At 39.8% G+C, this 144179-nt stretch overlaps 1 non-coding gene and 2 pseudogenes across 1 annotated transcript; 2 read left to right on the forward strand and 1 right to left on the reverse strand.

Annotated features, from left to right (window-relative positions):
- Positions 1-16904: 16904 nt before the first annotated feature.
- Positions 16905-19043, forward strand: LOC133053548 (testis-specific Y-encoded protein 3-like; annotated as a pseudogene).
- A 4311-nt stretch (positions 19044-23354) lies between these two features.
- Positions 23355-101781, reverse strand: LOC133053549 (MYND-type zinc finger-containing chromatin reader ZMYND8-like; annotated as a pseudogene).
- Positions 101782-133886: 32105 nt separating this feature from the next.
- LOC133053669 (U6 spliceosomal RNA) lies at positions 133887-133993 on the forward strand. Its single transcript, XR_009692305.1, has one exon. It is a non-coding gene; the product is annotated as a U6 spliceosomal RNA (small nuclear RNA).
- Positions 133994-144179: the final 10186 nt, after the last annotated feature.

The raw sequence follows: 144179 nt of genomic DNA on the forward strand, positions 1-144179 counted from the left end.
GGTAAACTGCCAAACTCATTCTATGAGGCCACCATCACTGTAACACCAAAGCCAGACAAAGATGCCACCAAAAAAGAGAACTACAGGTCAATATCACTGGTGAACATAGATGCAAGAATCCTTAACAAAATTCTAGCAAACAAAATCCAACAACATATTAAAAAGATCATACATCATCACCAAGTGGGCTTTATTTCATGGAGGCAAGGTTTCTTCAGCGTCCACAAATCAATCAATGTAATATACCACAGTAACTGAAAGATAGAAACCATATGATTATGTCAAGATGTGCAGAGAAAGCCTTTGACAAAATTGAGCATCCATTAATGACAAAAAGCCCTCCAGAATGCAGAAATAGAAGGTAAATACCACAACATAATAAAAGCTATATATGACAAACCCACAGCAAACATTATCCTCAATGGTGAAAACTTGAAAGCATTTCCCTTAAAGTGAGGAACAAGACAAGGGTGCCCACTCTCACCATTACTATACAACATAGCTTTGGAAGTTTGGCCACAGTAGAGAGCAGAAAAAGAAATAAAAGGAATCTAGATTGGAAAAGAAGAAGTAAAACTCTCACTGTTTGCAGATGACATAATCTCTAGAAAACCCTAGAGACGCCACTAGAAAATTACTAGAGCTAATCAATGAATATAGTAAAATTGTAGGATATAAAATTAACATGCAGACATCCCTTGCATTTCTATACACTGACAATGAGAAAACAGAAAGAAATTACAGAAACAATTCCATTCAGCACTGCAACAAACAAAATAAAACACTTAGGAATATATTTATCTAAAGGAACAAAATACCTTTATATAGAACACCATAAAACATTGATGAAAGAAATCAAAGAGGGCACAAATAGATGGTGAAATATAACATGTTCATGGATTGGAAGAATCAATATAATGAAAATGAGTATACTACCCAAAGCAATCTATACATTCAATGCAATCCCTATCAAGCTACCAATGGAATTTTTCAGAAAACTAGAACAAATAATGTCACACTTTGTATGGAAATACAAAAAACCTCAAATAGCCAAAGCAATCTTGACAAAGAAGACTGGACCTGGAGGAATCAACTTGCCTGATTTCAGGCTATACATCAAAGCTACAGTCATCAAGACAGTATGGTACTGGCACAAAGACAGAAATATAGATCAATGGGACAAAATAGAAATCCAGAGATATATCCAGGCACCTATGGACACCTTATCTTTGACAAAGGAGGCAACAATGGAGAAAAGACAATCTCTTGAACAAGTGGTGCTGGGAAAACTGGTCAAGCACTGGTAAAAGAATGAAACTAGAACACTTTCTAACACATTAGATAAAAATAAACCCAAAATGGAGTAAAGCCTCAATGTAAGACCACAAACTATAACAATCCAGGAGGAAAGCATAGGCAAAACACTCTCTGACATAAATCACTGCAGGATCCTCTCTGATGCACGTGTCAGAGTAATGGAAATAAAAACTAAACTAAACACATGGGACCTAATTCAACTTAAAACCTTGTACAGAATGAAGGAAACTATAAGCAAGGTGAAAAGATAGCCTTCAGAATGGGGAAAAAAAAATAATAGCAAATGAAGCAACTGACAAAAAATTAATCTCAAAACTACACAAGCAACTCCTGCAGCTCAATTCCAGAAAAATAAACGACCCATTCAAAAAATGGGCCAAAGAACTAAACAGACACTTCTCCGAAGAAGACATACAGATGTCTAGCAAACACATGAAAAGTTGCTCAACATCACTCATTGTCAGAGAAATACAAATCAAACCCACAATGAGATACCATCTCACTCTGGTCAGAGTGGCTGCTATCCAAAAGTCTAGGAACAATAAATGCTGGAGAGGGTGTGGAGAAAAGGGAACCATCTTACACTGCTGGTCGGAATGCAAACTAGTACAGCCACTATGGAGAGTAGTGTGGAGATTCCTTAAAAAACTGGAACTAGGACTCCCATATGACCCAGCAATCCCACCAAGGACACCAGAAATGAGAGAGACACGTGTACCCCAATGTTCACTGCACCACTGTTTATAAGAGCCAAGACATGGAAGAAACCTAGATGTCCATCAACAGACGAACGACAAGAAAGCTGTGGTACATCTACAGAATGGAATATTACTCCACAATTTAAAAGAATACATTTGAATCAGTTCTGATGAGGTGGATGAAACTGAAGCCTGTTATACAGAGTGAAGTAAGCCAGAAAGAAAAACACCAATACAGTATATTAACGCATATATATGGAATTTAGAAAGATGGTAACAATGACCCTATATGCGAGACAGCAAAAGAGAGATAGAGATGTATAGAACAGTTTTTGGACTCTGTGGGAGAAGGCAAGGGTGGGATGATTTGAGAGAATACCATTGAAACATGTATATTATCAGATATGAAACAGATCGCCAGTTCAGGTTCAATGCATGAGACAGGGTGCTCAGGGCTGGTGCACTGGGATGACCCAGAGGGATGGCAACCGGAGGCAGGTGGCGGGGCGGGGGGGGGGGGGGGGAGGTGGTCAGGATGGAGAATGCATGTACACCGGGGCTGATTCATGTCAATGTATGGCAAAACCACTACAATTATGTAAAGTTATTAGCCTCTGATTAAGATAAATTAACTTTAAATAAAACTAAAACATAAAACAAAATGTAAAGGTTTTCTAAACTTTGCATTCACAGACCATCTTGAATGGCCTGGCCAAGTCGCTCAGTCGTGTCTGACTCTTTGAAACCCCATGGACTGTAGACTACCAGGCTTCTCCGTCCATGGGATTTTCCAGGCTACTGTAATGGAGTGGGTGGCCATTTCCTTCTCCAGGGGATCTTCCCATCCCAGGGATTGAACCCAGGTCTCCTGCATTGTAGGACACTGTATCCTCTGAGGCAGCAGGGAAGCCCTAAATAAAGCTAAAACATAAAATAAAATGTAAATGTTTTCTACACTTCGCATTCACAGACCATCTTCATCTTGGATACATCTGGACACCACCTCTGTTATTACTTATTTTCTTTAATTCAGCTAAGCAAAGGTCTCTAACACCCCTTCTAGCATCACTGATGTGGGTGTGTCCCACGTACTGAGCTGTGTGCTTAAGAGATTGCTCCGTACTTAAACCTTTTGGTATCCATGATAACCCCAGGAGGTAAGCACTAATCACAGTTCATTCCCCAGATGAGGAAAGTGATATGCCCAAGGTCACACAACAGGTCAGTCAGCGCCAGAGCCAGGATTCAAATTGGTCTACCTGACTCACAACCCAAGTCAGTGACCCCCTTAGGTGACACTGGACCAGAGTCTGTGGCACTGCAGTAATTTTACAAAATGCCTGTCCCTGACTCCACTGCACGTGGGGGTGGACATTTTTACTCACTTTGTCTAGGTTTGGGAACAAGTTTGATGGTTAAGTGAAGTTAGAGGGGTGTCAGGTTTTTACCTTAAAAGAATAGAATGCATTACGAGTAACTTTGAACAGGAAAGAAACTTATTAAAGGATATTAAGTGGCTCAGGTCTCTGGGAGGGAGGGCTGGAGAGAGCCATGAACAATATAGAAATTAATTGCAGGATCTTCTGTCACTACCACTGGCTCCAGACACAGCGGCTGTCACTAGTGACATGGCTTATATCTCTTCCATCTCCTCTAGGTTGAATTCTATGCATCAGAATCCACTTGCATTGCTTTCACCTGTCGGTGTATCCATTGGCTAAGCCTACATTCCATGTGGCTGGAGCTAATTGAGTCTTAAGTACCATCTGGATATATTTGAGTGGCTGAGCCTGGGTACCATCTAGGGGCATCTAATCGATTGAGCCTAGGTCACATGGTTACATTCTGACTGCAAGGGAGGTTGGGAAAAATGAGATTCAGGCTGTTTCCAGTGCAGGTTTGTAAGATGGAAAGTTAAAGCATTGACTAAAAAGTCTACCCACTTCAGACCTGTCCCAAGTCTCTTTATCAGTCAAGTCAGTTTTCCAAAGCTCAATTCACCCTACTAATTAAAGCAGAGGGGTTTAATCATGTGGGCTGTGCTCCGCTGTGTTAATTTGGCTAGGCTGGGACTACATTTCCTAGAATCTCTTTCTTTGATTTTGAGTTCCGTCAGTCTGTTCAGTGGCTTAGTTGTGTCTGAATCTTTGCGACCCCATGGACTGCTGCAAGTCAGGCTCCCTGTCCCTCACCAACACCCCTGGGGTTTACTCAAACTCATGTCCATTGACTCGATGATGCCATCCAACCATCTCATACTCTGTTATCCTCTTCTCTGCCCAGCTTCAATCTATTCCAGTGTCAGGGTCTATTCTAATCTGTCAGTCCTTCGCATCAGGTGGCAAAAGTATTGAAGTTTCAGCTTCAGCATCAGTCCTTCCAATGAATATTCAGGACTCATGTATCTTAGGATGGACTTGTTAGATCGCAGTCCAAAGGACTCTTGAGAGTCTTCCCCAACAGCGCAGTTCAAAAGCATCAATTCTTCAGTGCTCAGCTTTCTTTACAGTCCAGCTCTGACACCCACACATGACTACTGGAGAAACCATAGATAGCTTTGATTAGGCGGACCTTTGTTGGCAAAGTAATGTCTCTGCTTTTTAATAAGCTGTCTAGGCTGGTCATAACTTTTATTCCAATGAGCAAGCATCTTTTAGTTTCATGGCTGCTGTCACCATCTGCATTGATTGAGGAGCCCAAAATATCATTTGTCACTGTTTCTGTTGTTTCCCCATCTATTTGCCATGAAGTGATGGCACCAGATACCATAATCTTAGTTGTCTGAATGTTGTTTTTTAAGTCAACTTTTTCAGCCTCCTCTTTCACTTTCATCAAGAAGTTCTTTTGTTCTTGCTTTCAGCCATAAGGGTGGTGTCATCTGCACAGCGGAGGTTATTGATATTTCTCCCGCAATCTTAATTCCAGCTTGTGCTTCATCCAGTCCAGTGTTTCTCATGATGTAATCTGCATAAAAGTTAAAGAAGCAGGGTGACAATATACAGCCTTGATGTACTCCTTTTTCCTGTTTGGAACCAGTCTGTTTTTCCATGTCCAGTTCTAACTGCTGCTTCTTGACCTGCATACAGATTTCTCAGTAGGGAGTTCAGATGGTCTGGTATTCCCATCTCTTGAATTATTTTCCACAGTTTGTTATGATCCATGTAAAGACTTTGGCATAGTCAATAAAGCAGATGTAGATGTCTTTCTGGATCTCTCTTGCTTTTTCGATGGTCCAGTGGATGTTGGAAATTTGATCTCTCATTTCTCTGCCTTTTCTAAATCCAGCTTAACATCCGGAAGTTCATGGTTCACATACTGTCAAAGCCTGGCTTGGAGAATTTTGAACATTACTTTGCTAGCGTGTGAGATGACTGCCATTGTGCAGTAGTTTGAGCATTCTTTGGCATTGCCCTTCTTTGGAATTGGAATGAAAACTGACCTTTTCCGGTCTTGTGGAAAAATTTGCTGGCCTGCTGAGTGCAGCACTTTCACAGCATCATCTTTTAGGATTTGAAATAATTCAACTAGAATTCCATCACCTCCACTAGCTTTGTTTGTAGTGATGCTTCCTAAGGCCCACTTGACTTCACATTCCAGGATGTCCGGGTCGAGGTGAGTGATCACACCATCGTGCTTATCTGGGTCATGAAGATCTTTTCAGTATTATTCTGTGTATTCTTGCCACCTCAGAGTCTTAATAGCCTCTGATTCTGTTAGGTCCATGCTCTTCTATCCTTTATTGTGCCCATCTTTGCATGAACAGTTCCTGCATGCAAAGTTGGTATCTCTAATTTTCTTGAAGAGATCTCTAATCTCCCATTCTATTGTTTCCCACTATTTCTTTGCATTGCTCCCTGCAGAAGGCTTTCTTGTCTCTCCTTGCTATTTTTTTGGAACACTGCATTCAAATGCATATATCTTTCTTTTTCTACTTTGCTTTTCATTTATCTTCTTTTCATAGCTATTTGTAAGACCTCCTCAGACAACCAGTTTGCCCTTTTGCCTTTCTTTTTCTTGGGGATGGTCGTGATCACTGTACATGTACAATGTACAATGTCATGAACCTCTGTCCATAGATTTTCAGGCTCTCTGTCTATCAGATGTAATCATTTGAATCTACTTGTCACTTCCACTGTATAATCATAAGGGATTTGATTTAGGTCATACCTCAATGGTCTAGCAGTTTTCCCTACTTTCTTCAATTTCAATCTGGTTTTGGTAATAAGGAGTTCATGACCTGAGTCACAGTCAGCTCCGAGTCTTGCTTTTGTTGACTATATAAAGCTTCCTCTCCTTGGCTGCAAAGAATATAATCAATCTGATTTTGCTATTGACCATCTGGTGATAACCATGTGTAGACTCTTCCCTTGTGTTGCTGTAAGAGAGTGTCTGCTATGACCAGTGCAATCTTATGGCAAAACTCTATTAGCCTTTGACCTGTTACATTCTTTACCCTAAGGCCAACTTTGCCTGTTATTCCAGATACCCCTTCACTTCCTACGTTTGCATTCCAGTCCTCTATAATGAAAAAAGACATCTTTGGGGGGGGGGGTGTTAATTCTAGACGGTCTTGTAAGTGTACATGGAGCTGCTCAACTTCAGCTTCTTCAGCATTATTGGTTGGACCATAGACTTGGATTATCATGATATTGAATAGTTTGCCTTGAAAATGAACACCTCCTATTAATGCATTTCAGACTCTTTTGTTGACTATGATGGTTACTCCATTTCTTTTAAGGGATTCCTGCCCACAGTAGTAGATATAATGGTCAAGTGAATTAAATTCACCCATTCCAGTTCATCTTAGTTCACTGATTACTAGAATGTCAATGTTCCCTCAGTCATCTCCTGTTTGACCACTTCCAATTTGCCTTGATTCATGGCAATTGTTAATTCCAGGTTCCTATGCAATATTGCTCTTTACAACACCAAACTTTGCTTCTTATCACCAGTCCCATCCACACCTGTGTGTTGTTTTTGCTCTGGCTCTGTCCCTTCATCCTTTCTGGAGTTCTTTCTCCACTGATCTCCAGTAGGATATTGTGCACCTACTGATCTGGAGAGTTCATCTTTCAGTTTCCTATCTATTTGCCTTTTCATAGTGTTCATGGATTTCTCAAGGCAAGAATACTGAAGTGGTTCGCCATTCCCTTCTACAGTCAGGAGGGATACAGGACAAATCCCTGACAAACAAGGTTGCCGTTTCATAGCTTACTTATGTGATCATAATTCACCTCTTATCTACTTCTCTGGCACAGTGCTGTCAAATTAAGGGTTCTGGAAGTAGGAAGAAGGAGGATGGCTGTTGGAAAGGCAATAGCTTTAGTCAGTGGTTACATTTTCTGGTGACGAATATGCCATCAAGTATTTTCTCTGGAGTCAGACAGGATTTCAATGTGCCTCAGTCTCCTCATTTGTAAAACAAGATACACATAGTATACAGCAAGTATTATCCCCATTTTACAGGCAAGCAGTGGAGAAAATCACCTAAGGTCACCCAGCTAATGAAGGTACAACAGAGCTTTGACAAGGGCACTATATTTAACCTGCACACTATGTCAGTGTTTCACAGATTTCTCCTTTCACATGAGTGATTTCTTTCCATAATCAACACAGCACTCTTTTATACCAATTACAACTTCTGCTGTGTCTGTATCTGCATGCTGCCTGTATATCATCTACTTCATGTGTCCCTTTAAGTCAACACATTTGTGTTTAAAATGAAAAGCTTCATTGCATGACAGCAACACACAGCAAACATCACCTGCTGTAAAGAAAAGATTAAAAAAAAAAAAAAAAACGGTCTCTGGGACCAGCCCTATTTGTTCACATGGAAATTAGTGTTAGGGAGGGGTTGAAGACACAGTAGCATCTAGCCAATATTTTCTATCTGAAATATCATGATTGAGAACACATTTTTTAAGACGGGATAGCTTTTCTGCTGTGTGGTTTGATGCCACATCAGTGCACTGCTTCCCTGGTGGCTCAAATGGTAAAGAATCCACCTGCAATGCAGGAGACTCAATCAGGTTCTATCCCTGGGTTAGGAAGATCCCCTTGGAGAAGGAAATGGCTACCCACTCCATTATTCTCACCTGGAGAATTCCATGGACAGAGGAGCCTGATAGGATATAGTCCATGAAGTTGCAAAGAGTCAGACACAACTGACTGACTTTCACTTTCAGCACACCAGGACTTTCAGCACATGGTGGCCACAATGGAGGGGAAAAGGGGTCAGTCAGTCCACATGTTGGACAGTGCAGGATAAGCCATCAGAATAGGCTCAGAAGGAGACTTCCCTAGTGGTCCAAGGATTAAGACTCCACACTCTTAATAAACATCCTTTTTTGTGGGCCAAAAAAAAAAAAAAAAAGACTCCACACTCCCAATACAGGGGACACAGGTTCCATCCCTGTTGGGGAAGAAAGATTCCCTCAAACCACTGGGCAAAGCCAAAAAGAAAAAAAGAAAGAAAGAAAAAGAAAAAAACAGGCTCCAAAGAAACAGAAAGGATGACCAGACCAGTGGGTACTGACCCCATGGGGTTTCCATCATGATGTTTTGACTTGGTGACTTCTCCTAAGGATCTCACCACAGTCATGGGATCCAGGGGGCCTGCAGGAGGTGCCAGCACGTTGCAGCCATAACCATGTGTCCAACATTCTGTGTTCCAGCACAACATTTCTTTCTGGAGGCTCTCCTGACATGCGGACCTGAAGGTGCTGAGGCACACCCTGGAGCTGGATTCTTTATAGTAGCACCCATGGCCTCACCACCTGCCATCAGAGATGCAGCCCACCAGCCCAGGTCCCTGGTTCTCCACACCTCCCCCAGCAGATGCTGGATACCAACCAGGGTTCCTCCAGCTAAGAGGTGTCTTTTGACCTTGCCTTCACTGTTTATCCAACAGGATCTTGCAGTCCTCTGAAACCCTCTTAGAAGTAGAGTAGCTGGACTATGCAATACTCCCAAAAAAAGACCCTTGGCCTTCTAGGAATCTGAGCATAACACCAGAACTTCCTGGCCAGCTCAGGAGAAGGACAGAAAATCAAAGAAGTCTTCAAGTCAACCTCCAAGCCTGTTGGTATTTGTTTCACAAGGGACTCAGAAGTCAGAGATCTAACCTTGGAATTTTCAGTTGCAAATAGCATAAATACCATCAAAGTGACTTTAAAAAAGAAAAAGATATTTGGCCACTTGACTGAAAGGTTCAGGAATGTGTGATCTCAGACCCCATGGCCACCAACACCCCAAAGGCAGAATTTAACAAGTATCTTTAAATTCTTTTGAAGTCAGTCTCTATGTCTCTATCCCTGGACACTGTTTCCTCTAACTTGGCTTCATTTGTAGACAATAATCTACATGGGGTAAAAGATGTGGCAGGAGTGATTCAACAGAGATTTCTATTGATTGAACACTGGTTAATTCTTAGAAGGATAATTGCTTAGGAAAGATGGCTTAAATTTTTTATGTGAGATTAAAATGTTCTTATGGTTGAAATATTTTGAGTTCCTCTTCCTTTGTTATTTGCAGCCAAAAGCATGTCAACATATATAGCACATAATAAACAGTAGTAATAGTACTATATCACATGGACTCAGATGTCTACTCAGGAAATCAATCATTCAAGTGGAGTGGATATTTTCTCCATCAGATATTAATTGAGCACCTACAATGCACTGGCAGTGTCCCAGGCACAACAGACACATATCTGAATAAGACAAGGTGCTTGCTCAAAAACAAAAAAAAAAAGAAAGAAAGAAACTGAGAAATTTGACCACCTTAAAAAACATACTAAAAATTATAAGTAAGCCTTCCCAGGTGGCTCAGTGGTAAAGAATCTGCCTCCCAATGCAGGGAATGCCAGTTCAATACCTGGTTTGGGAAGTTACTACGTTTCAATGGGCAACTAGATGCATGCAGTACAACTTACCGATCGTGTGCTCAGAGCCCAGGAGCCCCAACTACTGAAGCCCACATACCCTACAGCCTGTGCTCCACAACAAGAGAAGCCACTGCAATGAGACTGTGCACCACAACTAGAGAGGAGGTCCATTCTCCTCAGCTAGAGAGAAGCCCTTGCAACAGTGAAGACTCAGCACAGCCATAAATAGATACTTATTATAAAAATAAAGACATGATACCAAAGTCAAATTGAAATTGAAGTCACAGACAATGATAAGTGTTAACCCCCCTTGATATACAAAAAACTCTTAGAAATAAATAATAAGTCAACAAACCAAATAAAAAACGATCAAAGGGCATGAACAGATATCTTACTGTATTTTTAAAAGTGCAACTGGTCCTGAAACTTATACAAAGATGTTCAAGTTCACTCATAATAAGAGAAATGCATATATATTGAGATACCAGTTTTTGCATCGGCTTGACAAAAGTTTGAAAGTTTTATGATACAGTGCTGGTGGAGCTGTGGGGCTTCATGCAGTGCTTGTGGAAGCTGAAATTGGTACAACTTGTAAGAAGAGAAAGTGGGCAACGTTTATCTTATTTGTAAGTTTGACTTGTCAATTCCACTTCTGAGAATCTATCTACAGATACATTTACATAAGCATGCATATTCTATATAGAGCTATTTTTGACAATACTGTCTGTCATAGCAAAGAATGAAAACAAACCGAATCTCCATCAGCAGTGGACTAATATTTACTGGCTGTGGGACTTTTTATTCCGTTGGAGTTTGGATCTTATTCCAAATCCAGTGAGAAGATGCCAGACACCTGCTTTTTAAGGCAGGAGAGGGGCATAATCTGAATTCTACTTTTAAGAATCATCCTAATCTGGGGGATGGGTACCCAAGTATAATCCTCTGTAAGAAAATATCATGATGCACACTTGAGCTTGGTTCCGTAAACTGTGTATGTTATAAAATGAGAAAATACCTTCACGTTCATGAGAAAGCCACCTGTTTTTGGCCAGACACACTGCCTCTAGCCTTCCCACTGGAAACCATTCTCCCCAACGCAGATGAGAAGGGAGGATGTCCCCAGGTCACCTAAAGGGCCCCTCGTGGTCATTTCCTAGCCTCTCCCCGGTCTTCCACTTTTCTCCTGATTTCTGTCACCACAGATCTCCAAACTCCTATAAATGGACCCATATAAGGATGCAGCCTACCTTCTTTACTCACAAGGATTTGGGGAAACTCCCAGGATGTAGGGTAGACAGACTGTTCGTTCTGGGTAAAGCGAAATCTGAGTTCAGCAGGATCAGCGATTCTTTCGCAGTGCCCACAGCACCGACGATGCTGCCGGCTCAGCACCCGTGAAGCTATGCTCGCCAGTGACCGCCAAAGGGCACTGCGACACCACCATTGGCCCGAACTGACCGCAGTTCAGTTCAGCTCACCTCAGTAGCGTCTGACTCTTTAAGACCCCATGGACCGCAGCATCCAAGGCCTCACTTCCCCGTCCATTGCCAACTCCTAGGGTCCACCCAAACCCATGTCCATTGAGTCGGTGATGCTAACCATCTCATCCTCTGCTGTCCCCTTCTCCTCCTGCCCTCAATCTTTCCCAGCATCCGGGTCTTTTCCAATGAGTCAGCTCTCCACATCAGGTGGCCAAAATATTGGAGTTGCAGCTTCAGATGAATACCCAGGACTGACCTCCTTTAAGATGGCCTGGTTGGATCTCCTCACAGTCCAAGGGTCTCTCAAGAGTCTTCTCCAACACCACAGTTCAAAAGCATCAATCCTTCTGCACTCAACTTGCTTTATAGCCCAACTCTCAGATCCATGCAAGACCACTGGAAAAACCATAGCCTTGACTAGACAGACCTTTGCTGACAAGCTAATGTCTCTGCTTTTCAATATGCTTTCTAGGTTGGTCGTAACTTTCCATCCAAGGAGTAAGCGTCTTTTATTTCATGGCTGCAATCACCATCTGCAGTGATTTTGGAGACCAGAAAAGTAAAGTCAGCCAGTGTTTCCCCATCTGTTTGCCATGAACAACACAGAAAGCCCAGAGATAAATCCACACACCTATGGAAACCTTATCTTTGACAAAGGAGGCAATCATATACAATGGAGAAAAGACAATCTATTGACCAAGCAGTGATGGGAAAACTGATCAACCACTTGTAAAAGAATGAAGCTAGAACACTTTCTAACACCACACACACAAAAATAAACTCAAAAGGGATTAAAGATCTCAACATAAGGTGACAAACTACAACACCCTTAGAGGAAAACATAGGCAAAACACTCTCTGACATAAATCACAGCAGGATCCTCTATGACCCACCTCCCAGGGTAATGGGAATAAAAGAAAAAATAAACAAATGGGCCCTAATTAAGCTTAAAAGCTTTTGTGCAGGAGGAAAACTATAAGCAAGTTTTTGCACAGAAGGAAATTATAAACAAGGTGAAAAGACAGCATTCAGAATGGGAGAAAATAATAGCAAATGAAGTAACAAAAAAATTAATCTCAAAAATATACAAGCAACTCCTGCAGCTCAATTCTGGAAAATTAAGTGACCCAATCAAAAAATGGGCCAAAGAACTAAACAGACATTTCTCCAAAGGAGATATATAGATGGCTAAAAAACACACGAAAAGATGCTCAACAACACCCATTCTCAGAGAAATGCAAATCGAAACAACAATGACGTACCATCTCAAGCCAGTCAGAATGGTTGCTATCCAAAAGTCTACAAACAGTAAATGCTGGAGAGGGTGTGGAGAAAAAGGAACCCTCTCACACTGATGGTGTGAATGCAAACTAGTTCAGTCACCATGGAGTACAATGTGAAGATTCCTTTAAAAAACTGGAAAGATAACTGTCATATGACCCAGCAATCCCTCTGCTGGGCATACACACTGAGGAAACCAGAGTTCAAAGACACGTGCACCTAAGTGTTCATCGCAGCACTGTTTTCAATAGCAGCAACCTAGATGTCCATTGACAGAGGAAAGGAGAAGAAAGTTCTGCTACATATACACAATGGAATATTACTTGGCAATTAAAATGAATGCATTTGAATCCATTCTAATGAGGTGGATGAAACTGGAGCCTATTATACGGAGTGAAGTCAGTCAGAAAGAAAAACATCAATACAGTACATTAACCCATATATATGGAACTTAGAAAGACAGTAACAATGACCCTATATGCGAGATAGCAAAAGAGACACAGATGTAAACAACAGACTTTTGGACTCTGCGGGAGAAGGCAAGGGTGCAATGCTTTGAGAGAATAGCATTGAAACATTTATATTATCATATGTGAAACCTAGCACCAGTCCAGGTTCGAAGCATGAGGCAGAGTGCTCAGGGCTGGTGCACTGGGAAGGCCCTGATGGATGGGATGAGGAGGGAGGCGGGAGGGAGGATCAGGATGGGGAACACATATACACCCATGGCTGATTCATGTGAATGTATGGCAAAAACCACCACAATACTGTAAAGTAATTAGCTTCCAATTAAAACAAAATTTTAAACAAAGAGGTAAAATATAAAGATTAAAAGATACTTTAGCTGAGTGACCCAAAAAAAAAAAAAAAAATCAGCATATGAGAACTCATGAGATGCATGTCTACAGGTGCTTATAATGTTAAATGCTTGCATTAAAAAAGAATAAAAGCCTAAGCCAATGGAAAAAAAATGCAAACTTCCTCAAAGCTTTCAGCAAAGGCCATGTATAGGAAACGTGAGAGAGGGGTGTGATGAGCTGGTGCAAACTTCTTGCTGTCAGATCCTGTGTGCCTGAGGTAAGGTGGTGGCCAGCTGTGTTCCTGTAATCCTCAAGGCAAATGAACATTATTCCCTATTCCCTAAAAGGAAAGGCCTCAAGTTTGACTTTCATCCTCTAAGGTCCTGGTTGGAAGGAGGGGGTCCCTATGCAGGCCAGTTATCCTGTTGGGAGCATTCATCTAGCACCCAGTCTTGTTACTTCCAGCAGTGCCTGGTCTCAGCTAGAAGAGGCAGTTCTCAGCTCTCTGTGCCCTCCCCTTACCAAGGCCCCCATACCCTGCCCAGCCGCCGTCAATGAGGGAGCCAGGTACCCAGCATGCAGCTGGCCCTCAGCCTCCTCAGTCTACCCTAATGGGGAGCTGGGTCCTGTAGACTGTGACCCATGCAGATGTCACAACTGTTCAGACATGGAGGTAGGGGTGGGACACGTTGGCCATTGCTTGGAAACCTGGGCCAGGCCAGTGAGTGGTTCCAGCAAGGGCTCTGGGACTCTGCAAGACACAGCCTGTCCCCAAGCTCCACAGTCCATTACCCAGCCCGAGGCCCGAGGGCCTGGAGGGCCCTGTGGGAAGGCTATAATGTAGCTTTCACTGCATTGTGCTGAGAGGCTTTCTGTTGGCAGTGTTGGGTTTTCTAGCTTCACTAATGGTCTTGGGCTGAGGCCTACAGCTCTCTTACATCCTGCCTCTATTACAGTATCTTCCTTGATGAGCTTATTCAACCCAAGACTAAAACTTGGTAACCTGGACCATTATGGGCCATTTCCACTAGCCCAATGACCACACTCTACTCTGTTTTCATAATGCAAGGATTTCAACTTAACAATGTCATGTGATGTAAAAGCTTTCGCCTTCCTCTAACTGAACTATTTAACTTAGCATAACACTCCCTAGGTCATATATTGCCAACGGGGCCATCGATTATTTATTCATTGCTGGAATTAGTTGACATGTAATCTATTTCAAACAATTATTATTGGACTATAGTTGCATCACAAGGTTGCTTTAGTTTCTGCTGTACGTAGGTCAAAGCAAATCAATTTTAGGTGTACATATTTCCCATCATTTTCTGATTTCCTTCCCATTTACGCCACCACGGAGCAGAGCAGAGTCCCCTTCTTCTTTTCCTTTTCTCAAAACTTAATGAAGAAAGAAATTAACATGGGGTTAATTACTACACAGTATCGTGATGGTTTCTGCCATGCATCAACATTAATAAGCCATAAGTATGTAGGGGTCCCACCCATCCTGGAACCACTCCCATATTCCTTCCTACGCTATGCTTCTGGGTTGTTCCAGAGCCCTGGCTATGCATGCCCTGCTTCGTGCAGATGAAAACCTGAGAGATGATTTTTCTGCATGAAATATGGAATTTTCTCTATTTCACTTGTGAGAACATGGATGCAGACGTTTCAACATGAAAAAGGAAATCCGTATTTCATGTTTGAAACCGTACTTGTATAAGTTTCTTCCTTGTATATTGAATCTTGTCTGTTTCACATATAAATATTTGTGCACACTGTTTCCTACATGAATGGGGAAATCTATATATTTCAGATACGAAAAATTGAGCATATGCTTTCCTGCTTGAATTGTGAAACTGTATGCCTTGCCTATATGGAAACCTCAACGAAATTTTACTGACATGAAGTTAAGTAATTAAGATATGGGGAACAAATATGGAATTGGAATCACCTCTATTTTATAAATGATATTCTCGGCACCACTGTTTCTTTGTGAAATACTTAATTCTTTGTATTTCCCAAATATAAAGCAATGACTGTCCACCATGAAATATAGAGTTCTCTGCATTGCATGTATGAAAATCTATATTGCCTGTATGAAAAACTTTCCTTCATGAAAGTTGGATTTCTCTATATTTCATATCTGAAGATCAGAATGGACATTTTCCTCAGAGAAATAAGGAGGTCTGTGTGTTTCATATGAACCACCGGTTCTTCAGTCTCTGAAACACCTGTTTGCATCTGTGTCCCTGTGCATTGCATGTGTGTGTGTGTATGTGTGTGATTCAGTCACCTGTTTGTACCTCTGTGTGTGTGTGTGTGTGTGAGAGCGAGAGAGTGTGTGTGTGAGTGTGTGTCTGGCCTAAGGCAAGTGCTCAGTGTGAAACACCAGACATCCTAGGAGACAGAGTGTGAGTGTGGCATCTGTCCAGGCACTTAACCTGAGGGTGCCCACATTAGCTGTGTGGCCGGGAGGCAGGAGTAACTAATGGTCAGGAGGAGCACGTTGCTCCACTTCAAACACTTCCTGGAGAAGCTCTGTTCCTCTGGGAAGTGCATCCGCAGATGCACATCCTTAGCCACCCGGCTGCCTGCTCTAAGCCAGGCCAGGGGACAGGCCAAGAGCTGAAAGCCCGCAGGTCAGGGGCTCCAGGGTGTCTGGCTTGGGGCTGCGTTGTGGGGCCTGGACAGCGAGCTGAGGAAAGTGCTCTGCTTCTTCATCAGAGGATGGCTGCACTCCTGACACGGCTCAAGCCTAAGGCACAAGTTGAGGGATGCACTCTGCAGCGGGTGCCCGTCGGTGAGGTCGGCATAAGCCCCGCCCGCTTCCCTGAGCCACCATGATCCCCTGCACCGTCCCCCGGGCCCCAAGCCCCACGCCCTGCCCAGGGCTTGTAGCTTGGATCCGAGGTGAGCCCCTCTGTCCCTGAGGTACCCAGGAACCCTGTCTCACCTGTGTGGATCCCTGAGCACACGGAGTCGCCCGCTGCCCCAGAGGCAATGTCACTCTTGAGGATGGCTGCAGCGTCAGGTTCTGGTTCTTTGCCTTCGCCTCCAACTGGCCTGGCTCTCCCGGTCGCTGGTGACGCACTTCTGCACTGTTGGTCAGGCAAACGGCTTGCGTGGACCAGCGCACTCTGCGGAGGGCCGAGTTTGGCCGCTGGGTCACGGGCGGCCAGAGGGCCCAGAATTCCAAGGGGCGTGTCCCGGTGTCTGGAGGTCAGGGTGTGGAGTTCAGCCCCTTCCGGCCACCATCCTACGCGTGCGTGGGGACGCACAGTTCTGCGCAGGCGTGTCTCCCCTTCTCTGCTCATTGGCTGTCGGCAAGGAAGCTGTTGGTAGTGCCACATAGGCTGCAGTTGGTGGGCAGGCTGTGCCAGCCGCCTGCTGTGCTCTCTCGGCCAGCTTCCTTGCCCCTCGGGGCTAGGGCCAGAGCATCATGGAGAGTGAGACGGGGCCAGGGGAAGGCAGCATCACCCCGGGATCCTGGATCTTAGTTGTGAGCGCGGGTCCTCAGGAGGGAGGGGCTCTGGGGCCTAGCAGCCCGGTGGGGGCGGCAGAGTCCATGCAGGCCCCAGGTGGTGTGCCAGGCGTGGAGGCCACCCTCTACTGGGTGGAGGCAGTGGAGGAAGGTGCTGCCCTGGAGGAGGGAGAGGTATCGGGAATGGGGCAGGATGTGCAGCTGTTGGTGTTAGACGTCATGGAGGAGGTGGAGCTGGTGGTGTACGAGGAGCAGGAGCAGGTGTCCTCGGAGGAGCAGGGCCAAGAACTTGCAAGGCCCGGAGCTCCGAGTGACCGGCCTGCACTGGAGGCGCTGGCGGCCCTGCAGCTGGAGATGGAGCCGGTGAATAAGCAAGCCGAAAGGGCGCATGCTCGCCTGAAACATAAGAACTGTCACAGGCGGACGCTCCATCTAGAACACAGAAGCGCCATCATCCGGGGAATCCGTGGTTTCTGGGTCGAGGTTGTATCCCTTGGTGTGGTGCTTGTGATTTTTTTTTGTTGTTGTTGTTGGGGGGTGGGTAACCTGTGCTATTGCAGGAGCAGTTTACAGATGTGAGAGTTCTGGTACAAAAATTTATTTTTTGAATGATGGGTATAGGTTACCATCCTGCATATCTGTTCCTGATATTAAGTGTGATGTCCTTCCTGTTCTGGCTAGCACAAATCGGTACTTAGAGTTTTCTTGTTGAGGTCCCAGTCAGGATTGTCGTTAGCACCAGGGACTCTTCAGAGAAAAGTCTTCTCTGGAATCCAGGTCTTCTTTGAAAAGCTGTGTGCATTTCGGGGGGAGGTTGGTATGTGTACGTGCTCACACTGGTTGTAGCTAGGAGTGTGTGTTCTCCAGAAGTAAGCTAACTTTCAGGAGGTTGAGATGGAGCTTGGGGTCTTCCTGTTAGGAAGAGAACATCCTTGTGGTAGGGCATTCCGAAGCACAGCCTTGTCTGGCGTTCAGACAGTCTTCAACAACAGAAATGTGATGAGTTAATTAGGAGCAAGTAGAAGTCAGACAGTGCCATTCTACTCTTTGGGCTAGCTTTGTTCTTCCAGCACTTTTACCTCAAGCATCTAGAGGCTCCTTCACCTAAAGAAGTTTACGAACCACCCCCAAATGTCACATATGATGACCAACCAAGACTGACACATGCTTCACTTCATGACCAACTTGAAGGTCAGGCAGGGGAAATTGATCATTGTGGAGGGGAGGTGACTGGGGAGTGGAGAGGATGTGGTTTACACCTGAAGACAGGAAAGAGCAGCTCTTCTGTAAAGAGGTTTCACACCCACCCCATGACCCCACCCCCCACACTTTGTCCTGGCAGGTGGAGGAACTCCAGCATCCCATTCATCACTGCACGATCACATTGTCCTTTCGGAGGAATAGGTATCTCCAAAATGAAGTGGTTGTTAAGGAGTATCTCATTAATGTCACTGGTAAGAAGCAGCTCCCTGGATTTGGGGGGTGGGGGCAGAAAAGTGGAGGTTGAATTGGAAAGTGATTTAGGCCTTTCTCCCATACTCCTTTTCCTGCAGGATACCGAGCATCCCATTCCACTCCAATTCAGTGGCACCAGGGGTTTGAACGTAAGGCATACAGACGCAGGCACCACAACAGCAGCGTAAACTTCTTTAACTGGCTCTCTGACCACAACTTCACAGGATCTGACCGGGTTGCTGAGGTACGGTCCCACGTGGGCACTGGAACAGAATTGGTGATTTATGTCGAAGTTCTTGGCGGTGCACGGGAGGGCTCAGGACCTGGCCGGCCCTGTGCTGAGCTTGCTCATTTCCCTGGCAGATCATCATAAAGGAGCTGTGGCCCAATCATTTGCAGTACTATGTGAGGAGGAAGGCTCCACCACGAGAGGAACTGGGAGGACGAGAGGTGAGGAGCCCAGGGGAGATTTTGAGAAACTTAAGGATGGAGTGTCCCCTTTTACCTAAACTAGAGTACCTAAGAAGCTGCTTCACTTGCAGATCAATGGCCACCATAAGGCTCTTGGACGGGAGAGTACTGAAGAGTGGTCTGGATCGAGTGGAACGGATCGAGAGGGAGACACAAGTAAACCTGAAATAATTCCGATGGATAAATAAAGAGCGTCAACTAACTGGATGTGTCTGCGTATTGTTTGGGCAGGTCCTTAAGACAAACCCTTCAGGTGCATGTGGGATTCTCAGTTTACTGCGTGGGAATTACCAGTCCATGGAGAGCCCCAGAGGGGGTTAAGTCCTATGTTGGGGTTGTGTCAGGGGACACAGTTCTTCCTGTGGGGTGGGAGTTTGGGAGGGTGGAGACAGAAGATGAGGGGCCATTAACTGTGGGTCTGGCAGTTTGACAAGGGATATGTAGATGTTCATGGAAAGGGTCTGGTTTGAAAAAGGGCCAGAGATCGAAACCGTGGAACGGAGTTTTGTTGGAAGGTGGTGCCCCAGGTATCTTCTCTGTTGCATATCATCAGACGTTTTAAGAGTACAGAACAAGGAAAGAGACTTAGCATTCAACTCACTATGAACCAGGTAGCCTCCTTGTGTATATGAGTGCACGGTCAGCTTTGCTGAGAGTCAGCTTCCCAGAGCTAGGGTTCCAGGTAACATCTTAGTGGGTGGGGGTCCTAGGTATGTGCCTGACTAATTATTAGGAGAATGCAAATCACAACTGCCATGAGGTGTCAACGTCACACCAATCAGAATGGCCACGATCAAAAAATCTCAAACCATAAATGCTGGAAACAGTGTGCAGAAAAGGGAACTCTCCTGCACTGTTGCTGGGAATGTAAATTGGTACAGCCACTAAGGAGAACTATATGGATGTTCCTTAAAAACTAAAAATACAGCTACCGTGCGACTCAGCAATCCTGCTGCTAGGCATGTATCTGGCGAAAACCATAACTCAAAGCAATACCTGCACCCCAGTGTTCACCGTTGCACTATTTACAACTGACAGGACAGAGACAAAACTTAAAATGTCCATTGACAGAGGAATGGATACAGACGATGTACATATATACAACAGAGTACTGTCACCCATTAAAAGGCATGAAACAGAGTGATTTGCAGAGATGTGGGTGAACCTGCTGCTGCTGCAGCTGCTGCTTCTGCTGCTACGTGACTTCAGTCGTGTCAGACTCTGTGTGACCGCATAGACAGCAGCCCACCAGGCATCCACGGCCCTGGGATTCTCCAGGCAAGAACATGAGTGGGTTGCCGTTTCTTTCTCCAATGCGTGAAAGTGAAAAGTGAAAGTAAAGTCGCTCAGTCGTGTCCGACGCTTGGAGACCCCATGGGCTGCAGTCTACCAGGCTCCTCCATCTTTGGGTTTTCCACTGAAGAAAACTGCAGTGGGTTGCCATTGCCTTCTCCGTGGGTGAACCTAGATACTGTCAAACAGAGTGAAGTGAGACAGCAAGGTAAAACCTATTGTTCAACATCTGTTATATATGGAATCCAAAATGATGGTGGAGATGAACTGACTGGGAAATCAGAAATACAGTCAGATGTAGCATACAAACGTACAGCTGCCAATGTTGGGGATGGGGCTGTGCGGAGATTCAGACTGGGAGACCGGCACTGACATTTGTACATAGTGCACATATACACTACTATGTATACAATAGATAACCCATGAGAACCTACAGCTCAGCACAGGGAAGTCTAATCAACGCTCTGTGGTGACTTAAATGGCACATACCTACCAAGCCCTCGACATCTCAGGAGGGACAGGAGACCAAGCCAGTTCTCAGATTTGGCCCAGTCACTGCCAAGACACTGCTGTGCTGTGCAGTTTTCTCCAATTGAACAAGAAAATAGGACAAAGAGAACCCTTGTATCTGATGCCTGAGATTTGTTCCTGCAATTGTATCTTATCATCCACAACTCTCTCTGAGCCCCATGTATAAAACAAGGATAATAACAGTGCCCCCTTGTAGGGTGTATACAAGGATTAAAAGGAAAAAATAAATGAGGAGTCTGTGGTTCAGTACCTGCTGAAGAGTTCATAAATAGTTGTTTTCTTATTTTCACATAGGAATTAATTCTCATGAACATGTAATCGCAGTTTCTGCCAATCCCCGAAAGAGTAATCTCCAATTCACCCCCAAAATAGGTGGAAAATGAATAAAGTATCTGATGAAATATTGGTTCTCCTTCCTGTTGCAGAGACCATAGGGGGAATCTGCCAGCAAGAAAACACTTTGGGATTTATGGTCAGTCTACTGCAGGGACCTCCCAACTCAGGTCCATTTAAAATAGTCAAAGAAAATTGCTCTGTGAGAACACTTTAGAAAGTGGATGAAAGTCAATACTTTACTAATGCCATAGTTACATTTCATTTTAAAGAAACCATGAATTTGTGGTCTGACCTTCATTCTCACTTCCACATAAGGCAAAGAAATCAACATTAATAAGAAGAGCCCTTCTGCCAAAACACACAAATCTGCGTCTACCACTCTGGATCAACTCAAAGACAAGCAAGTTCACCAGCTCCAAAACTATGTCGCTGTATTCATTTCCCTAACTGCAATGAAAATGCCTATCAAAAAGTTCATTCCTCAATCTTGCTCCACAAGGAAAGGGAAGAACTATAGTAGATGGAATAAAAATGGCTACTGGAGTGGAGAACACTGGCTTGGTGTGAACACTAGCCAGAGCTGCGTGGCAGCCTCAGTTTTCTCATCTGTAAATAGATGATTGGACCAAATCAATGGAAGGTGATACAAGAAGTCCAACCAATGGCAACCCAACAAGAGACCATCTGGGGGAGGGCTTTCCCTGGTGAGCTAGTGGCTACGATTCTGCACCTCCAGTGCAGGGGGCCTGGATTTGATTCCTAGTCAGAGAAATAGATCCCACATGTGAACTAAGAATTTGCACACCATAATTAAAGACCTGGAACAGCCTAACAGATAAGGAAAGAAAGAAAGAAAAGGAGGAAGGAAGGAAGGAAGGAAGCCATTTGGGCAACACCAGACATCTTAAATCAATTAGTTTTAAAAATTCCCCTCTTTCAATTCCCTTGTAATTCTACAACAGCTCTTGTTAGAAAGAAAGGCTCCAAGTGGTACCTTTAATTCTTTAATATAATTTTATTTATGCACTTATTTTTGGCTGTGCTGGGTCCCTGTTGCTTCACAAGGTTTCCTCTAGTTGCAGTGAATGGGGGTTACTCTGTAGTGGCAGTTCAGAGGCTTCTCAATGTGGTGGTTTCCCTTGTTGTAGAGCATGGGCTGTGCAGGTTTCAGTATTTGCAGTTCCCAGGCTCCAGCACATAGGCCCAGTGGTTGCAGTGCACAGGTGTACTTGTTCCAGGGCATGTGGGATATCCCCGATCAGGGATGGAACCCATGTCTCCTTTGTTGGCTGGAGGATTCTTTACCGACAAGCCACTGGGGAAGCTTGCATTCATTCTTTAACACTTGCATGCAAATCACTGGTTTTAACAGAATGTAGACGGACTTAGGCTTCAAGCCTTTAAGAAAAGGATCTGGTGAGTTAATTTTAGACTTAATTTTATTTCTGTTAAGTCACTATAAATAAACATATGAAGTCAATCCTAGTTCAAGGTGATGAACAGATAAGTCAACAACCTTGAAGATGCAACCACATCTAATAGTTGAATCCTTCCTGTTATGAAACTCGGGCACTCGATAAAAATTCTTGTTTTATTCAAAATGGGGGAACAGAAATAATGCTAAATAAGAGACATAAGCCCAAGACTTGGATTTTATCTCTTTAGCCACACTGACCCTTCAGTGGGGTGGCTTTAAAAAGCCACATGTAAGAACAATTAGTCTGTGAAGCCTGGACAGCTGCAGTCAGCAGGCCTGATGTGAATTCACAAGTTAGCTCAAAGCCAGGTCCAGAGGATATTCTAGATCCTGGCTGTATTCATTTCCCTAACTGCAATGAATGCCAATTAGAGATTCACGGATTATGTGACCCTGGACAAGCTGTGTGACCTAGCCAGATCTCAGTGTGCTCATATGTGCTCATCTATAAAATGGGTGTGGGGACATCCCTGGAAGTCAAGTGGTTAAGACTTTGCCTTCCAATGTGGGGGGTACGGGTTTGATTCCCTAGTCAGGGAGATAAGATTCCACATGCCTTGTCATCAAAAAACCAAAACGTTTTAAAAGAAGGAAAATAAAACAATATTACAACAAATTCAATAAAACCTTTAAAAATTGCAGACATTAAAAAAAAAAATGTTACTGATGAGAAGCCCAATGAGAAGTTAGGCAGCAACCTGTTTTCATTCTACAACTATGTATCAATTACTGTTCTAGGCCCCAGCAGGGAGCAGAAGGGACTCCCCAGAGAGCTGCAATTCTGGTGGTGATTTTCACTCCCTGGGTTCTACAGACATGAACCTGAACATCACTCCAGAGCACTCTCATCCAACAGCCAGGAGATCTGCAAGCTTTACTTGCCCAAATTCAACCGTGAGCATAAAAGCACTTGGCAAATTAAGAGAGAAGTAGAGAGGAGGGCTGGGGTGGCAGATGGGACGCACTGGGAATCTGGGATTAGCAGATACAAACTATTATACATAGAATAAACAACAAGGTCCTCCTGTATAGCACAGGGAACTACAATCAATATCCTGTGATAAACCATAATGGAATGGAATATGAAAAAGTATATGTGTCTGTAACTGATCATTTTCTTATACAGTAGAAATTAATAAAACACTTTACATCATGTATACTTCAATAAAATCAATTTTAAAAGGCAGAAGACAGAACCTAAATGGAGAGTGTGCCCACAAGTGAACACAGAGCAGGCAAGCCTGCCCACCACATCCCTAACAAGGAACATGCCAAGAAGACAGGCAAGCTGGGGAGGGACTCCACTACTTCCTGGTCCCCTTTAATTCCTGGAAAGATCCAAGGCTGGTCCTACCCTATCCCGCCACTGGCACTCACTTTGCCAATGTACTTGGCAGTGTCTGCAGCAACATCAGCTGAAGTGGTGGACATAGGCGTGGCTGACCGAAGATGCAAGGGTGCTTGAGGACCCTGAGCTGGTGACCAGGGGCGATGACCAGGTGCTGGTCACCAGGGTGATGGTGGAGGTGGATGGGTTCTGTGTGATCTCTTTCTGCTGGACACCTGGGAAAGCAAAGGTTCTTGGTCATGCCTGGGGAAGGCTGACCCAGCTCCAAGCTGTGGTGGGAGCAGGGCCCAATCCACACAGTTTGAGTTTCTCTGCCTTCAAGGGACAAAGATTCCCCCATTGGGCAAGCTTCAGCAAGGCTCCATCTGGGTCTTTAAGGACTAATACAGTTTCCAACAGCTCAAGGCTGCATCCCTAAGGATGATCCCCACCCCCTTTAAAGTCCCCACCTAGGAAAACTCAAGGCTGCCAATAGAATTGCCTATTTGCTCCAGTCAACACCTAACGATAGGGCCCATTGCCCAGTCTCTATGGGAGGGAAGAAGCCTACATTTAAGAGGGAACAGAGTTAGCAAACCCAGACATTTCACATGGACCAACATCCCCTTCCCACTTTGTGTAAAATTGTAATTTTCTGACTCTATAGAGTTCCCATGATTCCCCCTCCCTACTCCCAAATACTCCCTTTAAAACCCCAGCCCCCTGTGTACACATTGGAGTTGACTTCAGTTCATGCTGGACATTTTGCCCTACTGCAATGGTAAATAGCAGATTAAAATCTATCCTAACTACTTCAACTAGTGGCCAATTTTGTTTATCTTTAACAGGACAATCTGGGAATTAGGAACCATGCCATCAATGAGCTCCTTCTTGCCTGCTCCCAAGTTCCCCTGGAAGCCTCATTATACTTAAGGGCTAAGAAGTCAGAAGGCTGGAACTGGCCATCCCAGCCTGGAAGATCCCAGACTCGGTTCTGGCCTAGCAACTCTTCAGACAGCAGGATCAATCCGGCTGTGCTCCCATACTCTGTGTCCAATCATTTGGTCTTCCTCCACCCCAGTCTTTGAAGAGTTTCACTGGGGGCCAGATCAAGATCTGGCTACTCTTTCATTTCACAACCTGCTGCAACTCTTATGAGTTCTCATCCTGATAGTGCACTCAGTATGTGAGAGTTTCGATCAAGGAGCCCAATAATGAAGGATCTCAATGCAGGTTTCCCCATGAAACAAGACTAGTATCAGTCCTCATGAGAACTGGACAAACTAGTATCCATCAGATCAGTACTTTGTTCTGATTTATGTCAGCCCAGAGGAAGCCTCCTGCTGGGAGCTGTCATTCTGCACTTTGGCAGTGGTTCCTGATGCTGGTTCTTCTTGCATTGGGCAGGAGGTGGGAGCTAATCCCTAGTTATTAATGCATCCTTTACTATCCACTTCTCATACTGTATTCTTTCAAAAATAATGCCCAGGGGTTCATAGACATGCACAAGGAAACTTATAAAAGGTATTCATTGTAGCACTGCTAACAACAGGTAGAAACTGGAAGCAAATTAAATGTCTATCTGTAGGCGAATACTTTATTAAATAAATTGGGGAATATTACACACTAGTCTAGTAGAAAAAGGGAGAGCTATATGCACTGATATGGATTGACCTCCAAAACATGCTGATGGGTGGGGAGAGAAAAAGGCAAGGATGGTACCATTTTTATGTTTTCAAAAAAAACAAAAAACGTAATATTTTTATGACATCATACACACACGCACACACACACACACACATACATACATATATATGCATACATGAATTTGAAAAAGATCTTATGGTTAACAATACCTCTGAGAAAGGGTGCACGATGAAATAGAAAGTCAACAAAGACAATAGATTTCTGGGTGTCTAGGCATCCATTTCACCCTGTACTAAGAAGACGTGTATGTACTGTTTCGTCTTTGAAAAAGACAAAAGAAAAGTACAAAAGCAAGGTGCAAAAATAATTTTTAAATTAATGCCAAATGGAATGTGTCAGGCCTCCAGGATACAGTGGCCAGGCAACCAAGGGGAACTAAACAAATAAAACAAGGATTATTTTTCTCCTGTTTGTGGGACAGAAAAAGGAGCGGGTGCCATGGGGAGCAGAGCCGGGGGTGGGGGGGCGGGGGGAGACTCGGTACGTTTCATAGCCTGCCTGTTCTGGTATCTTGTCCCCTGGAAAGACTGGGGCAGCTGCTGGCTTTGCTGCTGCTGCTGCTGCTGTTGCTGTTGCTGTTGCTGGCCCTGCATCTTCTGCGTGTTCCAGAAGATGGGACTTTGGGGAGGACGTTGGAAACTTACTTGATGAGTTCCACACAACCTGCTGCAGGGCCGGGGCAGTCTCCTTCAGTAAAAGCGGCCTCTGATTTTTCACCGGGCTTCCCGAAGAGCCGGTGGTGGTGGTGGTGGTGGTGGTGGCGGTGGCGGCGGCCAGGTCGTGACCATGCCAGTGGTGCTGGTGGTGGCCATGATCCCAGCTGTGGGAGTTTGCCAGGATGAGCAGGTGAGGACCGGCATTTCGGGGGAGACTGGCTGCCGGCTGTTGTGGATGGTGGAGCTTTACCTATGACTGAAACCAACACATGGAAAAAAAAAACAAAAAAACAAAAAGTTGACAGGGCTCAGGCTGACCTGCAAGGTCTCCAGGCCAGTGAGTTCTAGGTGACCATCCCAGGCTACCATGCCAAGGACCTCCTCGTGAATGAGCACAATCTCACTTTATATGCTTAGGCCACTTCTGCAGCATGTTCTAGCTTAAAACATCAGCCTCCTTGGGTTACAGCTGCTTGCTCACATTTGAGATACTTGCCAAGGCCTCTGGGGGACTGAGGCCAACATGACCCAGCCCCTGGCCTGGAGTTGCCCACCTGCTAGCGGATGACCCAGTGGATGAACAGAATCATTGCAAGTACCTTGTTTTACAAAGTTAGAGTTCAGTAAGGACTTTGAGAAAGACTTAGCCAAAGTCCCTCTGGATATTAACAGGAACCCTTTCCTTGGCCAGGAAACCTACAGAGCATGTACCCCAAGGAAGCAGACAGCAAAGCACTGAATAACAATGAATCACCCAGAAAGAAGGGTATTGTCTTTCATGTCTTCTAATTCCTTCCAGAAAGTCTCAGTGTGGTCCTGGTACCTTGACACCTAATTCTCAAGGGAACTCCACACCAAGGACAGAACCATCCCCAGCACAATGGTACTTATGGAGAATTTAGAAGCCTTGCTTTTGTTTTGACTGCAGTTATCCATATTGCATCTGTTATGCAGAACACAAAATACTGTTTTACCTATTGTCTGGTAGTCAAGTTTAAGTCCAAAATCGAGTTCATTAAAAAAAAAAAAATTAAAGAGCTGCTGCCTCAGATTATAAAATATGTTAAGGCAGTAATTGTACGAGCAGGTCTTGGGAATGACAAAAATCATGAATACGAGTGACTAAAGTCTGAAAAACAGTGACTTTTGGAGTGTATCTACTGGAAGGAACTGGGCTATGAGGGTGGAGGGCAGGATTTCAACAGGCAGCAGGGAAAATTTGAAGGAGAACAGTTTTAGCCAAGACATTCCCAGGAATAGGCAGAATTTTGGTGAGTGAGGACAGGCAGTGAGAAGGGCTGTCCAGAAGGCAGGTTAGAGCCAGAAGTACTGAGCAGCAGAGAGGGAGTGACCACATGAGTATTCATCTGGGAGGGGAAGGGGGTCAGTTATGACTGCAGGGGCCCCAGGCACTGGAAAGATGGACATGCACCCCCAGAGAGGATCCCCTTGGGTTCACACAAAAAACACAGGTGCAAGTCAGATCTTTGATCTCAGGTGATGTGCCTGGACATCAAACAGTTTTTAATAAGTACTGAAAGTGAAGTCACTCAGTCATGTACAACTCTTTTGCAATCTCATGGACTGTAGCCCTCCAGGCTCCTCTGTCCATGGGATTTCCCATGCAAGAATACTGGAGTGGGTTGCCACTTCCTTCCCCAGGGGATCTTCCTGACCCAGGGAAAGAAATCTGGGCCTCCAGGATTGCACACAGATTCTTTACTATCTGATCCATCAAGGAAGCCCTTAATGACAACACCTTTCTTAGGGGCTCAGCATGCTTCTGCTGCATGACACCATGCCTGTCACGTTTAGATTTCTGTCACCCAGAAAATACAGGAGTTCTTGATTATTCTAGGGGAAATTTTCAGTTAACTGTGGGTCTGGAGAAACCAAGGAACGTAAAAGGAAAAGAGTGCTGACAGGCTGACTTTTCTGCCGGGGGGTGGGGGTATCTTGGTGGTTACACAATTGACTGGCCCTCTCACTCCTCTGGGGAAGAATTCAGCCAAAGTCCTGGGCACGAACACAGGGTGGGGCTGGGAGAAGATCTCTACCTAGAGGGAGGAGCCCCCATCCTTGCCTAGGAAAACCTTTCAAATATCGGTCACAGCCACTGCCCCTTCCCCTTGCAGGGGCAGAAGTGGCTTTGAGCTTGCACCTTCTAAAAGGCAGAGATCCCACAGGCAATGTCTCTAACCTGCAAAAGCAACTTTAGTGCCTCTCTTTTCGGCCATGTGATTAAAAAATATACTGTCCTTGTTGATTAGCTAGCCTGATACCTCCTTGGGCAAAGGGCAACCACAAAAAGGTCCTTTCTCTCTCTCATCTTGCAAAAGCAAATAGCTAGCTTTGTAGCTTGGTTACTGCTCTGACAGAGTCCCATTGGAACTCTTTTCCAAATTAAAACAACAACAGCAACAACAACAGAAGTATGCAATCTGAAATCATTCCAGGCTTGGCACACTCTTGGGGGGTTTTCATTTAGACACCAAAACATTTTAATTTCTAAAGGATACCGATGGTTTACTTGGGGGTCAGGGGGGAGGAAAGTCCATGGAAAATTCCACTAGTCCTAAAAACTTGAGAGTATATAATCACCTGAAGTCTCAAAGAGAAGTGAATTTCTTTTTTTTTTTTTTTCCTTATTTATTTATTTATTTTTTTTTTTTGAGAAGTGAATTTCTTAAAGGTCAACACTCTAAAAGCGAGCCCACCCAACTAGCCTACTTAGGTCAGACTTAGGTCACTGTCTTGTATATTAAAATAGGACTTTTTAAGAGAAGGCTGGAAATTACTGATGTGACACAGTTTAATGTAGTCAAGGTCCTGAAGTGAGCTCCCTTAGCCTCTGCTCTGGGATCTCTAGCTAGAAAAGCCATCTTTTTATTTGAGGATTCAAATTCTATGTATAAGCTGCACTCCTAACTGAAGATCAGTTGGAGGTCACCAAGCACTCTCCAAAACACCCTTCACTTAATAAACTTATGAGTGAAAACACACATCTGAAAAGATGCCCAACTGCAGAGTTTCTGACGTGAAGCCGATTCTTCAAGACTGAAATCATCCTCAGGTGGCTCTGGACTGCAACCTCTACAAAGTTCCTCTAACTGAATTATTGTTTCAGAATCATCCTTTGCTTAAAAGCCCCACACATTCAGAGGATCCTAGAGAAACTTCCTTCAGACACCAGTGAGAGAAAAGCTCAGCTTCATTTTATCAACTGGAGTGCTTTCTGTTTAGGGGGGAATCGCGAGCTCTTTTGGAGCTGCTACTGCTGCTGCTGAGTCACTTCAGTCGTGTCCGACTCTGTGCGACCCCATAGACTGCAGCCCACCAGGCTTCAATGTCCCTGGCCAGAGTACTGGGGTGGGTTGCCATTGCCTTCTCTGTATTTTAAAGCACTCAAATGTGTCTCCCTTTTCACTTCAGCTGCCAGGAAGTTCGGAGCCAAAATGGAAGCTTGACTTTGCTAATTCTGAAGGCTGAAATAGTTTTTTTTTTATACAAACTGTCCCCCAGACCTGTCACTGTTCTATTTTAATCTTTCTCACTGCCTTGATTTCCATTTTATCTGTATATCACAAATCTTTTCTGGGAGGGGTGAAAAAGCCCACAACCAAACAAAAGAAATATTTAAGAAAGAGAGGAATAGTATAAATGTATCATCCTTCGGAATACCGCCATCTGGGGCCCAACAGTTTCACACATTTCATGGAATAAGATGCTACTCCTGTTGCTTTCTACAGCATCAGAAGTGGTCCTTCAAACCCCAATCCACACAGAATTGGATGTTTCAGATGCAATTCATAATTTTAAGGGATGCGGGTGGTGATCTATCCTTCCTGACTGACTCAACTGCTTCTCTCTCTCTTCCTGCCCTGTATCACTGAGAGATATTCCATCCTCTTTCAATGAACTGCAGGAACTGAGGTTCCGGAACAGTTCACAATGATACAAACACAGAAGGAAAATTCTCAAAACACATCCCTGCTCCTGATTTAAGCAGCCAGACTAAGAAAACCCCAGGGGACACAGAACTGAGAAGATAACTCCTGTCAGAAGCTCTGTGTTGTCTGTTTAGTCACTAAGTTGTATCCAACTCTTTTGTGACCTCATGGACTATATAGCCCACCAGAGTCCTCTGTCCATGGTATTCTCCAGGCAGGACTACTGGAGTAGGTTGTCGTTTCCTTATCCAGGAGATCTTCCTGATCCAAGGATCAAATTCATGTCTCCTGCACTGTCAGGGGGATTCTTTACCACTGAGCCACACAATTAAACCTGGCTATCCCTGTATGTAACTCACAAAATACAAGAGGTTTTATGGCTACAATCACCAATTTTTCCTTAGGCCATGTCTCCCCTGGGCCCTTAATTAATTCTTATCTTTCTTGGGCATATCATCACCCACTTGCCAAGCCAGCTGAGAAGTTCACTGACTGCTTTGCCAATGGGCTGAATATCCTTCAGATCATTCCTATGTTCTGCTGGGGAGGTCTGCCAACATGCCTGGGGTGTGGCAGGTTTGAGAGCAGCCACTGCTGGTTCAGTCCCTAACAGCAGCAAAGGGGTAACTGCTAAGACTCAGGCAACAGTTCACAACTAGAGGAGATTTAGCTTTGTCAAGACACTTTTGAAGGCCACCACTTTTGAAGGTCAGTAGATGCTATTGACATCCAGTTGGTAAAGGTCAGGAATACTGCTAAACATCCTTCAATACACAGAACAAAGAATTATCCAGCATAAAAAGTCAATAGTGCTAAGGTTGAGAAACCTCGGGCCCATGTCAGTTAAATGCAAATATGACAGAACACAGGCTCAGGTGCACATCAAACAATGCCCCTTGGATTTCTAGAGGCCTAAAGAAGAACTCAGCAGTCAGCTGCCACCGACCTGAAAGGTCTATATTCTAGTAAGAAAATGTATTTTGAGATGCCTGGGCAGTGTGAGGGGAGGTAAGGGAGAATAAACTCATCAAGGTCTTTGAACTGAATACTTTTATCAGTTTCAGCCCTGTCCAAAGACTTAACATTGACAAACACTTTAGGCATGTAAGTGAACATATTGGAAAAGAAACTGCTTAGGTTCAAAATGACTTGACTGCTAGAAGCAACTATTAATTTCTAACCGACTTCCTTTTCTGTGCTCAAAATCAACAACATTGGATATCAAGGTGGGCAGGCCCTGCTTAAGTCCTTGTCCTGCTCACTAACTAGCTAGGTGACCAGAAACTAATCCAAGCTTTGTTGTGTCACACGTCATGATGTCAGATGGTGACATGACATGTGATACTACAAATGGCAAGGTGACATTCTAAAACCAAATCAAGAAACCAGAAACTGTGCAGTCACTCACCCTCCACCATGGGAGATGGTTATTTGGGTTCCTTCCTAGTTTGTCGACCCTCCTGCGCAGAATGGTCTTTTCCTAAATCTATGACAAGTCCACTCTCTGAATCAGATTCCAGGCCCAAATGCACTGTTGGGGATTCTGTCTTATCTTTTCCCTTCAACTTACCCTTAAGGCAAGGGTTTTGCTTTGTCTGAAAACTCCTTCTCAAGCTGGGGTATCATCTTCTCCTTAACTGATCCTGTGAAACTTACTCACTGGCTGGTGATGTGCTTTCAGCTCCTTGTCCTACTCCACTGGGTTTAGAAATTTGGGCTTTTTTTTTTTTTGACAGCAGCTTTGTCCATCTGAGCCCCCTCTTTGTCTCTAGCATCTTCTGGCTCATTCTTGGACCTTTGCTCCTCATCACTGATAGAGTAATTTCAGCTACAATCTGACCTCTTAGAATCCCATGAATCGTTGGGCTCAACAGGCACAAAAACATTTTTAGAGATGTCATTTATGGCTAAATTGAACAAATAAACAAAAATAAAATCAGCATGTGGTGTAGTCACAGAGTGAAGAGCAGGAACAGGACCAAAACATCAAAAATATTTTCAAAGATCACTGCTGGAATAAAAAAAAGAACAAAAAACAAAATAAAACACATCATATTACACTGGCCTGGTGGGGTTAGCAGAAGACTTAAGTTGCAGCTGACTACAGGTGACAAATGGAACTTGCCTGGAGAGGATTTCAGTTACTGACATTCAAAGATGACAAGGGACCAAACCACATGAATCTCTAATTCATCCAGAGCTCAATCTTGGCACCATACGTAACACACTGGGACACAGACAGTGGGAGGCATGGAAGCGAATGCTACACAGGAGTTGTTAAAACTGATCCATTTCCAGTTCAGTTCAGTTCAGTCACTCAGTCATGTCCGACTCTTTGCGACCCCACGAACCGCAGCACACTGGGCCTCCCTGTCCATCACCAACTCCTGGAGTCCACCGAAACCCATGTCCATGGAGTCGGTGGTGCCATCCAAACATCTCATCCTCTGTTGTCCCCTTCTCCTCCTGCCTTCAATCTTTCCCAGTGTCAGGGTCTTTTCCAAAGAGTCAGCTCTCCACATCAGTTGGCCAGAGTATTGGAGTTTCAGCTTCAACATCAGTCCTTCCAATGAACACCCAGGACTGATAGTCTCTAGGATGGACTGGCTGAATCTCCTCGCAGTCCGAGGGTTTCTCAAGAGTCTTCTCCGACACCACGGTTCCAAAGTGTCAACTCTTCGGCACTCGGCTTTCTTCATAGTCCATCTCTCACATGCATACATGACCACTGGAAAAACCATAGCCTTGACTAGGTGGACCTCTGTTGACAAAGTAATCTCTCTGGTTTTTAATACGCTGTCTAGGTTGGTCATAACTTCCCTTCCAAAGAGTAAGTGTCTTTTAATTGCATGGCTGCAATCAACATCTGCAGTGATTTTGGAGACCAGGATAGTAAACTCACCACTGTTTCCACTCTTTCCCCATCTATTTGCCATGAAGTGATGGAACCGGAATGCATGAGCTTAGTTTTCTGAATTTTGAACTTTAGGCCAACTTTTTCATTCTCCTCTTTCACTTTCATCAAGAGGCGCTTTACTTCTTCTTCACTTTCTGCCATAAGAGCGGTGTCATCTGCATACCTGAGGTTATTGATATTTCTCAGCAATCTTGATTCCAGCTTGTGCTTCCATTTTACAGGTTAGAAAAACAAACAAACACACACACACACACACACGCACATAAAACAAAAAAAGAGGCCCTGGGAAATCACCTGTCCTGGGACACAAAGAAAACCGAGACAGAGAGGCGAGGCCAGAGACATGGTCTCTTGAGTCACCACTAGGGCTCTTCCCACATATTCCCAAAGCATTAAGTGTTTTACTTTTGTGTCTGGGACTCAAAGAAATAAGCCAAGCCTTAAAGCAGGCGATGCAAACTCACAGCACACGGGCCACATGGGGCAAGCAGGTGTGTTATTTAGGAAGCAATGGTTTGACCCAATGCTTTCCAGTATTTTGTAATTTGTTGTTTCTAACTTAGAATGTGCTGGCCAATTCACAACGCGGGAAGGTTCATGCAGAAATTAAGATACCAGGCTTGTCTGAATCACTGCTGGGTCACAGGCCTGGCTGGGGCTGAGCGCTACTGGCCCCTTTTGGTTGGGGGAGCATGGTCTCCAGGTGACCCAGCTGCCCAGCCGCCATCTGGCTCCCTGCTCTGAAGTAGAGTCAACGACCATTGTGCGTCTACTGTTTTTCTACTTGTAATTGAGTTCAGAGGAAAGTCACCCATTTCCATGTCTCAAGCAAAAGGGAAAACGATAAAACAGCAGGAGTGTCCTACATATACGAGCAAAACTGGGCAAAAGTCTATTTCTAACAATAATTTCATTTACCCCATTTATGTTTTCTGCTCCCGGTAGTGAGTGTCATCCATCTGTAGGTAAATAATCTGATACGCTACAATTTTGAAAAGAGGAAATCCCCATCAAATCTGTTCTGTCTTCATTCTAGAGCAATGGTTACCATGAGTGGGATCACAGAAGAGAAAATCATAAAAGGGTAAGAGCCACAAACAGCCCAGCAGGATCAGGAGTTGCCTCCATTCCTCGTCGCCATGCGACCTGCCTGGGGCAGGCAACAGGATCCTGATCAGGAGCAGGAGCAGGAGCAGATCCACCTCCTCTAGGGCTCAAATGGAAAGAATCTAAAAACCAAATCTGGTTTACTTTCTGGATCTCAGGGCTTGTGCAATTGTTAACTAAATGCTGGACAACAGAATGACAAGGATGGCCATGCATGCTTGGATACTGGAGCCCAAAGGAGGTGAATTCAGATCCTGCTCCTCTGCTTCTAATAGTTATGTGACCGTGAACGAGTGAACTACCTCTCTGAGCCTCCATTTCTTCCTCTGGACAATAGGTTTGATAACAGTATCAACCTTCCAGGAAAATCTACACACAGTGCAAGGGGCATAGCAAGTCCTCTGTAAATCCTTATTAACAATAACAAACTGAGGACGCAGACCAGCTGCCTGGAAGAACCCAGGAAGGACATGGACTGCAAAATTTCATCCACGTCACTCAGTGTTCTAAGCAAATGGGCGACCCAGCAAGGAGTGCTTTTGTTAGACAGCCTGGCTGACTCCCAACTACAGCTCCTTTCCTTTCTCAAATGTCTAGAGTACCCAGTGACAAAGAAACCTCACCTTGGACTGCCTTTCTCTACTGAGACTCAGGCAGCTCCTATTTCTTTATAAATGCCCTCCTGACTTTATGTATCCTCTTCAACAAACATTCTACAGCAGTGCAGTGTGTATAAGGCCAAGAATCTTGGAGAAGGCAAGTCTTTATCAGATCTCGATAAGACAAACCCCTCTGCCCTCCAGGCGCTTCCAGTCTAGATTGGGAGGGATACCCCCACACAAAAGGGACCAGAGATGCTTTGGAAACATAAAGTACCAAAGGAGGTGGGCAGACAGGGAGGGCAGTCAAGGAAGACTTCCTGGAGGACGTGATCCCCAAGCTCAGCCTCAGGGATTGGATTCGGGTGGGCAGTGTCAAGAGGTAGGCAGAATGGGGACAAGGAAAGGAGGCAACAGATACAGAAGCAGGATGCATGTGCCGGGGGCAGGGGTGGGGCAAGGACATGGCCCAGCCTGGAGGGGAAAGGTTTGTGTTGGACACATTGGACAATTGTGGGATACATGTGATCCTGAAGTGAAGACACTGACGTGGGCAGAGAAGCACACTGGCAAACTCAGGAGGCTCTTTCTGCTTCCACATTTTCTTACAACTGGCACCTCAAATCAGCAAGCTGCCGCTATCAAAGAATGCACTCTGACAAACTCAGAATACCCTCTGAACAATTAACTAGCAAATCTGAAATATTCTTACAGGAGAAATTATTATTAATTTTGTTGTTGTTGTTGAACCAACACACCAAAGTTAAACCTGCTGCTAAAAAAGCAGCCGGGATTGGGCTTTCATTTCATCCAGGTGGTACCCTTAAAGACAGTAATGATAGTGATATTGATATAAGCAAACCAAGACACACACCTCATTTTGCTTTGCAATTCTCTACCGTCTTGTCAAGATTTAGCTGTCAAGAGTTATCTGCTGTGAATCTGCCGCTTGGGGGAGAGGTGAGGGACAGAAGCAGACTGCTGCTGGACAGACTCACTTAGCTCCATCAGGTCCAACTCGGCCTTGCTTCGATCTTGAAGACACCACCACACCCTCGTGAGATCAGGCACTGGAGGGAAACAGTGAATAACGCTCCTCACTTGGCTTCTTTTTTGAGCCCAGGAGGAAAAATCCTTAAATATCGCTATCGTTTATCCCAGCAATATTATCTGCTCGACAGCCTGGGCTAACTTGGACATAAGAGGCTGAGAGAACATTTGGCAGGTTACTACTGAGCTATTGAGAGTCATTTCCTAGGCAGGTTGATAAGAAATCTAGGGGTCCCCAAGGAGAGAGGGGTCTGGAATCCTCAAGGAGGAAGAAAGGACACGTTTGTTTGGTGCCTCTACATTCCTAGGATTATGTAACAATAATGTATCCTGCTTGAGGACAGTCTCTGGAAAAAACCTTCAGGCTAATCCTGTTATCTTAAGGTGTAAATTATGGGAGTAGGTCTAGTGAGGTCTTTACAACCTCCAGACATTCGTTTGAATCACTGTAATAACTAATTAGAGAGTACATAACTCCATAGCTAAACACTGGCAAGGGGGTGCTCTTTCTGCCCCGTTCTGATGCTTATGTCGGAAGCTTTCTCTATCTCCTTTATAGTTTACCAAACTTTATTACACAAAAGCGCTGAGCCGTCAAGCCTCGTCTCTGGCCCCAGATTGAATTCTTCTTCTACAGGGCCAAGCATCCCGGAATCCTTTCGTGGTTGAACAGCAACCTTTCATCTTGGGGACTTGTCTGGGATTGTTCAGGACAAGGTAAGGATGCTTGGAGCTCTACTTACTTGTTCTCCTAGAGAACAAATTTTGTGCTGTACTTTACTAACTTGTCGGCATGCTTGCCTGAGTGAATGAAATGCTCTGAACGAAGCAGGTGAGGAGCCCTGCTCTGCGGTTTCACGTCGACCTCATAAGGCTATGGCAGAAAACTATTGGGGGCTTATACCGACCTGCCAATGCCAAGAGGCACCCAGTGTCTCCTTCAGGGACCGACCAGAAATGGGCAAAGCATGTGGACCAAACTCTCCTTTCTCGGTCAAACTGTTTGGTCTCCCTGACCATTTCATAACTCCTTGGAAATCAGAAGTACTAACCCAATCTGTGGAATCTTTCAAGATTTTCAAGGGACTGGTGATCTATGCTGTTACAGTGTACTATTACGTAGGTCCCAAACTTGGACTTGGTAGACAGGAAGTGCCTAGCCTCGCTAGGCATGGAAAGTGTGGAAGCTAGGTGGAGCTCTAGGTCCAAGAGCATCTCTGAGGTTAAAGGTTACTCAGATTGGGACTACAGTGGATGTTATTTCCTTTGGTAATGCTGGCTCTTACTGGACCAGAGGAGACTCTCATACTGGTGTGGTGACGCTTGGAAGGAACATCTCAGTTTTATGTTCGTATCAGTCTTATTGTGGTCGGGAATATATGTAACTATGGCATTAGTAAAATGTTGACCTTCATCCACGTTCTAAAGTGTTCTCACAGAGCAATTTTCTTTGACTATTTTAAATGGACCTGAGTAGGGAGGTCCCTGCAGTATGACTGACCATAAAGCCCAAAGTGTTTTGTTTTTTCCTTTCTTTTTTTTTTTTTTTTTTCGCTGGCAGCCTCCACCAGTGGTTTCTGCAAGAAGGGGGGGAAGCAATATTTCATCAGATACTTCCTTCATTTTCCACCTATTTTGGGGGTGAATTGGAAGTTACTCTTTTGGGGGTTGTCAGCAACTTTGTGACTACATGTTCATTAGAATTAATTCTTTTGTGAAATTAGGAAAACAAGTATTTGTGAACTCCTCAGCAGGTATTGAACCACAGTCTACTCCTTTGTTTGTTTGTTTGTTTGTTTCCATTTAATCTTTGTACACACCTTACAAAGGGGCACTGTTATCCTTGTTTGATACGTGGGGCTCAGAGAGAGTTGTGGATGCTAAGATATAATTGCAGGAACAAACCTCGGATATTGGATACAAGGGTGCTCTTTGTCCTATTTTCTTGTTCAGTTGGAGCAAAGTGCACAGCACAGCAGTGTCTTGGCAGTGACTGGGCCAGATCTGAGACCTGGCTTGGTCCCCCGTCCCGTCCTGTCCCTCCTGCGATGTGGAAGGGCTCAGCAGGTATGTGCCCATTTAGGTCACCACAGAGCATTGATTAGGGTTCCCTGTGCTGAACTGTAGGTTCTCCTGAGTTATCTGTTGTATACATAGTAGTGTATATGTGCACTATGTACATATGTCAATCCCAGTCTCCCAGTTTGAGTCTCCCCAACCCCCCCACCCCCTCCATCGGTAGCCGTAAGTTTGTTTGCTACAGCTGTGACTCCGTTTCTGCTTTCCCAGTCAGTTCGTCTCTGCCATCATTTTGCATTCCATATATAAGCCATGTTGGACAGTCTGTTTTCTCTTTCTGTCTCACTTCACTCTGTTTGACAGTATCTAGGTTCACCCACGGAGAAGGCAATGGCAACCCACTCCAGTACTCTCACCTGGAAAATCCCATGGATGGAGGAGCCTGGTAGACTGCAGCCCATGGGGTCTCCAAGCGTCGGACACGACTGAGCGACTTCACTTTCACTTTTCACTTTCACGCATTGGAGAAAGAAACGGCAACCCACTCGTGTTCTTGCCTGGAGAATCCCAGGGCCGTGGATGCCTGGTGGGCTGCTGTCTATGCGGTCACACAGAGTCTGACACGACTGAAGTCATGTAGCAGCAGAAGCAGCAGCTGCAGCAGCAGCAGGTTCACCCACATCTCTGCAAATCACTCTGTTTCATGCCTTTTAATGAGTGACAGTACTCCGCTGTCTATATGTACATATTCTGTACCCATTCCTCTGTCTATGGACATTTTAGGTTTCCTCTCTGTCCTGTCGATTGTAAATAGTGCAACGGTGAACACTGGGGTGCAGGTATTGCTTTGAATTATGGTTTTCGCCAGATACATGCCTAGCAGCAGGATTGCTGAGTCGCACGGTAGCTGTATTTTTAGTTTTTAAGGAACATCCATATAGTTCTCCTTAGTGGCTGTACCAATTTACATTCCCAGCAACAGTGCAGGAGAGTTCCCTTTTCTGCACACTGTTTCCAGCATTTATGGTTTGAGATTTTTTGATCGTGGCCATTCTGATTGGTGTGACGTTGACACCTCATGGCAGTTGTGATTTGCATTCTCCTAATAATTAGTCAGGCACATACCTAGGACCCCCACCCACTAAGATGTTACCTGGAACCCTAGCTCTGGGAAGCTGACTCTCAGCAAAGCGGACCGTGCACTCGTATACACAAGGAGGCTACCTGGTTCATAGTGAGTTGAATGCTAAGTCTCTTTCCTTGTTCTGCACTCTTAAAACGTCTGATGATATGCAACAGAGAAGATACCTGGGGCACCACCTTCCAACAAAACTCCGTTCCACGGTTTCGATCTCTGGCCCTTTTTCAAACCAGACCCTTTCCATGAACATCTACATATCCCTTGTCAAACTGCCAGACCCACAGTTAATGGCCCCTCATCTTCTGTCGCCACCCTCCCAAACTCCCACCCCACAGGAAGAACTCTGTCCCCCGTCACAAACTCAACATAGAACATAAATGGTAACTCAAGTAGCTCTGTCAAATATGGTTGAGAAAACGAATAATCTTGTATCAGGGCACAGGTAGGACAAATTTAGAGTATTAAAACAAATTAGAGTATTTAGATAGTCCAGTGTGACAAGAGGTGTGCAGAGTTCCTAACAGTACTTTTTCTGAGTGTCCAGTTTACTTGACTTCTGGAGGAAAATAATTTCACACTACAATGAAGCCTGACCTTATACAGGATATGCAACATTCATATTAATCATTTAAATGATCATGACAATGATAATGCCTATAATAATGTTTTTTTGAATCCTTACTATGGCTCAGTAAGGAAATGGCAACCCACTCCAGTATACTTGCATGGAAAATTCCATTTACAAAGGAGCCTGGCAGGCTACAGTCTATGGGGTCACACATAGTTGGACACACCTAAGTGACTAAGACATCAATGTCTTATACTGCTGATGATAAAACTTGGTACAACTACTTTGGAAAACTGGTATAAATCTTAATAAATCTGAATATATGCATGACCAAATATTTAACAGATGTTAAGTGCTGATGTTTACCTAAAGATATAATTTTATAGTACCTCTTCCATAACAGCCAAAAATTAGAAACAACTCACATGTCCATCACACCTAGAAGAGTTATGTAAGTTTCAGGGACACAGTAATACGTGGCCAAGCCTACATTCAATCCCACATTTGTCTAATAACTAAGTTCACACTCTGACCCACTACACCATACTTGAAAAAAGTTAAATTCTTATGGCAGTAGCTTCAGGCTACAATCACAGATTCAGGTAGTAGACACCCTCTCTTCTTTGCTTGGAGGAGAGCACCTGTTAAAAAGTACAGAAAGTTCTGATAGGAGGCTACTGCAACAGTCCAGACAAGATGATATGGCAGAAGGAAGGCACCAGAAAAGAGATTTCTTTTATAGAAAGAAGAGAACCCAGTAACAAATCAAACATGCGAGTGAGGTGGCTTGGGCAAGATGACAAATGGTGACAGCAGAAGTCAGCACTGATCGAGGGCAAAATCAGGCATATTAAACTGAAGACGGGTGTCTAGGATGTACTTGGATAAAGAAATATGAAGCCCAGGAGAGAAATCAGACTGATAAAAAATGACACAAAAATTTCCAAGTCACCAGCATATGTGTATATCAGACTTTCTGAATAAAGAATAACATCTCTAAAACAATGTAACTCATGCACTCTTCTGAAAATTAATATTAACTCACAGGAAGGTCTCTGTGGTCATCTGAAATTAATTTTGCAACTGCTTACACAGATAGAAGGCTAGTTAGAATGAAGGTGCCTGCTCTCTCCTATTGAATATCTGAAAACACTTGTACAAAAGAAAAACATACTGCTCTTTAAGGTAAGTGGACAGTGGTTTCAGGCTGCTTCTTGTTACTTGGTAAAATCTTAAAATCTATTATGTAAGAGGCAGAAAGATGCAGATTGGTTTTCTCACCAGTCATAGTATTTAAGTGGTTATCTCTGCTTTAAAAGGCAGCTTTTTCCTATGTTTTATTTCAATATTAAAATAATGCAAAAGGAAAACCAGGATACAATTTGAGGTCACAGACACAATGTAAGGAGGATAATCACTAAAAAGTACATCCTCCGAAGTTTTTATACTCAAAGGGTATGACTGCTTTGGGAGGAAGAGTTCTCAAAGTTCTAACCAGTGCAATAACTAAAAGAAAAAAATAGGGGTACAACGTAAGGATACAAATGCACAAAACTATCATTATTTGCAAAAAGCCTGCATTACAAGAAAATCTAAGGAAATCAACAAAAAACCCATGAGCTATGATGAGAGAATTTTTGCATGGTCAATTATAAAATCTGCAAAGTAAACACCTTTTCTATATGCCATTAGTAACTAATTTTTAGAAATGACACAATGAAACAATATCCCGTTTCCAACAGTATATATTAAATATCTACACTCCCCAAAAGTGTAGATCCATGAGGGGTACAAAAGAGTAAATGAAAGAATAGACCACGCTCTTAAATAGAAGATCAACTATTGAAACTACATCAATTTATCCATAACTAACATGTAAATTTAATACAGTTTTAGTAAATACCACAATAGGAGAGTCTCCAAAATTTGACAAAATGATTTTAAAGTTCATTTGGTAGGAGAGGGAGAGATGAGAATATCCTAGACATTAAGAATAATAATGATGATATTGGATTTGTAGTAGTTGAAAAACATAGAGCAACAGTAAATAAAACTATACATTAGAACACAAATCACCCAATAACTCAGTAGAATGATACAGCAATGTCCAAAATCACATCAGTATAAAATAACCAATATTGCAATAGAAAATAGTTTGAAAATTAAAGATCTTTATAAAAGAAATTTTTTTAAATAGTCAACCCAATAGAGAGCAGAGAAATGTAAATCAAAATAATAACATACCACTTTTAAACGCCAAGCTGACCTTGTAGTTTTAACAATAATGCCTACTGTTAGTTTTTATCCACTGTTTGTAGAACTGAAACAGATACAGCCCTTCTGAGAGCAATTTAGCAATACATATCAGAAGTCTTAACATTCTAAGTAAGCCCATTTAACCAAAGGAAATAATGAAAGATACGTTCAAAAACTGATCTACAAACATGTTTTTCTGGATTTTACAATACCAAAAAATTTGAAACAAACTAAGTGTATAACAGTGTGTGTGTGCTAAGTCACTTCAGTCATGTCTGACTCTTTGCAATCCAATGGACTATACTGTAGCCCATCAGCCTCCTCTGTCCATGGGAGAATACGGGAGTGGGTTGCCATGCCCTCCAGGGAATCTTCCCAACCCAGGGCTTGAACCCGTGTCTTTTATGTCTCCTGCATTGGCAGGTGGGTTCTTTACCACTAATACCACCTAGGAAGCCTGTATAACAGTAGGGAAATAGATTAAATACATGATGATAAAAGACCTTCATTTAATAAAATGAAAGACCATTTAATAAAATGAAGAAATGTTTAAAATTAAGTGGAAAATATTTTCATGTATAACATTTATGTAATTAGATACAACTAATATATATGGGTGTTCATTGTTCCATTGAACTGATGGACTGATGCTAAAGCTGAAACTCCAGTACTTTGACCATCTCATGAGAAGAGTTGACTCATTGGAAAAGACCCTGATGCTGGGAGGGATTGGGGGCAGGAGGAGAAGGGGATGACAGAGGATGAGATGGTTGGATGGCATCACTGGCTCGATGGACATGGGTTTGAGTAAGCTCCGGGAGCTGGTGATGGACAGGGAGGCCTGGCATGCTGTGATTCATGGGATCACAAAGAGTCAGACATGACTGAGTGACTGAACTGAACTGAACTTAATATATATCACATATTTTAAAAACCAAGAATCTGTGACTATATACACAATATATATAATAGAATGGTTGAAAATGTCTGGTTTAGACCTCTTATGCCAATTTCTACATCTCTCTCAGAGGCCAGCTTGAGTTCTGCCTGTTTCACAGAGCTTCCTCAAGTCTATAACACTTTCTGCCTCCTCTGGAAGGACAGAATCTTGGCAGTGAATTAGGATGCTTTCCTTATTTAATACCTATCACAACCCTCTGCCCCTAATTAAAAGTCCTTCTAATCTATCCAATAATTGGGCTAATATATACATCTCAAAGGTTAGGAAAACAGGCTATAAACCCAGCTCTTGACATACTTGCAGCTATCTGTCCCTACACTAAATGGCCCTATCTAGATACCTATGCTATTTTAGTTTTTAAACCTGCCTTAACTTCTTATGCTATCAGTATATTTGTCTCTAGAAACCTGAGCCCTGTTTTTCATCCTTTTAACATCAAGAAATCAGATCATCTGGCTTATAAGGATTGCTTGTAAACTAAGAGTAAATAGGCAAAGAGAAAAGTGTGTAGTCAACTCTCTTGAGAATAAAACTGCCAAAACATCACGGTCCTTGGTAGCTTTCCAAGGCTTTTATCTGACACTCATGGATGAGAGAGACTTCATAGAAGTCCAGCATTCTCAAGGGGCTATTCCAGCATGCCACTGAAGTAAAGGTTTTTTCCTTTACCATTCCTTTCTAATACCTGACTGTGTTCTAGAGAAATGAAGATCCTGGGTCATTTAAATAATATAATTAATCCCCATAATGTCCTACAGTAAAATTCTAAGATACAAATGTAACTAAACTTATTTCCCACCATATGGATTAATTCATAAATTTATTGTTGCCTCAGCTATTAACCTTCTCTTTCTCCTTTATAATATTACATTACCATGACCATTTATGGAATTCCAGTTACCATGTGAGGTATTTCACATATATTATTTATAATCCTATCACAACTTGTACAGAATGAATGGAATCATCATTTTCTGAATAAGAAATAATAGGCAAAGAGAAATTAAACAATAACTTCCCCAAAATTCCCAAGCCAGGATGAATTGGAGCAGGCATTCAAGTCTGGGTCTGTCTCCCGCCAAACCTGACCCTCTTTCCACTCTGCAGGGACCATCATGAGCATCTACTAGACATCAAGTCTCTAAGAATTTTACATTTCATTTATCTAGAAAAGACTAAGGGGATATTTCTCCATCATTACAATTCAGCTCTCTTGAGGAGATTAAATATGTCTCTATCACCAGAATTAAAATTCCACCAAAGAAACAGTGTGAAGGGTTCACAGCAATAATACTCCATCTCTGACAAAGCATAATGTGTGCTTCCTTAATTTAATGGATATATCATACTGATACAGCTTTTGGCTAGTTTTACACATATCCACAGCACATGTGAAGAGCGTAAGAACACTGCATTTGACAAGCTATTAAATCCTGAGGTCAGAGGCCAAGTCTCACTTATCTCTATATTCTCAAGCCCAGTATGTGGCAGATGTCCAACACCTCTTTGTTGATGAAAGCTAGAAGCAATGATTATCACCTTCTGAAAGTAATATATTAAGATAATTAAAACATTTTGAGCATCAAAAAAGAAAAATATCCCATGTTTCAAACAAACTGGTTTTGGTCTGCAGGTAAAACTTCCTATCTCTCGATCCTTGAGTTTCATGGCAAGCACCAACTGATGCCTGTGGTTAGTGAGAGCCTCCCAGTAATTTCCTTTGGAGAAGAATGCAGAGCCCAGGTTCCCATGAGCTCGGCATTCTCCTGTCTGGTCACTTGAGTTGGGTTTAGAAAAAGAGAGAATATTTCTCTAAATTACAGCATTATTTATAATATATAAAGGCCATCTTAATTTGATAGCCACAGGTTTACTACTTAAAATTCCACTTGCCTTTTTTTCTTCCCCTAAAAAACTCCATGTGGGAAGTTATGGTCCTAGAAGTTAAACCTCTGGACAACCATTATTGATGTTATAACATATAACAGGGACATAAGTTTCCTGGAAATGAGAGGTCATTGCTTTGGTTCTGAACAACCATCATCTTGTTGGTTGGTTCAGTCACTTGACTCCAACCTATGTTGCTTCTTTACAAGTATGCCAATGGTAGACTCACCATATCTCTTCTCTTACTGCAATCTTCCAAGTCCTTAAATAATCAATGTGATGATTATCATAAACCATCTTTTTTGTTTTTTGTTTTTCTAAATGAGGAAACAACAGCACAGAGTTGTTGGGCAACTTGCCAAAAGTCAGTCAGTAAGTAGCAGAGTCAAGATTCTAAACTCAGCAGTCTGGCTCCTCAGTCCACACTCTAAACCACTGCTCTGCACTGTCTACTCCAACAAAATGATGGTGCATTCTCGTAGGCAAAAATGTAAATTTAATTGAAAGATCCCACAAATACCACCATTTGAGATATTAAATCAGTGAGCCCATATCTCTGAAAAGGCAATGAGTATGTTCATCCATATCTTTTGGCCTTTTGGAACCTTGATGCCTTGTTAAATGAAAAGTCCTAAAGACATGAGTACTCTAAAATACAGAATGTTCCAGAGGCAGAATCATGTTTCACTGCACATTTCAATCCCATTCACGTCAGGTTAATCCATTTTCTTCATTTCCTTTCTGCACTAAAATAAAGGAGAAAAACATAACTCTACCTAAGGTCTTGGCTACATCCAAGTCCTGCTGCATGTATTCTCTGCTCTTCTCTGTGTTTCCGAGAGACCAGTAAGCACTGCTCAGTGCAGAGAAAATGGAACCTCTCAGTTTGAGGCTGCAGGTGCCAATCTGAGCAGCTTCTAAGACAACCACAGAGGCCTCGTGATGGCCAACTGTCAGGAGTTCCTGTCCAACCACAGAGACAACCACAAAGGGGCTCTTGTCCAGTTTCAGTTTCTGAAGCTGCTGATAAGTGGGCTCGAGGGAGTCTGAAGAAAAACAAAAGAAAACAGAATGTAGGAGAATACACAAAAAAACCCTTTCTAACATGCTCTAGAAACAATGGTCTCTCAAACTTTCTATGGTCCATTTCAGGTACAAACTCTTCCAGCTTTTCATCCAGCACCATCCTCACTGTCCACTCACTCACATGACTGGACAACACCAAGGTCAGTCCAGCAATTTCCTTACTTCAATCTCATAGGCGTACGCCACACTCTTCCTCTCTTCTGGTCCTTCTTTGATTAGGACCCATCACTTTCCCTGAATAGTTCTCTCTTCTCTGACCTGCTGCCCTCTCAAAAGTATCACAGGTACATCACTCAAGTCCCACTGCTACCATATCCAAGCAGACCTCAGAGATGCTGTGGGTCTGTCTGCAGACCACTGCAATAGAGCGAATGTCACAATAAAACAAATCGCATGCAATGTTTGGCTTCCACACATATCAAAGTTATGTCTACACTATACTGTAGTCTATTAGGTGTGCAATGGCATTGTGTCTAAAAGAATCCCATTAATTAAAAATACTTTATTGCTAAAAAATGCTAACCATCATCTTGAGCCTTCATTGATACAATAGCAACATCAAAAGTAACAGATCACAGACCACCAGAACAAATACAATAATAATGAAAAAGTCTGAAATATTGCTAGAATTGTCAAAGTGTGACACAGAGACATGAAGTGAGCAAATGCTGTTGGAAAAATGGCACCAATAGACTCACTTGATGCAGGGTTGATGCAGACCTTCCATTTATTTAAAAAGGAAAGAAAGAAAGAAACAATATCTGTGAAGCACAATAAAGTGAAATGCAGTAATATGAGGTATGCCTGTACTATCCCCAGGTCCTCCAGCCCACATTAATCTTTGTATCTAAACTTATGATATGTTTTTATAGTTAGTATTGCAGTTTGGTCCTTAACTTTTTTAGAGATGTTTCACGTGTGTTAATTTTTTAAATATTTTCCCAGCTAAATCTGAAGACCACTGTAGGACTGTCTAATACTTTATTATAAACCATTTCTATATCGGTGAAAGCTCCTAACACATCTGGCATTCAATGAATGAAATGTTTGTTAAACCTGAATCTGAATGACTGATTAATAAACTCTGTCCACCTTTTCCCCTAGAAGATATAAAAGCAGCTCTCTCAACAAATAGCCATCATCCTCACTGGCAACCTAGTGTACCCTGCTGTTCCTGAGACTAGCATGACCACATTAAAAAGTACTATCAATTTCTGTTGTGGTGACAAATGAAACCATAAAGAAATCATCTGAGTTTACTAAGGTAAGATGAAAGACAAAATTAATGTTTAGCTTGTTTTATTTTCATGTGGTGAAAAGGACATAGATTAGGGGTTAGGAAGCCACAAGGAGATTCTTTCCATCTGAAGCTAGGTTTCAAAGTGGATGACCTTTAAGCTCCTTCTTCCTCTTCTCCTTTTCCCAAAGACAATCACAGAGCTAATGACTATAACCCTACAGTGAGGCAGCACTTACAACACTTTTGTTGTTAGCTTCCCTGAAAAACTGTTTCACAATAGTTGTTCCACTGTGCCTATGTTAAAAAAAAAAAAAAAAAAACTATTAAAAGGTTGGTCTCTTTAAATTGTGAATCTCTCAGCCAACAGTACTACATTAAAATGTAATTTTTACAATTTATGACTTCAAATCTCCACTCACTAAGGTGCTCTCGTCTGAATCAACATTACCACGGAAACCTCAAAACCTACTGGTGCCTAGAGCATTTTTTTCCCTTCAATCAGATCATTAAACCGAGAACAAAAAAGATTTTTACACCTTCAAGATGCAAGCAGTGCACAACACCAGTAAACACTTGCTAACCAATAGGGTTAAATACAGGCAAAGAACCCAGGAATTGCTGGAACAGGAAAAGAACAATGCCATACTCAAACAACTGGGAGCAGAATTTTGGTGGTACCTGCTGGACTTGGCAGCCAGTGATGAGTATATTAGCACACCACTGGCCAATCAGCAGGAGCAAAAAATAACAATTTTAGAGCTGAAGAGAACTTGAAACCACCCTTTATTTTAGAAAAGAAGAATCTGAGTATTCAAGTGATTCATGCAAGGGCAGACAGCTTGGGACAGAGCCACGACAGAAACCCACTGCAGAATTCTAAGTTCAGGCTCTCTGATACCATACCACACAACATTCTTAGTTGTTCACACAAGATATCAATTAGAGCTAATTTTAAGTGGAGAAGAAAGGTACTGAGATGCTACTGGAAAGGGGATGTGGGTTCAATCCCTGGCCAGGGAGCTAAGATTCCAAATGCCTTTCAGCCAAAAAACCAAAACATAAAACAAAAGCAATGATATAAAAAATTCAATAAAGATTAAAAAGAAAAACTGTATAAGCTGGATTAGGTGATCTATAAGGTTTCATCCCAACTCTACTATTCTACAATTCTAATTCCTATCCTACAATAAATTTAGGCTGTTAGCAAAAGGACTAACTGTGTGATTTTCTCAGGCTAGATGGAACAGGGATTTGGCAGCCCTGTAAAGATATTTTTCTTTATAGAAATTATGCATAATACATAAATATCCAATGTCAAAACAACTTCATAAGAATGTAAAAGTACTTGGCAACAATCACTGAACACTGGTTATGTGCTTTCAAAACGTAAAGGCTTTAAGAATTTAAGATAAACAAAGTCATATTTCCTCACACTTGAACAACTTGAAGGAATGTAGTATTAAATAGAAGCTAGTAACAGACAAATAATCATACTCAGTTAAAAGACATACTATATTTATTTCATCAGTACTGCATATTTATTCACCTATCAACATCTGTGAATTTGAGATTTATTATTCATGACCTCACACTTCCTTAGTGGCTCAGTGGTATAGAATCTGCCTGCCAATGCAGGAGATGTGGGTTCGATCCCTGGGGAGGGAAGATCGCCTGGAGAAGGAAATAGTAATCTACTCCAATATTCTTGCCTGGGAAATCCCATGGACAGAGGAGCCTGGCAGGCTATAGTCCACAGGGTCACAAAGAGTCAGACACGATTGAAATGACTAAACAACAGCAACAATCCATGAACTCAATGGTGCCTTGCAATGGTTGGTTATTTCTGTATCTGTGCTATGCTGAGTTGATCATTCTGTCCGACTCTTTGTGACCCCATGAACTGTGGCCCACCAGGCTTCTCTGTCCATGGGGACTCTCCAAGCAAGAATAACAGACTGGGTTGCCATGCCTGCCTGCAGAGGATCTTCCCAACCCTGGGATCGAACCCAGGTCTCCTGCACTGCAGGCAGATTCTTTACCATTTGAGCCACCAGGGAAGCCCATTTGTATGTCTAAAAGTAAAAGTGAAGTGTTAGTCGCTCAGCCGTGTCTGACTCTGTGATCACACGGACTATAGTCCACCAGGCTCCTCTGTTCATGGGATTCTTCAGGCAAGAACACTGGAGTGGGTTGCCATGCCCTTCTCCAGGGGATATCCCTGACGAAGGGATTGAATCCAGGTCTCTCACATTTCAAGAGGATACTTTACTGTCTGAGCCATCTGGAGTCGATTTTCTTCATAATATGTAAAATAATGATACAACTTTCAATCCAGATTTCTCAGAACTGGTAGGATATGCTATGGGACCCCTGAGGAGAAAGGTAGGCAGGTCCCAGGTAGTGATATCTGAACAGAAACTGGAGCTATGAGAAACCAGTGTTTTCTAGGAACTGCAGGTAGTTTTAGCTGGGAGTATCTTAGTGATGAAAATAAAAGAGGTAAGATCTTTTATACTAAAGCAGTTGGCCTTTATCCTGCAGGCAAAAGGGAAAACGCAGAATTATGAATAAGAGAATGACAGATCACATTTACATTGTAGAAAATTCATTCTGGAAGGAAAGCAAAAGCAGGGACTGGAAAGAAGCCTAGAAAGTCAGTTAGAGGAAAAGTTCTATATTTTGCAATGACAAAACAGATGGAAAACAAGAGATAAATTTAAGACACATTTAGAATTTAAAAATCCACAGAATTGAGGAATAAATGTATTAACAGGTACAATGCCTTATTCCAAAGTGATGATATTCTACTGACTGTCTCCTATGAATCATTCTTAAGGTAACTGAAATTGTGCAGACTTCAATCTGTCCCAGGTACTAAGAAGACATTTTGGAGCCTTCCATTTTATCCTTATAACATTTCATTACCATACATAACTAAGAAGGCTTCAACTTTCCTAAAAACCTGGTGATATCACTACCAGGAGGATGAAAATCTGGAAACAGATAAAGGGCTGGCTGCACAACCTTGTGAGTATACTTAACACCACAGAACCGCACAACTAAAAATGGTCATTTTGATGTTATGTACATTTTAACCACAACTGGAAAAAAAAAGCTTTGGTTCATACTAAAAGGAAAAATTAACTCTGCTAAAAAAAATTTTAAAAAGTGAAACTGACACATTTAGCTCTCTAAGTCACTTCATATTTTTCTGGGTTTATTTATGAATTTATTTATATCCTACCTCATTCCAAAAGGATTCAAAGACCTTCCATATAAATATGGCAGAAGACATGGTAGTCAGAGTGAGTGGAAAGTAAAGTAGGGAAAATTCAGCTTAAAGATTATTAAGTCGTGGCACACTTCTTTAAGGTAGCCAGGACACTGGGTTCTACTGCTTCACAGAGGACAAAGCAAAAGAATCAAGAATCACTTTAGGTTAATTCCAAGACCTTTTATATAAAAATACACTAACACTCAGGCAACAGGCAGTTTTTCCAGGAACCAAGTGCTTAGCAAGAGGATCATGTGTGCTGTGCAGTGTTTGTTCCATAGCCACAGCACAAAGACAAGAGCAAGCTTATCACCACTACGACTTCTCTCTCCAAGAGAAGAGGCGCATCACACTGCAGGGGGTAGGTGTCCTACAGGGGCATGCCTTTACTGCCAGGGCTTGATTCTCAAAACAACAGTACAAGTTACTCACTATCATGCCCCTTTTACAGATACGAACTGAGAAGCAGAGAAAGGAAGAACCTTGCCCAGTCAATGGGATAACAGATGGTAGTGCTGGGATCAGAGTCCCAGTCTTTTCAGGAAAAGTCAGTTCTGTTTAGTCTTCAACATTTCAGAAACAGGCCATCTGTGAAAAGTGACTGCTTTCTAAAAGAAAATCAGACAAAAAGAGTTATCAAGGGTGGACAGTCAGGTAAGTAAAAGGTGAACACAAATTTGACTATGAGAGAAAAGCTTATATACATTCAAGCTATTTTTCCACCAGTACATCACAAAAATCAGCTTCCTGGATCCTCTGGAGTTGAAAGAAACACCACGACAGGTGATAGCCCATACATGTAATAGTCTTTAGATTACTGAATTAACAAGAGGGGAGAAAATATACACAAGAGAACCCTCAGCAAGAAGCAGCCCTGCTGTCTTTAGAGGAATAAATAAAGGTAAACTCAATCTCACTTTGTAATTGTATTATTAAATCTGTGGTTGGCAGCAGGACCATGCAACACCATCCAAATCTGCATAAACATTGATAAGATATAATGAACTGAAATTGCTGCAAGACTATCTAAAAAAGAAAAGTGGAAAATAGTAAAAGGACAACTTGAGAGTCATGAAAGAGTCCCACTTTATATTAATACTCATATTTGTATATTTTCATAAATGATTTAAGGGAAATACATTACATACAGTGATGTAAATATATTTACAAGAAAAGTAGATAATCTGATATCTGGTTGATGAGCATGAATGAACCACAAAAATAAAGTAAAACAGACAATGCAATTATCAAAATAGGGAACATTTTTAAAAATCAAGGAAGTTTCCATGTGGATTAATAGAATGTAGTTATTTGGGAACAAGGGTATATTATCCCTATCTTTAAAAAAAATAATTTTGAAACTTCCCTCAAAGGCCAAATGACAAGAATGCTATGCTTTGGGGGAGTTTTGTTTGCTTACAGAAGCACCTGGATCAGGGAGTCTCCACATTGCATTTCAGATTCATTTTGCATTTCAAAACAAAAACAATGGACACACAGATCAGACCTACACAGAAAACATCCTGGACTGCACAGCTACTCAACAATGGCAGAAATGGAGAACACTGCAGGAGATTACAACAAACAGTGGGCAAAAAATGATGACAGATTTTGTGAATTGTAACCGTATGACAAAAAGAGAGGTCATTAAGATGTGAAATGATAAACAGAACAACACTGTGTAAAGCAACAGTCTTTCTATAAAATGTTGATAAGAAAAGCCCACCTGGAATAGATACAGTGGTAAAGGCAACGCCAAAAATACATGAGATAAGTCATTTTAAGGATAAAGAAGAAAATACTGAAGTGCTCCAGGCACCTGTAAGAGGTAGCTTTCTGCAGGGTTACCCTGAGGTCACTCTGTAAGATGGGAAAGAACAGGCCACAGAAAACCCTAAGGGTGACAGCAGCCTGAGCTATTTCTTGCAACACAGAGAAGATTTTTTTACATTTATCTAAATAAATTGCTTCAAAGGCAAACTGGCAAGTATGATTCTGCTGATCTCAACACGTTCACTCCAATGTTCTAAAGGCAGCAGCAGAAATACCTCAGAATAAAGGGATATCTTCATGAACTAAATAAAAAATGATCTATGTAAATTACTTGCAGAGGGATACAGGGAGAGAATGAGAAAATACTAGAAAAGTAGAAATGAGAGAGATTGATTTTCGTTGTTGCTTTCCGTCTCCCCTCCCTCCCTTCCCACTCCTGGTGCTCCAAAGTGCATCTGCTCTTAGTCAGAGTTTATTAAAGCAGGTCCCCCAGTGGGAGAAGCCATTAGATTCCTGCAGCAAAGACTCAGCTTTGTATGGGGTTATAAAATCACATGAAGAGAGGTTTCCTTCCCACTGTTTTTCTAACACATGAAATCTTCGCTTTCAGGAAAGTATTTTTTATAGCTATGAATTGCTCAGAAACCATATGAGTACCATTTAGTTCATCAAATTTTTACTTAGCACATAAATATTTTGAGCCAAGTATCAAACTAGCCAGTATATTATCTAATGCTGCAAATATTGTCAAAACTAAATAAATTACCTAATGATACTGCCATCCATGTTTTTAGGTTCACCCAAAAACATACCATGTCAGAGACAAAAACAGAGTTCTGCTTGACATCATCTAGTTAGTATGGGACATCATTAGCATCAACCTGCCTTAGTGTCTCCATTATTCCGCAAAGGTGACAACTGGTATACACTTTCAGCCAATCCTATTCTTTCCACAAAAATCAATGTTCCTCAAACAGAAGCCTCAGAGATCTGAGCCTTAGAACACCTCCAACCTTCACAGTACTATTTTCAATCTATTGTTCCAGAATACCAACTGGTATAACACAGAAGTAATACAGGTAAAAACCACATATCTACTATTTTTCTCTTTCCTTTTAATTCAACATAATCTTTTAATGTTCCTCTGAAAAATGTTAGACATAGCCTACAGTTAGATCCATATTTCCTCTTAAGAAATGTCTAATGTCTTCTCTCATTTGTTTATTTCTAGATGGCATATTGGTCCAGCTGAGCAGATCAATTTACTACTAGAGGTGTTTTATTTTAGATGTACAGAATCTGACAACTACAAAAAACATAAGGATTCTTTACATAACCCTAAAACCCAGAGAAGTTGTATAGTTAGTTAACGAAAAATTCAAAAATACAATCTAAGTCCACAAAGTTCCAGACAAGTGGCCTTATCACCGTCTCATTGTGCCTCATTAATGTCAGCTATTGACAGTGATTTCCAATTTTCCTCTGTCTAAAATATCCAATCTTAGCTAATATGATAACTTATCAATTCTCAATGCCTGAGTCAAAATCTTCAAAGAATAGAAATGTTCTGACTTAAATTAGTGTTGGGACAAATACTTTTATCATATTTACCTCTCATGGGAGATTTCATGGCTGCTTCTACCATCTTCACCAGAAGCTGGAGACTCTTGGGGTCCTGAGCCAACCCAGATGCAAAGGCTGCCAGGGCATTGGCATGACATCCAAGGTACTGGAGGGCAACACCCTGTCGGAAGTATGCCTGGAAATAAATAAAAGATAATGCATGTATTATTTATACACTAGGCTCCACCAGGCTGAGGAAGATTCTTAACTAGAACAATAGGTCAGCAGAACTATCACTGAGGTGATTTCAGTTCAAAAACCTAGTAAAGAGTTTGTAATCAAATTTGACTTCTCTGAACATCATAAAATGTAAGCACACTTCTTGCAGGCAAATTATATTTAAAACTTTCATTCTTTTGACTTCTAGAACAAAATAATTTTATCACATTCTTTGGTACTTATTCACATAGTATATAATATTTTACCATTTTTTGATGATTTTAAAACCTTTTACCCCAATTTAGTAGCATAAGTTCCTCAAGGACAGGGGTTTGGAGATTTCTTTACGTCTCACCAAAGTATCTAGTACAGCACAAGACAAATGAGAGACACTCCAATTTCACTTATTTTGTTTTCTCCTCATTAATTAAAGGAATATATCAGCATGTGATTAGTATTAAGATAATTGTAATAATGAGTAACACAACATGGCTACATTTTTTTTTAACATGGCTACATTTAATGTGGTATTTCAGACATAGTATTTTAAAACCATTATTTAAAATACATGTGCTTTGCTTGAAACAAAATAAGATTGCTGTTGTTTGCATCTTTTAATTGGATTAGTTTAAAAACTGGTATTATCAACTGTGAATATAAAAAAAAATCCCTCCTTCCAGCTAATTACAGAAAGGGCCAGAAAATTAATAAAATATTTAAACTTCATAATGATCATAAGAACTTATAGTTTATTTTCAAACACAGAGTAAAATCAAGTAAATGATCAAAGTGTTTCAAGCATATAACCAGCAAAGGGTTTTGAACCTGATTAAATAACACATAAAACTGACATATTATTAATGCATTCATTGCTTATATGACATCTGCTTCTAAAATACTTGGCCTATTTAAATATTTTTACAATACTCTATGCTTGTGACACAAATGTAACTTTTTCATCCAATATTCTTTTCAACTGTAACAAATTATATTTATGGGCTCTAAATGAAGTTTCAAACAACTTCTAAAACTACTATTCAAATTTAATACATAATTTTATATTATGTATACACACTATGAGAGAGCACCTTTCATGTTTACAAAACATAATTACTTACCTTATTTCATTTTTACAACTATGCTTTGAGGTCATTTAAGATAAGCAATACTATTCAGTGTTTCTATTAAAAAACAATCCATAAACAGAATGAATACTCAAATTATTATGGTCTATTCAGACTTCTATTAGTTTAAACTATCAGCAGCTGTTAAAACTCAGACTTTAGTAAGACAATAACCTGTAAATACACTTTCATCACTAATTCATAAGATCACTTCTTTTCAGTGGACTCAGTCACTTTTTAATCTTTAATGTGTTTATACACATTTTTCACTATCCTTTTCATCTAACATTTTAGGTGATTTCTATAATCCAAGAGGCAACATGTACCACATTCCAACTAAAAATAACTATAGTTTATATAATTCTAGAAATGCTACATTAAAGCTATATTTAAAAATTTGTGTGTGTGTGGGGGGGAGGGTTTCCCAGGCGGCACTAATGGTAAAGAACCTGCCTGCCAGTGCAGGAGATGAAAGAGATAGGGATTCGATCCCTGGGTCATGAAGATCCCCTGGAGGAGGGCATGACAACCCACACCAGTATTCTAGCCTGGAGAATCCCATGGACAGAGGAGCGTGGCGGGCTACAGTCCATGAGGTCACACAGAACTGAAGCAAGTGAGCACAGCACAGCACACATGTATATGTAAATATATACATGAAATATTTACAAACTATTACTTATGAAGAGAGACAAAATAAGTCTGTTGCTAATGATTTCAGGTATATACTTTAAGAAATGCAAAAATCTATAATGGTAATCATTTCACAATATATTTAGGTCAAATCATTATGCTATATACTTTAAACTATTAACATAGTGCTGTAAGTCAATTAAATCTCAATAAAACTGGAGAAAAAGCGTAAAAAATTTAATTAGTCTCAATGAATTTTGATAATTTTTATCTGTTTAAATCAAAGCATATCATTCATTACTGAGAAAATCACTGATTTTCCTGTCTCCCAAATGAAGTCTCAGAAAAGTATGATGAATATACTCCTTAGTGGGTTCAATGTTAATGGAAAGTTATGACATCAAATAAACAAAGGAGTTGCTTCCCTGGAAGCTCAGCTGGTAAAGAATCCACCTGCAATGCAACAGACCCTGATTCAATTCCTGGATCTGGAAGATGCCCTGGAGCCTTAAGGGACAGGCTGCCCACTTCAGTATTCTTGGGCTTCCCTGGCGGCTCAGACAGTAAAGAACTGCCTGCAATGCGGGAGACCTGGGTTGGATCCCTGGGTTGGGAAGGTCCCCTGGAGGAATACATTGCAGCCCACTCCAGTATTCTTGCCTGGAGAATTCCCATGGACAGAGGAGCCTGGCGGGCCACAGTCCATGGGGTCTCAAAGAGTCAGACACGACTGGTCAGCTAAGCAGAGCACAACACAACACATACACATTTTGCTTTCTTAGGACACTCAGAAATTAGATGAGGAAAGATATGACTGGATCACGCTGTCCAGAGTCTCAGTTTCCTTCCTGAGAAGATTCTGAAAAGAGGTAAGGGTGAGAAGATCCGAGACCTCCCCTGACACTCCCTCTGTCCTTCCAGAATGACCCTCCCTCTGTCCTTCCAGAATCCCCAACCCAACGTCACAAGACTTTCTATTAAAAGCTTAGAGTTGTCAGTACAGTGCCTGATATAGAGTAAATACTTAATAAAGTAAGCTATTTTGATGATTAATGAGGAAAACAAGAACACATAATTACAGACTAACAGAACATAAGGAGAGTCCAATAAATATTTAAAACATTTCATTATTCACTGTAACAGCATTCAATTCCTATCACTGCTTTATTCACTCCTCCCTCTTGCTCCATGTAAGGCTATTAGCTACTGGGAAACTCACTGCTGTAAGGCTCCCAGACAAAATCTGAACCACCCAACTAAAAGAAGTTGGTACTAACAGATCTTGGGAGATTTAGCAACCCCCCACCCCCACAGGATTCTCTGTCAGTCTCTCCTAAAGGAAAGATCAAGGAGCACTGAGTTTCACTGCTGTTTACTAAACTAAAAACTGATGTGACCTAATTCTCTTACTATTACAGGTTTCATAGGAAGCAGCAGCATCTGGGAAAGGGACAAATCTGGGTCACTTAGGATTGAGCCCAGCCAACCTCAGATACTATACTCCCTGTTTCAGCACTCCTCATGTATACACCCACATTCTGGTCACTGTTATGCAACAGACAGAGAAGGGAAGGCAATATGGACTGACTTTTGAGAGCCCCTATGCCCTGAGAACAATGGTTTTAACCTGAAGCTTTAGCCAAGAAGAAAGACTTGTAAGGAGCTAGGTAATACACTGGACTACAGGGGAATGCCTAGATTTTAAAATGTTGTAGAGTTGTTTATATATTCGTTGTTTACCATAAAGAATCTTAAGTAATTATTCCACCCATGCTACTAAGTAATCTCACAAATAATAGAAATACAAGTAGGTTACAAGTATGTTTTCATTCCTTCCATACTACTTCAATTAACATTCTCTAAAAATCCACAGAAGCAGGTACTGTGATGTGTACCACAAATAACAAGAAATAAAGATAGGACTTGGACTCAAGGTGCTCATGGTCTAGAGGGAAAGAGTAAAATTTCTTGACTTCTACCTGCAATAACTATTTACAATAGGAAGGGTTTATAACATTTCAGCAGTAATAAAAATGTAATTAATGACCAAAGTGCTTACATCCTTTGGTTAAAATTGTTAATATTTTGTCCTTAGTGAATGTACATTATTCTCATCTCAGAGAGTTTGCTAGACTGAATGTGTGTGTCACTCCAAAATTAATAAGTTGAAACCTAATTGCTAGTGTGATGGTATTTGGAGGTGGGGCTTTGGGGAGGTGATTAGACAATGAGTCTCAAGAGTCTCTAATCCCCTCAAGAGTGGGATTAGTGCCCTTATAAAAGTGACTCCAGAGTGCTCTCTCTTCCCTTCTACCACATGAGACCAGGCACAGCAAGAAGACGTCAGGAAATCAGCCCTTACCAGATACCAAATCTGCCATCACCTTGATCCTGGACTTCCCAACCTCCAGACGTGTGAAAAATAAATGTTATTTAAGCCACCCAGTCTACAGTATTTTGTTATTTCAGTCCAAACAGACTAAGATACGGTTAAAGTAAAAACACTCAAAGACTAAACATATGAAACAGTAAGCTATTCACCCCTTAAGTACCCCTGGAAGCAATGAAGGACCTTTAAGTCTTTTCTTTCAACAATCTATTCACAATTCTAAAACATCACTGAACTCAATAATAACTTAAACTTCCTCCTCTTCCATGGTTCAAATGAGTAATAAGATAAATTATGCTCATAAGTACATATATACATTCATAACAAAAAATAAATGTATATAATATGTAATGATACATAAAATTAAGTGTTTACTTGCATGTACAGTATAATCTATTACTTAGTACAAGTGCTCCCAAACACTCTGCCTTTGATTTAGTCTGTACTTTTAAATGCTATACTTTAATGTTCCTAACCTGTTTTTCACTGTTTGAATTTGAACTTTTTTTTTTAATATCTTCTGAAGAATAAATATCTCTATAATATGGTAGTATACTTGCCAGCCCATCATACCACCTGCTACCATAACATCACCATCTTGTCAACAATACTGGTAAGTCACAGAACTATTTCACTGACTTTTCCCTTGCTATTTCATTTTAAAATGAGGAGAAATTGCAAAAACAGAAATTCTGATTTTAGTTTTTAAAAGCAGCAGCATTAAACTACAATTTAACCATGACTGGGTCAAAAGTGAAAATGATTACAAGATGGCAAAAGTAGAAAAGTTTTAACATCACACAGAACTAACTATGCTCAGTTTTGATGGAAAAGGATAAAATTAGAGAATATATATTTTTAAATGAATCTTAAAAGGAAAGGCATGATTTAAGATTTTATTTTTCAGTTCTCTAGGAATTAATGCTCCTTACTCACTGTATTTGTCAATCTCTTGTTTAATATTTGTATATTTGCCATCTCACATATTTGACTTTCATATACTTTTTTAGGAAGGCATTATATGAGAAAATAAAAGACTGTACTCCTTAAAACATATCCATCATACAAGCAAAATGTAAATGTACACATAATGCCCACTATAAAATTTATTACACATTAAAAATTATATGTCACATTAAAATATGACACATAAAAATGAAGGGATAGGACCCATGTCCTCAACAAGTTTCCACAGTCTTGCATCAAATAGGAACCCGGATGGATACATAAGCACAAATTATTTTTATAACATATTTTGTTATGTATGCTCATTTAGGACAAGGGAGAAATTAACAGAACTTTCTACAATGATGAAACTGTTCTCTATACTGTCTAATAACAGTACCCTCTGGCCAGCCACCTGTGGCCACTGACCATGTGAAATGTGAACCATGTGACTAAGAAACTAAATGTTAATAAGTTTAAACAGCCACAACTGGCTAGTAGCTACTGTATTAGACAGTAGAGCTCTAGAGTTTGGTCTTCCTTTAACAACAAACATCCAAACACAAAGTGAAAGGGTATACACTCAACAAATAAAAATAACTACTACAAAAGCTGGGAACTGAAGCTATGTGACTTAACTTCCAGGGCAGCTGCTGCAGAAGAGACTCATTGGCTGACACTAGAATCCTATTCCAGTTGCTTTTCAGCTGTGTGCCTTTAGCTAAGGCACTTCTCCCAACTTCATGTTCATTTCCACTTACAGAGAGGATGATAGTAACAATGTCAACAAAGAATGCTAATTGATATCACATATGGTATATGAAAAAAAGAGTGGCTACATTTTTAAAAACTGAGGAGAAATGAATTTCTCACTATTGAGTCTCAACTTGGCATCTGCTATTTAATCAGGTGGCTCATCTGCTTTACCACCTCACACAATAGAAATTACTTGTGGTAAAGTGGGTGAGAAACTGACAAAAAGTAAGCACAAAACAAAAACTGATGATCTCAATGATCACGTTTGGTCATTAACGGAATAGTTAACTTATGTTTGGCATCTTCCATTTCAGAAGCCTATAAATAGGTAATCTGTTTAATGGAAATTTTTAAATCAAAATTGCTTTTAAAAATCTTTACACTTTTGGCACTTGATTGGGTAGGCTTCAATTATCTAGTAAATTTGTTACCTGGGAAAAACATCATGTGCACTTTAAATCAAGTCCCTTAGCCTAGGTGGAAAAGAAAAAAGAGATGGCAAAAAAAATAGAAGACACACAAAAATCTATCTGTGGAAACATGAAAAAGTCCTTTCTATAAAGACTCTATCCTGATATACTGATGATTAGAATTACAAGATGTTCTGAGGTCCAAGCCTGAACACCTATCTAAGAATTAACAAGCACCCAGTCTTACCATATCAGTCTTGCCATTATAAAACCATAACTTTTAGTGCACAGACACTTTATTTTCCAAAATCCTTCTAGTTATCACTGAACTGCTACTCTGTGTCCCACACAGTGCTAGTTGTTTTCCATAGTTCGTCACTAACCCTCACGATATTCTGCAAGAAGTTCTTATGACAACTATTGCACAAAAGAGGTGGTTATGAAACATCCCTGCTGCCACAAACTTTCTACTATTCCACACTACCTCTTTGATAAAAGAACTAATAGTGTGCAGTTAACCTCTAAATCAAGCTTTTTGTTTGGGCATTCTTACACTGGCAAAATCCAACCTATGGAGGCAGAAATTAAGGAAAATCAGAAATGACACAGAAAATTTATGAACATGAATATTTAATCTCTATTCCATTAGCAACCATTGATTGTGGAACAATTTTTAATGAATTGGATGGAGGGGAAATTCATTTCATAAACCTTTCATATAAATGTATTATTATTGAACCAAACAGGCCACTGTACTTGCAACTCAGTTTGATGTTAATTAGATTACAGGCATGATGCTTTAAATCAAAGAGAAACAAAGGGAGCCATCAGCAAGCTTCTCAGCCAATGCTTATTTGTTTGCTGGCTAAAAATGGATTTTTACCTGCAATACAATTTGCTATGCTTTAATTTTCTGAGATTTTTCAAGTGGAGTTTCTTTTGCTTCTATATGCTGACAGTTTGTATTAAAAATAAAAATAAATAAAACCTTGAGAATCAGCAAAGAACACATTCTTCATGTAGCAATGTTTTACCTGCTCAGCTGGGAGTAATCATTCCTATCTCTCCAGAAAGCTATGCTTATATTTTTTCACTAGTCTGTCTTATTGTTTGCTGAAAGCACATGCAAGAGATTGAAGGCTATTGTAGAAAACACCATTATTCAGTTTGTAACCCAAAGTCAAAGGCCCAAATGGCCTAAACATAATGTTCTAACCAAATCTGCAGCTGTGAAGTGTTTTTCTCTTCAATGTTGCTTTTGGTACATACAGTAGCAATTTCTAAAAGAAATCTGCTCTCAATCATGATTGTTTCATACCATATCAGCTATTTCTTAACCCTAAATTAACTTTAAACTAATTCTATCAAATTTGTTAAAGTAACAGTTTATGGGAAAATCATATTTTGAAAAGAAACTAGAAATCTGATAGAAATCTGCAGTTAAAGATGAAATGATAACCAGGAATTAAATAACTAAGTAGGTGTCATTTTCTAGCACTGGAGGAATTCCTAACGCTAATGGTCATGTCAGATTATAAAACCTGTGTACTATCATCTTGAGTTTCCCTTGTAAACTTTGAAACTAAACAAGGGAAGAAGTTTGAAGTCCCCTAGAGTGATGGTTCTGAATTGCCCATACCTTGTGCCGTCACTCTATGGGTGTGGCACAGGAGGAGTGTAAAGTCATGCCAAAAAAAACACCAGGGAATTATCTGAACATTCTCCAAATAATCATCTGGCTTCAGCGTAAGTTCTGTGCCCCTGCCCCACCAACCCTCCCTCTACTCCAGAATACTGAGCACGGGTGCCTTCACACATACAAATGATCCTGGGGAGAGTGTGAAACCAGGGGCAGACTGGGAAAAAATAATGGTGAGCAAGGGAATAAGGAAAAACACTGAAGCCAAAATATGGGAATTATAGGATTCACTAACTTTTGAAAAAAGCACTTGGTATCTCACCTACCATAATGTAGCTACACCCAAACCATACCAGACTAACAGGAATCCACTCCCTCCAGAAAGCAGTCTATAAGAAATTATTGCCAGGAGTGCTATACATCAGGATACAGGCATTCTATACAAGGCGTCCTTGAGCATACAAAATCCCACCATTAGTTGCTCATTCTCTTATCTTTCTGATCTAACAGCTGATAGTTTCATAATTCTTACTTTTCTCATCAAAGTATAATTCAAATGCAAGTCCATAGCATTATACCATGGAGGTCAAAACTATATGATAACATAACATGTCCCCTGAAACATCCAATCTATTTGAACTTTCTGGGAGAGAATCTTTTTAATTAGTAAACTACAGCAATTCTAGATTCATAGCAAAACTGAGTGAAAAATACAGAGAACTCCCATAATAACCATTGTTCTGACACATGCAGAACTTCCTGCACCACTGTGTTACTTTTTAAAAAAAAATAATCAATGGAGAATTATTTTTATATGAAAATTATAGAAGAAAATAAAAGAGTTCAAACGATTTTTAAGAAACATAAATAAATACCCATCTACATTCCATCTATAGCCCCAATCCCTTGGATAGTCCTCTCTTCTGACTCCTCAGGTACTGGGGAAGCAAAGTTGGAAAAGTGCTGCCAGAAACCACTGACAGCTTCTTCACTGTCAGCTGCCAGCTCAGACAAAGAGCACCCAGAAAGAAAGCATACTAAGAAGAGGGACAAGACAGGGTGACATGAGCAAGTGGTAAGGACAGAGCGGAAAGGCAAGAATGGTCCTAAAAAAAAACCTTAACGCAAATATTTCATGTGTGCTTTTCTAAACAATGAACTTCATAGACTATGTCTTTCCCCTTCCTATATCAGGTAATCTTTCTATGTTGTCACATGTGTGTTAAGGTGCCACACATCATAATGAAAACCAAGAAAAAGAAAAATGTCTTCCCCTCAGTATCTACCACTACAGAAACATAACGATGTACTTTTGATCTTTTCAAAAGAGAAAAGGTTCCATTTCTAGGCAAGATAGAGTAAGCATCCCATCTTTCCACTGAATACCATCACATCTGGAAAGACTTCATGGAACAGATCTCTGAACAGCCAATGCAGTAGATGAACTGAGGAAAGAGACCAGAATTCAAAGTAGTACCAAAGCTGCAATGGGCTTCCTCTTGTGTTCTGTATTCTTCCCATCTGCTATCACGCACCTTGGATTCAAAGGCAGCTCAAAATAAGGAAACACTCAATTGTGCAAATAAAAGCTCTCCAAGAAAAGTCCTGTTCCAGTCACAGAAGCAAGAAAGAGAACTCCCAAGGGTCAGAAAGAGTAGGAAAAAAACCCATTTTTAAAATCCTCTTTCCATTCTTTCTCAGCCAACACCTCAGGCAAACCAACAGTGCCAGGGAGAGTAACTGCAGTGGCTGCTGGGCAGGCATATAAACTTGTGAGGAAGAGGGCCCTGATCACAGGACCTGTGGTGCCCAGAGTTCAGGATGAGTCCCACAGCTTTTTTTTCTCTCTCGCTCTGTCTCTCTGCCCTTTCACTACTTGATGCCTCATTAAAGACATAATTATAGGATATGCATGGCATCGCAGAGAAAACTAAAGCCCTAGTGTTGGCCAGTGGATGAGAAGGGAAGAGGGCAGCCAGACAGAGAGCTGGAAAGTGTTGGGGAATTTTAAAAAGATGTAGGAGGGAGCTCATGAGAGATCCCATAAAGAGGTGTTTGGATCTGACCTTAAATAGCATACCAAAGTTTTGAGAACTAAACTACAGGACAGACTACCATCTGGTTCTCAAACTGGCCATTGGGTGGTGCATACAAAGGCAAGGTCCCAGTACAACTACAAAAACTCCAAAAACTTAACCGACTTTGGAACCAAAGTCCACAAAATATGGGCTGAGACTTACAGCCTAAACCTAATCAGGCGAATAGTTTATTAAAATAAACAAATTTATTCTTCTTAAATTGTAAACAAGATGCCATGAATAATATCAAAGTATTTGGGATATAAGCAAAATCACTTCACCTGTGAAGAACTGAAAAAAATTTCTACTCACAAGGAAACCAACACATGCCAACTCTAAAATGACACAGAAGTTAACATGATCAGACAACTATTATATTCATGTTGCAAGATGGGCAAGTAGTCTTGCAAAAAAGATGACATCCCCAGCAAAGAAATAAAAGATACAAAGAAAAACCAAATTAAAAAAATTAAATATAAAATAACTAAACTGAAATATCTAGGAAGGGGTTCAATAGCAGAACTTTGATTACAGAGAAAAGAATCAGTAAATTTAAAAACAGACCAAAGAAATTATCTATCTGAACAATGGAGAGAAAGATAATAGAAAACCAAAGATATTCAGAGCCTCAGGGAAACATTGGACAATAACAAAAGCTACAATATTCATGTCATTGGTAGGTATCCCAGTATAAGACAGTAAGAAATGTGAAGCACAGGGGAAACTTGAAGTAACTGATAACTTCCCACATTTGGTGAAGGACATAACCTACAGATTCAAGTTCAGCAAATCCCAAATAGAGTTAGCCCAAATAAATCTGTGTCAAAAAGCATCATAATCAGCATTTGTTGCTGTGTGTATAACTTTTATGTGACCCCATGGACTACAGCCCCCCAGACTCCTCTGTTCATAGGATTTCCTAGGCAAGAATACTGGAGTGGGCTGCCATTTCCTTCTGCAGAAGATCTGCTCAATCCAGGGATCAAACCCATGTCTCCTGCATTGACATACTGAAAACTAAAAACAAAGAAAAACATCTTAAAAGCAATCCAAGAAAACTGCCATGTTATTTGCAGGAAAACTACATTTCCAATGACTGCAGATTTTTCATCAGAAACTATGAAGGCCAGAAAGCTTAGTAAAGACATTTTTAAAGGGCTGAAAGAAAAGAAATATAAACCTGAAATTCTATAAACCTTCAGGAAAACATCCTTCAAGAATAATGCTGAAATAAAAGAACTATGAAAACTTGAGTTAAAAAAACAAAGAACCCAATAAAAATTAGGCAGTAGATTTGAACAGACACTTCAACAGAGAGGTTACTGAGATGGCAAATAAGCACATGAAAAGATGTTCAACATCTTTTAGTTAACAGCCAACATTAGTCAAGAAAATGAAAAGTAAACCACTATATACCTATTTGAATAGCAAACAAACAAAATGAAAAAACAATGTCAATAACGAAGTGTTGGTGAAGATAGAAAGCAACTAGAACACTCATACAGTGCTGGTGCAATGCAAATATCTGGAAAATAGTTTTTAGTTTCTTATAAAATAAAATACAGATTAACTATTTTGTTGTTCAGTCTCTAAGTTGTATACCACTCTTTGCAACCCCATGGACTGCAGCACACCAGACTTCCATGTCCTTCACCATATGCCAGAGCTTGCTCAAACTCATGTCCATTGAGTCAGTGATGCCATCCAACCATCTCATCCTATGTCACTCCCGTCTCCTCCTGCCCTCAATCTTTCCCAGCATCAGCGTCTTTTCCAATGAGTCAGCTCTTTGCATCGGGTGGCCAAAGTACTGGAGCTTCATCTTCAGCATCAGTCCTTCCAATGAATATTCAGGGTTGATTTCCTTTAGGATTGACTGGTTTGATCTCCTTGAGTCCAAGAGACACTCAAAAGTCTTCTCCAGCACCACAATTTTAAAGCATCAGTTCTTCAGACCTCAGCCTTCTCTATGGTCCAACTCTCACATCCATACATGACTACTGGAAAAACCATAGCTTTGACTATATGAACCTTTGTCAACAAACTGATGTCTCTGCTTTTAAATATGCCATCTGGGTTTGTCATAGTTTTTCTTCCAAGGAAGATTTAACAATATAATCTAGCAATCCTACTTTTTAGGTGTTTTTTCCTAGAAAAATAACAGATGGTCACACAAAACCTGTACATGAAGGTTTACCACTATTGTACACAGAATTTCCCCAACTGAGAATAATCCAAATGTCCTTCACAGGTGAATAGATAACTCTTCTTTTCAGGTTTTATTTTTTATTACTAGTATTTCACCCATTTGCCAACTCTTTCAAACAAGGTCAAACAGAACCCAAATAAAGTCAAGGGATAAATCTATGAAGATCAAATTCAGGGTTGTAACTCATGGGGATGATTTAAAAATTATAAAGATATTTTTAAAAGTAAAATCCTGCTTTGGACATCTCAGTGAAAAGCACACACAAACAATATACACTGCAAACCCTCTGTGAAACAAAAAGAACAGTTAAAAATGAAATGTGCTTTGTATAAAATGAACAACAAAACTAGTGTATAACAGTTACCTATACAATTATATTTATATAAACTATTATTTAAAGTAAAGCCAAAAATATGAAGTTGTGAGATTAAAAAATGTATAGCAATATGTATAATTAATCTCATTATTCACAGATTCTATATTTGAGAATTCAACTACTTACTAAAATTTATCTGTAACACTAAAAATCAATACTACATGTGCTTTCATGTTCACTACAAGACATGTGCAGAGCAGAGAAAATTTGAGCTACCTAATCCCTATATTCCTAAAACAAGTTGACACGTTGTCTTCTTATTTCAGATGCCAAAAGTAAACAATTTTCCTTTTCATTGGTGATTTCACTGTTTTAATTGGCCCCCAAGTGTAGGTCTAGAGTGTTTCTAGGTACAAGTCTATTATGTTCCTTACAGAGAAAATACATGTCTTAGATAAGCCTTGTTCAGGAATGATTTACAGTGCTTCTGGCCATGAGCTCAATGTTAATGAATCCACAATATACATTAACTTGGGTATATTTAAACAGAAGCACACATAAAACAAGGTTATGTGTAGATCATCTGACAAAAATGTTGTGACCAGAGACCTGCAGGAACCTAACTCTGTATTTCCCCTAGGAGCAATGGTTCAGTTTTTACTGACTTATAGAATATAACCAACCACCTTGTAACCAGAACTGATTGCTACATTTTAATTAGAGGAGAAGGAAACCATTTCCCTCTTGGCTTTGACATCCAGTGAAGGGGCAAATATGCAAGTGCTCTACTGTCGACTGCCCTATCCTGGAGCCCTAAGGCAGGAAGCAAAAAAGAATGGTTACCTACATCATAAGTAGAGGTATAATTACTAACAATGTGATAATACCTACTGTTCACTAAGTGCCTCTTAATTTACCAACACTCTTCCACATGTTTACATTCATTCATTCATTCTTTAAACAAATATTTGTATGATTAGCTCTGTGCTAGGCACTCCACGGGAGAGAACACAGATACCGTCTCTGCACTTCTAAAGCTTTCATCTACTGCAGGAGTAAACAAGTACATGGTGAAAAAAATTATAAAATATAAGTTGTGAAAGTACAATAAACAAAGCATGTATAGTAATAAAGAATAACTGGTGGGGGAGACATACATTATTTTAAAACATACCCAGGAAAGGTACCATTTAAGCTGAGAGTTAAGGATGGTAAGAAGCCAGCCAAGGAAAGAGCAATGCAGGGAGAAGTGCAAAGGCCTGAGAGTATAAAAAGGGTACTATGCTCTAAAAAAGCACACCTCAGTGGAAAGAATGGCCTGAGATGAGTTATTCAGTTCCTTTAACAACTTCGGCATTATCATCCCTATTTTTAAAATGAAGGACTTGAAGAGTTCAGAGAAGTAAAGAGACTTGCTCAAGGTGCACATCTAGTGGGCAAAAATTCAAACAGGATGAACTGATGCCAAAGTCCATACTCTTTCACTTATGTCATGCTGCCTCCCACTTTCTTCCTATTACCGTATGACTCACCCCCAAAGATTTCCCTGTCTCACTAAGGTGGATGTATTTATATACCTTAAAGAAAAATAACTAAGTAAGAGAAACATAATAAACAGGACTTGATGCCAACTAGTTGATATATGTTGTTTGTGTACATCCTGGGACCTTATGCGCTTCTAAATAGTCACATCCTACTGCTGACACATGTTCAATAATTACATTATTATCCTCATTACATCTCTGTAACCCCTTAATGCCAGTGCTTTCTCTCAATCATGAGCTAATCTAGCTTTCCCCTATGAGATATGAAAAGAAAATGACTTCTATTCTTATACAGGGAAAAACTAAGGAAAAGAGAGGTTGAAGTTCACAATGTCATCCTCTTAGCACATCACAGTTAGACCCTACTTGGGGAGTTCTGTTTTGCACATAGTATTTACAGAGACTTTAATCCTGAAAGGGTCTACATCAGGGACTCAGGTTTCCCATTTTCTTTCTTTGTTTTTGTTTTCTTAGGTAGTTATTTATGTGACTGTCCTCCTAACTAAATGGACCAATCTGGGCATAAACCACTTTCTCATTTTCTCTGCTTATAGAAAGGAAGAGCTTATTTCAGCACTGCAGATAACATCTTCAGGTCTCAGGAGGATGACAAATTGGAACAGTCTCTTTCTTGCCTAACATTTCTTACCCAAGAGTCAAGGGATGATGTTAAGTAACAACTTTCTCTTCTGACAATTTGCACTTATTTTCTTAATAGCCCTGCTAAGATTCAATGAATTTTAGTTTGCTTAGAGCCTACTTAGTGCCTGCCGACAAGCACAGGATGCTTCCATTCATCAGCGTAATAGTCGGAGGAGTGAGGCACTGCTATGAAATTATGGCAGCAATTCCAAAAAAGAAACAGCAGAAATAGGGGAAATGAATTATCTTTCAAAAGAACCATCAGAATAGCTTAGCAGTGCCTACATAACTAGAAACTTAATAAATTATTTTGATTGAGAAATAATCAGAAATTTTATTGAGGTATAATATCAACATGCTAAAAATTACCTGTTCAGTGGCTTTTTCTATATTTTACAAAATCATTTGAAAACAAGTGCAGCCACTGAGTACAACTGCATAACTCTATTAATAAATCTAAGTCTTGGCAATCATACACAAAGAGTAACATTTACAGACCCCTGATGCCTCCAATGGCTAAAGAGTTTCAGATTAATGGCTGGTGTTGACCTGTTAGATTCTCCTGCACATAATTCAGGTGTACTATTTGACTGGTACCTTTGGTGCAGCAATGGTGTGTTTATGCATCTCTTCCCAAGATCACAAATTGCTAACACTGTTCCCCCTATCATTTAAGCTCTTTTTTCTATAAAACTTGTAAATTGAAACACTCTTTTCTAGTATTACCTGTTAACAAGTTTTAAACTGCAGAGTCAAAACAATTCTGCATTTTTAAATGAATTCATCTTTGGCCTTTTTCTGTAACTTTCACCTTTCATCAATCATGTGTTCTGTCTACCAGGTATAATGTATTCAGTATTACAGAAGTATGTAAGAAGAGATAATTAATGTCAGCTTTCAGAACGCATATAATCAACTTAGGAAGGAATATAAAAGCTGCACATTAAATAATTAAAGAACTGTTTCAAAACAACATATAAACAAGTGCTTATGAAACTGAATATGAATCCTTCCCAACTTACAAAGCAATTGTTTTTCAAAAGTTCATCTTCAAGCCAGCTGCTCAGAATGTTTTAAGCATTTTTCCATTAAAAAATTATACTGTAAATGGTAGTTATTTTATCCAGCCAATTCATAATGACCTACTTCATATAAGATGTCACTGGATTACAGGGCTGACAATATTATGGAATGGAAAAGAAATGCAACTGATATTAGTCTGTGATCAGCACTATCACACAAGGAATGTTATTTAGTCTTACTAATCCTGCAAGGTAGATTATTATGTCTTCCTTTAAAGATTAGGACCTTGAGTTGATAAAGGTTGAGTAACTTGCCCATAGTAATAGCTTAAAAATGACAGAACAGATTCAAACCCAGAACTGTCTGGTTCTAAAGTCAGGACTCCACAACTGCAACATGTAGCTTTCCCTTAAAACAGCATTTATAAGGGAAGCTTTTTTTTCAGTGTTTCAAATGGGAATGTCAGAAACAGATTTCACAACCCAGAAGCTCCTGAAGTGCAAAAACAATGCCTTTTCATCTTTGTATCTCCAAGGTAGTATCTGACACAGAGTAGGTAACCCATGATTACTGAATGAATGAATGAACAAACAAGGAGAAAATAAGTTCTTTGAAAGTAAGGATCACTTTTTATTCATATGTAGATACCTACAGCCTACCATAGACATATAGTCTATCCATCAAAAATATTTCTAGTAAAGAATTCCATCTTGCTAGTACACCTCCTCTCATTCTGCTTTTCCTGAATTTGCAATCCTGACCACTTCCAAATTCACTCCTTGAACTCAATGTCTTTCAAAACCTCAGTTCTCTCCTCCTTCCTTTCCTTAGACAATAAAACCCAGAAGACTAAATCCATATTTACATCTTTTATGGGCTCAGCAAGCTCCCTAACCAAGACAGATATGAATTTAGCCTAGGAAGCTTTTCTCATAATGCTCTTGGATCTCCGAGTTTGAAAAAGATGCACTGCCCCTTGGGGAGAAATTATCCAAACCAGTATCAATGAAGTGGATTTATCTTGTCCAGAGGAAATGCAAATGAACTTTAGTTGCATCAAGTTTCTCAAACTATACTGCTTAAGCAAATTAAGAAACCCATTTCAAGTTGTTTGAAAGGAGTGTTGGCTGACATTTGCAAATGAGTCTTCTACAGAGAAGGAGCTCTGATTCTACAGCTTATCATTTCATATGATCTTAAAGATGAATATTCAGATCCCACATCAATTCTTAATGAAACGGATAGAATCCCAAAAGCTTAAAAACTAGGTTCACGTCATAATCTGTAATTCTCTCTATCTTCTTTCAGGATATATTAATTTTTTAATAAGTTCTTTTAACTATCTTCTAAGATACATTTTTTAACCACTACAAGTTCAAAAATGATGCACCAAGCCCTTAATTTAATTGATATCTTATGTATAGAATTCTTATTAATTATAAAATTGTGACTATAATTAAATAAAAATACAGAAGTGACAGAAATATAGGTTCTGAATTTCTTACATTAAAAGTCCTTGAAAAAAGGACAAATCATCTTCTTAAACTGCCAGATGAGTACAGTTAATATCCTATACCAACCATGTTATTTTCAAAATTATCCTGAATATTATTAATGGCAAATGTTAAACTACCAAATATCTTGTACTATTGATAAATTCTCTCTGAGGACATGGCTCAGCAATTTCAGTATATACACTTTGTGAAACAAGAGAACCAGAAGTACTTTCAAGAAAGAACAACAACAAAAGCATCATTCCCTTCAGCACAATTGGCTCAGAGTAATGAAACAGAAATACTTGTTTTTAAAACATACTTTATACCCACATTTAAATGCCTAATTAATCCTAATAATTAAATGCATCCACTAATCACTTTCTTTGCAAGATCTCTTTTCTATTTCCATAAACCCAGGAATTTAATGGAAATCACTGTGTCATTATGGCCAGGGTAATAAATGCCTATTGGTCAATAAGCTCTGAACCTTAACAGGCAGTTAACTAATTCAGTTGGAAATAAGACCAATAGTTCTAATGGCCTCTAATTTCACTGCAAGAGTCCAGCCTTATGAACTATAGATGGTTTTCATGAGCTCTTCCTACAGCAGAGAACAGCAATTTAAATGTAAAAACATCCATTTCAAATTCAAGTGCTTACACTGATTTCATTCGCCAGTGAGACCACAGATCAGAAGTCCTTCCAGAAGAAATATTTAAGTGCAATCAGTAGAGCCAATGCAAGCAAAAATAAATGATTTTAAACTACAAGAGATCAAGGCAGTCTATTTGAAAATTATTCAAATTTTCTTTTGCTTATTTCAAACAATGTGAATAATTTTTTTAAAACTAGACAAGACAAAAGTAACAACTGTACAAACACCTTGTAACAAAAACAAAAAGGGAGGCTTAGAAAGTTGATCTCTTCCTGCTACCTCACTCATCCTCCTCCACTAAGAGTGAAGGCTTCTAGATTTCAACATAAATAGATATAACTTAGTATACAGATATCCGATATCAGTATACTTGAAACAAAATAGTTTGGAGACATCAGTATCCACACAAAACCTAATCTTTTTAGCTGCCTGCCTCACACTGCAACAGCAGAGAAAGCATTTCAAGGGATGAGATAAGAATGTCCCTTCATCCTATACCAGGAGGTGACTTCCATACAAAAAAGAACTAGGTTATGTCATTGTTCTCCAGCATTCAATTCTGACCTGATTATTCTGTGCCTCTCTCCATACTTTTATGGCAGTTACACCTAACAGGAAAACCTCTTAAATTATACATTTGAGTTCCTGATTCTTATGACATTTAATTTAAAAAGCATTTACACGCCAAATTTAAAAAGTCCTTATACTTATTCATCATTTACTTTGTCAATTATGGTGAAAGAAATTAAAGTTCTTTGGTCTGATTTTACAATAAACTTCTGACAAACCTAAAGAAAACAAATCACTATACTTTCTAGCCTCTACTTCAATCATAATCACACTTCTCACAAAATATTTAGACTATGTTAATCTTTGCGATAGCACAGTAATTCAGAGAGTAGTAATATACGGTAGTGAACCAGAACACTAGGCAGATAGTAAAGAAACCTTGGGCTGGTATTAGCCTTGTAACTAACCAGTTACATTCATTTCAATTTACTTTCCCTTTCCCAGCCTCAATTCTATAATTTCTAAAGTGAGGGGTTGGGTTAAATGACCTCTTAGGTTCTTTAGAACTGTGTAACATCCTAAAATCCTATTCAATGAAATGTGATCTTCTTTAAATATTTATAGACTGGCTAACTGCTGAGGTATCCTATTAATAAATTTCTCCTTAATACTTCCACATTCACTATCATTTGGAAACTTGTGACTACCATACTTGGTTTCATTTCAATGTCTCCTTCTTCAAACATATTTTACCTAAAAGAAAACCTAACACAAGAGTCCTAGATAAAATATCTGCCCCCACCATTCATCCCCCAAAGCAAGACAAGCTTTTTTACTCTTTTAACAAAAAACACTCGCAATTGTCAAGAAGGGTGTCAGCCAGTCCATTTCTTTCCATGTGTTAATGAACCACCTATTGCCAAATGGAAGTCTTTCCTTAATTCTAGACCAGTAAACACAGGTTTCTGATGATATAAAATGAAAAAGTACTCATTAGAAGGAATCTAATATGAAGTCGCAATTCTCATTAATTGGAACTTATTAGAGTAATTCTTAAATCACATTATCATTAGACCAAAGAAAATGTCAAAATTGATTTATGTATTCAGGAGTTTCCAATAATCAGGGTCTACAATCAAGGTCCTCTATAAAATGACCGGAGTAGAGAAAATAATGTTTTACCAGTTTAACGAATGTTCTGAAAATATCACATTTTTTATTGTTCGGATGTCTCTTTCTGGCATTTAAATATACCGAACACTGAATTAAACACTGAATTAAATGAGATGACTAGGAAGAGAGTACTTTAAAGTCTCCAAAGAGTACAACCTGTAGCATCTTCAAGAGGCTAAAACAACCCTAATGATGACTAATGCCATGAGGGTCCCAAGAAGCATCTAACTCTAAAGTCAAAGGAGTACTGCCTTTGTTCAACTCCCTAATTAAGATGAATTGAAGATAAATGCAGACAAATATTGAAGGCCTTTGGAGACCAATACATCAAAACAATAGAGGAAAAAAAAGCTGCTCAATTAATCGCAAAGCCATAACAACATGAATAAATTTTATGTTTCTCTTGGAATTCATCGGACTTAACTAATTCTTTTCTTAACAGATTTTTGCAATTTTTGAACTAGCTCAGATGCTATAAATACATTGTAATGTTAGCAAATTTTGGTATGTATTTGTACTCTGAACATATTTTAAAACTCTGTAATGAAAAGCTACTGATCAAGGGAATTCCTTGGCAGTATAGTGGTTAGGAATGTGCATGTCCATTACAGGATGCACAAGTGTGATCCCTGGTTGGAGAACTAAGATTCTACAAGCCAAGCATGCAGCTAGGGAAAAAAAAAAAAAAAACTACTGATCTTTAATTTATAAAAGTAAAAATTGTTTTGTGTGTGTGTTAATTCCCTAAGTGCTACATACGGTCTAGGTTACAGAACGATGTTCTCAGAGCATATTGTCAGCCACTCAGTCATGTCCAACTCGGCAAACCCATGGACTGTTGTCCACCGTCTCCAGGGGATTTCCCAGAACCAAGAATCAAACCTGGGTCCCGTGCACTGCAGGCAGATTCTTTACCATCTGAGCCGAAAATGCTAATGTGATGGTGAAATCAAAAGTTAATATAACTAAAAAATTATTTTACAGTTAATTTCACAAGTTAAACTCAAATTTTGAAGTTAATATATTTTATTATTGTTATTTAGTCACTGAGTCATGTCCAACTCTTTCCAGCACTGCAGTCTCCCCTGTCCTTCACTACTTCCAAAGTTTGCTACAATTCATGTCCACTGACTCAGTGATGCTATCTAACCATCTCACCCTCTGCTGCCCCCTTCTCCTTTTGCTTTCAGTCTTTCCCAGCAGCAGGGTCTTTTCCAGTCAGTTGGCTCTTCACATCAGCTGACCCAAGTATTAGAGCTTCAGCATTAGTCCTTGCAATGAATATTCAGAGATGATTTCCTTTAGGATTGACTGGTTTGATCTCCTTGCTGTCCAAGGGACTCTGAAGAGTCTTCTCCAGCACCGTATTTCAAAAGCATCAATTCTTTGCTTCTTCACCTTTATAGAGGTTTCTCAGGAGACAGGTAAGGTCATCTGGTACTACCATTTTTTTAAGAGTTTTCCACAATTTGTTGTGATCCACACAGTCAGAGGCTATAGCATAGTCAATGAAACAGAAGTAGATGTTTTTCCAGAATTCCTTTGCTTTCCTCATGATCCAACAAATGTTGACAATTTGATCTCTGGTTCCTCTACCTCTTCAAAGCCCAGCTTGTACATCTGGAAGTTCTTGGTTCCCATACCGCTGGAGACTAGCTTGGAGGATTTTAAGCAAAACCTTGTTAGCATGTGAAATGAGCACAATTGTACTACAGTTTGGACATTCTTTGGCATTGCCCTTCTTTGGGATTGGAATGAAAACTGACCTTTTCCAGTCCTATGGCCACAGCTGAGTTTTCCAAATTTGCCGGCATGTTGAGTGGAGCACTTTAACAGCATCATGATTTAGGATTTCAAATAGCTCAGCTGGAATTCCATCACCTCCACTAGCTTTGTTTCTAACAATGCTTCCTAAGGCCCACTTGACCTCACACTCTAGGATGTCTGGCTCTAGAGGAGTGACCACACCATCATGCTTATTCGGGTCATTAAGACCTTTCTTGTATAGTTCTTCTGTGTATTCTTGCCACCTCTTCTTAATCTCTTTTGCTCCATTAGGTCCATACCATTTCTGTCCTTTTTTGTGCCCATCTTTGCATGAACTATTCCCTTGATACCTCCAATTTTCTTGAAAAGATCTCTAGTTATTCCCATTTTATTGTTTCCCTCTATTTCTTTGCATTATTTATTTAAGAAGACCTTCTTATCTCTCCTTGCTATTCTCTGTAACTCTATATTTAGTCGGCTGTATCTTTCCCTTTCTCCCTTGCCTTTCATTTCACTTCTTTCCTCAGGTATTTGTAAGGCCTCTTCCGACCACCACTTCACCTTCTTGCATTTCTTTTGCTTTGGGATGGTTTTGGTCACTGCCTGTTGTACAGTGTTAAGAACCTCCATCCATAGTTCTTCAGGAACTCTGTCTATCAGATCTAATCCCTTTAATCCATTTGTCATTTCATACTGTATCATCATAAGTGATTTGATTGAGGTCATACTTGAATGGCCTAGAGGTTTTTCCTACTTTCTTCAATTTAAGCCTGAATTTTGCAATAAGGAGCTCATGATCAGCCACAGTCAGCTCCAGGTATTGTTTTTGCTGACTGTATAAAGCATCTCCATTCTTGGCTTCAAAAAAACATAATGAACCTGATTTTGGTATTGAACATCTTGGTGAAAGGGTGAACATCTTGTATAGAGTTGTCTCTTGAGTTGTTGGAAAAGGATGTTTGATATGATCAGTGTGTTCTTTGACAAAACAGTTAGGCTTTGCTCTGCTTCATTTTGTACTCCAGGGCCAAACATGCCTGTTATTCTGGGTATCTTCTGACTTCCTACTTTTGCATTCCAATCCCCTGTGATGAAAAGGACATCTATTTTTTTGGTATAAGTTCTAGAAGATCTTCATAGAACCAGTCAACTTCAGCCTTTTCAGCATCAGTGGTTGCCACAGACTCGGATTACTACAATGTTGAATGGTTTGCCTTGGAAATGAATTGAGATCATTCTGTTGCTTTTGAGACTACACCCAAGCACTGCCTTTCAGACCCTTCTATTGACTATGAGGGTTGCTCCATTTCCTCTAAGGGATTCATTCTCTCAGTAGTAGATTTAATGGTCATCTGAATTAAACACCCATTACTGTCCACTTCAGTTCACTGATTCCTAAAATGTCGATGTTCACTCTTGTCATCTCCTGCTTGACCATGTCTAATTTACCTTGATTCATGGCCCCAACATTTCAGGTTCCTCTGCAATATTCTTCTTTACAGCCTCAGATTTTACTTTCTCAACCAGACACATCTACAACTGAGTGTCGTTTTCGCTTTGGCCCAGATGCTTCGTTTTTTTCTGGAGCTATTAGTAATTGTCCTCCACTCTTCCCCAGTAGCATATTGTAACATCTTCAGACCTGGGGGGCTCATATTCTGGTGTCAGATTTTCTTGCCCTTTCATACTGTTCCTGGGGTTCTCGTGGCAAGAATATCAGAGTGGTTTGCCATTCTCTCCTTCACTGGACCATGTTTTGTCAGAACTCTCCTCTGTGACCCGTCTGTCTTGGGTGGCCCTGCATGGCATGGCTCATAGCTTCATTGAGTTACACAAGCCCTTTCACCATGACAAGGCTGTGATCCATGAAGGGGCTAATAAATTTATCAATTACTAATCAAACAAAAAAAATTCTCAACTAACAGTTTACATAAATAAATTTACAATATTTCTGCAAGGCAGGAGACCTAGGTTTCATCCCTGGGTCAGGAAAATCCCCTGGAAAAGGGAATGGCTAGCCACTCCAGTATTCTTGCCATGAGAATTACATGGACAGAGGAGCCTGCTAGGTTATAATCCATGGGGTCCCAAAGAGTAAGACAGGGCTGAGCAATGAACATTTTATCTTATTTGTTTATTTTTTTGTCCTGGGCAGGCAGCTTATGGGATCTTAGTTCCCTGACCAGGGAATAAACACATACCCCTGGCAGTGAAAGCATAGAGTCCCAACCACTGGTCTTCCAGGAAATTCTCTACATTTATCTTATTTTAAAGATTTATATCATTCTAATTAAATAATATCTGTTCATTCTAGAAATTTGGGGAAAACTAAAAAGCAAAACAAAAATTTAGCTCATCCTTTAATCTCATTACCCAAAGATCATCACTTTCATTTTAATTTATGTGCTGTGCTCAGCCAAAAAACCAAAACATAAAACAGAAACAAGATTGTAACAAAGTAAATAAAGACTTTTAAAATGATCCACATTTTAAAAATCTTGGATGGGATAATTATGCGTGTTTCTGATACAGACGAGTAACATTGTCCTAAATCTAATTCAAGAATTCCAAAGCATTACTTTTATGAAGCACAGGGAAGTCCTTTTTATGAGATTTATAGAATACGGCATAGAGATGAATATAATTTAACTTGGAATTAACATGTGCAACCATGTATAAACATCTATTGGAGCCCATCTGTTTGTAGCAATAGTTTCACTGAGTTATGTGTTCTCCTGGAGTAGGAAATGGCAACCCATCCCAGTATTCTTGCCTGGATAATCCCATGGACAGAGGAGCCTGGTGGTCTACAGTCCATGGGTCACAAAGAGTTGGACACAACTAAGTGACCAAGTGCACACAGGTGTGTTCTGCACACCAGTAAAGAAATCTCTATAGCTTTTGAATGCTGATTAAAAAAAACTAGCTTCTACCTACTGAAAAAATTACATGAACAGTAAAAACTTGGATTAACCTGGTGTTCTTGTATTTTTCATTTCCTTGGGAAGAATATACAGAAAGGACAAAGAAAAGGATTTTTTATTTCAGCATTAAGCGTATGCCATTGCTTGTACATGACCATAACTAATATGTTTATATCCCTGATTACTCTTTAGCAGTATTATGAATTTCAATAGAAAAAAAAAAAAAGAGCATTTACTATTTTAAAATAGCCTTAGTCATTCTACTAGTCATTTGGTGTCTGCTCTATGTCCATGAAAAAATGTGCTAACCACACATATACCAATCCTGGGATCACTGGTCCAGAAATCTAGTGTGGTGTCTTGCAACACAACTGAGAAATCAGACTTATTCAAAACAAGTACCTTCAGGCTCAGCCTTGAAGGAGAGTCACTACCAGAGAGAATAATGAAACACATACTACCTGAGGCAACATTACCAAGAAAAGGTAATTCAAATTCAACCATGCTCCCTTTGAAATAATCTCAACTCAAAATTTCTTCAGCTTTCCTTCTCAATTAAAATCAGATATTAAGATCTTTTTTAAAAAGTCTTAAGAATTAACATGCAACAAATACCTTGTTGTCAGTATTTAATCATGATACCACCTGCCAAGAATCTGAAAGCATTAAAGAAACTGTAGCACTGAGTCTCTAACATGCTAAAAGATTTGGAAGGTTTAAAGAAAATATAACTGAAAATAATAAATTCATTTGTTGATCAGTATTGTCAGTGATGAGAATTATTACAATTAACAACCACAGAGGCACTCCATTTATGCCCCATTCTCAAACTTATTTTATAATCATCCTAACTCTATAATCTGCATGAAATAAGATATAGCCTATTGGGATTAGGGAAGTTTCCCAAAGGGGTGGGAAAATGAGTCTCTCTGACCTTAATTAGGAGGAGAAAGAAGGGTTTTTCCCTCTCCTTTCATCTCTAAAGGAGATGGTAAGACCCTGCCCAATGTGAAACCAGGGGTTGAACTCTTTTATGCATAAGGAGTGGAAGGGGAAGGAGAAGAACATGGGGATGTCTTTATACATAGGACACGTGACATAAATCAATTATCTTAACCACCCTAAGCCATGAGAGTTACTAAGTCATTTTTTCCAGTGAGGGAGAGGAGCCTCTGAGAGGAGGAGCAGTTACCCCCATGTCAAACACACTCAAACAGTTGAGTTGGGAGTCAAACTCAGATATAACTTCAAAGGCTCTGTTCTTTCCACAGAAGCATGCTGCTGCCCTGACTGAAGTTTTACTCAGCAAAGTTTAATCATAATACCTTTCTCTATCAAAATAAATAACTTCAACCAGCTAGTCTTAATATTACAGGAACTGCAATTAAGAAAAAAAAAAAAATCACAACAGCCACAAATATCTGGAACCACAATGGAACATGTTATGTTACAGTCAATAAAGTGCTGGTTAACAGAAATTCCAAAGCTAGACCCCCAAAATAAAAACTCGTAGGAAGGAAAAAGAAATAACTGCTGCCAAAATGCAAATAATCACCCCCTAAAGATCCTTAACACAGCACATGGGACGACTGAGTCTTCAAACCCAGAACTATCTCCTTTCCCAGTCCTCCTGCCCTCCCATGTCCTTCAGCCTCACTCTTCTCAGAGAGCAAAGGTCACCAAATTAGGTGCCTGCAATGACGTTTTATGGATCTACCTGCCTGAGTTTGCTCACAGAGCCGAAGGTAAAGCAACTTTTTCTGGCAAAGAAGCTCACTTTCAGCTGTTTTTATTTTTAAGAGAAAGCATCATCACAAAAACATTAATGCTCTGGGTACATAAACAAGAAAAATTTGTTATGAAGCTCACTCTTTTTTCCAAAGACTTTTACTGCATAAATATCAGAACTTAAAACCCAGAAAGAAAGTGAGTCGCTCAATCATGTCCGAATCTTTGCAACCCCATGCATAGTCCATGGAATTCGCCAAGCCAGAATACTGGACTGCGTAGCCGTTCCCTTCTCCAGGGGATCTCCCCAACCCAGGGATTGAACTCTTACCAGCTGAGCTACCAGGGAAGCCCAAGAATACTTGAGTGGGTAGCCTATCCCTTCTCCAGTGGATCTTCCCAACCCAGGAATTGAACCGGGGTCTCCTGTGCTGCAGGCGAATTCTTCGCCAGCTGAGCTAGGCATATTACATTGGTTTTTCAAAAATAACAATGAGTTATAAAATTACAGGGCTTGAAGGAATCTTGCACAGTTACACAGACCATCATCTTCACTTCAAACAAAATTTATCGAAGCATTTTAAATAATTGGGAATTCATTCAATGTTAAAACCTTCTCTCAGGAAAAAAGTAAGCATTCACAGGCAAGAAATTATTTCATATAACATGAAACACTCATTTTCCCTTATAAACTTGTGAGGAGTTTATTTAAAAAAAAACTTATTAAATCTTCAGGGTGGGAGTTGGTGGTAGGGATGGTTTGTGTGAAAGAAAGGAAAACAATCATTACATGTCAGGCACTACCCTGAAAGCTTTTATTTAATCTCTACAATGATCTGTGAAACACGTACTATGAACCCGTTTTACTAGCAGATATTAAAGTTCATAAAGGTAAATAAAATGCCAAAGGCCAGAAGGTTAACAGATGGAAGATTTGGGACATTAATTCAGGTTTGCCTAACTATCCTCTTGTCAGCTCATAGTTCAGATATGGGCCAGATATTACCAGTCTTGTCAAAGTGGTTGTGCACTGCCTTCATTATCAGGGTGAAATGTGACAGCCTGGATCAGGGACAGTAACTTGAAAGCTAGGGATGGAGACAAGTGCTGGCCAACAGCTCTTATTTGAAACACTGGGTCTACTTTATAATCACTGGGAACTTCTAAAAGCCAGGAGGGCCACTCCAGCTCCAAACTCTCACCACAGTTTAAGAACGAGATTCATGAAAAAAAAAAAAAGAACGAGATTCAGACTGGATGAAAATGGACCACAGATTATGAGAAAGATCCCAAAACTACCACCTGTTATGGCAAGTGGCTGACAATAGCCCTTGAAAGTGATAAGGAGTGGAAATTGTGGAAAGAAATATCCATGAAAACTGCTTAACACAGCTTTCCTTGGTATTCATTTCAGAGATCACCAATCTCTGTAACATACAGGACTTTTCACATTCAGATAATGCAGAGAACATAGAGAAAGGGGAGTGGGGAGAGAAGAGGGTACCAACAAGATCCCAGTCTCATTATTCCAGAAGGGGCAGGAACTGGGGAGAGCACTGGACAAGCATGCTTCACAGCACAGCAACAAAGAAAACAACTTAAATAAAAAGGAATAAAACACAAAAGCGAAAACAAAAGTCAGAAAATGAGCAAGCAAAAAAATAAAAAAAAATATTCAGTGATGTGATCAGGGTAGAAACAAGCTAATGATTTTGAAAGGAAAACCTCTTGAAGAGTCACTTTTCTCCTCAGCAAACACTCCTTCTACTTACACTCTTCTCCATTTACAGTGCACTCCATTCAATTTCATACTTCATTCTCAGAATTCTGTTAACAGCGTCTCACCTCAGATAGCTTGAGTAGCAATAACCAATACATTACTCAGCAACAATATACATGCATAAAATGCCTAATGCTTCCAGATCATCAAATTTACTCCTAACCCATTTGGGGCAGGTGAGGCCCACTGAGAAGGGCAGTGGGAAGAAGAGCTCCTACGCAATCTCACATATTTTGAGAGAGACTTAATGCAATGGGATTTGGACATCTTCCTTTAGAACTATCAGATTTGCATCAACCAAAAAAATAAATAAATAAATAACCAAAAGCAGGCTTGCCACTTGAGTCTGAAGCAAGCAGGAAGAGTCAGGCATATGCCTTTCCCCGATTCCAAGTCAGTCTAGAATTTGTACCTCAATTTCAGCCAGTTCACCTAGTGCTTGAGAGGTATGATGGGAAAAGATTCACCCCGGGGGTAAAATCTTTAGAAGAAAACAACCATAGCTCTGTTAGATACTAGAAACAACTGCAGAACTCACAGATGTGGTCTCAGGTTGTACAAAAAAAAAAAAAAAAGTTAAAAGCAACAGATGAACCTCTAGCCCTTCCCCACATCCACAGTGAGCTCAAGCCCGCTCATCTGCTTCCGGTGTTTGAAAGGTGAAATGTAGCTGGATGATCAAGAGGAAGTGATGATATTCAGCACTCACCGGGGCTCCCAGAGGGTACCAGGTGTTGGCCTAGCCTATCAGGCCTCAAAAGAGAGCACAGAGATTTCCTAAAAGCCTTGGAATTAGCTCTCACTTGAGAGGAAAAGAGGCTTCCATGAAGCCTAGTGGAGCTAGAGCAACTTCTCCATGTTGCAATCCGAACAGATAGACCTTCACAGGCAGCAGATACACCTAGATGTTTGGGAGCTGACTTCCAAATATGTGGAGCTTCTTTCACGATCGAATGCTACTTAAACATTATAGACTACTTCTAACCAATCGATGGCTTCTGATCCCATACTCCCTGCTCAAGTGAACATAGAGAAACAAAATGTCAGGCTCTTTTAACATGCCAACTGGAAATCAAAGTGAAATGCTGAAGGAGAAGTGACAGCTCAGTGTTTCTAGTATAAATTCCCTGGTGTTCACTCTTAAAAGAAATTGTCCCAGTCCTTTCCTGTTTGACATTTCCCTTCCTCACTCAAGCTAAAGTGGGGCCTGTGCATAATCACTGATGAACTAAATGCCCACAGAACCACCTCAAGTGACACACACAGTGTCCTGACACAAAAAACAAAATCAATAATATGCTGCTCTGTGTCACATGGAAATCCGGACTGCTGTCAGCAGAAAGGAGGAGGAGACTTGGGGGTTGCAGTAGAGACAATTAGAGCCCTTGGAAAAGCAGAGCAGAAAGTAAAAACACACGTGTGTGTGTGTGTGCACATGAAATGAAAAGGCCATGTAGCCAGAGGTCATATTTTTCCAGTCTGCTAAATTAAAGTGACTGAAAAGCTCTGTAATTACATAGAAACAGATGAAACTGTTATCTTAACTAAACTGTAAATGCACTTTAAATGTCATAAGTTTTGATGCAATTTAATATTTTAAATGGACATTGTTCAGTATATTCACAGAGTATACACCAAGCCAGTGGGGATATAAGCCATGTCCATTATCAAGACTGAACAAAAGCTCATCCAGCTGCCTGAGCAGTACAAAAGGATACTACAGAGAAAGCAAAGAAGAGACCCTCTCTAACTGGAATCACAGAAAAGAGCATTGCAAAAGAGCCAAGAGGCCCAAGTTCCAGTCTCAGCTCTGCCATTTCCTCACTCTGACCTTAGGCAAGTCACAACCCCTCTGGGCCTCAGTTTCCCTCTCTGTGAAACAGAAAAATGACCCCTGACATACTAGTGTCACAAGTTACTATGAAAATAAAATAAAATAAGCAAAAATATTCTGCAGTCAGATACAAATGTAAACAATCATTAGAATTTATGCCATTACATATTTGGGGAAAATAGGAAAACAAATCATTACTTACTATAGCCCAGCAAAGATCTAAATTAACTTTCCATTGCTAAGTCACTTCAGTCATGTCCGACTCTGTGCGACCCCATAGACAGCAGCCCACCAGGCTCCCCCAACCCTGGGATTCTCCAGGCAAGAATACTGGAGTGGGTTGCCATTTCCTGCTCCAATGCATGAAAGTGAAAAATGAAAGTGAAGTTGCTCAGTTGCATCCGACTCTTAGCGACCCCATGGACTGCAGCCTACCAGGCTCCTCCGTCCACGGGATTTTCCAGGCAAGACTACTGGAGTGGGGTGCCATTGTCTTCTCCGAACTTTCCACTAACCAGTGGTTAAAAAAAAAAGTGGATGTATGACACATTCTCAGTGCATTACTATTAAACCATCAGAGCGTCTAACACTTATGTTACAATGAAGATGAGGCAATAGTCTTCATGTACAAAACATAGACATACCTATCTAGTACGTACATAGGAGGGTAAAAGAGCAAATAGATGTACTTCTTTTCATATCTAACTCATTAGCAGAGAGTGCCATAAGCGCTGGAGAGAAACCGACCCATTCTCTCTCACATTTCTTTGTCCCTTTTTACATACATTGTATATAAAATAGCAACTAAAGCAGAATAAGAGAAGCACTCAAGTGGCAAGTTTATATATTAATTGCATTCCAGATAAAGTACAATTTTCTCATAGCGATAGTAACTTATTTTCCTATTACACATTCTGGGTATCTAATAGATTTACTCGCAATTTTTGGACTCAAATGCATTATGTGTATTATTAATATTGTTAAAATCTGGATCTATATTTCAGTTTCCAGTCTTTTTAAAGTACTAATAGTTTTTAGATATCTGTTCATCAAAAGAAGAAAAAAAAAAGGCTTTTTCATCATGCTTAATGTGTTTTGCTCAAACCCTCCAAAACTTTGCTTTGGGATTAATCACAAGAATGGAAAGTTTTAGCTTTGATGGAATATTTTTTGAGCCCTGGATGAGGTTAAGCTAGAAGATACTTCACACTTTGAGCTGTACAGGACTCCACGGATGGAACTGTATTTCTACAATCATTCTCTCTTGTGATCACAGGTTCCACCAGATTTCTAAGGCAATCCAACACACAGACACAGACACACACACACACTTACACACATGTCTGAGTTAGTGGTAAGTCAACACAACAATGTAATCAGAAATAAAGAGGGCTGGAGTTAATGCACTGATAGTGGAGAAACAGAAAATGACTCAAGGAGTATTTAGGAGACCCTCTTGCTCAATTTTATATATAATGCACCAGTCTACACACAGATAATTTTGTATAGTACATAAAGGTTGAAAATTACTATTAAAATCCTCCAGAAATATTTCTTCAGAGCTGTGAGGACAGGACTGGCAACACTGCACAAAGAGAGTGTCTCCTAACAACCTGTGTTCTGCAACAAAAGAGCTCACTCTCATAACAAACAGATCTCCATTTTACACGTGTAGAGAAAGCATTGCTTAGTCCACTTAAAAAGAAAAATACTACCAAAACAGAAAGGAGAATATCATGTCTTAATATAGTCTTCCATCATTTTAGCCTTTGGGCTCACTTGATCTGAAGAATTCCATATATGCTTTGAGAGGTGAAAAGCCTTTGTGAATAATTGAAGACAAAATAATGAAACCCTAGAATGTCAGAGACATAATATAGTTTTGTAGAAATCATCACGGAGCTTTTAAATTCCCACAGACTACATGCTGAATAATTTATTCCTGTGTCAATATGGGGATGTTGACAGCAGATGTTCATTCAGAGCCAATATTAACCCTCTTCAAGCTGAAAAGCAGAAGAATAGGCTCTGTCTGAGATGGAAGAAGGCACTTAGCTTAAGTGAGATTATCTTGGTATTTATGAGAAAATTAAAGCAGCTTTGAAAGTCAAGAAAAAACACACTACTTAGTTGGCAATCTTTTATCAAAGTCTGCTTATAAAGATAAGGAGGTGAATTTCATGAAAAAACACAAATGGTTGATACTGGGGGAGCCGATAACACTGCTCTCTCCTTTCAGAAGGGTCCTTGGGGACTTTTCACTGATTCTTTTAGTGGTTTATTGATGTTTACCTCCCTCTTTGGATCACTAATTCCTGATGCAATTTTGAACTCTACTGCAGTTTAGTTTCTGGGTATTCTCCCCTCTATGGCCCACTTCTAATTCTGTTCACTTTAATTAAAAAGAGAATAAGGGAGAAAATAACTGAAAAATTAAGCAACAATAAACTTTAAAGTTTCACCAATGATATTAAACTTCAAAACTGGAAACCAATGCCTTCCTTAGATCTCATTCATTCATTCACTCATTCAACAGCTAGTTATTGAATACTATCTCTGTACGAAATATTATGCCAGGGCCGAAAATAGATGAGATGTTTAACAAAATATTCTTAAGATTTACTAAACAGGGGAATATACATGTACGTGTCTAGATACCCGTGGAGGCTTCCAGTCAGTTACAGTGAAATAGTGTACTAGGCCTCTGCAAAAAGAGACAGTTATTGATCTGAAAACACACAATGGGTAGAATATAAGAAAATAATTTTAGGCTACATGACTGAGCTCACATGGAAGGAAGGGAAATCCCTCAACTGCTAGAAACAGAGAGGAAATAAAGACACAGTGATGAGCAGGGGGTAAAGCCAATAAAGTTCCCAGGAAAAGTGATGAATCCAAGTCACTGAAGGGGCACCCTGATACCACCTCAGTGAGAGGCTCCCAGGCTACAGCTTCAGGTACTTCTCGGTGGACATGAACTACCTGAATAAAATTAAGAATCACCAAGGTCTACACATGAAACAGAGACAAGGAAAAAACTCTACCTATCACCCAGAATGGTGATGTAGATGGAACAATCTGTACCACAAGAGTTAGGCATAATTCAATAGACTAAAAGAAACTTTAAAACAACTATGTTTATAATGTTAAAGGAGATAAACAAACAAGGAGAAGTAACAAGGTTTAGGGGAAAAAATTTAAAAAGGACAGTACAAAAAATGACCAGGGAATAATATGAAAAAGAATCAAAAAGAGACTCTAGAAATAAAAGAGAAGGTAACCTCATTTAGGGGGTATAAGAATTCAAACGTGGCCTGAGCAATACACAGCTGATAGAAACTAGGGTTATTAGCTCAGGGAAATCATCCAAAATTCAAGACAGACAAGGAAATAAATACAGGAAAAAGAGCTTGAGACAAAGAAGATAGAATACACTAACAAGGATTCCAGAAGAGAAGTAGGAGAAAAATGAGAGAAAGACATAATTGAAGAGTACTATCTAGAACAGACCTGATTTTACAGATGAGAAAATCTCAGCCCAGAACTGTCTTCGGTCACACAGCTTGTAAGTTAAAGGAAAGGGGGCAGCACATGGGCCACTAACTGATCACTCTTACATTATTAAACATCTTTCCAAAGGGAGAAACTCACTTAAAAAAACACCAACCTGAAATTCCTTTTAGTTATTATACTATTTGAATATTTTTTTCCGTTTATTTTTATTCATTGGAGGCTAATTACTTTACAATATTGTAGTGGTTTTTGCCATACATTGACATGAATCAGACATGGATTTACATGTGTTCCCCATCCTGATCCCCCCTCCCGCCTCCCTCTCCATCCCATCCCTCTGGGTTTTTCCAGTGCACCAGCCCTGAGCACCCGTCTCATGCATCCAACCTGGGCTGCTGATCTGTTTCACCCTTGATAGTATACTTGTTTCATTGCTGTTCTCTCTGAACATCCCACCCTTGCCTTGAATATTTTACTTAAATGTATATGACACAGTGCTAAAATCCTTGTATATTATGACCACTGATTTTCCAAACAACTTTACTATTACTTTCACTTTACAGATAAGAAAACTGATACTTAAACATAAGTGACTTTCCCAAAGTCATGTAAGTGATGAGTGGCAGAGCCAGCATTCAAGCAAAGGTGTGTCTGGTTCCAAAAGTCATACTCTTTTTTTCTAATTGAAGTATCAGTTCAGTTGCTCAGTCACATCTGACTCTTTGCAACCCCATGGACTGCAGCATGCCAGGTCTCCCTGTCCATCACCAACTCCCAGAGCTTACTCAAACTCATGTCTGTCGAGTCAGTAATGCCATCCAACCATCTCATCCTCTGTCATCCCCTTCTCCTCCCGCCTTCAGCCTTTCAGTATAGTTGATTGATTGTTGTGTTAGTTTCTGGTGTACAGCAAAATAATTCAGGTAGTGTGTGTGCGTGTGTGTGTGTGTGTGTGTGTGTGTGTGTGTGCACGCACACATGTGTGTGCGTGTGTATTTTCTTGATGGTGGTGGTTTAGTTACTAAGTCGTCCAACTCTTTGCAACCCCATGTACTGTAGCTCACTGGCTCCTCTGTCCATGGGATTTCCCAGACAAGAATACTAGAGTTTGGTACTGCCATTTCCTTCTCCAGGGGATCTTCCTGACCCAAGGACAGAACCCATGTCTCCTGCATTGCAGGTGGATTATTTATCAATGAGCCAACAGGAGAGCTCTCTATATGTTCTAATACATGTATGTTTTTGATATCCTTTTCTGTTATGGTTTATTAGAGGATATTAGAGGATATTTATTAGGATATATATTAGAGGATATTTATACAGTAATATCAATATTACTGTACCAACAATAATGATACAGTAATAATAATGATACTGTAGTAATGATACAGGATAGCACAGTTTCCTGTGCTATACAGTAGAACCTTGCTATTTTATCTATTTTAAATACAGTATTTTTTGTCTGCTAAACTCCTGATTTATCCTTCCCCCACAGCCTTTCCCCTTTGGTAACCATAAGTCTGCTTTCTGTATTTGTGTGTTTGCTTCTGTTTTATTAAGTCAGTTCATGTATATCATATTTTAGGTTCCACATGTAAGTGACATCACATGATATCTCTCTGAGTTCACTTAGCATGATGACCTCTAGGTCCATCCACGTTGGTGCAAACTGCATTCCTTCTTCTTATGGCTGAGTGATATTGAGTTTGGGTAAATTCCAGGAGTTGGTGATGGATAGGGAGGCCTGGCGTGCTGCAATTCATGGGGTCGCAAAGAGTTGGACATGACTGAGCGACTGAACTGAACTGAATATTCCATTGTATAAATGTACCACATCTTCTTTACACATTCATCTGTTGATGGACACTTAGGTTGCTTCCATATCTTGGTTTTTGTAAATAGTATTGCTGTGAACAATGGGGGGCATATATGCAAAAGAAAGTGAAAGTGTTAATTACTCAGTCATGTCAGACTCTTTGCAACTCCACAGACTATAGCCTGCCACACTCCTCTGTCCATGGAATTCTCCAGGCAAGAATACTAGAGTGGGCTGCCATTCCCTTCTCTAGGGGATCTTCCCAACCCAGGGATCAAACCCAGGTCTCCTATACTGCAGGCAGATTGTTTACCATCTGATCCACCAGGGAAGCCCATATATCCAAAAGGCATACTCTTAATCACTATTTAATAATGCTTCTATAGTGATATAGCTTTAAAATAACAAGGCAGCCCTAAAATTTACATTCAAACATCAATTTAATTACATCACGGTCTCACTGTATACTTGGGAGTATGATCCTTGAAAGTAGAGTCAGCCCTCTATATCCACAGGTTTTGTGTCTGTAGATTCAACCACAAATGGAAAATATGTATTTTTTAAATTCCAGAAAGTTCCAAAAATCAAAATTTGAATGTGTCATATACTGGCAACTATTTACATACAAATTTCACTGCTTATAATTATAAGCAAATCTAGAGACAAATTTAAAGTATATGGAAGGATGTATGTAAGTTATATGCAAATATTACACCGTCACATAAAGGACTTGAGCCGCCTCAGATTTTGGTAATCTTACGGAAAAGCTTGAACAAACTTTAAGGCCAACCTAATATACATAGCCAAGAAAACTGTAAAGCAGGACCTCAAACAGATACTTGTATATCAACATTCACAGAAGCATTAATCTCAATATTCAACAGGTAGAAACAACCAAGTGTCCATCAACAGATGAATGGATAAACAAAATGCGGCATATACAAGATTCTGATGCATCCTACAACATGGCTGAACCATGAAAATATGCTGAATGAAATCAGTCAGACGCAAAAAAAAATCATTTAAGATTTCACTTATGTGATGTACCTGGAATAGGCAAATTCATAAACACAGAAAACAAAACAGAGGTTACTGCGGATTAGGGGTAACCAAGGAGGAATGGGAGTTCATATTTAAACAGTACTGTTTCTGTTTGGGTTGATGAAAAAGTTCTGAAACTGGACAGTAGTGCTGTTTGCACAGCTGTGAACGTACTTAAGGCCACTAAATTATACACTTAAAAATGGTTAAAATGATAAATTTTCTGACACATATATTTCACTGCAACAAATAAATGGAAATGGCATGTGACTCACAGAATACCTCTTCCTAATGTTATTGAAATATACTAACATATCTTAAACATCTTTAAGAATAAATACCCCTTTACTATCACAAATATGGGTACAAGTATTAAAAAATATAGGATCCTTCAGTTCAGTCACTCAGTCATATCCGACTCTTTGTGATATCATGAACCGCAGTACTCCAGGCCTCCCTGTCCATCACCAACTGCTGGGGTTTACCCAAACCCATGTCCATTGAGTCGGTGATGCTATCCAACCATCTCACCCTCTGTCATCCCCTTCTTCTCCTGCCCTCAATCTTTCCCAGCATCAGGGTCTTTTCCAATGAGTCAGTTCTTCACATCAGATGTCCAAAGTATTGGAGTTTCAGCTTCAACATCACAGGATCCTTAGACAATCTCAAAATAATATGCAGTTGAAAAAAATAATTATAGGCTTCCCTAGTAGCTCAGCTGGTAAAGAATCCGCCTGTAATGCAGGAGACCCTGATTGATTTCTGGGTCAGGAAGATCCCCTGGAGAAGGGATAGACTCCCCACTCCAGTGTTTTTGGGCTTCCCTGGTGGCTCAGCTGGTAAAGAATCCTCATGCAATGTGGGAGACCTGGGTTTGACCCCTGGGTTGTGAAGATCCCCTAGAGAAGGGAATGGCTAAGCACTCTAGTATTCTGGCCTAGAGAATTAAAGTATTTAAAAATACAGGATCCTTAGATAATCTCAAAATAATATGCAGTTGAAGAAAATAATTATTGTTCATATTTACTGAGCACTTACAATGTGCTAGCCACCATTCTTGTAAGAATGTCATAACACATACACTAGAACATATATATATATATTATTATCCTGACTTTACAGATAAGGGAGTCATAAAAAGTTAAAATCTATTTGTCACTATGCAAATATTATTAAAAATAAACAAGCTATTTTCTTTGCAAAAGTATTTCTGCTTTTGTGGAAAAGGAATTATCACAGAAAGTTTTCTTTTAGTAAAATTTCATGCAGCTTAATAAAAAATTCTTAATTGATTTTGCACATAATTTATGCAACCATCTCTACTGCATCAAGAATGGTATAGCTACATGATACTTACAAACGAAAAAAGAGAGAGGAGGAAAGAAACTAGTATTTGTCAAGCATCAAATCAGGCACCAGAGACTGTACTAAGCATTTTACAAATCTCATTTAATCCTCTCAACAACTTGGGAGGTAGGGATTACTACTTCCATTTTACAGGTAGGGAAAACAAAAATATACTAATCCAAAATAGTCCTATTCACTACTTTCTAATTCTGATAAATATTTTATTCAAGCAGGAGCCAATTAATTCCAGTTCCCTTGGGAGTCAAAGAAGAGTGGTCACTGCCAAAAACTACCACAGATACCCAAAGTAGCCAACGTGACAGCTGCCCCAGCACGCTGCATGACTGAGTGTCCAAAAGCCCAACAGATCTCACACCCAAACACAGTGTGCAAGGGCAGAGGATCACTCGCCCGCACCACTGAGTCGAAGAATGGATTGTGCAGCCTTCTGCTCCAGCATCAGCCCAACAGCTGAAACGACAACCAAATAGGGATGGCCCTGAACCACATTAAGGGAGGCTCACACTGCCCTCCCCTACTTGGGTATAAGAATAGAATCTAAGGCACCTTCTTTTGCTTTGGAACATGAAAACTTCTGAAATTCAAATAAGTGCAGCAGAAACCATACAATAATTTTTTATCAAATATTTTGGAAATGATTATATTTAACTTTTCCCTCTGGGCTTACTTCATCTTATTAAGATAAATATTCTCAGTTCTCTTTAAAAAACAAAACACAAAGAACTCTTCTATTTTATCTCCCACCCCAGCTACCACTCTTTTCCCTACAAAGCAAGTCTTTCAAAAAACTTTGCTTCTGGTTCAAATGCTATCAACACCCACACTTTGACTCACTCCTTCATACACTCCTATCTGGGTCCCTCGCCACCCCTACTAAACCGATCCTGTCAAAGTCACTCTTACCATGGGGGATTTGAAAGTGCCCACAGAAATCTCTAAGTGTTCTGAAGAGCAGAGTTTGAAAATTACTATACTTGGGTCTCGTTACATATTTTGCAAGGCAGTTACATAATTTGTCAAGGCTAGTACAAAGTGAAAATGTGAGACTCTTGTTTAAAAGCAGGAAAGAGGGCTTTTTCCTTATTTTCCCCCTGTGTTCTCTCTATATACAAGTTGTGATGCTTTCTATTTGCTACTTGATACTGCGAAGAATTGACTCATTGGAAAAGACCCTGATGCTGGGCAAGATTGAGGGCAGGAGGAGAAGGGGATGACAGAGGATGAGATGGCTGGATGGCATTGCTGACTCGATGGACAAGAGTTTGAGTAAACTCCAGGAGCTAGTGATGGACAGGGAGGCCTGGCGTGCTGCGATTCATGGGGTCGCAAGGAGTTGGATACGACTGAGCAACTGAACTGAACTGAACTGTGCTTCCTAGGGCATAAAGATGTCTCTAGGACAAATCCAGATCCTCATAGGTACCCAGGCAACACCCACAACTTCGTGTGTAGGACACACACCAAACCCTACTCCTCGCATGCCCCTGTTCAAGGCCCTGCCAAGGCTGGAGAGTGGCAACAATCTCTGAGAGGAACAGGGAAGTGGGCAGCCAAGAGTCTGTCCCAGGGAAGTGGTTAAGAAGTAGGAAAAGGCTAGGTCGCAGAAGCTCCATGCCCCATCACAGGCACCACTGTTCCATCTGACTTCACTCACAAAATACAATTTCAAAAATACAAGTATGCAGAATGTCAAGATAATGACCACATAGCATTAAATTTTAAGCACAGGACTCCCTTCCGAGAATGAGATTTTATGCAACTACACTGATGGCAAACCCCAGTCCTGGCTACACCATGTAATAATCATAATAATGCCACCTTACAGCTGCATAAAACATCATGGTCCACAAATGTTCCAATGTAGTTTTAATCCTACAATAAACCTATAGATAGAGTTCCTCATTTTACAGATGAAAAAGTGACTCAGAAAGGTGAAGTGCATTGCCCAAGGCATGGAAGAGCAGGTGTGAAACCCAACTCCTGACTCCAAGTCCAGGATTCTTTCCAGTGCAACGCGCTTCCTAAGCAAAGGGCAGATGGAAGGGGACTAGAACAGTGACCATTTCTGTACATGAGCCACTGGCTTAGTCATTAGGTGGAAAGTATTTCTGCCAAACTTCTGTCAATTCCAGGTTTTTAAAAACTTGATCTTTTACATGGTCAAATTCAATGTCTTTATATAAAATATATGGTCTAAAAAAAAGTAAAAGCAACAGGTGTAAAGTTAGATTTTTTCCCCCAATGTACCCCATCCAGTATGCACCTTGAGACCAAGCTACTCTAAGACACGATGTACTTCAACTATAGGAGAGCCAATTCCTTGATTTTGTTGGGAGAAAATTCATCAAAATGCCAGATGATAGGGAAGAAGGTAGCTAGGAGACCAGCAGTATCAAGGAGGGAGGTAGTTTCTTCAACCTGACTCTTCCTTACCCACTTTCCACATACTTTATAGAGCTCGATCTTTCCAGATAGTGAAATTGTTGCTAAACATCCTCATGTTAAAATAAAGCACTTTATTTTCAGACTTGAACTCTCAACTCATTTGTTTCCTAATTCAATTACTCAAAATTCATCCCTAAAAGCAATGAGAGCATTTTTTTGTGTGTGTGTGTGGTTGAACTAATATGCATTTGTTACAACCATTCACAGTGTCAACCCTTCACATTGGCTGATCACCCAGAAAATATTGAAGGAAAAAGAAGTGCAATTGAATGTTAGGTCCAAATAACACAATCTCTCAGCTCACTAGAGCTGAATCTTTCTCTAATACACTGGTCACAGGCTATATTACTAGCTCTTTTTATCCTATCTCTACATAGGAAAGCTATAATTTAAACTGACAGCATTACTTGTCATGAAGTCTATGGGTTTACAATTTCTAAATGTCAGTTTGAACTTCTGACTAGTTCCTTAGAGCACTACCGTTTGTTTCTAAATGAGGCAACTTGTCAGCTCTGCATACATAAAAGCAGTTAATCAGCAATTTGCAGTGCAACACTAGCAGGATCAGCTGGTATGCTAACAGTGAGCCCACAAAGCACCTCCAATTAGGAAAGAAAGCCTCGTCCTAAGCCAGTAATATCCTCATGTATCACAAAACTCATTCTCCTACTCATTAGATGAAACATTTCATGCCAAAGAACTTATTATTTTGAAGTAACTTATTATTTTGGAGTAACTGTCTGCCACCAGCCTGATGTACACAAGCTCCCACTGGCCTATAACAAAGGAGCTGCAGGCAGAGAGTCAAGACCACTGTGACTCCTGACCCTCCTCTCTTGTGGCTTCTCTTCAGCTCCCAGTGGGTTCTTATTCTTGACTCTCCTATCTACCATCCTGCTGTCCCCTTTTCTATGTGGCCTTCACATTTCCTGTCTTCAGCTCTCTAAGTAAAACGAGATGAGATCCTACCTGAGAATTACCCTGGTTCCTCTAAATTTTTCATTATCACCTGAAGGCCATATTTATGTTAGGGTCTACTCTTGGGTGATATTGGGCTTCCCTGGTGACTCTGATGGTAAGGAATCCACCCGCAGTGCAGGAGACCCAGGTTCGATCCCTGGATTGGGAAGATCCCCTGGAGAAGGGAATGGCTACCCACTCCACTATTCTTGCCTGGAGAATTCCATGAAAAGAGGAAGACTGGAGGCTATACCCCATGGGGTCTCAAAGAGCTGGACACGACTGAGTGACTAACATGTGGTGTTAAACATTCTAGGATTTGGACAAATGTACAATGACATGTATCCACCATTTTAATAGCATACAGAATAGTTTCACTACAGTAAAAATCCTCTGACCTGCACCCATTTTTTGCATGTTTTAAAACAAAGTTCAGCATTCTCAAAGCTGGATACAAGAGTCCTCCTCTTACTAGGACATAGATATTAAATCTGAAACTAAGAAACATTCATTTTTTTCAACACCATCAGCACACATGAATAACTACCTGATATAACAGATTTATTTAGGTGATATTTTAAATCAGGAAATAAGGTCATGAGATAATTGATAGCAAAGTGAAGTGGAAGTCGCTCAGTCATGTCCAACTCTTTGTGACCCCATGGACTGTAGCCTGCCAAGCTCCTCTGTCCATGGAATTCTCCAGGCAAGAATCCTGAAGTGGTAGCTGTTCCCTTCTCCATGGGACCTTCCCAACCCAAGAATCGAACTGGGATCTCCTGCATTGCAGGAGGATTCTTTACCACCTGAGCCACCAGGGAAGCCAAAGAATACTGGAGTGGGTAACCTATCCCTTCTCCAGGGGATCTTCCTGACCCAGGAATCAAACTTGGGTCTCCTGCATTGTAGGTGGATTCTTAACCAGCTGAGCTAACAAGGAAGCTAATTAACAGTAATGTAACAGAAGTATCACTCCTAAAAGCTACCAGGAAAAAGGCACATGAACCTGAAAACACAGAAGCAAGCTTTGGGAACCTTTAGCAGAAAACATACATGATATTACCATATGCAAACACAAGGCATCCATCTTATTCTCTTGAGTAACTTTTCATTAATGCTAATGGGCTCAGGAACTCTGTTTAAAGGCTTTTTCTGCAAATGCTAGAACAACACAAATCTTATTCTTTTTGGTGAAGTCCAATCTCATACACAAGAAAAAAATGAAACCTATGTGTTGATATTGACACATGTCCACATGAGTATTTGTCTATGTATTACTTCTAATCACTTTTCCCTTTCACTTGAATTTATTAGTCATTAAAAATCCTGCCAAACATTACTGAGTAACACAATGTAAAAATAGCACCAAAATAAGATTCTATGGACATTTCTAACTAAATCCCTTTCATTAGGATTAAGAATTTTTAAAAACTATGTGTAAAAGGGTAGTAGCATTGAAAGTCATTCACCACAGATGGCTTAAAGGTGTGTGCATTCAGTCATGTCTGACTCTGCAACCCTATGGACACTATAGCCCACCAGGCAAGAATACTGGAGTGGGTTGCCATGCCCTTCTCCAGGGGATCTTCCCCACTCAGGAATCGAACCCATATCTCTTGCATCTCCTGCATTAGCAGGAGGGTTCTTTACCACTAGCACCACCTGGAAAGCCCAGCTTAAAGGTAGTAATATAAAACATGCCACATATCAATCATATATTTGTTAAACACCAATTTACTTATGGTTAATAAGCTTCCCTGGTCACTCAGTTAGTAAAGAATCTGCCAGTAAAGCAGGAGAACCAGGTTCAGTCCCCAGGTCAGGAAGATCCCCTGGAGAAGGAAATGGAAACTCACTCCAGTACTCTGGCCTGGAGAATTCCATGGACAGAGGAGCCGGGCAGGCTACAGACCATGGGATCACAAAGAGTCGGACACGACTGTGTGACTAACTTTCACTTTTCACCTTACAAATGGCTAAGTGCTAAATAATATACAAAACTGAACCCGAAAGGCATGTGCCCAATTCAAGTAGCTATTGTTTTAACAACTTTTTCCCTCTTCCTTTACACATGTATATGTTGAAAATACCATTCTCAATATACCTTTCCTGATCACTATCTTCTGTCATTTACAAACTGAATTCAATTAAGAAACAATGCCAAACTTCAACCAAGAAGGTTGTTAATAAAGAAATCTATGGAAAAACATGCAGTTCCAAGAATTCCTATAGCCCATTTGACATTCTGCCCCACAGAGGCAAATAAAATCTAAACACGATGTAATTTCTCCACAGTAAGTTCTTCCTGTTAAAATATTCCCTTCTGATTTCCTCTCTCCTCTCTCAATGACCCATTCTTTTAACATTTTCTTGTTGTGAGTTCTATTTACTGGGATACAAAGGTGAAGTAGTAATGATGTTGGTTCCTGTCTTCTCAGGAGCCCACAGTCTGTTAGCAAAGATAGAAATGCATGCAATCACAGGAGAAAGTAATAAGTACTCAACAGAGGTCTATCTACATTGCTTTGGTGATGCAAAAGAGGGAGCAGTTAACTTAGGCAATAAGAGGTTTCTCAGAGGTGACATCTGGATGAACTTAACAAAGAAGTAGATGCTTAACTGGGGAAATGATAATTCAGGCAGAGGGAAGAACTTGTGGAAAAGCACAGAGACCTGAAAGCCAATGACATAGTCAAGGAGCGATTTCACACAGAAAACCAGGGGACATGGGAAGAGACTAGATTTGGCAGGAGATGAACAAGGAGAGTTAAACTGGGGCAAGATTATTTAAAGTCGTGTTTATTTTCCAAAGAGTTTGCTCTTTGTCTGTTCCCCTTTTGTTTTCATTGTGCTGAACAACAGCCGAGAAGCAGAAGGGCACAATCCACTGGTTTTAGGCAAAGGCACAAAGATAATGCAGTGGAGAAAAGATTGCCTTTCAACAAAGGGTGCTGGAACAACTGAATATACATATGGAAAAAGACAAAAACAGAAAAAGAATGTGGATCCACACCTCACTTTGTATATAACAATCAACTAAAAATCAACCATAGACTGAAATACAACACCTAAAACTAAAAAACATCCAGAAGAAAACATAGGAGAAATCCTTATTACTTGGGAGTAAGCAAAGATTTCTTACATATGACACCAAAAGCACAACGTATACAATAAAAAATTTTAAATGCATTTCATCAAAATTAAAAACATTGCTCATCAAAAGATGATTAGGAGACTAAGAAGATAAGCCAGAGACTGAGAGAAAAATCTTCTTGATAAAGGACTTATGTTCAGGGCAAGATGTGCTCTCAAAATTCAACAATCAGAAAACAAACAATCCAAGGGGGGGGGGGGGAATGGCAAAAGATTTAGACACCTGTGTTAGTCGCTCAGTCATGTCTGACTCTGTGACCCCATGGACTGTAGCCTGCCAGACTCCTCTGTCCATAGAATTCTCTAGGCAAGAATACTGGAGTAAACTGCCATTCCCTTCTCCAGGGGATCTTCCCAACCTAGGGATTGAACCCAGGTCTCCCACATTGCAGGCAGACTCTCTACCATCTGAGCCACCAGGGAAGAACTTTAGACACTTGACCAAAGAAGACATATGAATGGCAAATAAGGACATGAAAAGATGTTCAACATCATTAGTTATTATGGAAATTCAAATTAAAACCATAATGAGATACCACTACACACCTATTAAAACAGCTAAAATTAAAGGGATGGACCACACATACCAAGTGTTAACAAGGATGAGGAGCAAACAATTCTTGTAAACTGACAGAGGGAATATAAAATGATACAACCATTTTGAAAAAGAGCTCAGCAGTTTCTTGAAAAATTAAACATACACCTACCATATGAATCAGTGACTCCACTCTTGGATATTTACTCAAGTGAAAATAAAACATAGATTCATACAAAGATTTGTACCTGAATGCTTACAGCAGCCTTATGTATAACAGCCAAAAACTGGAAACAATCCAAATTCACATTAATGCGAATAATTAATACACTGTGGTATATCCATACAATGGAACACTGTTTCACAAGAAAAAGTAATGAATTGGTGATATAGCAACAACATGGATAAAATTCAAAATAATTATGCATAATTATGCTGAGTGGCAGAAGCTAGATACAAAAGACTGTATACCTCATGATTCTATTTACATAAAAATCTAGAAAATGCCAAGTAATTTACAGAAAAGATAGTGGTTGCTGCCTGGGACCACATTGCTGGGAAGAACTACAAAGAGCACACACAAGGAAACTTTTAGAAATAGTTAATGTTCACTATCTTGATTGGGATGATGGTTTCAAGGATGAAGACACATATCAAACCGATCAAATTGTACACTTCATATATGTCCAATTTATTTAATGTCAGTTACATTTCAGTAAAGCTGTTTTTTAAAAAAAGCATTAAAGGAGTCTATTCAATCATTAAATCATTTCATTTCTACCCTGTTTTTACACTTTGTTTGCAAGAGAACTGAATATGTGAGATAATACCACAAAGGCACTACCTGAGGTGTGTGTTTTTCAGTACTTTCCCATATTTGTGACCAAGTTATGTATGATAAGATGAATAAGCAGACAAAGATAGAACACATAAGTTGGTAAAGACCAAACTTTTGAGGCACCTCCACAAGAAATCTGGTATGTATAAAGTAGCTGCTCTTCCTTATGTTGTTTCCCCTTTAAGCTACCCAAATAATGTATTTGGCTCCTTATTTTTCCCATGACGGCAAAAAAAATTTAACATGCAGTAGTCTTTTTTAATTTTTTGACTATAATGGAAAACTACAAAGAATGTTTCCACCCCATCATGGTAACAGGATGCTGCAATATTACTGTGAAATCACATGTGAGTGCATATACTACAACATATAAATACTCTGCCTAGTAAGACAAGTGTTTAAATTAATAGAACAGTGGATGGTGCTTTCAGATGGTGCTTTCAGAATATGCAAAAACATCTAAAAGAGTGAGAAGACTTAAACATTTTTAACAACACCCATCTCAAGAGTTTATAAAAATATACCACAAAATAAATACCACTCAATACTCTGGCCTTCTCCTCTATGTGCCCTAAAAAAAATGTTCCAAAAAAGATAAGTATTAAACAATTCTAGAAGGAAAAGAAATCCAACAGCCCAGAATGAGGTCATGTCCTGGCTACAGTGCATACAACTTGAAGTTACTTTCTTAAACTACAATGGTAAGCCAATGTTCTTTAGATTTGAATCAAGGACTTAATAGGATATCTGTCTTTTTGAGGAGTCACTACTTAGAGTATCCACCGTTTTCTGTCTGAGCTATAACAGTTTGAGAAAAACAAAAGCAAAAAAACATCCAGTTCTTTTCTTAAAAGTTCAGATTTGAAAAGCTAGTACTAGAGTTGAAGTATATTCTAATGAGTATGATGATCAGGGACTAGAAATGAACCAAGCTGACTGGCAAGATATCTAGCCCCTATTACCAGGGCCAGGGCCATCAGTTCTCAGGGGTAGCTTTCTCTGAGTGAACAGTGCAAGAGAACTTCCCCAAGTTAGAGAAATCTCATATCTTGAACACAAACGGGCTACATGTAAGGGCATCAGACTGAAGCTCATTTGTAATATACTAAAAAGTTGTTGGGTTTTGTTGCTTTTGTTGTTTGTTTTTAACACAGAACTGCCTCATTCGAGGGATAAAGTCTCATAGCACTGTATGCAAATCTGATGAGTCACAAATAAAACCGGGCTTGTACACTTCTAGACAGATAATAGGTTATAGGAAGATCTAAGTTGCATCATTCAGAAAACTAAGATCATGGCATCTGGTCCCATCACCTCATGGGAAATAGATGGGGAAACAGTGGAAACAGTGTCAGACTTCATTTTTTTCGGCTTCAACATCACTGCAGATGGTGACTGCAGCCATGAAATTAAAAGACGCTTACTCCTTGGAAGGAAAGTTATGACCAACCTAGACAGCATACTGAAAAGCAGAGACATTACTTTGCCAACAAAGGTCCGCTGGTCAAGGCTATGGTTTTTCCAGAGGTCGTGTATGGATGTGAGAGTTGGACTGTGAAGAAAGCTGAGCCCAGAAGAATTGATGCTTTTGAACTGTGGTGTTGGAGAAGACTCTTGAGAGTCCCTTGGACTGCAAGGGGATCCAATCAGTCCATCCTAAAGGAAATTAGTCCTGGGTGTTCACTGGAAGGGCTGATGCTGAAGCTGAAACTCCAATACTTTGGCCAGCTCATGCAAAGAGTTGACTCATTGGAAAAGACCCTGATTCTGGGAGGGATTGGGGGCAGGAGGAGAAGGGGACGACAGAGGACAAGATGGCTGGATGGCATCACCGACTCGATGAACATGAGTTTGAATAAACTCCTGGAGTTGGTGATGGACAGGGAGGCCTGGCGTGCTGCAATTAATGGGGTCGCAAAGAGTTGGACACGACTGAGCGACTGAAATGAATTGAAGTTGTATCATGAAGGCATGTCAATTACATAAACATATGAAAAATATCCAGTGTGTGGTCACTTGTAACAAGCACTAAACAAATTACTCAAAAGATCAGACACTAAAATAAAAAGAATGCTGTCTTCGTACAATCCATGCACAAAAAGGCTCTTCAAAGACTCATGCTTAAAGTTATCTTTCACCAGCTTCAAGGAAAGATGTCAACGTGACCAACTAGATGTATTCTCTTGTTGAGTGTAATAAAGATTTAGAGAAATAAAATCTACAGAACAATCTGATTTTGGCTTTTATGATTTAAATAGAACACCCTCTTCTTAAAGCAGTTATAAGGGATAGTGAAAATTAATATTTGTAAAGAGTTTGAAGAACAGATGCAACAGAAGATTAACAGAAATATACAGTAAGCATAAAGAGAAACCATAGATGTGTTTCTTTTTACATTAAATCTGAATTTTATTTGTAAATCAAAATATATCCCTTCTGTGGTGGTTATTCTGTTTTTCCTCTCACTCCCCACTTATCCATACCTGCCACTGTCTGCTCTCTCTGTACCAGGGGGCCAACCTCTGCAGAACCTACAGTTTCCTCACTGCCCTGGCTTCAGGTTGAGCTGAACCAATGGGAGGCAGCAGCAAGTGATGAGAATGCAAGAGAAGAGAGGTATCAGAGAACTGGATTCCTGACCCCTCTCCTGACCCCTCAGTCCTCTCACTCTGCTCCCTGCAGGTGTGTCAGGGGCTTCATTCCGCTGCAGCTGTGACTGCCGCCTCATGGCTCTTCTCCAACAGCAGCAGCACTCATCAAGCTTCACTGCACTGTTCTCTCCTCCTGGAAGAGAAGACACGGTGACCCCAGATACCACCTCACTATCATTTTCCAGTTTCCTTAACCCTGCCCAAACCTTCTGTAAATAGTGCCCTCGTTAAATTCTCTTCAGTCAAACCCTGACTTTTTACATACTGCATGTCTTTAAAGCAAAATAGTCTTGTTTTGAGAGATAAATGAACATTTTACATGAAGACTGCTATTACACATGTTGGCCAATCTCAGATTCCCCATCTATCTGAAGCATCTTCTCTGATACCAGTGACTGCACACATCAATCTGCACCACTACATTTACAATCATATATTAATTCAAAGGTTTCCTGGGGGGGGCGGGCAGATAACATATCTTATCTCAAAAGATAATCATCTATAGTTTCTTGGTAATTAGGTAATTTGACAGAAAACATCATATGTGAAATTTTGAGATGTTGAATCCCAGGAACATTCAAACTACTATGAGAATATGAGTGTTGCATCTAGTAAGTACAGGGACCTTTTACCGAAGAAAAATTCAGATACATAAGGAACTCAGCTGTTCAAGGCCCTACTCATTCCACCCGACATCCTTTCTTCTCCACCAAAACAAACAAACAAACAAAATATGAAGGATGTTTCCAAAATCCAGGATATCTTCTTAGACAGTTGTTAATTCTACTTCTGTCCAATGACAAGAACTATACAGTATCCAGAGCACTGAAAAATAAAGGCACTCAGCTGGGTTTTTTGGCTTTAGATTAACTAGTGTTACATATTACATCTACATATTGACAGCTTGCCATTTCCTTCTCCAGGGGATCTTCCTAAACCAGGAATCGAACCCAGGGTCTCCTGCATTGCAGGCAGATTCTTTACCGGCTGAGCTATGAGGGAAGCCCCTCAAAAATACAAACTATATCCAATATGTTAGCCCAAGCAAATCTACTGTTTGTAGGTTTCTGTTGAAATTAGATAATATGTTTGTAAATAAAAATGATATTTGTTTACATTACCCCTTAGCTACATTAGTAGATAAATGAGAGATGAATGCAATATATTAATCTTAAAATTAAACACATAACATATCAAGTATAGCCCCATTCTACAGAAAAAGAAATTTATATTATGATGCAGAAGTGATCCAATTAAGAGTTTAAAGAAACTAACGGTCAATATGTGAAATGTCCTTTACCAACGAATTTTTAAAAAATCACAGAGTGTCATAGCTAAAAGGAGCCTTGAAGACCATCAGTTAAACTCTCTTATTTTACAGATGAGGAACTTAGTGCCCAAGGTTTAAGTAAGTTGCTCCAAATTCTTAGTTGCTCTGAACCCTATCAGGACTAAATCTGGTGGGCAAGAAGTATGGTTGTAAGAAGCATTACTTCTTGAAGGGGAGTGCTTAAGTAAGGGGGAGAAATTACACTTACCAGCTAAGATTGCTGGGTTTTGAATGGCCAGTGTAGCGTTCTGTAATGATCAAACTAGCTGGGGGAATTTATGTGCTTTTCTAATACTTTTAAGAGAACCACGATCACCCACAGAAGGATGTCTCAGAATCCAGAAGGATGTCTCGAGAATCCAGAATCTCGATGATGTATAAAAATTCAGACTCCCCCTTCACCCTTGGCATTGTTCCTTATCTCTGATAACAGGGAGAAAGGTTTTGGCTTAGACTTTAAGTGGGAAATACATCATCAACATCATTAAATACCATTCAACATTCTTCACTGAGAATCTCTGTTCCCTATATTGTAACTCTGTGAGTAGGGTGTTTGTGAGAGAGAGAGAAACAGAGTGGATGAAGGGGTAGGTTAAAAGAAAAGATAAGGAGAGAAGCAAGATATTAGAGAGCGGAGACAGAAAAAGGGAAAGCAGAGGTGGAAACAAAGAGACAAGAGAAAGAGACAGAAAGGCAGAGATTCAGAGACGTGTTAATCGCTCAGTCGTGTCTGACTCTTTGCGACCCCATGGACTGTAGTCCACCAGGCTCCACTGTCCATGGGATTCTCCAGGCAAGAATACTGGAGTGGGTAACCATTCCATCCTCCCGCGGATCTTCCCAACCCATGGATCAAACCCGGGTCTCCAGCATTACAGGTGGATTCTTTGCTGCTGAACCACCAGGAAAGGTGAAACAGAAACAGTGAGAAACAGAAGCAGAGAGACAGATAGTGATGGAGAGACACGCAGATCAGAAAACACAGAGGGATAGAGGAAAGGAGGAGAGTAAGATAGCAAAGCCACACTAGAAACCCCTTTGTTAGACAATGCTGTCCTCACCAAGAAGTTTTAGCACCACCTGAGAATTTGTTAGAAGGCAGGAACTCAGATCTTGTCCCAGACGCACTAAATCAGAATCTGTATTTTTAAGACTATCCCCAAGTAATTCAGGGGCTACAACAGTTAGTTCTATTTACTCAAGGTCATTTTTAACTGTCATTAAAGGAATGAAATGGTTGACACTATGTGCAAAGTTACAAGGTTCCATCACTTAGAAACCCAGGATAAACTTCAATCTCAGGCCAGGTAACTTGCATGCAGACATGTAGATTCAACCCAACCATACTTGCTACCAGTTTGTTTTTGTTTTTTTAAAAACAGTAGGTTCGCATCTAAGAAGTTAATAATACAACCTTTTGTTTCCACAGAAATTTCCTTTCAAGTGTTCAGAAAACAGGAAATCTTCAAGACTGACAAATGACAGATTTAATCAGATGCCTCTGAAATAATCATTCATAGTTGGAAAATTTCTGAGCAGCCACTATTAAAAACATTTAATTTCTTTTTTTGAAAAATTTAACATGTAGCACCCATTCCATGATGACACATGTATTTAAGATATTCTGCACTTCAGATAAAAGAGTAAATATATTGTAATTTCACTACACAATGTTTTTATTAAACAGCCAAGCACATAATTACAGGATTATCAGTGCAAAATTACTGCCGCTTTGAAACTCCAGTATTTCACTCACCCACATGGCAATGTTTTTCTCTTCCTACAGTCCCAGTCATATTCCCTGAACCCTCTGCCAGCTGCTCCTTTCTCTCTCCACTTCCCTATTGTTTATGGCTTATCCTATTCATCATCTTTTAAAGGAGAAGAAAATAAGTATTAGACACTGATAGCTACCTTTTTCCAAGAATATGCTCTTTGTTCTATGCACTGAGTAGAAATAATGACTGTTGCTAACAGAAGGGCCAGGATGGGAACTCTTGACTCTGATGGTCACCTTTTCCTTCTCTTTCCCCTTCCCTTCTCCCTCTCAGTCAATCTCAGTGACTCTTCACCCTGCCAACATATCCTAGCTAGCCAATATCTAAAGTGGAGAAAGCAACAAAGATCTGTACTAAAGCGGTGCAAACACAGAGGGCAGGAGAAGACAGCTAGAGACCACACACTGACTGACCAAATGACCTTGAACACACCATTTCCAAGCCTAGGAAATAGGCCTCAATCAGTTAAATGTGGGTGAGTTAAGTCCTTTCAGAGCAAACACTCTGTTTCTAGCTGAAATCTGCATTTAGCTGAAGCCCTCTTTTCTTCTCATATGTAACAAAAGACTGAGTGGTGAAGAATACCACAAGAGCAAGTGAAAGAGAGAAGATGGGAACACTGGACACTGGTGAGCTCACCGCTAATGGTACTTCATACTCTGGAAGCACCTTCACATTATTCACTAATCCTCTCATTTACAAAAATAACAAACATTTACCTCCCCACCCCCCACCCCCACCCCCGCCAAAAAGCAAGATGAACAAATTAAGAGGATCCTAAGTGCTCAGGCTGCTTTACTTACATAATAATGCTTAGCATCTTAGGGCATCATAGGGCTATTGGCCACATCCTTCCATTGGAGAGGAGAAGATATAGAACATTTAAGTCCACAGATTCCAATCACATCTTCAAAAATACCTCCGTTTAACATCTGCACTCAATAAATGTACATTTATCTAGAGTAATGTGCTTGGTTGTTTTTTAAAGTGTTTTTTTTTTTAATAAACAATTATTAAGAATATAAATAGCAGCTAAAGAAATAAATAAAACTACCACCAAATAACTCTACTAAGTTTACAGAATGACTCAACAAAACTAACTTCTGAAAATGACAGCAATTCTCTGCCTAAATCTCTAAGCAGTATAGGCAAAAGAACAAAAATTGGTCAAAATAGGTTCTTGTCAGGGAGGGGGGAATGCAACTATTCTAACATGAAAGAAATAAAAGGGGTTAAAAATCAATTACAATGAATTTCCTTGTTGGTCCAGAAGTTAAGAATCTGCCTGGCAATGCAGGAGACATGGGTTCAATCCCTGGTCCAGGAAGATTCCACTGCCACAAGGCAACTAAACCGCTGCACCACAACTACTGAAGTCTGATCGCCTGAGAGCCTGTGCTCCACAACAAAGAAACCACCACAATAAGAAGCCTGCACACTCCAAAATGCAGCAACAAAGACCCAGTACAGCCCCCAAAATAAATAACTTTAAAAAAAAAATAATTACCATGAATAGGCCATAACAGCCCAAAGAAACTCGTCTACCTGTAAGAATACTGAAGTGGAGGCAAAAACCATGAAATAAATGTTAAAAGTACACTTCGTTTTGTTTCTGAAAGCAAACACGGAAGAACACAGACATTTTTTAAAATAAGGACTATTTTTCAAAAGAAACACTTGGAAACGTCTATCATTTGAAACATCCTGCCTCCTTTCTTTGCTTTAAATTCCATGTATGGTATTTTGAGCTTACTGCTTTGATCAGATTTAGCCCTAAGTAATTATATTTAGTCATAGACATTTGATCTATAAATGGAATCTACTAAAGGAATTATTATAACTTCCATGAAACTGGCAAACAGCAGCTCTGTTTGATGTGATTCTAGAAAAGCTTTATTCTGAAAAGAAAATGCAGTAAATTTACCTATATAGAAGATATTTCAAAGTTAAAATCTTTCAAAAGTATAGTTATACATCTATAATACATTTCAAAGAAAGAATTACCATTTAACAGGGTCCTGCACAAATATGGATTACTCAATAGTCACTCTTCTTTTGAGGAAGCAAATGGTATATATATATTTCTCTTTTCATAGATCTCATGCAAATATCTATAGACTGAATGCTAGCCACTAAGCAAAAAGACTGTTCAGGATGCTTGCCTTGAAAGAATATAAAATATATCGTTGACGGAGTATGTAAATCTAGACACAAGCAGAATGTGTCTCTAGGTAGCAAAAGGCAAAGGAGAAAGGGAAAGATACATCTAACTGAATGCAGAGTTCCAGAGAACAGCAAGGAGAGATAACAAAGGCGTCTTAAGTGAACAATGCAAAGAAATAGATGAAAACAAAAGAATGGGACAGACCAGAGATCTCTGCAAGAAAATTCGATACACCAAGGGAATATTTCATGCAAAGATGGGCATATGATAAAGGACATAAACAGCAGGGACCTAACAGAAGCAGAGGAGATTAAGAAGAGGTGGTAAAAATACATAGAACTATACAAAAAAGGCCTTAATGACCTGGATAACCATAATGGTGTGGTCACTCATCTAGAGCCAGACATCCTGAAGTGTAAAGTCAAGTGGGCCTTAGTGGCATCACTACAAACAGAGCTAGTGAAGGTGACAGAATTCTAGCAGAGTGATGTCAAATCCTAAAAGATGACGCTGTGAAAGTGCTGCACTCACTCAGTATGCCGGCAAATTTGGAAAACTCAGCAGTGGTCACAGGACTGGAAAAAGTCAGTTTACATTCCAATCCCAAAGAAGGGCAATGCCAAAGAATGCTCAAACTATCACACAATTGCACTCATCTCACATGATAGTAAAGTAATGCTCAAAATTCTCCAAGCCAGGCTTCAGCAATACATGAACCATGAACTTCCAGATGTTCAAGCTGGTTTTAGAAAAGGCAGAGGAACCAGAGATCAAATTGCCAACATCTACTGGATCACAGAAAAAGCAAGGGAATTCCAGAAAAACATCTTCTGCTGCTTCATTGACCCTGCTAAAGCCTTTGACTGTGTGGATCACAACAAATGGTGGAAAATTCTTAAAGAGATGGGAATACCAGACCACTTTACCTATCTCCTGAGAAACCAGTATGCAGGTCATGAAGCAACAGTTAGAACCAGACATGGAACAACAACTGGTTCAAAATCAGGGAAGGAGTACATCAAGGCTGTATATTGTCACCTGCTTATTTAATGTTGATGCACAGTACATCATGATGCAAAATGCCAGGCTGGATGAATTGTAAGTTGGAATCCAGATTGCTAGGGGAAATGTCAACAACCTCAGATAGGCAGATGACACCACCTTTATGGCAGAAAGTGAAGAAGAACTAAAGAGCCTCTTGATAAAAGTGAAAGAGAAGAGTGAAAAAGTTGGCTTAAAGCTCAACATTTAAAAAACTAAGATCATGGCATCCAGTCCCATCACTTCATGGCAAATAGATTGGGAAACAGTGGAAACAGTGGTTGACTTTATTTTTCTGGGCTCCAAAATTGCTGCAGATGGTGACTGCAGCCATGAAATTAAAAGATGCTTGCTCCTTGGAAGAAAAGTTATGGCCAACCTGGACAGCATATTCAAAAGCAGAGACATTACTTTGTCAACATGGTCTGTCTAGTCAAGGCTATGGTTTTTCCAGTAGTCATATATGGATGTGAGAGTTGGACTGTGAAGAAAGCTGAGCACAGAAGAATTGATGCTTTTGAACTGTGGTGTTGGAGAAGACTCTTGAGAGTCCCTTGGACTGCAAGGAGATCCAACCAGTCTATCCTACAGGAAATCAGTCCTGGGTGTTCATTGGAAGGACTGATGTTGAAGCTGAAACTCCAATACTTTGGCCACCTGATGCAAAGAACTGACTCATTTGAAAAGACCCTGATGTTGGGAAAGATTGATGGTAGGAGGAGAAGGCGTTGACAGAGGATGAGACAGTTAGATGGCATCACCAACTCAATGGACATGAGTTTGGGTAAACTCCGGGAGTTGGTGATGGACAGGGAGGCCTAGCATGCTGCAGTTCATGGTGTCACAAAGAGTCAGACATGACTGAGTGACTGAACTGAATTGAACTGATTAAGTCCTAACTCTGTGGCAAGCACTGTGCTTAAGGGCTTTATATACATTAACTTAATTAATTTTCTCAACAACCATATAAAATGTGCAATATTGCTCCATATTACAAATGGATTAGATAGGCAGAATAACTCTGCTGTAAATTTGTGAAAAGAACAACAAGGATTTCAATTCAAGTCTGACTCTACAGACTGTGCTCCTAAGCACTATACCATTCTGACTTGGGGAAAAAAATTATTTCAGAGAAAGTTACTACCTTCTATCAGGATCAGAGTATTAACAAGGATGTTTTAGACCTGGGAAAATAAATAAATAGAGGAGGGAACAGAAAGGGAGCAAGGGAAACACTTTTACTAATAGCTCTTGCTTTTTATTACTCTGACTTGTAAGTCAGAGAAAGTGAGTCATAATAAAAAGGACTGGCTCATGATCTTAGTTTCCCAGACTAGTGCAAGCCATTCCCTCCCTTTTTTTGGTGCCAGTAATAATAACAACTAACATTTACTGAGTGCTTAGTATGTGCCAGAAACTCTTCTAAGAGCTTTATGTGTATTATCTTATTCAATCCTCACAAATCCATAAATATTATCTTCATTTTATAGATGAGTAAACTAGAACATAAGGAGATTAAATAACTTGGCTCAAATTCTGCCTCCAGGCAAGATAGAGTAACAGGGACAAGACTTATTTACCTAATTACTTAAACAACTAAAAATCTGTGGAGAAATATACAAGAAGTAACAGTTTTCAGACACTGGACAAGAGACAGCAAAGAACAATGATCCCTGAGAGAGAATGAAGCAAGAGGTATACTTACGAATGGCCCAGCTCACTGCATAGAGAGTTTTACTAACCTACAGTTCTGGGAAGGGGAACCCAAGAAAAGCCCAGAAATTTTCCTTAGTTGAGAAGACAGAGCGGGGAGCTCAAAGAAGCTATGGGGGTAGAATCACAGAGAAGACTGGAGAGGAGAAGCTACACTGAGAGAAAACTGCAGAGACCTTCAGAGCCCTCCCAACCTCTGCCCCAAGCCTTCATCTGAGAACTGGGTAGTGCATCCATATGAGAAAACCATCCAAGGATGGAAAAGAACCACCAGAAATATGCAGGTGGAATACCCTCAAAACTCACACAGGGCCAGGAAAAGGCTTTTCACAAGCCAGAGTGGAAAAGCCTCACAATACATAGGACATAGGACACAAAGTATTCTAAAGGACACTACCTCAATATGTGGCTAAAATTTGCCCAGACTATAGGCTTCTCTGGTCCCCCCTAAAAAAATGTTAAAAGTGAGCTTCAAAAAGATCAAGTAATTTACAAATAATTTAACAGCAACAGAGCTCCACAACAAAGTAAAAAAATTCTTCAGTAAACACAAGAATACCTAGCACTCAACAAAGTAAAATCCAACATGTCTGATATCCAGTCAAAAATTACCAGGCAAGCAAATAAGCAGGAAGATAAAATCCATAATGAAGAGAATAGTTGAAGAGAAACCAAACCAGAAATGACACAGACAAGTATACAAGAATATTAAAAGCTATTATAATAATATTCTGTATGTTCAAGAAAGTAGAGGAAAATATGATCATGTTAAGACCTGGAAGACATTTTTTAGACATATATCAGAGCTGTAGAGATAAAACCATAATGTCTCAAATTTTAAAATGCAGAAAATATGACTAATAGTAAACTAGAAATTAAAGAAAAGATGGGTATATTTGAAACTACACCAAATGAAACAATTAAAAATGAAACAGATAGTGTTTTAACAGAACATAGTGAGCTGTGTACACGTTCAAGCAGCCTAATGTATGTGTAATGGAAAAGAGAGAGAGAAGAAGGCAGGAAAAAAAAACTCCTTATTCAAGGAAATTAGAACTGAAATATGTCCAGATTTAGTAAAGACTATTATTTAAAAAATAAAAACTATTTAATAAAAAGTACAAGGCACATCATAATCAATTTTCTTAAGCACATTAATAAAGAAAAAGTCTTAAAAGATTCAAAGAAAATAAAGATTTGATACAGGAACAAAGCTAAGAATGACAGTGGATTTCTCACTGGAAATAGCACGAGAGAGACAAGGAAGCAACATCCTTACATCTGTGAAAGAAATCTCCAGACTTAGTGAAAATATCTTTCAAATAGCACAGCACAAAGCAATCTTAGACATATAAAAGCTGAAATGGAAAACAGTATGGTGACTCCTTAAAAAATTAGAATAACCATAGCATCTAGCAATTGGTGGCGCTAGTGGTAAAGAACTCATCTGCCAACACAGGAGATACAAGAGATGTGGGTTCAAGCCCTGGGTCGGGAAGATCCCCAGAGAAGGGCATAGAAACTCACTTCAGTATCCTTGCCTGAAGAATCCCATGTATAAAGGATCCTGGTGGGCTACAGTCTATACGGTCACAAAGAGTCAGACATGACTAAAGCAACTTAGCACACATGCACTAGCAAATCCACTCCTGGGTATATACCAAAATTAACTGAAAAGCAGGGACTCAAACAGATATATTTGTAAATTAATATTCATAGCAGTTTTATTCACAATAGCCAAAAGATGTAAGAAACTTAAGTTTCTATCAACAAATGAATGGATAAACAGAATATGATATATACAAACAATGGAACATTATTTGCCTTAAAAGAAACTCTGATACACAGATACACAGGTTCATGCTACAACAAAAGATAAACCTTGAGGTCTTCCTGCTAAATGAAATAAACCTGTCACAAAAAGACAAATACAGTATGATTCTATTTATATGAGGAACCTAGAGTAGTCAAATTTATAGACAGAAAGTAGATTGGTGGTCAACAGGGAATAGGGGAGGCAGGAATGAAGAGTTGTTGTTTAATTGCTACAGCGTTTCAGTTTTGTAAGATGAAAAGCCGTGCTGAAGGTTGGTTTGCATGACAGTGTGAATGCATATAACACTACAGAACTATACACTTAAAAATGATTAATCTCAAAAATTTTATGTATATTTTTACAATTAAAAAAAGCCTTTTTTACGTGGAAAGAATTAATCAGCAGCTGCATTACAAACAAAAAGAAAAACTAGAGGAAACACTGATAAAGACAAGGAAGACAAGTCAAATATCAGAGGACACTTGAGGAGATTGCTCAGTTAAGTGCAATGCAATGTGGGATCCTGGATTATATCCTAGAGCAAACAAGGGGATTACAGAAAAAATGGTAAAAATTTGTATGGGCAGTAGTTTAACTAATAGTACTATACTTGTTTTAATTTAATAGTTTTGATAATTACACTGTTTATTCAAAATGTTAACATTAAAGGAAGCTATGTGAAGGGCATTTAAGAACTCTCTGTTCTGTTTTTTCAACTTTTCTGTAAGTCTAAAATTATTTTAGAAGAAAAATATTAAAACAAAAAGAAGAAGAAAGCATGGTTAGCATACTACTTGTGACAAGAGTTAAGGTTCCCCTGTTAATACAGGTGACTGAAGTCCAAAGTGAGTACATTTTAGATCTAACTTAGAGGAGAGACAAGCAATTTTGTTTTGCCTTTTTCAGTTTAAACAGGAGTACAGAGGAGAAGGTTGTCAAGTATTCTTGAAACAGCATAAAAATCAGTCTATACTTCACAATAAAAATGCCACCTTACCAAAGTTGTGATACATGTGACAATATCCCAGAACTAACCCAACAAATATGGGGATATAGCTACAAAAGAAATGTAGGAGGAGTCAAGAGAAAGAAAAGAGGCTTAAAGGACTGGTTTGTGCAGTTCTGAAATCCAATCACTTTTAATCAATCCCTTAAGATAAAGAATAATAATTTCTTAGTTAAATTTCCATAAGAAGACTGCATGTTTTCCCTCCACTGTTCCTGTCCACGAGATCCACAAATGTAATTCTAAACCTTCTCATCCACTGCAATCTGGAGCAGTTTTATGGAGCAGAAACAGCATGAAACTGAAACTGGTATTTACTGATCAGCTACTCTGTGCCAGGTACTGCATGGATTATCTGATAATCCATTAAATCCTCACAATAAGCCTAAAAGGTACTATTATCCCCATTTTAACAGGTGGGTGATCCAGTGCTGGCTTTTCTACTGTGTCACTGGGAAAACTTATTTGAATCACAGCATCTCTGGACCCAAAGAGACCAACACAGTTAAATGTCACTGCTGGCATTTGTTTCATACCTGCCTTACCTCTCCTACTTTGAAATACTACAAGGTAGGAGAGTCATGACCTTGGTATTAGGCATATATATGCACAGGTTTGCAGTTGCTAAAAAGAAAGAATGTTACATGGGAAGGCTAAACTAACTAGAAAAAGAACCACTAGAGTTTCCTACAGTTCTGCTATCATATTCTTCAAAGAAAAAGCATTAGAGAAAGGAATAGACTAGGGATGAAGAATCTGGGATCTGGTCCCAACTCCATCACTGACTGGCTCTGTGGTCTTAGTCTCACAAACCTCTCTTTATCTAAGACTCAAAACCAGTGCAATAGAAAGTAGCTGACCTTTTTGATTCAACATACTGTGAGGAATGAATGAGCCTATCTTAGAGGCTTATTATAAACCTAAAAGCGACAAAATAAGTAAAGTTCCTGGTACAAGATCAGTGTCCAGCACTACCGGTTCCCGCTGTTTCAACACAAGGATTCAAGGATGGAGCTGCCTTGTTAGTAGAGGGTGCCTTCCTGTCTGCTGCATTTTAGTAACCTGGCATTTTCACTCTGATGATATTTTTTTTTTGTGGTATCCTACAAATGTTGGTATAGAGGGTGATTCATCATGTAAACTAAAATCACTGCTTGCAAGTAAATGCAAACTGAAAATTACAGAGAGAACAGAGGTTTAAAAATGTACTTAAAAATAACAAAAACTCAAGTGAAGTCACTTATCCAATATTTTACTGAAAATTGGATCACCTCCAATTCTTTTAAGGGTACCCACAGTTTGGTAACCAGATGTTAATACTGATCTTCTGCCAAAGAAAACTTCAGGATTCAAAGACTATTTTTTCCTTTAAAAAACATTTATATCTCAAAACATGTATTTCTCTGATACCTTAACAGACTAGACTAAAAACAAAGTATCCCTTCAATCTCCATGCTACTCTAAGGTACATTTGATGTGCACTAGCAGGAGGCACTGGGGAAGAGAAAGGGCCTATTCATTATTTGAATAAAGAATAAAACAGACACCAGTAGATAGCCAGCCTGACATTCAGATTCACAACTGAAAGGTAAGATTTAGAAGCAGCCCAGACCCAATAAGAACTTAATTACTTTATTATAACTAGCAAGATGAGCTTTATTAAGGGACAGGCACAGTAGTTATGAAGCAACGTGGCTGCTGGTACAATCCAACCTATCAAAATGAATAAAGTAAACTATCATCCAAACCAACCAAATATCAGATTAAAGTAAATTCTCTGCAATTTCCCTCAAGACACAAATATGAATATCCTAATCCACAGTATCAGAGTGGCAATTATGACAACTATACCAAGGCATTTTATTACCCTCTACTAGACTTGGCTAGATCTCTGAGCTGCTTTCATCATCAGTTGAGTATTCCCTGAACCCCAAAGCTGTTTCTGACAGAAACGAGGCACAGCAAGTATGATATTCACTTTGTGCCATCCTCAAAGTACAGATAACAGAACAGAGTAGATTTGATTCTTTGACAGGATTATCTACGGGCCTGACCTTTGGTAACTGTTTCTAAGTTCATCAGCTAACCAACAAGTAAATGAGCAAATGAACAGGAGAGTTGGAATGCATGACTGTTCGACCAAACTCATATCATTGTGCAAATACCTCCAACTTAAAATCTTAATTATCAAAGGAATATGAGAGCTAACCTAGACCAAATAGATACACAAGTGGCTACAGCAAATGACGATATTAATATCAGATAAAATAGACTTGAAAACAAATAGATAAAGAGGACATTTCATAATTACAAAAGGGAAAATTCATCAGAAAGACATGACTGTAATGTGTATGCACCCAACTAACAGAACTTCAAAATGCAAGAAACTATCTATTCTTTCTGTCACTACTTCATCTCCCACCTTCCTGAATCCTCTCCACGAAAATGTCCCTAAGCAAGATCACCAGTGACATCCATACTGTCAAATCCATTGATAAATTCTCATTTCATCTTACTTGACCTACCATTTCCTCATCCTTGAAACATTTTTCCCTTTGGACTGAAGGACTCCATTTTCTCTCCATTCTTCTATAATCTACCACCTTTTCAATAAGGAAGTGCATTAGGCAAAAGACTGGATACAGAAACAACAGTTGGAATCATTCATTTACTGGTCTTTTTTCTTGGTTTCCTTTCCTGGTTTCTGATTGTGCTTTTCTAAATATTCTACCCCTAATACGTACTTGGTTTTGACTTCTTCTCTATTATGCCTATTGCTTTACTTCTGCACTTTCTTTGATGAAAATGACATTGTTTAGTTTGAAATACTTTCCTTTGCCCACAGTGGTGATGTGTTTATCCTAAATTGTCCACAGCCCCTATCTACCTCTACCCTGTGTGGTTTTAGCATAGCTGATCATTGTTAAAAGCTGAAAATCTCAAATTTATAACTACAGTAAATTCCAAATGTGTATTCAAATCTCCACTTAGATGTCTAATAGGCGTCACATCTGCAATCTTAATTCCAACCTCCCTTCCCCTTTTACAATGGCTCAAGCCAAATAACTTAGGTCCATTCTCTCTCTTGTAGCCCCATATCCAATCTTTCAGGAAGTTCAATTAGTTCTACTTTCAAAAATAGATCCAGAACCCAACCATTACTTACCATTCCATCACTATCACCTTGGTCCAAGCCTCCCTATTGGTCTCATGGCCCTGAAGCCCATATAGCCTATTCTCCATGTAGCAGATAGGATGATCTTTTCGAGCACTAGTCTGAACATGTCTTTACTTTGCTCAAACCCTCTGATTTCCTTCCATTATAGTAAAATCCTAATTTCTTACCATGGCCTTCAAACCTTACATGATCGGACCTCCCATCAACAACCTCTTTGACCATATCAGAAATCCTACCATTATGCCATTCATTCCCTCCAGCCAAACTGGTCTCCTTGCCCTTCTGGGAGTACAGCAAGCACATTTCCTGCCATGGGTCTTTAACCCTGATGGTCCCCTTGCCTGGACTTCTTTTTTTTTTTTTTTCTATTCCCCAAAACCACATGGCTTTTCCCTTTACTTCTTCCAGGTCTCCGTTCATACATCACTTCTTAAGAAATTTATCTGACAATTGGATAGTGCATCCATATGAAGATATTCCCTCAATTAAATGAGTATCTTCAGCATTTTATCTCCCTTATTACCTTCATCCCGTTAGTATCTAAGTTCTTTCAAATGTGCATCCATTACATCTTCTTCACACCTCTCCATTTCCATTACCAATGCGAGTTCAGTCCCCATCATATATCTTCTGCAACAGGCTCACCAGTGCTCCTTCTGTATCCAATCTCTTGTCTAATGCACTTCATAAGTGAAAAGATTATGGACTTTGAAAAATTAGACAGATATAGACTTTCCTTGAGCAGTCAATTACCAGCTATGTGACCCTGAACAAATCATGTGAAATTTTCAGGGTTTCAGTTTGCTCATTTGTAAATGGGATTGATAAAACCTACTTTAAAAAATTTTACAGACTTTATTTTTTAAAACAGTGTTAAGTACACAGCAAAACTGAGCAGAAGGTACAGAGAGTTTTCACATACTCCATATGAACTCCACAGTTTATATATATGAACTTCTGCTCATATATAATACCTACTTATCAGGACTACAGTGAGTAAAAGAAATAAGAATACAAAGCATGCAGTGATAGTTGCAAAGTACATAGCAGACACTCAAATATTATGAGGATTTTTTTCCTTTCCAAACTCTGGTCATGTATTCCCTGGTTCAATTTTTTTTTTTTTTATTTTTTTTATTAGTTGGAGGCTAATTACTTTACAATATTGTAGTGGATTTTGTCATACATTGACATGAATCAGCCATGGATTTACATGTATTCCCCATCCCGATCCCCCCTCCCACCTCCCTCTCTACCCAATCCCTCTGAGTCTTCCCAGTGCACCAGGCCCGAGCACTTGTCTCATGCATCCAACCTGGGCTGGTGATCTGTTTCACTATAGATAATATACATGTTTCGATGCTGTTCTCTCGAAATATCCCACCCTCACCTTCTCCCACAGAGTCCAAAAGTCTGTTCTGTACATGTGTCTCTTTTTCTGTTTTGCATACAGGGTTATCATTACCATCTTTCTAAATTCCATATATATGTGTTAGTATGCTGTAATGTTCTTTATCTTTCTGGCTTACTGTTCACTCTGTATAATGGGCTCCAGTTTCATCCATCTCATTAGAACTGATTCAAATGAATTCTTTTTAATGGCTGAGTAATATTCCATGGTGTATATGTACCACAGCTTCCTTACCATGTGTGTGTTAGTCACTCAGTCATGTCCAACTCTGTGCGACCCCATGGACTGAATCCCACCATGGGATTCTCCAGGCAAGAATACTAGAGTGGATTGCCACGCCCTTCTCCAGGGGATCAACACCAGGTCTCCTGCATTGCAGGTGGACTCATTACCATCTAAGCCACAAGGCTTACCTCTAAATACAGATAAATCAAATTTTTCAGTATGGTATCCAAAGATTTCCACAACTTGGCTCCAACCTAGTTTTCCAACCTTATCTTTTATTTAACACACCCATCTTCTAGCCCCCACGCAAATTCTACTCCACCCACCACTCTACTCGCTATTTTTTAAATCACATTCAACATTTTCCTACATCTATTCTTTGCCCCACCTCTGCCAAAAATACTTTTCTCTGCCAAAATCTTTCGATCTTTCTAAGCCTGGCTCAAATTCCATTTTTTATAAGAAGATATCCACAGCTTTACCAGTTGGCATTTATTTCTCTTTCTCCTATATGTTCATGTTATTTTGTTTATGCCTCTTTTCCCATTCTCTCCTGATGAGCAGGGACCACATCTTATTCAGTAATTAGCACAGTGCTGTGCAATACTCAGCATTCAGAAAAATCTGTCAGATTGAATAGAACATGTTGACTATAAAATCACAAGTTACTCATCATTAGAGGAGAAAACTGGAGATCCATCCCTAGAATATTCATCTTCGAATGAGTACTTGGTCAAATGTAAGTACTCATTCTATACTAGGATTCTACAAAGACTTTTACTTTGAGAACTTTTAAAAAAATGCCTTGGGGTGAAAAGGAAGAAGGGAATAAGTATGGGGAAGGAGAATACTAAATATCTAAGAACTATGGAATCTTATAAATTGTATAACTCCTCAGAAGAATGAGGTTAAATGTTTTTATTTAACTTCACCCATAAAGTCAGAGTTAAAATAAGAAACTATGGAGAGGGAGGTGGGAGGGGGGATCGGGATGGGGAATACGTGTAAATCTATGGCTGATTCATATCAATGTATGACAAAACCCACTGAAATGTTGTGAAGTAATTAGCCTCCAACTAATAAAAAAAAAAAAAAAGAAAATAAGAAACTAAAATCAACTTGTCCCTGAATCTCTTTCTGAAGTATGCTTTCCCCATCTCTAAGTTCCTAGAACAATTACGTTCACATTACTCATCTGATAATCATATTCTGCAATTTGTTACTACTGCAGTATTTCCTTGAGCCATTTTTAGATCTTTCATCACTGAACTTTAATTCTCATATTCTCAATTAGATGATCAATTCCAAAGAAGTAGAGTTCATATCTTACACTTTTACAGTCTTTTCTGCTACAACACATTTCCACAACAACACAGAGCTCATGTCAATAGAGTGTGAAAATTGTATGTGATTTTTTTCTTAGGCAAGAAGAGCTGGAATAGTAGAATAGAATTACAGCCTTCAGAAGGAAAGGTAAAACAGCTTCAGCAAGTCTGCTATACTGACAAGGCCTTTTGCTCTACTTAAGGAAAATGAAAAGTGAATGCCTGCATACAGGCTAAGAGAGGTGTAATTCCTGATTATCATCTCAGGGCAGGTCTTACTTCCTTCTGTGCTCCTTAATGGCAACCCCACTGGCTCAGGGCTCCACTTTCAAATGCATTATCTCACATTTCTGCAAGTCAGCATTTTTTACTCTTTTTTAGTGCATTTTTAATATCTATGGCAACTTCCACCCATACTGAGCTATCTGCCTGGGCTGTCCAACCTACTGTTTTTTTGGTTCCATGGTTCAAAGTGGCATGTGTGTGTATGTGTATGTTTAGTCACTCAGTCATGTCCAGCTCTTTGTGATGCTAAAGGACTGCAGCTTGCCAGACTCCTCTGTCCATGGGATTTTCCCGGCAAGAATACTGGAGTGGGTTGCCATTTCCTCCTCCAGGGGATCTTCCAGACCAAGGGGTCAATCTGGCACCTCTTGCATCTCCTGCATTGCAGGCAGATTCTTTACTGCTAAGCCATCTGAGAAGCCCATAGATTTTGAGTAATCTACATCTAGCCCTATTTTTTCCCATAATCTCTATTATTTTATACACATACATACATATACATACACACACATATGCATAGATAGTATGTTATAGTAAAATGCATGATTATCCAAAGTCATTAACACACTACCTTGAATATAACATTTATAGGTTATTACATTTAATTCTGAAAACATCTGTATTTTGCCATTGTTCACATGATCTTAAATCTAAAATCCACTTTCTGGGGTTCCTAAAACCCTTCAGCCCCACAAGGAGTCCTTCATTCCCTGCTAAGTTGTCTATCATCACACCAAAATCACTACTTAAACTAAACCACTTCTGCTAATATAACATTCAACTTACTGTTGTAAAAAGATCTAACCTGCAATACCATCAGTATGACTCTCAAACCCCAATAAATGATGTGACCTCTCTGCTTGGTGATGCTAAACTTCTAGACACAATGAATGAAAAGCGGAGACAAACAGGCTGTTTTCTATTCACTTTCACAGATGCTTGGGCTACTGCCCAATCTCCATAATGAGGGTGGTCTCTTGCTTTGTTTTTATGAAACCAAGAGCATGTAGAACACATAGCATTTTAATATGCAGCCTTCAGGATATTATATTGTCCCCAATTGCTTGATATTTTGTCTTTCTCGTCAGAATAGTCAGAAACATACTGAAGCTGTAACAGTAACTATGACTTCCACTGAATCAGCTTAAACAATCTACTTACTGTCAACAAGATGAATAACCAACTGATCATTTTAAGTGGAAGTCTCCACACTTGGATCTTTGGGACATGAGTTTCAATTAAAAAACTTGGAGATGAGTAGTATATTGTATTATATCCCCAACCACGCCTGACGACACTCCTTTAACCCAGTTTAGGGATGTGCACATATATGTGCATACCTTCACAAATACAACAACATGATTTGTTTCCAACACACATGAATGTCTTAAACACATAATTCAAGGAGAGAGAGGAAATCAATCTTCCCTCCTTCCTTCCTCATTCCTTTCCTCTTTCTTCTTGAGGGAGGTGGGTATGGAGCCAGAAAACATTTTCCTATGTAAAACAGCAACAATCCCAATGTTCACTGTTATTGTGTATTTATATAAACCCTGTGTAAACAACCCACATGTCCTTGTAGGGCTATTTCATCCCTGACATTTGATGCTCAGCCAAATTATTTACATTACAAAATATATTCAAACAAAAGCAACATTTTTAAACACCATGCAACCAAGGCCTAACCACCATTTGGATATGAACTGTGGCTTATCTTTCATCAAAGCAGGAAAAATCAGAAAAGGCACTGATAAGTGTCATGTTTCTTAGAATCTGAATAATATTCACAAATTATGGCTAATACTGACAAATCAGAAATCACTTTCAACTTATGACCTTAGGCCCTAAATTCTAAAATTCTAAAATATCAGCTTGAAGGTAACTTTAAAGATCAGATATTCCAACCACCTCATTTTCACATGAGAAAATTAAACCTTATAGCGAGGAAGTGAGCAGTATAAAGCCACAAAGCCAGAAATGTGCACTGATACTTGAGCACCATTAATGCCTCTTTTCACAATTTAAAACAATTATTTTAGAACATATTTTGAAATAAACTGAAAATGTTATTGACAGAAACTTTTTGGAGGCTTCTAAAATATATATGCTAATTTAGCAGCTGTAATTAGTCAACTCTATATTTTCTTCTTATAAATTGTTTCATATTTGTTAACACCAAGATGACATTCCCCTGCAACTCCAAACAATTTTGGCAGCCTTTTCCATCTATTGGGATGTGCTCAAAAAATATATGCTACATTAAATATTTATTTAAGTAGAATCACTAGTGAGGCAAATTCATTGGGAAAACAACAAATTAATAGTAACAGTAAGCAGTTAAGTACCAGGCACTATAATAAGTGCTTTATATTTATTACCTAATTTAGGCCTTATCAACCCTAGGAGGTGGGCATTATTAATATTACCATTTTACAGATGAAGGAACTAAAGCACAGAGATAAAATACCCAGGACTGACTATCAATTAGTAAACTCCAGAACAGGTGTTCTAGCTTCTGAGCCCATGCTGTTAACCACTATACTACAGGGCCTCTCTAAAAGGAAATTACATTTTAAAAAGAAAATAATTTCTTGATTACTTGAAAGCTGAAAGATTAACTGGACTGTATTATCTCACAGAATGATAAAATTTTGAAGCTCAAAAAAACCCAGAAGTCACTAGTCCAAGTCTTTCACTTTAAACACAAAGAAACTGACATTCAAAGAGGTTAAGTGATTTGTTCAAGGTCACACAGTTTTTGGTAGTAGAAACTATTTGTCATTACAGTCTAGTATTATTCCTCATTGCTCTCTTCTGCTAACAGACAAGCTAGAGAAAGTACTATTTAAAGTAGCAATAACTACCTATCAGATAAAGAGTCTAAAAGGAAAACTTGACTTTGGGGAAGTAGAATTTCTAAAGAGTGACATATCAAAGAAAAAGTATGTATGTAATTTGGTGATTACATGTTCCACAAACAGGCAGAAGAGATTTTACTAGCTCAAAGAAAGCCAAAGTTACATTATCTCTTAGAAAATAAGACAGATTTTGCTAGTATTGGTTGTCCCTAACTGAACATGGCCCAAACTGAGGTCCAGCAGACAGTAAAAGCAGTCCACTGTTTGGCTGTTCTCACTTGGCCATGGAGCTCAACCTGTAGGACTGCTAACTCTGAGTTATCAGTCTGTGGATGCAAGTGTTAAACAAAGCCTACTGTGGCTGCCCAGATCATCTCCTCCTACCCCCCTTTTTTAATGAAGCCACAAATTCAGTGGAGTCTGGAGATTTAAATTCTAATCATTTTCCCTTTGCCCTTTAACACTGGTGCTCCCAAGGGAACCTTTTACTTCCAAGCATTACCATTCTAGGCCCCTGAATCAATAACCCACAGCTCTAAAAGGCAAGAAGGCCAAGTAAATGCTGTTCTCTCTCTCCCTCCCCATACCAATTAAAGAAAATGAAATTTATAAGACTGTGGAAGAACCTCCAATAGACATACTATCATAATAAAAACCACTTAGAACATCTCGAACCAGACTAAACAAAATGCTGCATTCTACTTGCACACAGCAGCCATGGAATAATACAGCTGACTACATTTAGGAAGAATGCATAGGTTTCCTCTCAAAAGAGGGAACCTAAATCTGGTTGTCTTTTTGTCCCTGCTCCCGATCCAAACCCACCAGAAGCGCCTAGCACTCACCTTGTTCCTGTACACAGGATGAGATCTACCAGCAGACAGCTGGGTCTCTGCATTATCAATACCACTTTGCACAAAGGATGTTGCTGATTGTGCAACAAACCAATCCAACATTAAGAATAATTTTAAATTTCAATTTAATGAGTATTTATTGACTATCTTTAATATACCACACATTGAGTTATACACTGGGAACAAAGTAAAGGAAGAATATCCAGTCCCTAGTTCCAATAATCTTACTAACTAATAAGGCAAAGAGATAAGTGGGCGGACAAAAATCTAACAGAAACTGCTTACAGTTATATAGCCCTTCATAACTTTAAAAATTTTTTGCATTTTTTAATAAAATGTTTGCCTCTTTTGTAACTCACTAATCCCCACAACAGTCCTGAGGAAGGTAAGACAGCTCTAACTACTCCTCTTTACAGATCAAAGTACAAATTCAAGTAGAGAACTGCTATGAATAAAAGGCAAAAGGAATAACACAGTACAAAGCTAGTGCCAAAGAAACAGCATATTTAATGAAACCACAAATACTGTTGCATCATGATCATGTGAGAGAGCTCAGTCTGGCAGTTAAGAGCTCCAACAGCGCTGAAAGAGTGACGACTTAAGTGTTATACCAACCAAAGGTGTTTTTTACAGGCACCAGGACCATGTGATGCTCTAATTCTAACTCTACTGAACTGCTACTGACTTGTTTAATGCTGTTCTGAGATTTTAGTCTCTTCAATTACATCACCAAAATGTCATTTTAAAAATTAGCCACAAATTTATGGATATACTTTAAATGTGCCACAAATACAAAGAGCTGACAAACACTGACCTAAAAACACAGCGGAAATAAGTGGTGGTATAAAACAGAGTTTTTGACCTCTCATTCACTGCTCTTTCCACTATAAAATATAGCCTCTCAGACTGTACAGGGAAGTCCAGGTCACACAAATTTCCCTTTGGAAAAGACTCCTTTAATAATCTAGAGGGCTTTCAGTCCAGGACTCCTGCATAAATCTCACGTTTCAGGTAGCCTCAAAATTGATCCCTGGGTCCCACACATCCCCAGAATTTGTAAACCAAGCTGTAACATCCTTTTTTTTTAATGTATAGTTGATTTACAATATTATGTTAATTTCTAATATATAGCAAAGTGACTCAGTAATACATATATATATACATTCTTTTTCATAATCTTCTCCATTACGGTTTATTTCTGGCTGTTGTTCCCCGTGCTATACAGTAGGACTTTGTTGTTTATCCATTCTAAATGTAATAGTTTGCATCTCAGTTGAGTTCAGTTCAGTCGCTCAGCCGTGTCCGATTCTTTGTGACCCCATGAATTGCAGCACGCCAGGCCTCCCTGTCCATCACCAGCTCCCGGAGTTTACTCAAATTCATGCCCATCAGGTCGGTGATGCCATCCAGCCATCTCATCCTCTGTCATCCCCTTCTCCTCCTGCCCCCAATCCCTCCCAGCATCAGGGTGTTTTCCAATGAGTCAACTCTTTGCATGAGGTGGCCAAAGTACTGGAGTTTCAACTTCAGGATCAGTCCTTCCAATGAACACCCAGAACTGATAACCTTTAGGATGGACTGGCTGGATCTCCTTGCAGTCCAAGGGACTCTCAAGAGTCTTCTCCAACACCACAGTTCAAAAGCATCAATTCTTCTGTGCTCAGCTTTCTTCACAGTCCAACTCTCACATCCATACATGACCTCTGGAATCCATAGCCTTGACCAGCGGACCTTTGTTGGCAAAGTAATGTCTCTGCTTTTCAGTATGCTATCTAGGTTGGTCATAACTTTCCTTCCAAGGAGTAAGCGTCTTTTAATTTCATGGCTGCAGTCACCATCTGCAGTGATGTTGGAACCGAAAAAAATGAAGTCTGACACTGTTTCCACTGTTTCCCCATCTATTTCCCACGAGGTGATGGGACCAGGTGCCATGATCTTAGTTTTCTGAATGTTAAGCTTTAAGCAAACTTTTTCACTCTCCTCTTTCACTTTCATCAGAGGCTTTTTAGTTCCTCTTCACTCTTAGCCATAAGGGTGGTGTCTTTCGCATATCTGAGGTTATTGATATTTCTTCTGGCAAACTTGATTCCAGCTTGTGCTTCTTCCAGTCCAGGGTTTCTCATGATGTACTCTGCATATAAGTTAAATAAGCAGGGTGACAATATACAGCCTTAACATACTCCTTTTCCTATTTGGAACCAGTCCGTTCTTCCATGCCCAGTTTTAACTGTTGTTTCCTGACTGCATACAGGTTACTCAAGAGGAAGGTCAGGTGGTTTGGTATGCCCATCTCTTTCAGAATTTTCCACAGTTTATTGTGATGTACACAGTCGAAGGTGTTGGCATAGTCAATAAAGCAGAAATAGACGTTTTTCTGGAACTCTCTTGCTTTTTCAATGATCCAGCAGATGTTGGCAATTTGATCTCTGGTTCCTCTGCATTTTCTAAAACCAGCTTGAACATCTGGAAGTTCACGGTTCACGTATTGCTGAAGCCTGGCTTGGAGAATTTTGAGCATTACTTTACTAGCATGTGAGATGAGTGCAATTGTGCAGTAGTTTGAGCATTCTTTCGGATTGCCTTCCGTAGGGATTGGAATGAAAACTGACCTTTTCCTGTCCTGTGGCCACTGTTGAGTTTTCCAAATTTGCTGGCATATTGAGTGCAGCACTTTCACAGCATCATCTTTCAGGATTTGAAATAGCTCAATTGGAATTCCATCACATCCACTAGCTTTGTTTACAGTGATGCTTTCTAAGGCCCACTTGACTTAACATTCCAGGATGTCTGGCTCTAGGTGAGTGCTCACACCATTGTGATTATCTGGGTCATGAAGATCTTTTTTGTACAGTTCTTCTGTGTATTCTTGCCACCTCTTCTTAATATTTTCTGCTTCTGTTAGGTCCATACGATTTCTGTCCTTTATCAAACCCATCTTTGCCTGAAATGTTCCCTTGATATCTCTAATTTTCTTGGAGAGATCTCTAGTCTTTCCCATTCTGTTGTTTTCCTCTATTTCTTTGCATTGATAGCTGAGGAAGGCTTTCTTATATTTCCTTGCTATTCTTTGGAACTCTGCATTCAAATGGGAATATCTTTCCTTTTCTCCTTTGTTTTTTGCTTCTCTTCTTTTCACAGCTATTTGTAAGGCCTCCTCAGACAACCATTTAGCCTTATTGCATTTCTTTTCCCTGTCTCCTGTACAATGTCATGAACCTCCGTCCATAGTTTATCAGGTTCTCTGTCTATCAGATCTAGTCCTTTAAATCTATTTCCCACTTCAACTGTATAGTCATAAGGGATTTGATTTAGGTCATACCTGAATGGTCTAGTGGTTTTCCCTACTTTCCTCAATTTAAGTCTGAATTTGGCAATAAGGAGTTCATGACCTGAGCCACAGTCAGCTCCCAGTCTTGTTTTTGCTGACTGTATAGAGCTTCTCCATCTTTGACTGCAAAGAATATAATCAAGCTGATTTTGGTGTTGACCATCTGGTGATGTCCATGTGTAGAGTCTTCTCTTCTGTTGTTGGAAGAGGGTGTTTTTTATGACCAGTGTGTTCTCTTGGCAAAACTCTATTAGCTTTTGCCCTGCTTCATTCTGTACTCCAAGGCCAAATTTCCCTGTTACTCCAGGTGTTTCTTGACTTCCTACTTTTGCATTCCAGTCCCCTATAATGAAAAGGACATTTTTTGGGGTGTTAGTTCTAAAAGGTCTTGTAGGTCTTCATAGAACCGTTCAATTTCAGCTTCTTCAGTGTTACTGGTTGGGGCACAGGCTTGGATTACTGTGATACTGAATGGTTTGCCTTGAAAACGAACACATATCATTCTGTCATTTTTGAGATTGCATCCAAGTACTGCATTTCGGACTCTTTTGTTGACCATGATGGCTACTCCATTTCCTCTAAGGGATTCCTGCCCACAGTAGTAGATATAACGGTCATCTGAGTTAAATTCACCCATTCCAGTCCATCTTAGTTCACTGATTCCTAGAATGTCAACATTCACTCTTGCCATCTCCTGTTTGACCACTTCCAATTTGCCTTGATTCATGGACCTAACACTCCAGGTTCCTATGCAATATTGCCCTTTGCAGCATCGGACCTTGCTTCTATCACCAGTCACATCCACAACTGGGTATGGTTTTTTCTTTGGCTCCATCCCTTCATTCTTTCTGGAGTTATTTCTCCACTGATCTCCAGTAGCATATTTGGCACCTACTGACCTGGGAGGTGTTCCTCTTTCAGTATCCTATCATTTTGCCTTTTTATACTGTTCATGGGGTTCTCAAGGCAAGAATACTGAAGTGGTTTGCCATTTCCTTCTCCAGTGGACCACATTCTGTCAGACCTCTCCACTGACTGACCACGCAGAAGCGCACAGGCTGCGATGGACCGTGCAGAAGCGCGACGAGGAGCCACCCTTAGCCCAAGGTCACAGGTAGCGACCAAGAGCACCAGGCTGCAACAGCGCAGGAGCGGCAGCCAAGAGGAGCTTCCCCAGGTCCGAGGACTGGGGCAGTGGCCTAGGAGCTACCATGCCCGACTTCAGGGGCGGCGGCTAAGAGGAGCAAGGGGCGCAAGAGGACTGAGAGGAGCTACTCCACGTTCAAGGTTGGGAGGGGTGGCTGTGAGAAGATACCCCTCATTCAAGGTAAGGAGCAGCGGCTGTGCTTTACTGGAGCAGCTGTGAAGAGATACCCCATGTCCGAGGTAAGAGAAACCCAAGTAAGACGGTGGGTGTTTGGAGAGGGCATCAGAGGGCAGACACACTAATACCATAATCATAGAAAACTAGACAATCTGATCACAGGACCACAGCCTTGTCTAACTCAATGAAACTAAGCCATGCCGTGTGGGGCCACCCAAGTTTGCATCTACTAACCTCAAATTTCCGATTCTTCCCTCCTCTCTCCCCTATCCCACTGGCAACCACAAGTCGGTTCTATATGCCTATAAGTCTGTTTCTGTTTGGTAAACAGGTTCATTTGTGCCATAGTTTACATTCCACATATAAGTTCTATCATATGGTATTTGTCTTTCTCTGTCTTTCTTATCTTACATAGTATGATCATCTCTTCTTCCACCCATGGTGCTGCAAATGACATTATTTCATTCTGTTTTTATGGCTGAATAATATTCCATTGTGTATTATGCACCATATCTTCTTTATCCATTCATCTGTTGATAGATATTTAGGTTGTTTCCCTGTCCTGGTTATTGTGAATAGTGCATCTATGAACACAGGGGTGTATGTATCTTTTTAAATTATAGTTTTATTTGGATATATCAGGTCTTAACATCTTAAAGGCACCTAGACCAGGCTGGACACCCTGCAAGCCCAGTTCCGACCCAGCTGCTCCAAGACTAAATGGCTCCAGAAACATAAGTACTGTCAGGAACAGTGTAAATCTTGTCAGGCCAGAACACGGGCCCCCAACCAATTCCAAACCAAAGAGGATCTGGTAAGTATGTAAAATAGCCACCTGAGAACTATGGAGCCAAATGGGTACAGTGGACCCATGTGAGTGCTCAGAAGAGATGGTGAAACAGGATAAAAAGAGAGAAAAATGGGGGAGGGAGAAGTAAAATGTGGGAACAAGAACCCTAAGTGTGGGCATAAACAAGCAATGGATGTTACAAATGCACACCCTCAGCCTCTCATAGTGTGGATCCTTGGCCATGATGAGGGTGGTTCTGGTGTGTAAAGCATGTCTCCTCCCTAAACACCATGGCCCATAAACACAAGCCAAGTGTATCTGGGGCTCAACCAAAGAAATGTTGCTTTGTTCTAACATTGGAGGAAAAATCTGCTGTATTAATGCTATTAATCTCTAACATGAAATTTTTAGAGAGATTTTTTTCAAGGTAATTTTCATTATTCCATTTTTCACTTTGGGTCTTGACCCTGGAACCTACTACCCAAGTAATACGTAGGTAGGTAGCTTCAGGATACTTTTCTCAGGGCAAACATGATTTCCCTACCACCTGAGTATCTCCAGCTTTTTGCTATTATTCCAGCTTCTAATTTCTAGTTTAGTATTTCTATATCCTTCTTCCAACCCCAATCTAGAAAAATGGGACTCCAATAGCTGGTTCAAATAGAATGTGATTTTTAAAGCTTAAATATGGACTAAAGAAACTGAAACAGTTTTTATTGTTTCTAACTTCAGTTATTCGGCAATGAAAATTCATTGCATTGCTGATGATCCTAATATACAATGCACTTCAACTCTACCAGACTTTTTCATTTTCCAGCCAGCTGTCTCCTGTCAGCCTTTGTTTGAAATTTCTTAACTCCTGGGGATTTCTGCCAAACTCTTAATACCATGAACTCTGCATTGTCTCTATAAAATTTAAATCCCAGGCTGGCTTCCCCAGTCACCTAGCTCATTTCTGAGCTCTTTCCACTACAAACTGTGTATAATCTGAGAAGAGAAACTAATTTTATTATCACTGTGAAACATAATTAGGAAGGCAAATTTCTCATAATCACACAAGTTGAAAAATTTATCTTAAATACTATCAGTTAAAAGATAAGGTTTTTATTCTTTGATGCTTTGTATTATCAGCCACTCTACTTAAACCTTCAAGGTACTCAGTCCCTTGTCTCGCCGTGCCTGGCCCCACACCAAGAGTCATCCTCATCTACCACCAAAAGCTGACTTTATAAGACATTCCTCTTCAATAGCCACTTTTGAAGACAATCTCTTATTATAACAGTAGAAGCATGTGCATTCGTAATAAATAGAAAACACAGATGAGGAAAGTGTTTCTAAATAAACATTCCACATTTCCAGCATTCAGAGATTAGACCTTTCAACATGTTGATTTATGGCCTGGTAGGTCTTTCCAAAGAGAATCATCTCTGTTCATTTCCAAGGAAAACCATTCAATATCACAGCAATTTAAGTCTATGCCCTGACCACTAACGCCAAAAAGAGCTGAAGTTGAACGGTTCTATGAAGACCTACAAGACCTTTTAGAACTAACACTCCAAAAATATGTCAATTTCATCACAGGGGACTAGAATGCAAAAATAGAAAGTCAAGAGATACCTGGAGTAACAGGCAAGTTTGGCCTTGGAGTACAGAATAAAGCAGGACAAAAGCTAATAGAGTTTTGCCAAGAGAACACACTGGTCACAGAAAATGCCCACTTTTAACAACACAAGAGATGACTCTACACATGGACATCATCAGATGGTCAATACCGAAATCAGACTGATTATATTCTTTGCAGCCAAAGATGGAGAAGCTCTATACAGTCAGAAAAAAACAAGATTGGGAGCTGACTATGGCTCAGATCATGAATACCTTATTGCCAAATTCACACTTAAACTGAAGAAAGTAGGGAAAACCACTAGACCATTCAGGCATGACCTAAATCAAATCCCTTATGATTATACAGTGGAAGTGACAAATAGATACAAGGGATTAGATCTGACAGACAGAGTACCTGAAGAACTATGGGTGGAGGTTCATGACATTGTACAGGAGGCAGTGATCAAGACCACCCCCAAGAAAAAGAAAGGCAAAATGGTTGTCTGAGGAGGCCTTACAAATAACTGAGAAAAGAAGAGAAGCTAAAGGCAAAGGAGAAAAGGAAAGATATACCCATTTGAATGCAGAGTTCCAATAATAGCAAGGAGAGATAAGAAAGCCTTCCTCAGCAATCAATGCAAAGAAATAGAGGAAAACAATAGAATGGGGGAAGACTGGAGATCTCGTCAAGAAAACTGGAGACACCAAGGGACCATTTCATGCAAAGATGAGCACAATAAAGAACAGAAATGGTATGAACCTAAGAGAAGCAGAAGATATTAAGAAGAGGTGGCAAGAATACACAGAACTATACAAAAAAGATCGTCATGACCCATATAATCACAATCACGTGATCACTCACCTAGAGGCAGACATACTGGAATGTGAAGTCAAGTGGACCTTAGGAAGCATCACTATGAACAAAGCTAGTGGAGGTGATGGAATTACCAGTTGAGCTATTTCAAATCCTAAAAGATGATGCTGGAAAAGTGCTGCACTCAATATGCAAGCAAATTTTGAAAACTTGGCAGTGGCCACAGAACTAGAAAATGTCAGTTTCCATAACAATCCCAAAGAAAGGTGCCAGAGAATGCTCAAACTTCTGCACAATTGCACTCATCTCACACACTAGCAAAGTAATGCTCAAAAATCTCCAAGCTAGGCTTCAACAGTAAGTGAACTGAGAACTTCCCGATGTTCAAGCTGGATTTAGAAAAAGCAGAGGAACCAGAGATCAAATTGCCAATATCCAATGGATTACAGAAAAAGCAAGAGAGTTCCAGAAAAACACCTACTTCTGTTTTATTGACTATGTCAAAGTCTTTTACTGCATGGATCACAACAAACTTTGCAAAATTCTAAAGAGATGGGTTTACTAGACCACCTAACCTGACTCCTGAGAAACCTGAATGCAGGTCAAGAAGCAACAGTTAGAACTGGACATGCAACAGTGAGCTGGTTCCAAAGTGGGAAAGGAGTACAACAAGGCTGTATATTGTCACCTTGCTTATTTAACTTATATGCAGAGTACCTGATGCAAAATGCTGGGCTTGATAAATCACAAGCTGGAATAATATTGCCGGGAGAAATATCAATAACCTCAGATATGCAGATGGCACCACCCTTATGGCAGAAAAGCAAAGAAGAACTAAAGACCTCTTGATGAAAGTGAAAGAGGAGAGTGAAAAAGTTGGCTTAAAATTCAATATTCAAAAAACTAAGATCATGGCATTCAGTCTCATCACTTCATGGCAAACAGATGGGGAAACAATTAAAACAGTGACAGACTTTTTTTTTCTTGGGCCCCAAAATCACTGCAGATGGTGAGTGCAGCCATGAAATTAAAGACGCTTGCTCCTTGGAAGATAAGCTATGATCAACCTAGCCAGCAGGTTCAAAAGCAGAGACATTACTTTGCCAACAAAGGTCCGTCTAGTCAAAGCTATGGTTTTTCCAGTAGTCATGTATGGATTTGAAAGTTGGACTATAAAGAAAGCTGAGCACTGAAGAATTAATGTTTTTGAACTGTGGTGTTGGAGAAGACTCTTGAGAGTCCCTTGGACTTCAAGTAGATCCAACCAGTCAATCCTCAAGGAAATCAGTCCTGAATAGTCACTGAAAGGACAGATGCTGAAGCTGAAACTCCAATACTTTGTCCACCTAATAAGACGAACTGACTCACTGGAAAAGACCCTGATGCTGGGAAAGATTGAAGGCAGAAGGAGAAGGAGATAACAGAGGACAAGACAGTTGGATGGCATCACTGACTTGGGACATGAGTTTGAGCAAGCTCCAGGAGTTGGTAATAGACAGAGGAGCCTGGTATGCTGCAGTCCATGGGGTCACAAAGAGTCAGACATGACTGAGCAAATGAATTGAGCTGAGGTCTTTCCCCTTGCCCCATATACACATATTCACACACATTTTCACCAAAATAACATTATATTCTACACATTCTTCTGTATCCTGTTTTTGAAAGCCTTTGCTTTTCCATTTCAATAAGTTTTCATTTTATGTAATACCTAAGCCAAATTCAGATATCCCAGGTGACGTGAGGTGGTTTGTTTAAGTTAGTGTCAAATCTAGAATCATCACAACAAATTTTAAGTTATTTCTTCCAAGCCTGCTATGACCTGTTTTCTTCCCTTTGCAGATCTGCACAGCTCAAGTTCTTCATTCAATATCTCCAAAGTGTTCCAACTCTAATCCCAACATGTGTACAGTTGTATACAGTAGTAACAGCAGCAGCAGCAATACTACCACCTTGCACTTGGAAACATTTCCTTATTATACACACAAAAAACTTAATGCAATGCAAAATCTTTGAGTTAGTAAGCACCTTATCTCCAGTCTGAAAAAAAAAAAAAAAAACAGAAACTTCAAGTTAGAGGCCATATTATCCAGACTGATCAAGAAGATCTAAATGAATCTGTGACCTAATACATAAATACTGGCTAAAATACTTAGGATAGACCAGATGGTAACAGCAGTAGTGACAACTCCTCAGGCCACTTATTTATATGCTTCTAGTATTATTCTTTCAGCCTTCTATATTCTAAACAATTGTGTGTATATAAGAAATCCAACAAGATCTAATTTTATTTTTTTAAGTCTTAGACTCCGAAACATTTTTAAAAATACAAATACATACTCATCAAACACTGAAAAGGCATTAAGTTTTATTCTTATTTTAGGTAAATGTTTCAGCTTCCTTAATTCTCATTTATATTTGGGTTGAAAAAGAAGACAGGAGTAGTAAGGGCAGGAAAGGGGGGGATCAGGGAGGTGTGATAAGAAAGATAACACAGGATACTTTACAGTTTAAAAATAAAGCAGAAAGAAATATTGCTAGAGGGCCAGAAAGAAAGGGAAAGAAAAGGAAACTCAAATGCCTATTATAGCCAGTCAAGAAACCAGTGAGAGAGAAGGAAATATATAATGGCTGAACTGGCCTTTCCATTAAAGGTACCTCCACAGATTAGCAGTAACAGGGTTCCTGTTCACTAAGTGATTATCGAAGACCAAAATAAAATCCAAAGCTTTTAAACACGCTTAAAAGAAATTCAGAGAAGTCAGATTCAGAAACATCTGTATTCCTTCATTCATTCCCAAGTGTTTGCTGAAAGCACTATGTTGAGCAATAAACATGCACATATCACACATCCCTAATGTCAAGATAATTATTCTCAGATTAATGTTGTCTCTTCACTAGCATATCAACAGGATTTTTAAATCATAAAATGTTCTTACGAGGAACAAGAAAAGGAAAGGGAGGATAAGAAAAAGGAGGGAGGAGGAGGAAGAAGATGAGCAAAAGGAAGAACAGGAAGAAGAATCAAACAATACTCTCAATGGGCTAAAGTCTCCAAATGACGTTCAAAGCCATCCATTATCACATTAAACCATTAGACTCACAGCTGAACATAGACACAATCAACTAATTTAGAGATCCATGATGCCAAACCTAAATATCAACTTGATGAAGAAGATCTATGCATTTAATGCACAGCTGCTATATTTCAGACATGAGATTTTTTAATTGACATGCTCTCCCTTTTTTTTTTTTTTTTTTTAAAGATAAAATCAGGATCTTCCATCATCTGCTTACTGGTCAAGTTCCCCTATTCTTAGTTCAAATTTAAAATCTGACTTCAGTGCTCACTTTGGCAGCACATATACTAAAGTTGGAACGATACAGAGAAGATTAACATGGCCCCTGTGCAAGGATGACATGCAAATTTGTGAAGTGTTCCATATTTTTAACTGTTCTTCCACAAACTTCCACCAAAATGGAAATTTGGCTGATGGAAAATAAACTGTTTCTTAAAAAAATAAAATCTGACTTCAGAACTAATTTCACTTAAATATGGTATCCCAAAGAGTATGTCTATCTGTAAAGGCGGGTGCACTGGAGACTATAGTTCTCTGTTTAACTCTTGAAATGGTAGGACAGGCAAACACAATACCACCACTTTATGCAAGCTTGTCAGAGGAAGCACCGGCATGGTAGGCTTAGAGAACATCTGTTTCCAGGAGCAGCAATAGATGGAAGGAGAAAAATAAGTTCCTGGTGTCTGCACTGAATAATGCCTAATGCAGTGACAGAAAACACAGGGCTCACAAACATTGTCATTTTTAAAGCATAGAAAATCAGTTCCTTAAAAATCCTGTGGTGGCACATACAAAAGTAAGAGCTATTAATCCTTCCCTTTACCTGAAATTACCCCAGAGTGTTAGTTAAGTAACGCACTCTCTAATTTATTCTGATCATCACGTGTTGTTAGTTTGTGGTCTTTGATAATGTGTTGAAAGCTCTGCTTTCGGCTACAGTGCCTTAGAAGTTTTGGCGCTACTTCTCTGCAGGCCTTTCTGTGATTTTTTTTTTTTTTTTTCATCTTAAAGCACAGAACTGTACAAACTGTGCAGGACACCTGTGTCAGACAGATCCAGGTTTGAATCCCAGATCACCAGTTACTAATTTTGTGGTCGTCAGCAAGTTACTGACCTTGTCTTAGACTCAGTCTCCTCTCCTGCTCTAAAACCTTCCTGCAGTATTGTTAGGATGTGAAGGAGGTAATGATGTCAGCACTGTGCCTAGGTCACAAGAGGCTCGCAATAAGTGGTAGCTATTATTAGTATCAACATCAACAACTTTTCTCCAGGTGGTCTATGCTTCTGTTTTATTTCCATCTGCGAAACTGGAAAGCAATTTCAAAAAGTTTTATCTCAAATTATGCTCTTACAAACCAAGATTTTCAGATTTTCTTTTAATTATAATTCTATCCTATGGTTACAGGCTGGTAAGAAACCAATACAAATTCTATACAGTCTTCCAGTCTCCAGAAGGCAATTGGACCTATGGAAGCAGGCAAGCATTACAGAGACTGTGCTTGTATATCCTTTAACTCTACCCCAGTCTGCTCACGAAGCAAACCAAGAGGCAGACGCCAAACCTCACTAACAGGCTCTTGCCAGACTCACTGGAAGAACATGGGACACATCGCTGATTTTTACTACCACCAGTCTCCTATTGTTACTGGGGCTAGATCCCCAATATGACTACTACAAGGCTGACACGTGGATGAAAACTGGCCCAAAACACATTGTTTTAGCCACAGACTATTAGATTATGAACAAAGATGCTACCTCCCTATAATATTAGAGACTGTTGTTACTTAGAGATACAGTGGCTCAGATGGTAAAGAATCTGCCTGCAATGCAGAAGAACTGGGTTTGATCCCTAGGTTGGGAAGATCCCCTGGAGAAGGAAATGGCAACCTATTTCAATATTCTGGCCTGTAGAATCCCATGGACAGCTTTTCCAGTAAGCAGCCTGAGCTGACCCCTAAAAATGGTACTCTATTCACTTGACCCAGAAAACCCCATAAAATCATGCAAATCAAGAGTTCCAAATCTTTGTGTTCACTTTAAGAACACTTGTGAAACTGCCCAGGCCATAAAGGGTATGCATATCCAAAAGCCACGAAGTATCTGAAGGATGTCACTTTAAAGAAGCAGTGTGTGCCATTCCGTCGTTAACAATGGTGGAGTTGGTAGGTGTTCACAGGCCAAACAGTGGGGCTGGACACAGGGTCGGTGTCCCAAAAAGAGTGCTGAATTTTTACTGCACATGCTCAAAAACACAGAGAGTAATGCTGAACTTAAGGGCTTAGATGTAGATTCTCTGGTCATTGAGCACATCCAAGTGAACAAAGCCCTCAAGATGCAGTGCAGGACTTACAGAGCTCACAGTCGGATCAACCCCTACATGAGCTCTTCCTGCCACATTGAGATGATCCTTACTGAAAAAGAACAGATTGTTCCTAAACCAGAAGAGGAGGTTGCACAGAAGAAAAAGATATCCCAGAAGAAACTGAAGAAACAAAAACTTATGACCCGGGAATAAACGCCACAGAAAATAAATGCAAATAGAAGTAAAAAAAAAAAAGAAAAAGAAAAGAATTCCATGGACAGAGAAGCCTGGCCCTCTACAGTCTATGGGGTCGCAAAGAGTCAGACATGATATAAGCAACTTTCACTTTCACTGAAGTCTAAAGGGAGGTTTTAGTGAATGGAAATGAATGGGCAAATGGATTCCATAATTCAACTCATTAAGTAGACAATTGCCCTGGGTCATGTGTTAAACGTGATTTGGGGGTCTAAAGTCAAAGCCTGGCTAACATTTGCTCATGTTACCTCCTGTTTAGGCCCTTTGTACAGACAAGTCAGCAGACTCCATAAAAGCAGATTTTACCTTGCCTCCAGCTACCATACCAAATGCTTCAGGAGAAGCATTAAATTGAGATCTCTGACTCCCAACATACCTGGAAGTCAATCAAAGCTGTCTCTTGACTCTAAATAACATACTATCTCACAAATGCCCCATTTCTTCTGCTTCACATATGAAAGAGTGTAAGCAGCCACCAGAGAGCCTTAGACAGGTTTGGCTTGGATTCTTGCCAGCAGAAGTGAACAGTTTTGGGTGGTTCAAAGCAGTGATGGATCTCCTTTTGTCATGAAAACAATCTCTACAGCCATTCACACCATAAGTCTGAGGAGGTCAGCCACAGCTGGGGAGACAGACACATTTCTTTTAAGTAAAGAAACATCTGCCCCCAAACTTGAAGTAATAAGTTTCCATCTTCATGGCTTGGCTTTTGATCTATGCTTCTAATATGACAAGCTCTAGAAGCAAAGGACACAAAACCACTAACAAAAAGGCATCCTGAATACTACTAAGATGGAAAAAACCTTGAATATACACTTTGTTTTTAAGATACACACACAAAAAGGAATGACGTTGACAGGTGTGAACCACTGCTCTCCTACACACACTTGTTATCTTCTCCTAGGCACTGGCCTGCCTGTCAGTCTATCCTGTGTTGACCTCTGCTGCTTCTTACTCCCAGCCTGCCTGCCAGCACCCAGCCTCCAGGTTCCTCCCCCTCTCCAGTCTTTCTACCACCTCTTTCCCACCCACACTTGATTTTCTTCTATCTTCTCAGGTGTCCCTATATGACTTCTTACTAGGAGCCTTAACAAAGGCATTATCATTAGCTGCCAAAATCCTAACGTTTGTTTTATGAGAATTATCTAGGAGGGCAGAGCTTCAGTGAAGATAAGGTCTAGGGAGTGAGATGATAACAGTCACCACGAAGGGGCAAGAAAGCATCAGACAGCAGTGGTAGAAACCGTTTCAAGTCATACAGAGCTGGCAATGACCAATGACTGCTAGAAGTAGCCCCTGAACAAATATTTCACTTTATCATACCTCCTCAGATGCATGGTGAGTTTTTTCTCTTTCCCCATTAGTTTACCATTTAATAGTGTGTGTTGTTAGGACAGGAGACTTAGTGAGACCTCAGTGCTCTGTACAATTAACGAATTCTGTTTTGAAGAAGGCTCGTGTGTGTGTGTATATATATATATATATTCTCCGTATTTAGTCTGCAAGGTTTTCTTGATTCTGCTAAGAGGATCATATGTCAGTTTCTTATATAAAATTCAGCATACAAAAGTTTCTTAATGATTCTGATTTAGTACTTTCGAAATTTAAAAATAAAAATATTCTTACATATTTAAGAACAGGTTCTAAGTCCCTTCTCAAGACCTGGAGTATGATTATATAGATTAAAGTTAATGATAAAATATTTCTTTCTATTGATCATTCACTCAACAAATGTTTCTGAGTAAGCCACAATGTGCAAGCCATTGCCTTAGGCTCCTTGGAGGACAAGGCAGTAGCCTGTCACTAAGCCTTCCTTTAAGAAGCAGCATTTGTAAAACATATGTATATAAACAGCAGAAAGTAGAAAATATTGTAAGAAGTATACATATAAAGCACTCCAGGAGTTCAGAGAAGGAAGAGATCAATTTCAGTTGAAGGACTTATGGAAAAGATGTGGGAGTGGGACAGTTTAGGCAAGAGGCCATTTCATCATGTATTACCATGTCAATTTCTGTGACCTTCTCTAGTAGCCAAATCTCCTGTGGAATCTACAGGTTCTATGTCTGATGTCAGTATTCTTATCCATAAAACTTCCCCAAGCTACCTCTCCTGTTCATTGAAATGAAAATATAAGAAAGAACATAAGGATTTAAACTCTTAAATACAATTAAATTGGTAAAGGGACTGGAATATAAGCATAATTCACTTGACTAAGCCCCGAGCCCTTTGTATTTGATAGCAATAATCCCATAGCAGCTAGAAAACACACTTATCTTATTAATGAGACTGGAATTATTTTAATTAGGTATCTCCACACGCACCAACTGTTAGAAATCCGACTGTTTTGAAACAGTTGTTAATGACTTAACACGGCAAATGTTTCCCTGAATTTCAGGGGGAAATCTATGATTGAGACAGATGGGGAAGAGCCTGTCCCTGCTGTGTAGCAGAGGAACAGCCTTGTGGGCCTAGAAATACATCTTCCACTGGGATTTAGCACAACAATCCTAGAGACACCCAGAAAGACAATCAGAAACTTTGGCAACATCTGTTACATTAAAAGTTCAAAAGTGGCACTAGCACACATCTAATAATGAAGAAACACTTCATCTCAGAAACAAGTCTCTAAATTACAAAGTCTCAGAACACCTAATAAGAACATCAGAGCACAAGGTCTAACCCAAGCCTTGTGGCTAACCTGGGTGAGTGTGCTCTCTACCTCTACTAGATCCTTCTCACTCAGAAAAGAAACAGGAAGCATAATGGAATTCTAGTCTGCTTCACATCCTGTTGGAAAAATGAGGTTGTTTTCAGTTTATTATTAATTCACAGAAACGCTTTAAACCTTTGAAAAGGCTGTTAACAAATTTAAAGAAATATTTCCAGGGCCATCTGAGAAGGTACATGCCCTAGAGATTCTATGTTCAAGAGATATGTATGTGGCCTGCCTGAAACAAGATGGAAATGTGTTAAAATGCAACAACTAAAAAGGAATACATTTTATGTTTTAGCAGTTGGATAAGTACTATCCTTCACAGTACTTCACAGGTAAGTCTCTACCTGTCCACTGAAAGCAAGTATGTCAAAAAATGGCATACTGATTTCCTTTGCTCTTATTTTCTGGCCTAAATAGGAAGAAAAGTAATAGAGTTCTCTTCCAGCCAGTCTAGTCTTTTCCTAGACCTGAGACAAAAATATATCGGAGAAAGTAAGAGGGAGAAGAGCAAACAGAAGCATAACAATACTTATTTCCAAGGTCTGTGGTACTCTGTACCTGCTATTTCTCCAAGGGTGTGATGAACAAAGGTTTTTCTGCCTGGCTTGCCTGGGCTCCCTGGGCTCCAAGGTTTGGGAATATGAAACAATTGTTATGTTTCATAACACACACACACACACACACACACACACACAATGTTTTATAGAAGGTTTTGCTGTTTGGACAAGACAGAAGTTCTTTTGATTTTAAGGCTGAGGGGCAAGGTAGGCATGGCTTATAATCCATTTACTGATGGATTTCACGGATTAAATTTTTCAGAGTTCTAATCTAATTTTACAAGATAGAAAAAACTTACAGTTGTTACCAGGTACAATAACATTTTTAATCTAGGTATTTTTGTGGTATAATATGCATTGTGATTTTCACATATAATGAATAAAAGGACTGAATCATTCTGCTAACAAACGCCTTTTCTCCTCTATTTTTCTAGTTCTCTCATAGCCAACTCTTCTATTGGAGCTTAATGACCAAAGGGCCAGTCTATTGGATCTGGCACACTGCCAAGGTCACAAGGAAATGAATGCTTCAGAGTCAACATCTTCTCTAAGGGATGAGAGTTGGATAGAGAATTTAAGGCCACAAGACATCAATTAACTCTTAAAATGATAAGTGGAGGTACAGCTGATGCTATTTACTATTTGTATTCCAGAAAAGATGTTTATGAATTCTTAGTAATTTCACTTATATTTTAATATTTTCTCTTATAATTCACTTATATTATGGAAGAATTACTATAAACCTGGCTATAGTTTCTGTTTTTCCTGCTTGGTAAACACATTTTTATAGGGTAGGCTTAATAAGATGCCTAGGAAGCAGACTTCCTAAAAGTTGCAAAGAATGGAAGAAAATAACAATAAAGGGAGTTTCTAAAACATTAGCACTGCATGTGGCAAATACACAACTTTCCAGTTCCACTGAACTGTTTTTTAGTTCCTCAGGAAGAACAAGGAGTTTGGATCAGGTTTCTTCTAAGGTCCCTTCCACCTAGAAGATTCCATGTTTCTCAAAAGTATTGTTTATTTCATAATAGACATAATCAGCAAACACTTTGAGGAAAAAGTTACAACTTTTATGTTAAAACTTCATTCTTAAAGCCAGTACTTTTTTTCATCTGCTCTGCCATGACCATAGGGCCACCAACATGTGTTAGAAATTAACCTAAAATTAGAATGAGCTTTTCAAGCAAATCCTGAACTATCACCTCAAATTCTTGAAAGAAAAAGTGAACAAAGAGAATTGTTGCTCATGTAGAGCAGAAGGTACAGTTACTAGTCACTTAACAACTAGGCAACAGAGTATTTCTTGCATAGAATTTCTTCAGATCATGTTTCATTATTCATTAAACTTGGAGCTGAATCCTTTCCGATTGCAGAGTAAAGGAATCAGTTCCAAGCTTCCAGCTGCAGTTTATGACTCTTATCCTTGCTTCCTTGTCCTCCTTGCAATGTTATACAATATCCACTTCAAGAACTGGGAGTTTCACTCCACCCTTCGCCTGCTGTGAAAAATTGGTGATAATCATAGGAAGAAAAATATCAATTGTTAAATAACATGGTTGTAAGCTTAAAACTAAAAAAGAGGTCACTCTCATAATCATACCTATGTCTACTGACTCCTATGTTATTAAAAAGCAGAGAAAAGTGTATCCTTCAGAATCAAAGAAATTCAGCCTAGAGGTCATTTAACTCAACCTTCTCTCAAATGCCTAAATTGTATCACGAGCAGCCCCACAGCACCTCCACTAACAGAAAACTCAAGGCTTTCAGACAGAGAGCAGCAAATCCTGAGACCATTCTATCCGAAAGCTCTGCTTTGCATTAAACAAACAAGACAAAACATGGCCCTGTCATTTCCACCAACTAGTCTTTGCGCTATTTTTTTAAGATATAATTCATATACCATAAAATTTACCCTCACACAACTTTTAAGTAATGTGGAATATGGCTAATTTCTCTCCCACATCATAATCCTTCAAATACTTAAGAACAATATTGTATGCCTCTTACTACTAAAGACATACGTGTCCTTCTATCAGTCTCCATCTGAGACTATGGAAAAGCACACTGTCATCCAGTCGCAGTGATGGAGGCCACACTGGGCATACTACAGCTTATCTTCATCTTAGGTTACATCTGCCTTATCATAAACATGGCAAATAATGAATAAAAATAAATTATACAACTGTAGAAAACATTTCATTGTGAGAAGGAACATGGATTGGTTGTATTACTGTGAGAGGGAAGAGGCAAACTAATTAACAGACTTTTTTGAGATACAGAAAGAAAGGGTTCACTGAAAAAGAGAGAGAAGCCTAGTAGGTTGGGAGGAGACCTCACTGTACTAAGGATAACAAATATAGTATTTAGTGAGAAACAAACAAGAACACATTTAAATGAAGAGTTTAGGACCCATCTGTGAGGATAAAACAATAAAATGACTAGAAACAGAGGAAAATGGTAATTTAGTGAACTAGCAAATAAAGTGAATATATAGGATAGGATTCTTTTTCAATCTTTCCAAAAGAAAATAATTCTATCTTCAATGATGTAAGCTTCGATATACAACTCTCATTCATAATTCTCACCTTGGATGGAATGAAAACAAAACATAAAGAAAACCCAAACAACTGTTTCTAAAACAGTAATTTGGCTATGTTATGGATAAGACTTTATTTTTACTCAATTTCTTTATTTTCAACTTTGTTTTTTAAAAAGTGATGGCCTAAGTTCTCAAAAAGTGATGGACTAAATTCTCTGGTTTTAATACTGTAATGAAAACCTGTTCAGAACACGTTGTTGTTTTTAACAGATGCAGCAAAACTCCAGATCAAACTCTTCTGATTTTAAATAAGAAGTTCTACATTTTTATGATGTTTTGTCACCCTTAAAAACTTCAAGTCCAGTTGCAGGGTCAAAGATAGCCACACTTGCAGATCCTAGCTATGTGGAGCCAGGAAAAGCAACTGCAGAGTTAGTCAACTCTTTACAGAAGGCATTCCCACAACTGTTCAACCATGTTTATCATATTTAGTAATCTAAAAGCAAACTTCTTCCAAGAGGCCATTACAAAAACATAGTCTTGGAAAAGATTTTTGGTTCAAGCAATCATTCTTCTCCATCTGCAGAACCTCAAGAAGTGGTTCTGCAAAAAAAAAAAAAAAAAAAGAAAGAAAGAAACTATCCTTTCTGCAAGAATTCATTAGAAATCAGTGCTTATAAGATAGCACCATGTATCCTGACAACTAAATGAGAACTACAACCTTCCCAAAAAGGCACAGGATTAAATGATGCCTGCAAGAAAGCATGACTTTCACAAGAACACTTATAATGTCAGTTTAATGGCCTTCACACTACTACTGATGACCTCCTCAGTTCCAAAGGCAGTGAAAGAAGTACCTTAAAAAAAAAGAGTAGTTCTAACCATTAAAGGAACTTCAACTACTACAACTACAGCTATAGCTGTAGCAGAAGTACACTGCTACGAAAATTCAGCTTTGCTGAATTTGCTTCTGCTTATATAGGTAGCAGTACGCAAGCAGAGACAAACAACACCAGCATCATTTATGTTTTCCTCACCAGAGACAAGAGAAACAGTCAGAACTAGAGTCACCAGTCTGCGATCTGGCAGACAGGACCGTCCCACACAGTCTCCAGAATTCTCCTCTCCACAACTCTAGACCCTGCTGGGGTTTCCTAATATAAAGACCCCACTCAATATGATTTCAAAATAATCAAATACTTCAAAGCATAGCAATTTCAAAATAATAAGAATAGTACAGTCACATAACGTATGAGAATAGTGAAGCCAAGTTCTATAAGCAGGCTGACAAGTCATTGTTAAACCTTGTCCCAGTTGGAGAGCAAAGCTAGGACTTCAAAAGTTCCCCAAAAAACATGCCTTGATAAAGAACACAAGCTCCCTCTTTCAGACATCTGAAAACCTGTCACATAGAAAATGAATGAAGACTATGCCAGATGGTCAGATTCAGTACCTTAGTCCAGCTTTGTTACCCCTGATTAGAACTATTAGTGCCTCAGCAGTTACCAGGTCTTACCCCTTTTCTCCATAGCTGTGTCTTCCCCGTTCATCTTCTACCACATGGTCATAAACAGAGAGAGAGAAAAGATGATCATGGTTCTCTGCCAAATGTGAAAAATATTTCTTGGATGTTCACTGGCTCCTAAACAAAACCAAAACTCCCTTTCTTAGCATACAAGCCTTCACAATGTGACCCAGTCTCTCTTTCATGCCATGCTTCCTTATAACTTTCCACCAGACTCATGAAGATCCTGCCACGGTGATCTTTTCCACCTACCAGGTTTGCCAGGTGTTTTCACAATTCTATGCCAGAATACCCTTCCCCCATCCCTCCTCCATCTGACAAAATTTTACTCCAGTTTTCGCACCAACTCTGCTCTCAGAGTTAAAAGTGTCTTACTCTACTGTTTTGTTCAACTCATGGTTTTAGCATGTACTGTGTTTTTTTGTAATACTTCCTCTGTTTCTTGGAATGGTGATGCTTTGAGACAGAATGTGCAGGAAACAAAGAGGTGGCCTGAAAGCAGATAGGAATGCAAAGTAGTTACAGGCAAACTTTCTCCATTTAAAATATTTTACCTAAACCCTTGGTTGTCAGTTCTTTAAAAAAGCACCCCACTTGCTGCATTATTTAGATCACTAATGCCTGGGAGCACATTCACATAGGCTTTCATAAAGAATTTG

The sequence above is a fragment of the Dama dama genome, chromosome Y (genome assembly GCF_033118175.1).
Source record: "Dama dama isolate Ldn47 chromosome Y, ASM3311817v1, whole genome shotgun sequence".
Lineage (NCBI taxonomy): Eukaryota > Metazoa > Chordata > Mammalia > Artiodactyla > Cervidae > Dama > Dama dama.